The 121,896-nt window shown below is 42.4% G+C and overlaps 3 protein-coding genes across 6 annotated transcripts; 2 read left to right on the top strand and 1 right to left on the bottom strand.

Annotated features, from left to right (window-relative positions):
• The first annotated feature begins 10,824 nt into the window (after nucleotides 1–10,824).
• Nucleotides 10,825–17,759, top strand: PSMD6 (proteasome 26S subunit, non-ATPase 6). The gene is made up of 8 exons (XM_040568307.1): nucleotides 10,825–11,131; nucleotides 12,168–12,373; nucleotides 12,919–13,064; nucleotides 14,128–14,347; nucleotides 14,442–14,550; nucleotides 15,688–15,856; nucleotides 17,234–17,311; nucleotides 17,457–17,759. Exons 1-8 carry the CDS (start codon nucleotides 10,987–10,989, stop codon nucleotides 17,551–17,553), a joined length of 1,170 nt encoding a protein of 389 aa, XP_040424241.1. The 5' UTR covers nucleotides 10,825–10,986; the 3' UTR covers nucleotides 17,554–17,759.
• Nucleotides 17,760–21,470: 3,711 nt separating this feature from the next.
• On the bottom strand, nucleotides 21,471–104,633 carry ATXN7 (ataxin 7). Of its 4 annotated transcripts, XM_040568304.1 has the most exons (15): nucleotides 104,570–104,633; nucleotides 96,346–96,432; nucleotides 87,472–87,564; nucleotides 81,676–81,842; nucleotides 81,191–81,472; nucleotides 80,748–80,816; nucleotides 58,770–58,874; nucleotides 33,508–33,763; nucleotides 32,701–32,963; nucleotides 32,238–32,320; nucleotides 30,184–30,449; nucleotides 29,563–29,761; nucleotides 28,297–28,418; nucleotides 27,023–27,980; nucleotides 21,471–25,716 (listed from the first exon to the last, which is right to left on the bottom strand). In XM_040568304.1, exons 5-15 carry the CDS (start codon nucleotides 81,462–81,464, stop codon nucleotides 25,699–25,701), a joined length of 2,613 nt encoding a protein of 870 aa, XP_040424238.1. In that variant the 5' UTR covers nucleotides 81,465–81,472; nucleotides 81,676–81,842; nucleotides 87,472–87,564; nucleotides 96,346–96,432; nucleotides 104,570–104,633; the 3' UTR covers nucleotides 21,471–25,698. The 4 variants fall into 4 exon arrangements, with proteins under 4 accessions (XP_040424238.1, XP_040424239.1, XP_040424237.1 ...); XM_040568305.1 differs by lacking the exon at nucleotides 58,770–58,874; XM_040568303.1 differs by lacking the exon at nucleotides 96,346–96,432 and having other exon boundaries at nucleotides 81,191–81,475; nucleotides 104,570–104,632.
• Nucleotides 104,614–113,337, top strand: THOC7 (THO complex 7). The gene is made up of 8 exons (XM_040568308.1): nucleotides 104,614–104,796; nucleotides 105,027–105,144; nucleotides 105,966–106,093; nucleotides 106,435–106,521; nucleotides 107,937–107,994; nucleotides 111,539–111,605; nucleotides 111,729–111,798; nucleotides 112,950–113,337. Exons 1-8 carry the CDS (start codon nucleotides 104,778–104,780, stop codon nucleotides 113,015–113,017), a joined length of 615 nt encoding a protein of 204 aa, XP_040424242.1. The 5' UTR covers nucleotides 104,614–104,777; the 3' UTR covers nucleotides 113,018–113,337.
• Nucleotides 113,338–121,896: the final 8,559 nt, after the last annotated feature.

Here is a 121,896-nt window from a genome sequence, read left to right as displayed (position 1 = left end):
TGCCTGCAAGCAGGGGCAGTCGGCATGCCTGTGGGGAGAGGATTGAGCATTTTGGGTGTGTAAAATGTATGGATATATGTCATCCCTGCCTGGCTGGCTTCAGCCTTCTCATCACTGCCACCACTCCAAGAGCAGCCTCCGCAGCCCTCTGTATTAAACTCAGCTGTTATTAATGCAGGGCGTTCTGCTGATGGCCAGATATCAATCAATATTATTGACTTCAGTAAATTTTGTGCCGAGCTTATAAAAATAATTTAATTTTGCCCAGACCAAAGGAAAAAACAACAGACACACACTGCATGAAAGCAATATTCCTAAGAATTCATTTTGGACAGACACCCGGATCTCAGAAATAGGACTTGAAGTGTTTGTGGGGAGGAATATGCTTAATTAGATTCATGTCTGAGAAGTCCCCAGCTGTTCTGCAGACAAACAGAAATATCTGAGATTTCTTCCAGCTCTGTGGAGACGCAGAGATTGGCTTCTCTCCCTGTTGCCCCAGCCTGAGAGATGTGCACGTATGATTATTACCCGGTGCTCTGGTTCAGACAATGCAAGATGCCACACAATCTCCGAGCACAGAGCAAATACTCCAGCATTTTGTTTCATGATTACTTCCACCCCGTTCGCTTCGGCTTCTAAAAAAGCCTTTTATTTTTTTTTTTCATGTGAAAGGCTTTCTGGAAGTTGGACATAACACGCGTTCATTGTGGAATGAAAATACCTCGTGTTCAGGATGGAAAAAAAAAAAAAGCCCTGGCTTTAAAGAGAGCTTTGTAAGCTTATTAAAAACAAGAGCGCTCACCATGCCTATCGCTCTGCCAAATGAAAAATTCCCTCTTCTCTTCTCAGGCTTGTGAGTGGCTCTGTGTACCCAAGACATCTCTTTGCAGCACATTCCCATCGTTAGCCTAGCCTGGAACAAAATGCCAGCTACCTTGCGATGCCAGGAGGGGACCGCAGAGCAGCCACACCTCGACCCCACCACCTGGGGGTAAGCCTGCCGCTGGCGAAGCCCTCTCAGCTCCCGGACCTTCGGACAAAGCCCCGTGCTGCAGGGAATCGTCATCCCCAAACCTCACGTCTGGGGCGAAGCCAAGACAAGCCCCGTGTGCCAAAGCCACGGCCAGCCGTAAACACCGCAGCTCGGCAGGAGAAGCGAGCCGTGACCACGCCGCCTGGATCCGTGTCCCTGGGGCACGGGGGCAGAGCCCAAACACAGAGGAAAGCCGCAGGTTGGGAGCTCCGGCCACGATTCCCAGGCTCATCCCATGCCTTGCTCCCTGCTGCTCTGTTTTTTTGGGGATCCAGCCCCAGGCAGCAAGAGCACGAGGGCAGGGGGCATGCAGCAAGCAGCAGCTCTCCGGGAAAACGCACCGCACGTCCCTGAACGCAGGGTGCATCCAGCCGTGAGCTCGGGGGCAGAAAGGGCATTCTGTCTACTAGAAATGAATACAAAAATGAGCCCCAAGGGGGCCATGAGGGACACAAGGGACACGGCTCAGTCTGGGCAGCTTCCCCTGAGCCCACTGCTGCTTCTGCCCAGCGCCGGCAGAGGTCACCTGCTGGGGATGGAGGAGCAAGCCAAGGCCCCAATCAACCCAGTATTGAAAACTAATTTCCCAAAAAGAAGCTGGAGGAGGACATGGCTTTGCAGGAGGAGGCGTGGACTTCTCTAACTAGCTGGGGACATGTGCCCAGGGTGGCTCACCCATCTATTGCTGAGACCTCCCTTTCCTCCTGCTTCGTCGTAGCCACATGGATTATCTAACTGCTCTCCCCTTCCCCCAGCACGTCATTTCCATTTATCTTACAGGCAATTACGACTGTTTAAAAAATGATCGTTTTGGCTTTTAAAACATTTTTTTTTTCTGAAGTGGTGTGTTTGTGCCTTAAAACACTGCTTCAAATATTGTGGCAGTCTGGGTGTTTTCTGTTTCAGTAATGAGCTGGTAATTGTAATTAGTTTGATCGTGGTGCAAACTCCAAATCTGCGCTGAATGCATTCCTTTGAATCCAGTTAAAAGGTGCTGTTTGAGCTGACAATCATTTTGACTGCAGTGTGCGCGAAAGACTCGAGTTTTCAACTTACGGGAAAGGCTCGGTTTACTGCCAGGCTGCGAACCCGTTTCCGAGCTCGCTGGCATCACCGAGAGCCAGAGCAAATATTTCTCTGGGCTCCCACTTCCACGTGGTGTGTTTTAGGTTACGCTGAAGTGGAGTCACGGGAAGAAGCTGGGGGCCAGAGGAGGTAAGCACGAAGGGAGGCAGTGCAGAGAAAAATGGAAGGAAACGGTCAGCTGAAGAAAAAACAACCTCAAGAGCAGAAATGGCCAGGGGGGTTCGCATATGGGCAAGCTGAGTAGGCCGTGCAGAAAGGCAGGAGGTGTTTGTACCAGGCTGAGCACACCTGCAATGTTGTGCTGCTGGGAATTCGAGTAGGGGCAGCGGGTTTCCTTCCGCCAGGAGAAGAGAATCCGTCCTAACAGCCCTTCCTCAGGTCAAGTGTCCTTCTCCAACCGGCAGAACACGCTGATTCCTTCAAGCAAGAGATGACTCTGCCTTCCAAATCACTTCCAAGGCAATGTGCTGAATGCAATATATATTATATCAGCCTGCTGCACCCATACAGCGCTGCTGGGACACACAGGAGATGTGAAAGTAAGGAACTCGGCTGGGCAGGCACCTCTGCAGACAGGTCTCTAGATGGGCACGAGCAAGGGCTGCTTTGCAAAACAGCAACCAAGGACAAGGCTGCCTCCAACTCCAAGGAGAATTGTCATGGAAACCACAAGTAAAGTGGCACAAAACACCGGAGAAGGTAGGTGGGAAAAAGATAGGTGAAAATAGCTGGAAAAAAAAAAATAAAAAAGACAGGAAAGTCTCCTTGCAAAGGTTCTAGACATTAAAAGTCTATTGAATAAATAGTAATTTTAGATGTTCTCAAAAATAGAGTCTAGAGGGAAAAAGGGAAGCAAAACAGAAAATTATGGGTCAGCCGTAAAGAAAATTCCAGGAGGGAAATGCTCTGAAAGGGAAAAGAAAAATGCGAGTAAGACTCCTGCAATGCTTATTACATACGCAGATATGTATATATATATACATACACACAGATAGATATATTCATACGTGTGTGTTTACATATATACAGCACAGTGTATATAGTTGTAGGTATAGTTATTTATGGTGTGTGTGGCTGTGTATATAAGTGCTACTGCACAAGTGGTTAGAAGGACGCCAGCAGAGAGCAACCGCTCGGTGCCCCAGGCTGAGGCAGGCAGGGTTTCTCGGAGCGCAGCCTGACTGCAGCCCAAGCCCAGGACAAGTGGACAGGCTGTTTGACAGTCAGGCCCCTGGCTAAATGGCATCTGACCAGGGATGGCCGTCACCAGAAGCACGACGGCCGTCACCAGAAGGACGCACAGATCGCATCCAAGCCACCAAATTCAGAGCGGCTTGGTGCCAGAGCTCTGAAATAAGCAGGGGAAGGCGTGAATCGGGGAGCTCGGCGTGTCCCCGGTGTGCTGTAAGCGGGGCTAGGACCTCCAGCTGATGAGGAGGTATTTTGCAATTAGCAGCAAGCGCTTGATGGCCACAAATTGGGACACCTTCGTCTCTGCTCGAGCGAACAGCAAGCTGCGTTTCCCCACGTGCCTTGCCTTTTGCTGGCAGGAACACCTCCCGGTGCCAGACGGACTCCGGGGCAGAAGCCCTCCTGCCGCAGCGTCCAAGCTTGCTCTTCGTGCCCTGATTGCCGCAGCTGCCAGCAGGCATGGGAACGTAATAAGGGGGCAGCTCTGGGTGCCAGCCCCAAAAGCAGAGCAGCAGGTACAGCCCCGGAGGGAGCCCCAGCGTGACGGGGACGGCACCGGAACCGGTGGCAGTGCAGGGTTCGGCGTGAATACGGAGGAAAACGGGCAAGATGGGGAGGTGCTGTCGTGCAGGTCACGCTAGGAAAACACTAAAGGCGATTTATGCTTTTAGAGAGGAAGGGATTAAATTATACCAGGGAAAAACGTTAACCTGGAAAATGTTAGAAGCAGCAGGCTGTGCTGCGCCACCCCTCGGCGCACGCTGCTGGCTGCGGGCCAGGACTATCCCGTTCCATTTTTTGTGCCGAATCGCAATAAACAGCGAATAAAGGGGGATAATGCTGAGGCAGAGATGGGTGTCCGTGCACTGGTAGCTGCCACACCGCACGTCTCAGAGGGTAAGGCGAAAAGAGGCTGATTCAGAGGGTGAGTATCTGGGAAGGGCTTGGGCATCGCGCCCTGCTCGTGTGAGTTACCGGGAGGATTTAGAAGTTGTAAATCACACCGTGTAAAATATAGCATCTGATACGCTAGGTGATAAACCCGAACCGCACGCTGAAAGGAGGCGACAGCAGGAGAGCCATCTCCTTTACCAGGCGAGGTGAATTGCCACCCCCAAGCGCAAAAAGCACGTGGGAAAAGGAAAGGTACAGAGAGCAAGAGATGGGGAGGGGGAAGTCGGGGATGAAAGGAAAATGGCAACGGAGAGAAAAATAACACCACCTAGCAGGCAGTGCCGTAGTTCAGCTGCAAAGCGTGAGTTAAGCAGGGGGACGGGCTGAACCCAGCCAGCCAGGGGCTTGCAGGGCACTTAGAGCTTGTTCCTGACGTACCACCACGGCAGAGGTTTCCTCACTTTGGGGTGGTTACAATACAGAGAGATGGCAAAAGGGACTAAAATGTCAACTTGCTGCTGAAGAAGATTAAACCCGAAACCAAAAGGTACCTACGTCGCTGCAGCACCGCAGCAATAATCCATCTATTTTTCACTAAACCCGACTTTTCTCTCGCAGCACTGCTGTGCGGGTGTAGCTCACTCCCAATCCCACCCTGGCACTCAGAGCACTCGGGGCAGGGAGCGAGAGCGGCTTCCTCGGCTAATCTGACATTCACAGCAGCGGGCATCCGGCAGGCGCCGCCAGGTACAGCAGCAGTCCTCAGCGATGGTCAGCGCCCAATTCCCACGCGGTTCAGAGAGGTATCTCGCCCTGTGAATCCAGCAGGATGCTCAGGCTGCATCCACTCCACCGCGGTGTTTATTTTAAAAGACAGCACTATGATACAACGCTGCAGTCGTGTTCGCATCAAAGGCTGCTTCCCTTGATTAATGGGCGTTTGACTGACTTGCTACGAGATCTAAATAGAAGTTACATGACACTCCTCAGCCGAGCGCTTTTCTTTGCGTGACGTGAAAATGACCTGTCATTATCAAGAGTGAAAAAGAAAACGAGGCTGCCCGCTTGAAAAGAAGCTGTGCAAAAGACCTGGCAAAGCACGTCAATATTTGTAATTACGGTGTCAGCTGCCGCTCTGTGCGCACTCACCAATGAAGGCTGGTTTCTCGCAGGCCGGACACCCCTCTGCCCAGTTTGTCCCCATCCCCACCACTGCAACGCTCCCAGCTCTCCTTTCTACGTGCCTCATGGCTGCCCACATTTCCCTTCCCTGCCACGGCTGCACAAAATTAGCCTGGGCTGCACAGAAGGCATTGGCGCTGGGGCGGAGATGCAGGCGTTGCAGGGCAGGGCAGCACGGGTTAACCCGAACCCCTGTGCCTTTCCTGGCCTGGGTCAGTCCTACCTGGCCTGCACCTAAATCCGAGCAATCGTGCATCGCTGAGGTCTCCTGGCAGCTGACAAACCTGGTTCAAGTTGACCCAGGTTTAAAATCCATTAGAGAGCAGAAGCGCAGGCTGACGGGCAGACAGTATGATTGCACGCGACCATTACCTTGAGAAAAAGGAGCTTAAAAAATCTACGGAGGACAAAAGTCACTAATGCACCACACACAAAAAAAGGCTCACAAGACTGAGCTAAGGAAGAAAACAGAGTAACTCCCAAGAGAGCAGAAAGACTGAAAGATTTTTAAATTCTTGCTCTCCATTTCAAATTTCCCCAGGTCTACCTACAACGCCAACCATTCAACAACCTGAGGACTTGAATGAGCTTTTTGCTACCAGCACATGCAAACCCCAATGAACTCCAGACAGATGGTTTATTTAAAGATCGTGTACGTACCGTAATCAATATCCAGATTACAGCAGGGCTGCTGCAAGGAAAAAGATGTAATTGTAGACGTGAAAACCCTGCAGTTTGGACAGAGACCGGGCAAGAGTAATCACAGCACTTCGTAAAGTTGTAGAAATGCAGTGAAAGAGCTGAAGTGTGTGTAATTACCAGGGAGAGGCATTGTAGCAAAGCAGATAAAGTTAATTATACAGTAAAGGAGCATTTACAGTTGACGTGGCAGTAATCATAGTCAACAGAGAAGTGCCCAGCAGAAGGAACCGCATACAATAAAAGCAATCATTTGGTGAAAGTGTACAGCACAAATTACCTAAAAAACAAAGGCAGACACAGGCACACAGCTGGAGACCACAGACCTTAATGAAGATTTGTGGATTTCTGCAAACAGTAGGATATCTTAAAAAGCAGCAGACCTTATCCCACACCCCACAAAACTCTGACATCAGTCTGTGGGAGGTATCGATCTCGGTGCTTCACGTGGGCAGGCGAGGGCCAGAGCCATCACCCGGCTGTGAAAATATTCCCATCATTTCTCAATAGCAGCGCTGGTTATACCCCAGGTGCTGCTGCTGTATATGAAACAAGTGCACCAGTAGGTTGCTCCAAAACACCAATTTTCTGAAAGTAAATCTGCATTTAGGAGAAAAGATGCAGTCAGTGGACCTCATTTTGAAATTCAGGCTCACGGTCTGCCGTTTCGGACAGTTAGCAAGCAGCCACACAACACCAACATCCACCTGACTGCATGAAAAGCCACAATATCTGAAATACAAGGCAGCCTTCAAGGTTCAAGTGTAAACCATTTGCACGTGCATTTGTTATGTGCCTGTGCAGATGTCAGTTCAGTGGTGCTGTGCTTGATGGTGGGATAAATGCAGGGCAGGAGCCTGGATCATGACAAGAGTCCAAAAATCTGCACGGCAAATCGGGACCATGCTCTGGGCAGGAGGACGCCCTGCCTCCCGTCACCCTTTTCACCCAGGAACTTTCTCCTCCTGTCTGCTTTCCCGGCAACAAATAAAAGTGTTTTCTCACCTATTAAATAGGAGTTCCCCAGCAGATTTCTGGAGCAGCCGCATCCAACAGCTTCAGCGCCCTGCCAGCCCCTGCGCCCAGGGCTGCTGCAGGTGATGGAGCGAAGGAAGAGCCCCCCAGCCACCCACCTGCCCTGCGATGTCTCACGGCCATTAGATGCCAACAGCTTCCCACATCTCTGACTAATGATGCGGGTTGGTTTTGTCCTCCCGGGGTACTAACTTCCCCCTAAACCGGCTGTTTGCTGGAACCCCCCGATTTAATTCTGCAAAAGGCTTCGTGTGTGGATTAAGGGAAATATTGCCCTTCAAAGCACCCCTGGTGCGCTAACAGGGAAGGATCTCCTGATTTGAAAATATCCAGATAAATAAATAAAGGGCACCAATTAAAGTGAAACGGGTACCCAGCTGACGAGATGAAAAAGCCTGAGGATCACAGCGTGGCTTCAAGCAAGGTAAGAAGGTGTAATTGGCACTACGGAGGTGAGCCTGCAGCTTACGGTGGGATGGTGTGCGCACAGAGCTCCTCGCTGCAGCACGAAACACTGCAGCCCGCTCACGGGACCCTTCACTCCTTTTGCACGTGGAAAGCAAAGACATTTGGTGACATTTGGGCTCAGCCATGGCTGGTGAAAGAGGAGAGTGGCAGGGGAGCTGACTAGGGGGCAAGTGAGCTGGGGTGGGCAGCTTGGTGTCTGTGGGGGTGCTCGCTGCTCCCAGCGCTCCCTTGATATGCAAAACCCCTGGGAGGACTGCGCCCACGTTTTGGATACCACAGAGAGATCCCTCGTGCATCCCGCCAGTGGGGCTGAGTATCCAAAAAGCAGTTTTATGCACAGTACGGTGGGATTTGCACTGCTCCTGGGAGCTCGGGGCCGTGGTCCTGACCTGCGGACAGTGGTGGCTGACCTGACAGCACAGAAGCGCTGCCTGATGCTCAGACGAGACCTCTTGTGTCCCAGGTTGTGCCCGATGCATGGCACAGATGTGGAAATACATGCACTTCCCAGACTTCAGCCAAGCCCTGCTGTCTCTGTTGGCCATCACCGGGCTGCCCTCAGCACCACCGCACCTTGCTGGGAGGGAAGCAGTCAGCTGAGGTCCATTTGGTAAAGAAAACACCTCCCGTATTTATTTATTTGGATCCTTTTAAATGCTGTAAGGCCACATGAGAATTACAGTCACCACGGGGCCTTATTTCCTCATAGAGGTATTTGAGACCCAAATATCCTCTCTCAATTTCCTTCCATGTTTAGCAGTGAATGTCACATGCGTGCAGCCGGCTCCCTTACTCCCAGTTATTGCTTAAATATACATAAATATGCAAAGTGTAGGCAAATATTTACAGATGAGAAGTGTCGGCTTTTTTAATTAACTAGTGTTTCATACAGTTACAAAACAAAACATGACATTTCAGCAGTAACTAAGCCCAAGAAAATTAAAAATCGACTCCCTTACTTTCATCTTGCTCCTAACAACTGACACTGGGGCCAAGTAAAAGGTGGCAAATCCAGAAATGGGAGAATGAAAAGCTTCTTCATGCGGCACAATAACGAAACCTTGGCTCTCCCCTCCACAATGCATCACGGATGCCAAAATGCAGCAGGATTAGAAGGATGAGGGGATTTGGGCAGACAGTATGAGTGACCAGAGCTACAGTAGTTATGCACAGTCTTTAAAAAAAGACTGATCTTTATTAGGAACTAAATTTTTGTGACCAAACCCCAGCTTGATGTCTCTCATGAGCAACACCCACTGGGTGAGCAGAGTGCCTGGGTGCTCAGGACTCGTCAGAGAGAACCAGCCGGCCTTTTCTTCCTAACCACGGCACACTAGCAATATGTGGCAGGCCACAGCTCCAGAGCACGTCATCCTGAGACATATCTGGGGACAAGATTCCAACAGGAAAATATGCAGGAGGCCTAAAAGTGTCTGTCCTAAACAAACAAACAAAAAAGCAATCAACTAATTAATAGGTTTCTGAGCAAAGGCAAAGGCCACCAGGCAAATATCATCAGCATTACTGCAATGTACAGCTCTTTGTAAAGCATCAAAGCAATTCCTGATGGCACAATCAATACAAAAGAGATTGCAAGTCAAAAAAGAAACAGGAAAAAAAGAAAGGGCTGCTCCTCAAGAACAAAGGAACTGCCCAACTCCAAACACTTGTTCTTTTTTTTTTCATTGTAAAACGCTGTAAAAGTGCAAGCCAGCAATTTAAATGAAAAACAAACAAACAAACAAAAAGATCAGAGTCAACATAACAAATATTAGCACGTATCAAAAATGCAGGAGACAACAGTGTCTGCTGGCAAACTTCTAAATAATTCACGACCGACGTAAAGAAACCAATCTTGGGAATAAGCTGTGCTAAAACAGTGGAGGAAACAATTTCTCCCATGACCTAGAAGAGAAACCCAACTCCAAAATATGAAAGGCACTGTGTTTAAAGCTCAACTCCAGCCACGTCGTTGTCCTGTTAGGGATGACAGAGACAAAAAGGCAAGGGAAAATGAGGGCTGATGCTCTCCTTGCTTTAAAGGATGAGAAAGGGCCTTGATTTAGGGCAGCAAGCGGAGCTGAACCGTACCATCTCCACAAAGAGGAACTGATGGGGACGTGCGGTGCTGCCGCCGCACGCCTCATCTATGAAATCCAGCGGGAATGGTTTGCAGCAGCCCTGCAGGACCGTGGTGTGGGGAAAGAGCACGAGGCTGGGAAAGATAAAAACCAAAATGTTTAACACAGAGATGGAGAAATGCTAAAAACGCTAAATGAGAAGTACATGGGAGTGTGGTGAAGAAGCCAGGAGTCACAGTCCCGCACAGCATGTGATGGCATCAAAACACGGGTTTTTAATAGCCCTTTTTGTCTGCCTTCTGGCTTTTTGAGCCACAAGTATGCTCTTGGGAAACATAGTCAAGTTTGTTTCCGCCACAATGAAGGCTACAAGCTGATTTATTTATCTATTTATTTTTCCCACCGCAGAAGCTGAGATCCCCTGGAAGCACTTTTCCCCTGCGTTGTTCTTGAAGCACCAAATATCTGAGAACTGAGGTATTCTGGAGCGGACCACTGAATCACGGAATCATTAGGGTTGGAAAAGACCTCCCAGATCACCTGGTCCAACCCTAACCAGTGTCACCACTAACCCACGTCCCCAGGCACCACGTCCAACCTTCCCTTGAGGCCCCCAGGGACCCCCCAGGAACCCCACCACCTCCCTGCACAACCCGTCCCAACGCCCGACCACTCTTTCTGACATGAAACGCCTCCGAATTTCCAACCCTGGCCCAACGTGAGGCATGAGGGCACACTTTGGGGGATCAGAGGGGACCGAACCCCACTGCGCGCGGCTCGGCTCCCCTCACAGCGCAGCGCGAGCGCACCACCTCGCAACCACGGGCAGTTTTTTTCGATTTATTTTTATTTATTTTTATTTATTTTTATTATTTTTATTTATTTTTATTATTTCCCCATTCCACGTGCCAGGAGCTGAGGGGATGGGGTGCAGGAGGCCGGCTGAGGCGGCTGCAGGGGCTCCGGGCCCTGTCCCAAGGCCACCCCCCCCCCCCTCTCCCCGCGCAGCCCCCTCAGGCCGCGTGCCCGCGCGCCCCCTGCAGCCCGCGCCGTGCCCGCGCACCGCTCCCCCCTCCCCTCTCTCCCCCCTCCCCTCCCCTCCCCACACCGCGCACGCGCGCTGCGCACCCCTCCCCTCCCTGCCCTCCCGCAGCCCTCCGCGCGGGCAGGGGGCGCTGCGGGCCGGGGCGGAGGGGCCGGAAGCGGAAGCGGGGCGCCGCTTCCGGCCGTCGCGGCTGAGTCACTGAGGCCGCGCCGCCGCCGCCGCCGCCGTCGCAGCCTCAGCAAGGCCCCGCCGCCGCCGCCGCCGCCGCCATGCCGCTGGAGAACCTGGAGGAGGAGGGGCTGCCCAAGAACCCCGACCTGCGCATCGCCCAGCTCCGCTTCCTGCTCAGCCTCCGGCCCCGGGCGCCGGACCCCGCCGCGCGGGACGAGCTGATGGCGGCCGTGCGGCTGCACGGTGCGTGAGGGCCTGGGCCGGCGGGGAGCGGCCGGAGGGGCGGTGTGACGGCCTGCGGGCGGGCTGAGGGCCTGTGGGTCGGTCTGGCGGGCTGTCGGCTGGTCTGTCGGCCTGACGGACGGTCTGGCGGTCTGTCTGACGGTCTGTCCGACAGCCTCCCGGTCTGCCTGACGGCCTCCCCGTCTGTCTGGCAGCCCGTCGGTCTTTCTGACGGCCTCCCGGTCTGTCTGCTGGTCTGTGGGTCGGTCTGCTGGTCTGTCTGACGGCCTCCCGGTCTGTTTGATGGCCTGAGGGTCGGTCTGACGGCCTGCCCGTCTGTCTGATGGTCTATCTGACGGTCTGTGGGTCTGTCCGACGGCCTGCTGGTCTATGTGACAGCCTCCCGGTCTGTCCGACGGCCTGTTGGTCTGTCTGACAAACTACCTGACAGCCTGCCCCTCTGTCTGACAGTCTCTGGGTCTGTCGGTCTGTCTGCCGGTCGGTGAGCCAGCCATGGGGTGGATGTGTCTATCTGGTAGCAAGAGGTGACCGGGGAGATCCCCGGGGCAGCCCTGGGGCTCTGTCTGTCTATCTGTGTGCCCACAGCCCGCCTGGAGACCACCACCAGCAGCCCCTCGACACGGGCAGCCTGACAGCAGCAGGGAGGATTGGGGTGCTGGCAAGATAAGGGTCCAGGGGGGTTGGAGGCATCAGTGCGGCGCCCGTCCCTGGCTATCGGCGCTCTCAGCGGGGTGCTGGTGGTATAAGAGGCAGGAGCTGTGCCTGGGGTGTGCTGGGGGTCGAATAAATGGTAAGGGAAGTGCCGAGTGGGAGAGGTGTAAAAAGAGCCGTGCTAGGAGGGATTGGGAAATCAAGCAGGAGAGGCAAGGCCCGCTGAAGCATCTCAGTAGCGTGCAGCTGGCTGTGTGGACTTGCCAGGTACCTGGCCGCAGAAAGAGCCTAGCTGGCATTGGTGAGCCCTTGGGGTGTCCGTCAGTGCCCTGCTCTACGAACGCGCCCCTGTTGGCGGTAACAAACCTTCTGGCTTTTCTTTCAGACATGGCTCCGTACTACGAAGCGCTCTGCAAGTCTCTTGAGTGGCAGGTAGACACGGAGCTGCTGAACAAAATGAAGAAGGCTAACGAGGAAGAGTTGAAACGTCTCGATAACGAATTAGAGGATGCTGAAAAGATCCTGGGGGAGAGCGAAATCCGAGATGCCATGATGGCCAAAGCTGAGTACCTGTGCAGGATCGGGGACAAGGTTGGTTCCTGGCGTAGGCTTTTGGGCTTCACGTCTAAAATGCTGCACTGCAATCCCCTTCACTGCGCGGGTTCTGGTGAGGGCTCTTCACAGAGGGGAAGCTGGCTGACCAGCAGCGTGGTTGCTCCGTGGGTGGGAGATGGAGGGGGGGGCGTTATTGAAACGTAAATTATCTAGTAACAAACAAGCAGGCTATTAAAACATTTTCTCTTGAAAAGAGAGAAATTTATTTTGCGTTTGTAGATTTTATTTTTCATCTACCTTGTGTCTTTAGGCTTTCCTAAGGTAGTTACACAGTGCAACGTAGTTTCAAATTACAGTCTTGATCGCCCTAGTCCTTAGAGTTAAAAAAAGCCATTCCTCGTACATTTTTTAACTTCCGGTTTAAACTTTGATTCTTTAAGATTATTCAGAATATGCAGCGTTAGAATTCTGTGTGAAGCTGACAGGACTGTCCATGGAAGACAGTGCGTGTGCATTTGACAGATGTTCTGCAAATATTCTAGCTGCCTTTAAAGCTCTTGTAACGGAAAATGCTTTGCTAGGAGGGAGCTCTGACTGCGTTCCGCAAGACTTACGACAAAACGGTGGCGCTGGGACATCGCCTGGATATCGTGTTCTATCTCCTAAGGATTGGCTTGTTTTACATGGACAACGACCTCATCACGCGGAACATTGAAAAGGCAAAAAGGTGTGGTTTGGGCTGGGGGACTGTTCAGAGAAACTGTAGCGATAGAAATGGAAGGTAAACACCTTGCTGTCACGGAATGACAACGGCTGGTTGTCGGACAGATTCGCAGAATAATGGCTGGTGTTGCCTTGTACTACGGAGCTTCCTAGTCCACGGGCTTTTATGAAGGGGAAGAGGAAAAAAAAAAGGGTTGATGTTTTTGTTTCAGTTATTTTCTAGCAGCGGACTTGGTTTGAAGCTGTGCCCCCCCCCCCCCCCCCCCCGCTGCCCCGTTCTGTAGCTGTTAGCAAAGAACTTTGGGTGCGATTGCCCCGCACAACAAAGCGCGGTGCAGGAATGCCAGCTGAGCTCAGCCAGCGTCTCCTCTGGGAGCGAGAGCCCAGTGTCAGCACGGCGTGCCTTGGCGCAGCTCTCCTTCCCCCCTTTCCGCTGCTAGCTTGTCCCTCTGCGCTCTCAGCATTTCATGTTTCACTGGTTCCTGTAGCAAGCCGCAGCTTCCAGTCTGTGCTGGTGCCTTGGGAGGTGATGTCCGAGGTTCTTACCCGTTGCAGTGCTCCTTGGGCGTTGATTTTTCTCGTGCGCTGCCTTCTGAGCGGCTTTTGTCTTGGCCTGTGCTCTTGCTTCTGGCCACATCGATTTTATGTTAATGAGATTCCTGAAAGGTTGGCCGTTTCGGTGGTCTGGCTGTTCGACTTTTTTCTGTGCTGCTAGTGGGACGGCTTTGATTTTAGCAGCAAAAGCAGCGGAAGCATGGTGCCGTGCTTGAGGTTGACAGTAATATTTATGTGTGCACCTCAACAGGCTGTTGTCGGAAGTTTAGCAGCTATAAACTTTTTAAAGTCGAGACGTGCATTGCGCAAAAGCGGCTGGCTTCTCCTGCCCCAGGGAAGTGTCGTTGCTGCCCCCGGCAGATGTATGAAGTATAGACTCTTTCAGCAAGTTGTGACATGAAATAAATTATTCTTGCTCAAATCGCACAGTCAGCTGACTCACCGTACTTGTTTCATATCACTTATTCCATAATACGTTTGCATAAGTAATTTTTTTCTTTTTCTCTTTTAAGTCTAATAGAAGAAGGCGGAGACTGGGATAGGAGAAATCGTCTAAAAGTGTACCAGGGTCTGTACTGTGTAGCTATTCGAGATTTCAAACAGGCAGCGGAGCTCTTCCTCGACACAGTTTCAACGTTTACGTCCTATGAACTTATGGATTACAAAACGTTTGTAACATACACTGTCTACGTCAGCATGATTGCATTAGACAGGCCTGACCTTAGGGAAAAGGTAAGCGTGGGTTCAAACAAACCCAGCCTTTCTTTCTATCTCCATGCTGAAAGTAATAATATTTAAACGTGGGGTTTTTTTGGTTTGCTTTCAGGTTATTAAAGGAGCAGAGATTCTGGAAGTGTTACATAGTTTGCCTGCTGTACGACAGTATCTCTTTTCCCTTTACGAATGCAGTTATGCAGCCTTTTTCCAGTCACTAGGTGAGTTGTTTCTTACAACAGTATTTCGGGTGCTACAGTTGCTTGTTTCAGATCATTCACAACTTTTGTGGAGTAGCTACAGTCTAGAACTAGAGCTTCTTTACGCAGAAAACAAAAGGTCTTTCTTTTAAGCAGTGACCTGAAATTTGTTGCTCTCTGATTTAAAAAAAAAAATAAATCTTCACATACAGTGAGCCTTACGAAAGGTCACCTCTGATTATTTTCAAATTGTTTTCCACCCAGCTGTGGAGCACCATCTTACATGAAGAACCAGGCCAAATGGGAAAGTTTTGAAAGTTTTATCTTTGAACTAAATTACAGGCCTTATGAAGATGCTGAAATCTCAGACTGTAAAAGAAATTACACGGGAAGTTTTCATTGGTGCTGTTACCACTGCTGCTACCAGGCTTTCTGGTCCGGTTTGTGTGTAAAAGGGTGACGCTTAAGAAAACCTTTTCAGAAAACTTTCTCCGTTCTTGGCAGTTCTTTTATTTAGAATAGAAGAAAATCAGACATTTAGAAAGAGCAAAAAAGAACCCTTCCTTTTGTGGAAGACGAGGCCTGATGAGATTAAAATGAAGGCCAGTGTTTTTCTATTGCTGGTCTTGCCACAAGCTGAGAACTAAGTGTCAGCAGGAGAAAAAGTCGTAGTTCCTGGAAATCCGTGTGAGTAACTTACTTGTTGTAACCAGACGGTTAATTTTATTTCATTACCTGGCCTTGGGTAAGAACGTTTCTTCAGGTAGATACACACCAACACCTGCTTGCATCTCAGCACCACGTTACGCCAACGTGGCTGCAGGTTTCAGCCCTCACTTTGAGCGAGGTGATTCCCCCTGCAGTACACGGGAGAGAGTTGCTGACATCCTAGAAGTATTCTGTGCTGACAAATTAGCTTTGCCACAATATAGTTTGCATCTTACTACTGCTTCTGGTTGTAGAACTAATACAGTTTTACAAATCTATTTATGCATAGCGTAGAATACTTTTCATACCCAGGAATATGCAAGAATGCAGTGTTGTTTTGATCACACAGATTATTTATTAACCAGTGTTGTATATATTGAATTTGCCTAAGTGATATTTTACGTTTCTTACAGATTAGAAATTCATTTTTTTTCTTTTTCCTCCTTTCAGCTATTGTAGAGCAAGAGATGAAGAAAGATTGGCTGTTTGCACCTCACTATCGATACTACGTACGGGAAATGAGAATCCATGCATACAGCCAGCTCCTCGAGTCTTACCGGTCATTGACATTAGGATACATGGCGGAAGCATTTGGAGTCAGCGTAGAATTCATAGATCAGTAAGTTGTTTAGCTTTTTAAGTTTATAAAGATCTCACTTTACACATTTTAATTATTTATAATGATCTCATGAATAAAAATCTTTGTTTTACTTTGTAAACCTGCCAAGTTAAATTTAGCCAAGCTCTTCCTTCCATAGAAACATAAGTGAATCTTGTTTCAGTAAAGAAAATAGTTTGAGAGCAGTCTCTCGTGACAACTGTTCCAGTACTTCTTTCATTCTGAGGGCCATCTGAGAAACTAGTCTCTTACTAGTAACTTTGTTCTTTATACTGGTATTTCTGTGGACCTTCATAAGCCATGAAACTTAGTATTTTAGAAGACGACTTAGTTCACAGATACGCCAAAGTAAATATTTCAGCTTTAAGGATCGACGCATTTTATCTGCCCTACACGTCTCCTCCATTTAGTTTTGCTTGCTTTCTGGTACATGAACAGGATGTGATGTTTTTCACTTAAATCAGATATACGTTGCAGTCTCGGTTTCCAATTCCTTTTCTAGTATAAAAAAAGGAAAGTCAGATTTAGATCAGATGAGAACTAATGTGAAGTGCGTTAGTTTATATGAGAACTATTGTGAGGTGAGAAATTGACTTTTACCTTGATTATGTATGTGAAATGCTTTGTTTCAAATGCTTTCACAGGAATCATTCTTCTTTCATAAAGAAATTTCAGATTTTCTAACATAGAAAAGTGTTACAGAAATATGAGTACTGCTTGAAATACTCAGAAATGAATTAATAGGTGTTTCAAGAGAAACCAAATACCATTCAATTCAGAGGTAAATGTTTAAGTCATACTAGCTCTTCTGCTTCTCGTTAATTTAGTATTAGTTGTAACTTGTCTTACTGTATATCCCAGAAATTTTGTTTGTTTGTTGACATCAGCAATGTCCTGTGAGCCACCAGTTCATTAAGAAAAAAAAAAAAGAGACAGCATATTTAGAACTACCAGAAAATAAGAAACCTTTATTAAGGGACTTTTAAAATGAATTGACTGGCACGACGATACTTACAGGATAAATTCTGAATGTGTGTATTATGTGACTGCTGCCTTTGAATTTGAGCAGTAATTAAAGCTAAGCTAAACAACAAGTCTCACTTTAACTCAAGAGTGAGAGTTTGGCCTGAGAAGAAAATATTAAGACGTTTTGCATTCAGCTTGCTGTAGTGATTGTTCTTGTTTCATGTCCAAGCACTAATAAGATCAGGGTGTGTAAGATACCTTATGAAAATACATAGAGGTTGCTGCTTCAGAAATATTGTGGTGACGGTGTTGTTTTGTCCGCAGGCTATCAATGTGAGCAGGTTCTGTGCTGCTAGGCCTGCAGGTCCTTGGTGAAGTATCATTTAACCAACTTTTTTTCTCTTTTCTTAGGGAGCTTTCAAGATTTATTGCAGCTGGGCGATTACACTGCAAAATAGACAAAGTAAATGAGATTGTAGAAACTAACAGGTACGTTATCAATTCCTAGAAATCGTATTTCACACCCCAGCTGAATTCTGTAAATTTCGATCACACTTACTACGTAAATGTAAGTTTCTTGGTGTAAAACATGGTCTCAATTCTAAGCACCTTTTTATTCTCAATTTTTTTTTAGGCCTGATAGCAAGAATTGGCAGTACCAAGAAACCATCAAGAAAGGAGATTTGCTGCTAAACAGAGTTCAGAAACTTTCCAGAGTAATTAATATGTAATTTTTGTAATGCAAGGGAATGCAAAATGTAGATGTTTAAAACATTTTGGAAGTATCCTATAAATATATTGTATAACTTGGTATACTGTAGGTTAAAAAAATACTAGCAGGAGAGGTAGTGTTTTTACTTTCCACTTCATTATGTAAGCCATGTTCTGTTTTGGTGTATGGATCCCAGTTCATTTATTAAATGTATGATACAATTGATCTCTTGGAATATATTTTGTTCCTTTACTTGCCTGCCTATGCAGTGTTCAATATTTAACAGCAAAGCAAGGTCAAGATCCGAACAGAAAGAACTAATGGTTCTAAAACGGTGGTGTTTTTAAGACTTCTGTATTTGAATCAAAAATGAAAAGAAACAGGTGCATAATATTATATAGCCAAAATGTTAGTTGAGTTTGTATGTTATCCAGATAGTGTGAATTCTTGTTATAAGATTACAGTGTAAGGAAAAGGAATAAGGATGCAAATGACCCGTAGAGCACTAATACAACCATGAAAACCCTAAAGACTATAATTTTGGGAACACCTAGAACTATAACAGCCTCTCCCTTACTGTGGCATTTTAGCTGTTGAAAAGAAAGCCAGCCCATTAGCAAAGCATTACCTTTGAAATCACTTCCTCTTAGATTTGCAGCTGTCACAAGATACTACTGCAGGTTAAGGCAATTGATCAAATACTGTGGAGGGTTATGGTTTCATTCTTGACAGGTGCTAAGGAATAAATATCGTTTTGCCTTTTTTGTCTGCCTCCAATAAATTCTAGCAAGGCTCTTAGTGTTATCTAGAAAAATGCTAATAGCATTAGAGAATTTTTAAAGACCCCCCCCCCCCCCCCCTTTGGAAAGATTTTGACTTCGCTCAGTCATTTTATGAGCTGAGCCTAGTCCTGTGAAGGAGGATCTGGGAGGAACCCGCAGGGCTTCTTAACAAAACGTTTTAGGCAAGAGCTGGCAGGAAATAGTCACAGCAATTTTACCTGAAGAATTTTAAGGCTCTTGGCAGCAGTTTGGCCTCTCAGCCACACCAAATAATGGACGGTCATGGAGAAAGGCAACACCTCCTGGAGTCCACAGCTGGATACACAGCAAGAACAGCTACTTACATTGCTCTCCTGAAAGAAGGAAAGAGTGATCATCTGCTACATAGTCTTTTTTTTTCAAAAAGAGTAGGACTGCTGAGGGGTCCAGGGTGGTCAGGTCCTGAGATGATCAAGTGAGAGCCATGATCAAGAGCATAACATTCTCTATCCTAACATTTTTAACTGCCTACTTCAATTTCCGTGTCACTCAGAAGTGACAGGATTTCTGCTTCCTTTAAAACCTGAAGTAACTTTTCTTTCCTTGTCCAATGATCTTGTCACTTTTTCCTTTATTCCTATATCAATTTCAATTTATTTAATTCTGATCGTATCTCTCTGACACACCCATTCATGCCTCAGCCCTGACGCTTTACTGGGGATTTATAGGCCACGTGCAAAAGTTGTACATTCTGTCTTGTAATTTCATCCCGTGCAGCTCCCTGAACTAACGCCATTCTCCAATTTCCCTCGGGAAGGCTGACTTAACGCTAGCACTGCAGCAGCCAGACCCAGAGATTGATTCCAAGCTGCAGCCCCCCCCCCGATGCTTTCTGCCTTGCTCTGCAATACACGCACTGTTGTTAAGCCGCAGGAACACAGGTAGAGGGGGAAGGAGGTGGGGGTATTACAGATTGCGTGGGTAAAGCTCTTCTACAGAACAGGTGAAATCTATTTTGCGTGCAAACATCCTTCGGCTCACCTGTCTCTGCTGGCCTATCAAAGACTCCACTTGTCTTCTCACTGGAGACTGGGCTCCAGAGTTTGAGCTGTGGGTCTTGCAGCCGACAGACAAATCACTCGCTTTTGAAAAAAATAAGTAAATTACCTGTTGTGGCCGGGAAGGGCTGCGGATGGATGGACGCTTCCAGCACTGTTGGAGAGCTGCTAAACCAAAGCAACAGCGTGCTGGCCTTGCTCATGCTCAGGAAAGACTTTACATGGATTTGGCGACAGATGTCAACTACAGCCATTTCTCGCTGGCTCGGACACAGCCTGTTGACTGCGTGTCTCAGGCCAGTTTTCATCCTTCGCAATAAAGTTTGACTCCAGGTTAAACAACTTCAGAAAAGGTTTTTGAGAGTCCCCTGAAGTTCGGTGGGCCAGAAAAAAAAGAAACAAACAAACAAAACAAGCACACGCTGCTTCTCTGCGACAAAGATCCCATGCTGCTTGTTAGGAACGAATCCAATCGCTAATGCAGCACTCAGCCAAAGCACTGAGAAAAGCATTCAGTCAAATTAAGAGTCCCATGGTGGATCACACAAGCCACGTGTGTTTGATTATTTGTTGCAGCAGAACATGATAATAATGACCCAACAGAAATTTGCATTTAAATAAAGCCAATTGCAGGCTCTTGTATCGGTTGGCTCAGTAGCTGGCAGACGTGGCAGGAGCGTACGGAGGCAGCGGGGGCCGGTGTGGTCGCTGCTGGCCTCGCCGTGCCTAGCAGAGGCTGCAGCCAGCTCCGTGCTCCTGCAGAGCTACCTAAACTACGTACGTGCACTCAAAAGCATGCACAGAGACCCTCTGACATCTGGATTTGCATAACACGCATGGACTGTTGGGCTCCAACTTCCACACCACCAAAAAACTCTTCGTGAATATAAGCTGCGATTTTCCTCATGCAGTCAGTGCACCCTGGAACTCGGTTATACGGGATAAACGCAAACGTTTTCCTCTTAGAACAGCTTGGGTTGGAAGGGCCCTTAAAGATACCTAATTCCAACCCCCCTGCCGTGGGCAGGGACACCTCCCACACACAATCAGACCTCACCTTTCCTCCCTCTTCACCTTGCAGTACCAGGGGATACAGAATCCTATTTCAAACGCAGTTAAATGCAGAGTTAATCCTGCAATTCTGAACCAGATGCAGATGGCTCAGTTAGGGACTTGCCTGAATTTGATGACAACCAAGGAGCACGAGCTCCGCTGCATGAACTCACGTCTCCTGCATGCTTCACGCTGTAGTCACTTGGTGAGCCCAGCACGACAACTTCAGCGCCAATAGTTTATAGGACGGAGCAGAAGTTAGGAATTACTACTAGGAAAAAAAATATATATATATTTGCAGGAGGGTGAAAAAAAAAAATAAAATCAACCAACACAAAAGGTAATGTAAATAGAGAAATATTAAAAGTACTCATAATAAAAGGACAAAGCTGAACCTGCTTGCTGCCTGACCCCCATTTATAGCTTGCAGCATTTATCCCAAATACTAAAGAAAACATTTAGCATTAAAAAAGAAAAGAAGAAAAAGGCAAAACCCCACAAACAAAAACCCCATTGCCTTGGCTGCACGTCCTACCCCCCCTAACAGGCGTTTTACCGGTTTTGCAGACTGTTCTCTGAAGTCATCCACCGCATGCAATCGTCCTGAGTCACATGCAGAGAAAAGCCTGCAAGAGCATTTAACCTGCTGAATTCACACACTGGACGTCTGAACTGTGAAAGAATGGAAGATGCTTTTTCTGAAAACAAAACAATAACAAAAACCCACAACCCTCCAACGTACTGCATTTGGCGTTGTAAAAGCTGTTTCTCGTTATTCTGTTTAGCAAACCAAAAAGCAGGAGCCTTCAGCGACAACTTGCAGAGGAAAATACCGCGGCGTTACTCCCGGCACCTCTCAAAACCCAGATGCCACAAAACCTTGCAGGACGTCAGGCTCAGATTCCAGCAGGCTGACTCCTGGGGCAGCTCATGCAGCGCTGAGGCAAAAGGACAGAATTTGACCAGTTCCAATTCTCCGAAATTAGTTCACATAGGCACCGACACAGATAATGTTTTCCTTTAATGGTGAATGATTTCATAACGAAGCAGAAACATATAATGTATTCCATGCAACCAACCTCATTTATTGAAAAGTCCTAATTTTATTGCCTTGTTTAGTAACATGTTTGTTCAACAAACTAATCTTTTTCATGAAGCAAAGCACAACTTTTTTCTTATAAATAGTATAAATTATTTTATTTACAGAAACTTGTTACAAAACAAATAGACTATATATTTTTCTTTTAAATATCCAAAGTAATTTTTTCTATCCCATGACATTTGTTCATGTACTATACAGCAGCCAACACAGAGTTCAGCTGATCAGATGCTCTTGATTATGTATACAAATTATCAAACTATTCACACATTTTACACAGGAGATTGCTTTTAGAACCAGGCTCAACACAGAGCAAGATGCTTTCAAGGCCTACATTCACATTGACATTATGTAGTGCTCATTTCAAAATTATCTTTAAAACGTAAAATATCTTGCACAAAATGTAAAAATGATTATTTTCTGCTGAACAGTGAAACATTAAGAATCTTTCCAAGCCCAATTCCCTCCTCCAGGACAGAATGAGTGAAAGATGAGAGATTCCTTGGCAAGAGAACTCTTACAGGAAGACAACTGCCTTAGAAATGTCATTAGGAAATCACATATTTTATTTTTAAAAGGTTTTCCGAGGTACTTACTTCGTTTTTGTATTGTTGTCCTGGAATATGAAGTATTCTGAACATTTTCTAACTTATTTCGTTTACATTTCTCTCTCCCCTCCCTGCCCAGAACGGGACATTTTAATAAACTGCTGGTTAAAACCACGTTTCAAACCCTTGGCATTATTTCAAACACGCGTTATCAATGGGATTGTTCCGACACAAGGTATTCTAATTAAAACATTGTACAAAAGTTACCAGCATCGTCTGCTTCCTTTTGTCAACCCATCTTATTTGTTTTAGAAAATATATTTATAAACGTGGATGCGTATATATATGCACGCACATATACATACACACGCACATATATAATATATAGGTGGAAAAAGCAAGCTCCAAAATTTCAACTGAACATTCAAGTCTTTGAAGGAGAAGCTGTCTAAACAGTCCAAGCTTAAAACTAGTTAGATCAGGCACTTTCAGTTTTTCCGTTAGTTTTAAACCACGTGAGACCCACACGAACGCGCACGCACGCACACGAGCACTACAAAAAGAGAAGCAGTGTGTCACTTAGCTAAACGGAGTCTTCTGGGAATCAGGCAACCTCTAAGCAACGCCGCAGCCACCCTGCGGCCGCAGGCCCTGCAGGCAGGCTCCGCGGGCTGCTGCCGCCGCCTGGATCCGGCTGCAGGACCTGGGCGAGAGCTCCCGAGACGCGAGAAGGGACACAGCTTTCACAAAACAGAGGCACCCCTCCCCGTTGCGAAAGTAGGCATGGTATACTATTGGCTTGGCAGTGAACCACTTCAAATTATAAAAAGGTATTTGCTTTTTTTTTTTTTTCCTCCTTTTTTTTTTTAATTAATTAATAAATAAATACTAGATGATCTCAATTGTACCAAAACTGGATATAAGAAAAAAAGACCTGTGCAAAAATACATATTTAAATATGTACAATCAATTAACAAAATATGTCTTCTGAAATAGGGATACTTCAATATTTATAATAGAACAAGAAATTCCAAAATAAAGATACAAAAGTATGTCTTTTTTTTCTTGTATAATTCTTTGTTCATCATTGCAGCAATTTTTTAGGTTAAGAAAACTGCAGGAGTCATAACGAGAAGTTGGAAAGACTATAAAAACTGTATCTCTTAAATTAATACCAAAATCTGTCTAGAAACAACCCAGCCACTGCGAATTCAATTTTGCAAGGAAAATTAATTTCAGCTTCCTTAGTTATTTACAGTAAGAACTACGTGACAATAAAAGCTTCAGGAACAACGTTCTGCTTGTAACCAAGATCTAAAACATAATATTTGAGCAGGTCTGTGCTCAAGGGCAGGCAGAATTTACGATGTTCTAATTCTCAACTCCCAATGGCTTCGAACTACACAATGCAGGTGTCTGTGGAGGCTGGCTCCACATGAGCACAGCGCTCAGGAATTAGCTCTTTAAAAGGTCTGCGTGCTATTGAACGGGCACGAATTTGCCATTATGCTTTCAGATCAACAGAACCTTCAAAAAGAGGAGAGTTTGGTCACCAACTCCCCGGCGCTCCTTCTCGCCAAGTTGTCGTTTCCTCTACATTTACATCGATCGAGTCCAATTGCACTTGTGACTGAGACTGTCCTGAAGTGAAATTTTTGCCCCAGTGACTTCATCAGAACACGGATTTCACTCCAAACGGGCAGGATTTAATAAATATCCATTTCTTTTTGTGGCATGTTACTTTGGCTCCTTTTCTGTTAAACCAATCACAGCTCCAACAATCCTTTCAACAGGGCATCTTACTAATTATGAGTCTTTTTGTTCCTGAAAATATCTTTGTTGGTTTTTTGATTAAAGTTTGCATAATAAGAGTCTATACACATTGCTTTCTAAATGTCATCTTTCCTATCAATTCAAAAGCTAAAGTGTCTGCATAGAGGCTTCTTGTTTTGCTGTATAGCAAGGATTTTGTAGCAAGTTCAGGTGAAACTGAAAGCATCGGTAGGTAAACAGCTAAGCAACTGCTACTCTTAGTGGCTTTGGATTCCCTGATGTACTATTTGCCACCAGAAACGGGGGAAGGCTGGGCTACGGGAACTTTTGGACAGGCTCAGATTGTCTGTTCTCAGCGACAGCTGGTGCCCCTTTAAGGCAGAAAAATATCTTCTTGGTCAGTAATTTGTTTTCCTTTGCTTTGCCCCTTAATAAAAGTTTAGTCAGTTTCGAGACTTTACCTGATGTTTAAAAACTTAACAAAAACATCCAGACGAACCAAATCCTATTACAATAAGCCCTTTAGCGGAATTCACTTCGGAGGTGTTTTGAAGCAAGACAAAATACTTCGTAAAAATTGACTGGACTATATAAAACTGTGTAAAGCCCCCTTTATTCGTAAAACCTCGGGAGGTGTGAGATGACTGGGATGCATACAGCTGCACTTTACGTGGAACTCGGCTGTCAGATTGGCAAATACTCCAGAATTTTGAGAAACCCTCATTGAGTGGTTGAAAGCACAACACGTTAATGATTTAGTTATACAAACAAGGCATAAAATATCTGACTTTTATTTTACTTTTTTTTTAAAAATATTTAAATACTTTAAATACTTAGTTTTAAAAGGGCTTTTTAATTTTTTTTGATTTTTTTATTTTATTTTTTATACAGGCTGGAAGGCAAATCCAGCCTAATTTAACCAATACAGTTGTTATTTTTTAAAATAACAAAGGCTTATGGTATACAGTATAGGTCAGGAAATATGTTCTTTGGGCATATAGTTTTAGAGGTTATTTGCCTTTGTTTGATATTTTTGGATTTTTTTTTTAAAAACAATTAACTTTAATTTTCTTCTGCAATCAAATTTTACTCAAAAGAATAGAAAATAATATTTGTATCACACAAGTACAACTTTTTATACTTGTTTTATGAGCAACGGCCTCAAACAAGTTTTTTGATTTTTTTTGTTGTTGTTGTTTTAAAAGTTTTTTTTTTTTTTTAATATATTTTTTATTTTTAACTCCTGATAGCTTCTTATCCCAAATTACTTGCAAAAGGCTGGGCAAAACACAGACTATTTTTTGAATTGTGCTATTTTTATATTCCATTAAAGGAACATTGCTATAAAAACACTAAAGCCATATTCCCTTCTTGAGGGCTTCTTTCCATTGTGCCTCAGACGTTTTTTTTTTTCCCCCTTGTTGCGGGGTCCTCTCTGTTGACAGTGTCTGTCTGGTAGCTATCACCTATAAAAGACACCATCAGTATAAAAATAAGTCCACAGTAATGTTTATTTGCCCCCCAGAAAACATTCTTTTGCCCAGCCAATCTATGTCAAATAGTGGCAAGATGATGTACTCCTGTAAGGAAAATCTCACAGATTTGTAGCAAACTAGTCCAGACCACCGTTAACACTGATAAGAGCAATTGTGTGGCTGAACTTCATCCAGTGTCCATTTCTAGTATATTCACTGCTACAGACATGGCTTCAGGGAAATTCCTTGTTTGAGTGACAGTCCAGTAGATTTCCACACCTGAGGACCATGGGAAGCTGGGAAAACTCAAGGCATCTTGGAGTCCAGAATTCCAGATGGAGGTTTTGCTTGTAGTGAAAAGTGTCCAGTTCTTTTCTCACCATGGTGTGATCAGCTGTCAGGGACGCGCCTTTGGCTTTTAAGCAAATAAATGGAAGAGAAGGATGAGTGAGCCAAGCTGTTACAGCAGATGCCCTTCAAAGACATTTTCTGGACAATGAGAGCATATTTTGGGGAGGATCAGCAGGCATAATCTGACACACCACTCACATGAGGTTAGCTTGTCTGAAACTTCACAATTCTCAAGCTGGGGTTTTTCAAGTTATAATAGCTTTAGAAATTATTTCCTTCCTTCATTCAAATTATATTTTTCCTTTATTTCTATTGCACAGTTGAAGCAGTGACTATCAGGTAAGCCCAAAACCAAGGTTTGTTTAGTCACATGAATGCTTTTTTTTTTTTTTTTTGGTTTGTTTTAGAAAACACAAGTGGTGAAAATCTTCCTTTATGGCTGAAACTGAAAATTCAGAAACTATTCTGAAAAAGTTCTCACTGACCTCCTAACCTCTCCAGGTACACAGAGATTTTTAGGGTTTCAGGGTTTTAGTCCCAGAGGAAACAAAAAGTGTCTCAAGTTTACAGTCTGTAAAATTCTAGTTCCATACCTGCTCTCTAAAATTCCATCTTCGGTATTCTTTTAAAGCTATATCAAATTATTTTACCCCTCCAAATGTCCCTTCAAGTTGTGTCTAAATTCATTCTAGCTTATCAAGAACTTTCTCTCCCAGTGCAATCAGTTTAAAAGAACAAACCCTCAAACTAACTTAAAAAAAGTTACGTATTCATGAGATCTGCTACCTTTATAGTAAATCTGTTTGTTTTACAGACTAAAAAGGTTTCTATCTTTTATATCTTATTTATAACATTTAATCTCGTTAATACTAAGATGTTAGTCAATGACACCTTGGGATAATAGGCTTATTTTATCACAGTATCGCAGTTCTGTTATCAGCATTGTTGTTCCACTTTGTAGAATGTTTATTACTGACACAGAAACAAGTCGTTCAGCTGAGACATTCAGCTCTCTTCCACAGCTGGCTGCAAGATTTTATTGTTATTATTATTTATTTTTAAATGCGAGAACTGAATTTCATCTGAGAGTGATTCAGAGGCAGCATCTATGGGAACTTGGGATGTCATATTTAAGGTTACTTTAAAATAAGTAAATAAACATAACCATACTCTACTAGAATCAAGTGTTTATACAAATCATGCGCAAAAGTACTATAAAAACACTCAAAAGCGGTATTGAACAAATAAGAGAACTGTCTTTCACCTGAATAGCATCTGGAATTGTCTATTACTTATTAAGAGAACACATCGAATCTAAGCATGTGAAGAGACACACTCGTACTGGCTTACTTCCAGACAAGAGCTCCTACCTGATGAAGAAGAGAATTGTTCATCAGTCCTTGTGTCCCTGGGATTGCACCAGCGTGTTTTGCGTGAACATTATTCACCGATGACAATTTGGCAACTTTGTTTGACTTGCTGCTGCTGCTGCTGCTGTTTATGCTGCTTGAACCAGGTGAGCACTTTCTTTTCTTTCCTATTAGTTTGTCTAGGGAAGTATGCGAATGTGAAAAACTGCTGTGTGAGTTTACAGTCAGCTCACTGGACTGATGAACAAACGGCCCTAAGGAAAGAGTGGAATCGCTGCTGTTCATCATCACACTCATTCTTTTTATCGATTCTGCAGGGCTCCCGGTAGGAGGACCCCTCCCTGATTGGTCATGTTTGAGGCTAACAGAGTTAGCTTTGCTAGTCATACAATTGAGGCCAACACTGTGGGACGAAGACGTCACCGATGGATGATAGGAGGTCCCAGAGTTTCCAGAGTTAACCACACAGTTTTTTCTAAAGGACTCTGTGGAATGAGAAGGTGCTAGCAGTGCGGAACTGTTTTTACGCTTCTTTCCTGAGCCGCCGCTGCTACTGACGCTGCCGGTACTGTTACAGGTGCCACTGCCAGCAGAAGATTCCTTAGGTTTAAAAGATTTGCTGGATTTCAACTTCTGAGGTTTGCTGGGCATAGCTGAAGGTACAGAGGAAAGCACTGTAGGTGTTGAAGGGGATGAAGACACTTGTCTTGATTGCATACTGCAGACAGGATCCACTGCACCCAGAGTAGCAGGATTTGCATTTAGTGTAGTTCCGTGTGATGGTACCGATTTGCTGTTCAGGGACATACAGGAAGGAGACACCAGCGCTGGCGATGACATAACCGTGGTGGGTAAGAGGAAACCTGCTGCGCTGACACCGTACTGTGAAGCAGGCATCGAGTTTGTCCGATGTGGTGCACGAACTGACGTTGTGTTACTAGATGCTGGAGGAATTTTCCTGCGGGTAAAAAGAAAAACAAAAACCCAGGTAGCAACCATTCTCTGGAATAATACCCAGTCCAGTAAATACTGTTTTAGAGCAACTGTATCTTGAGATCGATAAACGACACCAAAATATTTTACCAATAGTTAATTATTGCCAAAAAAGTAAAGCCAAGAAAAGTAAAAAAGTATTGCCAAGAAAAGTAAAGCATACGCTCTCAATCTCTGACCTCATTAATCTGAACACCGACTTGCTTTGCTGTAACTAGAATCACAGGCTATACACATTTCTACAACAATCAGGAATAATCAGAACTTCAATTTTTACTCACTTCCACATCTGAGAATTAAGATGCTTCTCCACCATGAAGTTAAGTGCACATCGAATATGGTTCCACCGCTTGTCAAACACGTAATAACCTCTTCCAATTTGCCGACTACCAAATGTGCAAAACTGAAAAGACAGGTTTTTATTGGCATTTTCTACTTTCAGTGACAACTCTCTGAACAACAACACACTTGCCTATAAAAAATATATGTTAAACGAATATAATTTTTTTTGTTTAAACCCAGGATAAAAAAATTTACATTTGATTTCTAATTTCTACATTATAACCACTGTTTTAAATTTTTGGCCATAGTATATTGGGATCATTTCTTTCCCCATCTGAAATTCCCATGTTTATGATGAATGCAGCAATTAGATTTGAATCCCCCTGATTAAACAGAGAAGGACAATAGTGTATTTCACATTTCTATATATATGTGTGTAAGTACACACTCAGCTATATACACACACACGTAACGTTCCCTTCTGAGGAGCTGTCAGCTATTTGCTCATAGCCTGTTTAACAACAAAAAAAAAGGAAGGCTAGGCCTTTAGATAACGTAAATGGTTTAAGAAGACAGAAATTAGAGGGAAGGTTCATCTACTGCACCTTATGGTTCATTTCTTCAAGTAGCCTGTTAACATTTTGTTGAAGGCAAAGATAATAGATCAGCCTCACGTGAAAGATGTCTGTTAGCATACTGCAAGAAACAACTTGCAATAATAAAAAAAAGGTATTTGATGGTTCAAAAAATGAATCTATGAGTTTTGCCAAATGCAGAAATATTTCAGTATTTTGTGTCTGAAAAAAGATAAGCACACCATATATGCCAGCTTTTGTCAAGATTTAAATATTTAAAAAACCACATTATTGCTACCTTCACTGTGACAACTGGCACCTTGAGTAAAAATGTCACGGGAAAAAAAATTCTAGTAACAAAATCTCACTAAAAAGGCATTATTTGCATGTCCTTATTCCACAGCTATTATTTCCTGGAAATGTCACATGCCTTCCTACCCCAAACCTACAGCCCTATAGAGCAGTTACCAATTTCTTCAGTACTTTGGCAATTTGATTTCTTTTGTATGGCAGCAGGGAGGCCCAAACATATTTCTTTGGCATGTTTACTTTGCAAATACACTGATATCATCACTATTGCTGAGACAACAAAACAAACACAATAGAAAGCCACCCTTAAGCCCCCCAAGTTATTTGTTTACAAATTCAGAGCCAGTGAGAGACCAAGGTTAACTTTTACTTAACACATACAGCGGCTGGTTGAGGATGATGACCTGAATAGTGACAATCCAGTTTTTCAACAGGCTCTTCTTTTTCATCACATTCTCCCTCATCACTGGATAACCGAGATGCTGGCTCAGCTGCAGGCAAGGGAGGGTGAGGGGATTCGTGGACAGAAGGAGAATCGCTAGGGGCATTTCCACTGTGCTGGGCTGGACAGCCTGGAGGCCTGGGAAAGGTAAGCAGTAAAGGTGTTATTGAGGCGAGGCTCGTCAACAAGCACTTCTTTGTGGATGTTTCAACACTGACACAAGGAAATTTACATTAACTGATGCCCAATATTTTCAAGAGTCTCGTAACACAACTACCGAGAGAAAGGCGAGGAGTTATTGTACCCCTGGAAAAGCAGCATTGCCCAATTGTTGCAGAACTGCTTTAATTGATGCAAGTCAGCCTCTGCTATTTCAAACTCCAAACCCTCCTTGCTGTGAGTTACAGCCCAGCATGTAATTGCTAATTGCAGACAGACAGTCACCAGGCCTAGAGCAAAAATGCTACCCCATCCAACAGATCCCTATCTCTCTTTCAAAATCCACGTAACGAAGCTACCAGCATTAATTTTGTACTATTGGATATGCAGATTTTTCTTACCTTGGAAGACTGGGGGGGTGAGGTTTGGGTTTATTAGGTAATAAAGGCTTTGATTCTGTAAGAGTAACTCCATGAGAATTTTGGTGCAGCTCCTGGGAAGTTTTAGTAGGTGAGGGATGTGGTTCCCTGAGAGGGGGCATCTGCTGATGATGATCCGAATGTCGAAGAAGTTCCTTTTCCCTGGTTTTGCTTTTGTGCTCGGCTAACAACACATCGAATCGCTTTCTTCGACCCTGTACAGCCCTCCGCTGGGTTAAGGAATGTGTCTGCAAATCCATGAATAAATCATTAATCCCAGGCTATTAGATCTGTGGAAATTAAACACTCAAAACACATGTCTAGAGCTCTAGAATACAGACAATAATCACATTTGTGGTTTAGTAAATAAGTGGAAGAATGACTTATAAAACAAACTTGGAATTTTTTTTTGTGGATGATTACATGTCTTCCTGATACAAAATAATGAAAAACAGCACTTGAGTTCAAAACTTCTTCCTTTTTTTTTTTTTTTTTTTTTAAAGAAGGAACTACCAAAGAAACTGCTCTTATTATGCTCAGACTGGAATTACAAATCTTTTTAACATTGTTTTTGATATTTTAACTGCCAATATGGTATCTCTTCTTCTCACCCTAGTGCACAACCAAAAAATACCAAATATTTACTTTCACTTAAAATATTTAACACAATAAAACTTAAAATCAGACTTGTAATGGGAGACACTAAAAATATTTATAAAAATCATTTACTTCCTTCTGTTTACTAATATATTCCTTGAAAACAAATATTTTCCGATGTCATAGAGTAGGTATTACAGAATGAAAAAAAAAATACAGCAGAATCCACAGTCAGACAGAACTCAAAGTCCTTTGAGCATCCTGAACTCTACACAGAGTAAGACACACATGGTACAAATTCTAGGTAAAGTGAAATGGGTGTAAGCTATTTTTTTTTTTTTTTTTGAATTGTTGAAGTCACATACTATAACTTATTTTCATATGGCATAAAAGGTTTGATTGGCTAATTTTCATAGGTAAAAATATTATCATGTAGATTAGATACAAATAGCAACTCAGAAAAATATTTTGAGTAGGTGCAATATTAGCAATTGCTGGGAAACATTTTTACTTTCTTTCTCTTTTAAAATTTTGGTTTCTCTAATTCTCCTGTAAAATCTTGAAACTTTTTCCCTTCTCTATTAGCAAAAGGATTGCCTCCCCACTGTAATTCCAAAAGGGCAATGTGTTCAAGTTCAGTTCCTGCGGGTCATTAGTGCCAGCTTCATGTACCTTTGTTCTGGAGGTGGTTTATTTACCAGATGCTTCCTCTACTGACAGTTTAGCTGCTTTGCATAAAAAAGGCTAAATATTATACAATTGCATAGGATCTGGATTTTCGGTTCTTTGGGACTTATACACCCTACCCTCCAAGACTTTCGAGCAAAAGAACACATTTAAGCTGATCGAAAGTTTTTTAAAGATAGTTTAATTTAGAGTTTGACCTCTAGGCATACTCCATAGCTTTCTCAGAAGACTCATTTCTGAGTAAGCTGTGTAGGTAAATCCAGCAGCACTGGCATTTGCGCAAATACCTGCTAAGTATCTGCTGCAGGCTCTGGTGGGAAAAAGGAAAGGAGTGAGAGTGGGGGGAGCTTGATTTATCAGAATCACACATAAACAAGTAATACTTCTAATGCTTACGATGGACTTTTAAAAATCCATGGTCTGTAACCCAAAGATTATCCCCCAAAAGAACATGCTGGCCCCTCTAGTACATACATGTGGAGTAACATAATTGTTTCCATGTCAGCATCCATGTAAAAGGTTTATACAAATATAAAGATCTCTGGGTTACTGTGGGAACTAAGTTTTTGGATAAACAATTGGCTTAACTTTGAAAACAATTCCTTCATGTTCGTAGATAATATGCTTTGAGAGGGACCATTTACAGTGGCAATTACTGACAGGAGAAATTTGTAGTTTTCTGTTTTCTGTCACATTCCCTAGGAAATTAAATGTGAACTTTACAAAATCTTATTCTGATTAAGACATCCTACCTTGCATGTCAAAGACCTAGTACAGGGTTTCTTGGTTTCCACATCAATGACACCACAGTATATATCAGGATCAAATTCTCTCTCTGTCAAAGGTGCACAAATATGCCGATTATTGAAAACAGCTTTCATAAAGACATCTTGAAATACTGACATTTATTTGCTTTAGAAAATTTAACCATAGTGGAAATTGTTTTCAAATATAACACATCTTAAAACTAAGAACTGATATGCCTGTAACACCTGGATGGTTTCTGAAAGCAACAGACACATTTCATGTTGTTTGCATCCTTTATGAACACATCAAGCTAAATTTAAATTCTAGTACGTAAATGTACCTAATTACAACTTAATGCTATAAAAGTAAATATTTACCTCTGAAGCTTATTTTTACGTATCTTATATATGTATTTTTATGTATACACTAATAAGAACAATATAGCAAAAAATATTTAAAAGCAATTACCTGACAATCTTTTATGTAAAAATTTCCTATTATTTGTATTTTCTTCAGGTTTCTTTTCCAAAAATGGAGGCACAGAGAGAAGACCTTTACCATTCAGTATCTGTCCAGGGGAAGGCAAGGGTGGCTTTGGTATTGAGGGACAATTAAGGCCAGTCTTTATTGAGGAACTCACAGTAGTAGAACAAGTTGGACCAACAGCAGTTTTCAGTTGGGCACCATCTATCTTTGGATGAATCTTTTCCACTTTGACAGATGGAGTCATACTATTATTTATGAAAAAGAAGGGCGGAAAAATTGTAAATGATAGTATCATGAGTCATAAATTACAAGAAGTACTTAAAATATGTTACTCAATACTCCGATCTATTCACAGTTCAATTTTAGACCTAAATTGTTTATTCCCAGTTTTCTTATTTTTAGTCTTTTTCTTATTTATTTTCACATTTGTGGTGATGTTCACTATCTCTTCTGTTCTCTTGTCCCCATTTCCTTGGAAGTATTTCAGCGACAACAGAAACTTCAGAAACTCACTTACAACGAAAGTATGCAGATTGGATCAAAGAATAAAGACCCCCTAGTAGAATGGCCTTTATTTATAATGATTCAAGCTGCATCTTTGCAAGTGTCTCGTTCGACAGTTTCAACAGTATACCTATAATCTTAGACCATGCTGCTGGAAAAGATCTGGAGGAGTTTAAAGTGGTCTCTCTCAAAGCAAAAATCCTCTGAAACAAGAGGAAGTTCTACTGATACAGCAGTTTCTACACACATAATAATATTTAATTCTTTGTCAAAATGCATACTCACATTTTATCATGGGGAACTTTGCTATGCTGTACCGGATGCATTAACCTGTTGTTTCCGCTGATCTGCAGCTTGTCTTTGGGTAATTTCAACAACTTGGAATTTGATGATGACGATGCACTAGTACCTCCACTGGATGAACGATTGCTACCACTTCCAGTGCTACCTTTGTTTTTTGAAGGGAAAGATGAAATGATGGAAAATACTGAAGAGGAGGGAGGAGTCAAAGGCGGCTTGCTGGAGGAGCTGTGTCTTCTTTCTGAAAAGGAGAAAAAAAAAAAAGGGGATTTTAAACTCCCACAGCCCATGCAGAAACAATTCTTTAATACTTCATGTTGTCGTTTACTCCATTAACATTTTTCCTTTATTGGCTTGGGAGGTCCTCTGCCACACACGGAGCAGAGAGGATTCAAGCCTCACTATAAACCATGAGGCTCCATTCATTGTTGGTCCCCAGTCAGTTACAGGAGTCTCTTTTAACTTTGTGAGCTACATTCCTCAGCCACTAAAGCTTAACGTTTAGTATACGCTCCCCACTCTCTCTCTCCCTCTCTCTCTCTCTCTGTCCATCTTACAGAACAAGAAAGTGAGAATCAAACCCAGACCTCCAACACACAAAGCAAAGAGACCCCTATCCTCAGGCCAAGCAAGCCTGAATATCACATCTCCTAAAGGAGTAACAACTACCTGTTAGTGTGTCACCCAGGGGTCAAAATGATATTGGAGCAAAAATTTTAAATTTTACTTCATCACAGTTTTTTGGTATGGTCTATTAGACCTTCCATGTGGAATGCTTCCGAGAACAAAGGCTGAAGTACTGACTTACACTGCTTTTTGCTTTTCTCTTATTAACTCTATTAATCCTTTCATAATATGACCAATGTAGGGAAGAATTCTATTTAGGAACAACAGAAAAAGGAGTAATGGATGTGCTTCTATGGAAAAGTCTATCTGAACATTTGAATGGTCAGGTTCCATCAACGAACACGTTGGAGAAGAAATGATTTAATTAACATTATACCGTTGGCATTAACCATTAGCCATTAACAGAAATATCTTCCTAGCACCATTTCAGTTAAAACAGCACGTATTTTAAAGACGTTTCTTTGGAACAGTGAACTCTCAGTCACAGTACACTTGACAGCTTCCCGGAGTACCCAGCTCTGCCTACAAACGGACATGGTAATTGACCATTTGCTCAACTGGTATTTGGACACCTGTGATTCCTAGATGACCTGTGCATGTAATCAACTCCTGCTTAGAGACCTCTCTCTGGCTATCAAGTACACGCAAACCACGGATCCAAGAGAGAACCAAGAATTAACAGGTCCCTCTGTGAAGATGAAAGGCACCTTCTCCTTGCTAGTGATAACACCTCTTTCCCAGCTGGTATCATTAATGGTGCCCAAACCCACCACCGGTCCCAGACACAGCTTACAGATTTTGACTTGAATTTACTTATACTGTCGAGGAAGCAGCCTACTCATCAAGTTACAACAAAGGGAAAGTCATGTTCAGCACAACCTGTACAGGAGTCTGTGACACTCTGGAAAATGTAAAGTAATACATCCACATTCTGCTTATATGACCTGTTTTTTCCCTCCAGTCCTAACTACAGCTATCACAGGGCACTGAGATGGTGGCTGAGCAGGGCTCCACTTGTAACTGGCAGCTGTTGAACAAGACTTCACCAGCCCCGTACCAGTCTAGTCCATTCAAAAAGCCACGCTGCTCAAGCAGTGCAAGAGGTAGGCACAGGAATCGAAGTCCTGGCAAGCTAATTTCATACAGAGGTGGGAAAAAGCACTTTAAATATGTTCATTAGCTCAGGAAAAAAAAAAAAAAAAAGATAAAGATGAAAAACATACAGTTTAGACTGGAAGCCAAGAACTCCAGTCAAGAAACGATCTCCGAGACTGAGCCATGCGACGCACATTTCTATTTGTCTATCTGAGAAACGGGCATAAAGTACCTAACAAGCCTTCAGCTAAAGAATCATCTCTTCTTAATTAGTATTTACGAAAAGCTAAGAGAGGTCAGGCGAAATGCCCAACATAAACACATAACAAATGCAGCAATTTAACTTTTATCTCAAGAAATAACTGCTTTAAAGTGGTGAGGTTTCGAATGACTTGTCACCCGTGATGTTCAGTATCATCTCCTTGGCTTTTTAGAACCCTACGCCATTGAAGAGTTCTCTAGTACGTTAGCATATTTATATTCTAGTAAATGACCACGCTTCTAATATGACATACTGCTTACTGCCAAATGTCTTTTTATAGCAACGGCAAGAATCCCTGAGCGGCTTTGATAAGTTACTATTTGGGGGCCATTAGTTCAGCGATGCTACACCCCGGGAGATTACCCTGCGAGATAATGAGAAAACTTGCTCAATACTCTGTCACCTTCTGTGTATTTATAAAATTTGAAGTCTGAGTACTTAGTAGAGTTACAAATAATCTCTAACAATCCAGTGGATCACTACCGTTATCTTTGGGAGTTTGATTTTTTCCCCTCTGGTAAGAAGAGAAGGGTGTTACTTCCTTGGAGAAAACTTGGCAGACGAGAGAAGAGCTAGAATAAGACTGAGTGCAGTGCCTCTCTGCCTCCCTCCGTTAGGAATAAACTGGGCAAAATACGAATCTGTGTTATTGATCCAAACGATGATTTATCAACAAAGCGAGGCGGCATTTCAACAGATTGTGAGCAGTCTTCTTTCGCTGCTGGTGACCTGCCTGGGCCTGTTTGGCATTGACTGACCGACCGGCAGGGCTGCTGCAGTGACTGCCTGCCTGGGAGAAGACCATGGGAAAGAACATCGGTCCCGTTCACAGCTGAACCCTGCCAAACGCTTGCTCAACACGTTTAGTGCTTCAGTCTTTCTATAAAATTCATGTTTTTAAGTGAGATCTGTTCAATCTCTTTCGTAAAATACCTGAAGAATACCGATGTTCTTCCTTATGTAGTTCCCATTTGCCATTAACTCTGACTCAGCCTGAAAATATTTAAAAATAATTACCTCCAGGTGTTCAGTTTTCAGATTTTTAAAGTTAACATCCGTGTCCCTTCCCTTCATATAACTCTTGAAAGAAAAAAACTTTTTTTTTTTTTTTTTTTTTAACTCCATGATTGCTTTTTGCAACACACGGCAGTGATCCCTCAAATACTACACCTGTCTGACATGGTTCTAAGCTCTAAAATCTCAGAGGGTTGGTTTTGTTTGTTTGTTTGCCTTTGCTTTGTTGTTGTTTGTCTTTAAAGAAAGAAGTAGTTTCGGCTTTGGACAAAGAATTGGAAAGTTTCCCTTGAGCTCTTTCAGACTTGCAGGAGATGTGCAATACATTCACAAATACACTACAGTTTCTAAACTTTAGGAAGAGTCCCGTGGTGTTCGTTCTGTGTGCATCAATTAATAGCTTCGGGCAGCAAACATAAGATGTACAGATCAAGTTTCATAAACCCATTTTTTTTTTATACAGACTTCTTGCGTAAGTACTGGGCAAAAAGTCAAACTGACCTGTGCCAGTGCTAGCAAAACCATCCTCAAAAATAAAGCACGCCCATTCAAACCCACAAGCAAGTTTAGTTCAATGAAATATGTCGTAACTTCAGTCAACATCCAGAAAAACAGTTTTAACATAGGTTAGTTTAGGGGTAAGAGTATTATTCAGTATAGAATTAAGCGTGTGCATTGAAACAAAGCATAAGTTCATGATTATGTAATTATTATTTAATTTATGTCTTGACCAAAGTAAAAGCATGACAAAAGTGCTACTTAAGCTTTTTTCCATCATACTGATCTATTATTTGACTTTTCATTTTAGAAATGAATTAGTGCAGTCCTACTAAAACAAACATCATTTACCTGGGGATAAAATTTACTTTGTGTCAGTATGAATATTACATTTCTATGGAAATTGTGGAGAACTAATTTACATGATCTTCTAATTGCTCCAGAAGGATCGGATCCATGACTTGACACGAGAACGCAAGAAGGGGTGACTTACACAAGTCCAGCAGCAGCCTGACAAGGCACCTGAGGTCTGTAGCTGCTGAAGTTTTAAACATTCAAAGCTGCAAGATGCCGACAATTCTGCTTTTGTGCATGTGCAGAATCGCTGTCATTCCAACATGGCTGGCAGCTAGATGAATCTTTTACCTGCAGGTATTTCTAAAATCCTCACATCAGGACATTTTATCACGAGGCACAGACACCATGCCTCCATAGCACAGACTAAAACTGGCAGATGAAAGGCAGGGGCTCGGAGGACAGGGACCTCCCCACACTGTTGGGCTGCACTCTTCTTAACACTGAAGAATTTAATACAAGTGGACACAACCACGAGTAACATAGAGGCAGGCAGAAGAGCCACTCCTACACCACTTCTTCAGCAAATGAATGAAGTCCACAGATCCAGAAGAAAATTTTGAGCAGTAAATTTTGATTTGACCAGGGATACCAAAAGTCCTGCGCTCTGAAAGGGGTTTTTAAGACACAACCCTCTTCTGCAATTTTTTTGGTTGTTTGCTAGCCCAGGTCCTCAGCCACCGCACCGTGAATTGCTCTGAAAGATCTCACCACAGCTACAGCTTTTAGTGCAGCAGCCAGCTAAGATCCTTTTGCAGCTCTAACCTGAATGCCTGTGCTGTGCAATGACCTCACGATGACAAAATAATAAAATAATTGAAGAAAAAAAGAAAAAAAACAGGCCTATGAAGATCTTGCAGAGGAAACCCAGGAGCTAAAACAATCACCAACCCAGCAGACAAATTACTCGTCCTTTGATGCCACCCTGGCAGCGTGCAGCTGGTTGGGAGCAATCGCCTGTGCAGGATCTTGATCTGCTGCTCACTCACTCACTGCTGCTTCATTATCCTGCTCTAATCGTGGGGCCCAGATACCAAGGATTCCGCCCTAATCTTCCAGTGATGTCCCTTTAATCATCTGATCAGTTGTGTTTGCACTGCAAGTCAGGATGAGGTCACTGCACGCCCAATTGCGTTGTGTTTAAACTTACACTCCTAGCTGACTAGACAGCATCTAAACAAAGTTAGATTCTTCTCTCCAGCAAGAAAGTTGCAGAAGAGAACATTTAAAGAGCGCACGCTATCAGCATGACAGACTGTCACAGTGTGATTGGCACCAGTACAATCTGTCATGTCTCTAGAGAGAGTTCTTGTTTCAAAAAAAAAAAAAAAAAAGTGCTTGCAACCAGCTGATATCATTGTCTAATGCTCAGCGTTAGTAAAACCACGAAGACAGGCTGACTGATAGTCATGCGTGCTTCTGTCACTCCATTCACAGAAACACAACACTTTAGCGGGAGAGAAAAAATATTAATGGAGGTGGTATATAAATATATTGCAGCATGCCAAATGCAAGTCAGGTGGCACATCCGAACGCGGCACGTCACTTTATGCATCTCCATCACTTACCACAATGGTCTTCCTTATCTCCACCAGAGTTCTTGGATATTGTAAATAAGTAGTAATAGGCATAAAGTGCTTATCTAAGAAATAGGTTTATATAATATCTTTTATATAGATTACGGTCACGGTAGCCACACTGCTGCAACCTTATGTCTCGCACTTCCTTGCTTTAAAACTATTCAGCGCACTTGCAATATCGAGTACGTTTTACTGCCCGTGAGTCACGCCATCCCATGATGAGGCAATTAAGCCACAACGATAAAACTTAAAGTACGTCTCTTCTTGATGTTTTCAAAAATCCACCAAAACGCAATACCTAACCAGTTTTGAAGAGGCCATTTTAAAACCCAGGTTCACCTCTGCAACTTGACGCGTTAAAAGGTTTGCTGTGCCTAGCAGGGGTTTAAAAGGTGCTGGTTCGCGTGTGTTTACACACACCTGCACCACATACGTGCTACAGCATTGTTCTCACCAAGACACTCTTACATTTACATTGAGATGGCAGTACCTAAGAAGATAAAACCATCTTCTTAAGGCAAAAATAGGATTTAAGGTCAAACCATACATTATAGAGCAAAATATAACTGCAGAAATGAACAATTTTTAAAATTCCCTTTAAAACGTTCTTTCACATTGATGCGCTTTTTGGAGGCTTCAACTCGGATGTTGCATGAAACATTTATACTCCCCCACAAAGAGAGCTCAGAAAATAATTTTCCTCTCGGAAAATCCTTTGCTGAAGCCAAAGACAAATAAAGCACACACATCAGACCTGACTGGGTATGCTCCAAAATTACTTGTCAGTTCTGAGGATGTTTTTACTTCTCATATGAGTACTTTATCACCACGAAGCTTTACATGTCATCTGTTTTCTGCATCTTTGTTTGAAAGAAGCATTGGTGTGTTTATTTCCTGCTCTGCTGTCCAGCACTCCTAAGCAGGGGTAAGGTCTCATTGTTCCAGACGTGAATTCCTGAAACATTCCCTTGTCTATCATCTCGAAAACACACACTGCGAGTCTCCCTAAAGAGCATATAAAATCTGCCTCTGCTTTAATTGGAGTACACTGATTTATTATGCAAATTCATAATTACAGGGAACAAAGTTGGTTTTTTACTATTATTATTTTCATTTATTTAAGAAGTGCTTTGGTTACAAATGCACAATTCAGAATCCAAAGCTCTCACATACCCTGAAAATCAATTATTTGTGTATCATTCCAGTTCTGAAATCCCTCCATATTAACTTGCACTGCTTTAAGACAATGAAATAAAACACATCTGCATGTTTATGATGGTCCAGCACACTCAACTACGGCTCCTCATGAAATCCAAACTTGCATTCAGCAAAAGCCACTGACCGTTTGAATGATATATTTAAGGTTTTTGCTCCGCTTTCACTTTGGGTTGTTTTTAAAAACAAGTTTACCAGAGCACTTAACATCGGAAATGAGAGCAAAGTCGGGAAGCAGCAAACTTCATTCCTTGAGAAGGATGCTGCCTTTCGTCTTCCCTGGCCTCGCTGCACCACATCAGGTGTGCTATTTCAGCCCTTTGAAGTTTCCCAACGTTTAAATTTGAATATTTGGAAATTATTTACTCAAGTCCCAAGAGGTGTTTTGATGGGTAGTTAGTTAACCACATCCCTTTGAGCAGAATCAGAATACAAGTGTTAGCTATTATTACTCTGCTTGTTTCGTTACTGTAGTTACTGAGCAGCACTGTCTGCTTTCAAAACTGCAAAAGCAATTGCTCTCTGATTTCTAAATGCATACGTTTAAAGATTTCCTCGAGATTTACTTACTAGAAGTGAAAGCCACTCACAAGTGATCGCTGTGCTAATGTTTTAGATAAGGGAGTATGAAATGATGTGTAAGCAGGATTACGTTGTTATTGCTGCTGTTGAAGAAAACAGAGGGAGTAGGAGAAAGTTCATTTTCCCTAGTAAGAATCCAAACGCCAATTTTAATGCTTTAAAATCGTAGGACAAAAAGGAGACAATTCTGTAACCATAATTTAGGCTATTTAAATAATGCATTTTAAATGCTATGAACATAACTACAGCACAGCCAGGATAATGTAATTCTCTGATCGCAGAATACTAACTCAGCAGAAATGGCTTTCTCCACTACAAAAACTGCAGCAAACTGCCCCAAAGCAAACACGCCCTCCCTCCCCCCCGAGACTGCCACCACAGAAAGGAGAGCTGGGAGCAGATTGCAAGTAGCAGTATTAAGAACGTAGCAAAAATAGCAATGCTAAAATGTATTTAAATAAACAGCTTTCAATTGCATCCCTTCTTCCACCGCTTCCTTCCCACAACACACTGTACACCACTAATGCTAGTTTTTCAATTTTTCCATATTCGTTACTAATCCTTTCCAAAGCCTTGCATTCAGAGCACACGAGTGGTTCTGCCGTCAATTTCAACAAGATTTAAGATTACTCTTTACCATACATGGGTTTTGCTCGAGAGATGGGGAATAACCTCTGAAGCACCCACCAGCGCAGTGCTGTTAGCCCAAGCCAGCAAAAAGACTCCAGGGTTTTGCTTTGCACCCTTCTGTCTTTCTGCTCTTGCCTGCAGTGGCAAACTGAAATTAGTGATGCTCCCGTCAGGTTCATTTCAGCTCTTCAGAACCTCCTGGAGAGGAGTAAAACTCTCAAGAGCAACGTGGGAAAGCTGATGGAGGCAGGACATTACATTACTGATGGAGCAGAACCGCAAGCAAAATGGGGCCAAGGGCAAAAGGCTGCTAGGAGGTGCCAGAGGACGGTGGTTTCTCCGGACATATCAGACTTTACTCCACCTTTCTCCATCCACTTTGTCCAGGCATACCCAAATGCAAGGGCCCTAACATTTCAAAGAGACTCCAGCATAACATGCAAGAGCAAACTCCTGGAACACTTTCCTGAGCCACTTGACAAGGGGCTGACAAGAGAATGGGTTTCTCACCAGGGAACTGGCCCTAGAGCTCCAGGTAGGTAGCTGGCTTCTAAATCTGTCAAGCACGGGAATATAAATATCACAGAGTTATTATGGAAAGACAGCAGAGTGTCTTAGATGGTAATCGGGCCATGCAGAGATTATAATGTCCACGCTCTGAGCACTAATCTCTGCGTAGCCCGTTGACGACATGACAATACCTGCGCTGTCTGATTAAAAAACAGGCGCTGAATAAACCATATTTTTGCTATTAAAAATTGTTCTTTGGAATAAATTTAGGAGAAGCTAGAATTATAATAAACAAAAGCATCAACTAACAGAGGTAGGCTGTACAGCCCAGCACTGTACCAAGATGCAGGATGGGTCAGCTTCCTCCAAAATACAGCTGGAAAACTCATGGGAAGAGTCTCGTATATGTTTAACCCAAATGACATTAAAGAAATGCTTCAATTTTTCAAAACAGGCATAAAGCAAGTTAAAAATAAGAGACATTATTCCAGAGTTTCATAAAAAGGTGAATAACATAAGAATAAACAGAAGTTCAATAAAAAACTATGTTGAGAGCATGGGAATAAGAAATTAAGGTAAGAAGACCCACATAATTTCTGATTTTCCCTTTCTGCCCATTTGTACCCAGCAGTCAGGATACACCTTTGCCATCATGTTTTCTCCATTCAGCATCAACACAGCTTCTTACAAGACCTTATTGCATAGTGTTATGGTTCTGGTGTAATGTATTCGTCTGACTTCACGTGTTCAAATGTCTGCCTAGCTTTCATCTTTCTGATGCTCCTTTTCACATCACACTACAGAATTTTAATGTTTTGCCTGCAGCTATTCCTTTACATGTAGCCAACTTTAATCCTCGCAAGTTGGCTGTCAAACTTGGCTCTGCTGCAAAATAAGACGCTGAGGTTGAAAACTTCTTAAAAGCTGTTAGACAACCCAAATACGAAGGGGCTTATGGCCTAACTGACAAAGTCCTGGGTATAAGAAAGTGGACTTGGAATGGAAAGCTCTCCATAAGGAAAAGAAGAAAAAGAATTTACTTAGCTAAGAACAGAGGAGTAAGAGGAAATTTTGAAGGAAATACAAAAATAGTAGTGTCAGATCAGTAGATGTGATTCCTTGGTTTTGTCATTAAGAAGCTGCAGGACAGAAGAGACACTGAATGCATATTTTTCTTATGCACTACGTGAATAACCAGTGAAATCCACTGCCACCTGACATGAAAGCTTTGTAAGATAAAAAAACAAGCGTATTGATGCGTTGAACTAGCCACAACGCTGACTCTAAAGGCCACTCCGCCCCAGGGTTGAAGATTTCAAGAAACACCAACTGAGATTCCTCACACCTGCCTCCGTGTGCTTGGCACCGACTGTGTGCTGCGTGGCTGTGACAAGCCCAGAGCTCCCGTAGGGCTATGGGGACAGGAGTGTCACTGAACCCCGGCACTGCTGCGACGGCCGTGGGCCCAAACTCCACGGCGGGAAGCCAGAGGGGTGCAGGGGATCAGGCCTGGGGCTCTGCCCGCTTGGCGAATGCTGAGTTTTCTTTTTGGGTCTTGAAATGCAGGATTTTAACTTAAAACTCTGACTTTTCAAGATGGAGAAGGAAGAAAGGAAGCGAACCTAAGGTTAGGTAAATTGCGATAGTTTTCCAAAAGATGCTTCAAAAGTCAGACGCCTTTGCAAAATTTGAAATCTCTTGGAACTTAAATGCCCATGCTGCAACATCAGTGAAAAGAGAATAAACACGGTGGTTTGGGGTTTTGTTTAAGTCAGACCCTTATGTTATTTTACCCTGATATAATGACTGTAGGCACTAGTCAGTTTTCAGTCATAAAAAAAGGCTCGTTGCAGCTTATCTCATTAACACCGCTCAACCGTAATCGGTGTGAAACAACCACTCCGTGCTTCAAGCCACCGAAACACACTAACTGCGCCCATTAAAGCTTTACGGCAGCGGTAGCGTGGCGAGGCCTCCGGAAACCACGAAGGCAGCGAGCCCAGGGCAGCACCCCAGGGTGCTGGCACAGGGCGGCCTTCGGGCTGCGGCCGGGCCCTCCCCAAAGGGCTCGGCTCGACCCCAACGGCTCCTGAACTTTGGCCAAGCGGCTCCGGTGACGTTACCTCCGGCGGCGCCCGAAGATGGCCGTGGCGGCGGGGCCGGCCCTCAGGCCGCTCTCCCCTCTCCACAGCGAGCTGCCAGGCCGGGCCCGGCAGCCATGTGAGGCCTCGGCCCCCTGCGTGCCGCCCCGCGGGGCCGCGGCCCTACGGAGCAGGATTTGGGGTTTTGAAGCCCTGCTGTGGGTGGGTGCCGGGTTCCTTCCCAGGTCAGCGCTCGGCCAAAGACAAAACAAAACAAAACGCGGAGCTGCTGAGGGGGGGAAAAAAAAAAAAAGGAAGAGGAAGAAACAACTCGCGGCTTTCGCTCTTGTTTTAAATTACCATAATCCGAGCTGAAATTTCTGGCCCTTCCTCACTCACCGAACTCACGTTTAGAGCCAAGCAACCCTTTCTCCACTGAAACAAAAAGGCTGCTGAGAGGAAAGGCCTTCGGCTATCGGTATCAGTGCATTGCTTGTCTGTAAAGAACAGTTGAGCAGAAGCAGGGAGCACGACTTGAGGAGGGGTGGTTAGTTTGTATTTATTTTTGCTCTTTATTTTTTTAAAGGAACACACAGAAGCCCGGAGACTGCACCTCCGATTAACAAGCTTAGAAACACATACTACATCCTCAAACACTTTTATCAAATAGCAGCTTTCCCATGCCTCTGCAGGGAGGCTCTGAGATAGCGATCAGTTCCTCTTTCGCTCTGAATTTCTAGAGAAGCTGACAGCTCGCATCACCTATCCATTAATAAAGGGCAGCTCAGGGATACAAACACAACTCCTTGGACTGCATTGTTTTAAAAACATCTCCTTCCATTGTCAAAATTAGCACCAGTCACGCGTGCTTTTGGAGGATTTGTTTTTATTGTACGCTATTCTAAGTGATGCCTATAATTAAAGCTGGGTAAGTCCCTAACAGATTTTAGTGGTTCACAAAATTCTTGACTTGAAACTACCATGTGGGAAACCAGCACTGATGTATTTGTTTTCTTACCAACTAGAATTTATCCTTCCTTAGCCTTTGATTTGGTCTATTCTCATTCTGGGACCAAGAGGGTAACTTTTACTTGGTTGCTTGTTCCACAAATAAACTGACCAGGACCAGGCAATTTAATTCCAGTACTGCACAGCGTAGTAAGTTGTCTTCCTTCTGAGTAGGAGCGAGGACAAAGAGTCCGATCGCTAAGAAACCCCAGCAGCTGGGTGTCACAGCAGGGCTGGGATGGAAGCGAGAGGCACGGCAGTACATTCACGTGGACAGAAAACTGCAACAGCCCATCGAACGGTGCACCATTGCTGAGAGAATGCACCGGGGTTTTAGGCTTTGCTATGTCACGGCGTATATGCTGACTGTCTCCATCTTTGCATGTGTTTTTATTTACTATTTTCCAAGGACCAAAGGTTTCTGAGCGACTTTATACAGTAAACACTCATAGGATTTCACCCTGAAGCAGACTGATGCGTGTGGCACAGCGAAACGACAAGTCGGAATGTGCATTCTGACAAACGCAGCAGTAATTTTACTTCATGAAGTAAAAGCAGCCTCTTATATAAGGCAATGGAACGCTGAAATTATTTTCCTGGTGCTAAATATTACAAAGGTTTTAAGTTCTGTTTTCTAGCAACTCCACTTAAAGTCATTAAAAAAAAAAAAAAACAGAAAGCAACATCATTTGATTCAATATAAACACTGAAATCATCAGTGAATGTCCAGGTTCAGAGGCCTAGAATTATCCATGAAAGCTGCGAGAATGCTTCGTGCACATCCAGTCACCTGCCTGAACACACGGATGGCCGTGGAGCGGCACACTCTGCTGCCTGCTGGCTCGCAGTGCCAGACTCCTGCAGGAAGGGCAGCCAGCTCAGGGCGGCAGGGAGAGGGGCGGCTTGCTGCGCATCAGGAACCGAATTTCCAGGTCTTTGCTGCTGCAAAATCACCCAGGAGAAGGACAACTGGAAATGTGTCAACCCCGCCTTTCCACGTTTGCTCACTGAACACAAACGTGAAGTATTTGTATCACGTGTGATGCTATCACTAAGCACACGCATCCAGTATGGAGTACTGCAGAACCTTAAGTAGCAGCCCCCTCCCAATCATTCTGCAGCCTAAAGTATTCTGCATATTTTGCATTTTCATGAAAATACTTTTTCAGCTTGGCTAAAGGATTTTAAGTCTTTTATTTACATTATATTTTCTCATCTGGTCTTGTGAAGTGAGACGAATGCCACTCTGCCATCTCTCCTTCACTTGTCCACATTCTAGCATTCTGTTCTGTATTTTGAAATAAATGCATTTTAAGAAGAACCAAGAGCTGGATTAGACGTGACCCCCAGCACCTCCACTACCGACACAGGTCCCACAGATACTGGCATGCAAATGTCTTATTAAGCTGGCAGGCAAAAAAAAAATAAACAAATGCAAAACATGACGTGCAACCTGAAGCTGTGTGCACGCACTGGGCCGGAGGTGTTGCAACGGGAGGGCAAGTGATGGCAAAATGCACACAGGACAAAGGCAGCGACAACTAGGCTTCATTATCTGCACTGCACACGAAATAACTCATTTATCCTTTCTAAAAATTCAGCAATCTCAGGCACCAATTTCACAATCACTTTAAGCTGGCTGGCGCAAGCTCGTCCTGCCACAGCAAAAAGTGTGCCTGCCCTCTCCCCCAATCCCGACCGCACGGTTCGAGCCTCCGTACCATCTGCTCTCCTCCTAACAAAGAGCAAAACGATCGGTTCAGAGACCTGACAGCCCCACAAACCGCACGCCTCATTGTGCCAAAGCTAGCAATTAACAGAGCGAGGACTAGCACGTATTAAAAAGCGACTTGATCACAGGGAAAGGGCTACAGGCCAGAGCAACTTTTAAACAGCCGGCAGCGACAAAGAACCGGGTCAGGAGCTGCGGTAACGATTATTTTGACTAGATCCTAAAAGTTTTGAGGGGGATGTAAAAATTTGGACTTCCAAGGAATTTCATCTGATTGATATCAAGACAGCACAAACTGGGCTTGCTTACACTGCAGCCTGCTTAGATTTACATTTAGGACATTCTAAAATGACTTTGTTGTAAATATTTTGTTTCACAGAGATTGTTTGGTTACTGGTTACTATTATTATTCTTCCTGGAAGGAAGAGAATGACAGGCCTTGAGCCAACACCAAACTTCTTGAAGTTGGTCAATTGAGAACTCCTGTGTGGCTACTTGGAAAACCCACTGTGCTGCTCTGGGAGAGGCACCGAATGAACCCTGCCATACGCTGTGACACCCTGAAACCAACCTCAGCGTACAGAGCAGCAGGATTACATACAATGTACTGCTACTGACTTGTCTCTGAAGTCTTGCGTGTCTTTTTTTCACCTGAAGCTGGAAAGTAGCACTTTGAAGTAGCATCATGAATGAAATTCCAGCCCTCCAGAACCGTGGGGCAAGGGGTTTGGAAATCAGCGTGTTTTTATCTGGCACAGTGGCTGCTTTGGAGCTTGTCTTATGTGCTGCAGAAAACACACGTACATCTGGCAAGATTTCTAGTTCTGGTGTTTTCTTTTCCAAACCGGAGTGCTTAGAGGTTTCTTGGGTTTTAGAAAAGCAGAACGAGTCCAAAACAAAATGGATTACGTCTTATGTAATGAGCACAAATTGAGTACAGAGAACAATTTGACAGGCTTCTTGGTACACAATCAAGTGACAGCATTTTATGCCTTAGTATCAACTCCACTTACACAGGGTGCTTGCTTCTATCAGAAATACAAAATATAAATGCTACCCATCTAGTATGCGCGTACACAGAGCAAAGACTGAAAATACCTTCTATATAGACTTAAGCCTTTTTCACAGATTAGAAACAGAGAAAGACATTTGGTACATCAGATTTCAAGCGTGCGACCACAGCTATTGTTCAGTGCTGCCACTTGGACAACTGGGACGGGGCAGAGGAAATATCAAGCAGCCCAGGAGTTGGTCAGGGCTTTCAGTTCATCCTAAGTAGCTGCCAAGCATCCAGCTGCCCCAGGTACCTTCTCCTGCTGACAAAAAAAGTGATGGGTACGGTCCTAAAGGTCAGCACCCATCTTCGTTCTGAATATTGATCAATCCCATGGAAAGCAGGCTGGACAGAGAAAGGAACCGGTCCCTACCAAAATTAAGTGACACCATCTGTCATTACCATTCTGTGACAACTGAGATGTGACCATCACACCTTGCAATACTACTTACATGTACAGGTTTATAACATTTCTATGGCTATCAAAGCAAGCGTAAGTATTTCCAGAAGCTGGCTGGTGGATAGCTTTGTGACCGACGTGACTCCTTTGGTCAAGAAATACATGGCACTATGGCAGGGAGGGGACTGAACAGCGCTGGTTTAAAACCTTTCCTTTGACCTTACGGACCAGGAGAGGGCCAACACGGCACGCTTCCAGGCATATATATGGTTATGAGTGGCTTGTCACAGACTGTAAATCAAAGGGAAACTGAAGAAAACAAGTGCCAGCCAGTCCCATGCCAATAACAAGAAGGGCCAGAGCAGTACTGTAAGGTTTCTCATTATGATCTAGAAATACAGAAGAAATGAAAACAATTACTTCACTAAGCTCATCCTAATACAGCTGACAGTTATAAGAACACCAAAATGCTTAGCCTACTAACTCAAACAAAGACATAGCCATGTGGTAACAAAGGAGATACAGCCAGCTTTCCTCTTAGCGAGGGGACAAGTCATGAACTCCATGTGAGTATTTATGGACGCTAACAAATAGCTTTTAAAACCATCCAAATATACCGTACAAAACTTCTGATCAGCCCAAATGCAGCTCTACAAATAAAACCGCAAACACTGGACAGCTTCAGACTCCAAGGTGCAGAGGCTTAAGGAAAGGGGTACACGATCTACCTAACCTGCAGGATTAGCTGCAATAGAGCACAGAAGCGAGGGCTTCTGCTGGCTGCTAGATATGACAAACAGGTTCTTTGGAACCTGCAGGGTCACACGCAGAGGAGACAGCACAATGCAACTTCTGCCTGGAGGAGGAAGAAAATCCTACAGGGTAAAAACATTAGAGGATGATCTGGCTAAAAGGGAAGACTTCCTTGGGAAAGCTACTATACATAGAATCTTGAGTTAAAGATTTTCTGACAATCTTGCCAAACAGGGAAGAAAAACCCAGTTACGCGGAAACTGCTTTAACTCTCCTGGAGCTTTGTCTAATTGCATCTTTTAGAAACCAGCAGGAAGAGCGAGAGTTTCATACCAACAGTGACAACTCATTACTGGTGGAACAGAGAACAGGAAAGAGGACTAGAGGCTCTTGACGATGCTGCTTCTTTCTCTAGTACAACCTGGGGAAACTAGTTAGAATGTAATTGTAACCTCTGTGGCCAGCAGCTCTCTCAGACATCGCAGAATGTTTACGTGGGAGCAGAACAGGCGAGTTTATTAGGAGTTTATGTATTAGACACTGATGGCTTCTGCATCATTTGGCTGTCGTTCAAAGGATTAACCTGTTGCTCTGCTGCGCAACCAAAGGAACATGTATGTAAGTTATAGGGTAAACATCTTGATTTTCTACATAAGCAGTACCTCAGGATCTTGTTCCATGAACAGCAGATAACAGGGTTTGCTGTAGGTATTTCGGCTGTTATTGCTTGAAACAGGTAACGCTATCCAGTCAACAATAGTATCACACGCTTATGTACAATTTCATGGCATATTTATCTTACTCATACACATTTTACTCATCAATACACTTACAGGTTTTACTCATCAATACTCCTAAAGGTTGCACCGTATAGGAAGTGATGCACACTCCCTCTTCTGGTAACATCTTAAGAAATCTAGTTTCTAGACTTTGTGTATCAAATGTTAGATTTTAAGTGTATCCACTTGGAGAACTCGTGGGCATTCCTCCTCCTGCTCTACCGCAAAAGCAGCCTGAAAGCTACACACACACATGCTATCCACCTCTAACTCTAAAAATTATTATTTAGACTACAGAAAATAAGATTTTTTAGATACACTTAAGAAATCCAGGAAAAAAAAAAAGGAGGGTGTGAGAAGAAAACAAACATAAGACGACGTGCACATGCATGCATTTATTCATTTCCCTCCTTGATGGTCAGCACCTCATAGAGCTGGGAGAGGTGTCCCAAGTAAAAACTGTTGTTTTTTTCCACCAAACCACACCAAACCTGAGAATGCTATGTCATTACGCAAATCACACTAATACACATCGCTGCCAAAACACTAAGAGAAAAAATACTGAAAAAGCTTCTGTTTCCTCTTGCTAAACCTCTCCTCCTTTTTTCTCCCTTCTTCCACTTTTCCCCCTCAATACAGAGTAACGAACTCAGCAATCTACCTACTTCATCCTCCCTTCTATGAGGTCATTTTCTCCTACTTTCCTTACTTAGCTTCCCCTTTATTGTCTCCATCTATTTCTTTTTAACTATGTTTTACTTCGGCTCTTTGTTTTACATTTCCCTTTTTAGCAATTCCCTTGTGTCCTCTCCTTCCCCCCCTCGGACACACACCCCCAGACTGCACACCACTTCACTGTAGCTGCAGGGAGAGCTCTGCCAAGCCGCAGTCCTCCTGCCCATGCTGGCTGGCTACTGCCACCACGGCCTCTTCACGCCCTCAGGCAGGTGCTGCACAGCTCCCAGCCCTCCTCCAGCATCGCGGCGGGACGCTGGGAGCAGTGGTGGCTTGGCAAAAAATTAACCTGACCGATGGGTACTGCTGAGATTACCTATCTGCCATCCGTAGCTGTGCTCACGGAGAAAAAGAGGCTAAGTGCAAATCCTCTCTCTTCCGAACGTGGCAGTTGTTTGAGAGATGGCTGGTGGGATGAGAGGGTACAGTCTGTGCAACTTGAAACTAGGTACTGTCATGAAAAAAACAAGAAAAACTATATTCTTTATGACAGTTCAATATTCCACACTGTTTTACGAGCTTCCCAGGATACTCCTCCCTGGAATTACGAAGAGCTGCGGTGTTCATCTGAGGTTTGCAATTCTTGGAATAATCTACTCACTGCATGAGAACACAAACTTCTCCCTCAAAATAAACGGGGAAGTCCTTATAAATACTTAAGTGCTTTGCATGCAGTTGGCTTTTGAAATTAAACTACTACTAGCCCCACTCCACCCCCAGCACCCAGTTCGCATCTCGATGGCTATGACACATTCCCAGCTCTCCTCCATGACAGCAGAAATCTTGCTTCTTTTAAAAACCGATCCAGTCTCCCTTCAGCTCCCTAGCTCCTAAACAGGTTGCAGCTTCATTCTTCTGCGCTCAGCTCAGGGCTCCGTGCCAAGCCCTGCGTGCCCATGGCCTGCCCTCGCAATGCATGCCACCTCCTCTGGCTGAGCTCCAGCTTGAAGGAGTGGCTTAGGCGCTAGAAAGAGCCCTTTTAGCTGGGAAGGAAACCTTCCAAGGACGTGGAGCATGTAAACCGGTGCAGAATTGCCTTCTCTGCATCTGCAGAAAGTCTGAAATAGTTCTGAGAGCTGTGTTCGGCTCCACAGGCCGAATTAATTTTGAACGATGCAACTTAGCATTGAATTTTAGGTGAGTTACCTCTCTCATTTTGGATCACTTTTAACCGTAAGCCTGACGCGACTATTCCAGCTGGCTTCTTCCAAGGTGAAGCTGAAGTCAAATACACTCAACAGCTACTTTATGAGAACTACTTGTTTTCTTCAGATCTTACTAAATCTGTCAATCAATACACAAACTTTGTCCCTCTCGCTGAGCAAGTACTTTTGTAAAGCAACAGCGAACATGGCAGCGCTTCCTCTTTTCCCACAAAGATAACTATCTTTATTCTTTCTTTCCGCTTGTTCTCCCCGTGCTGATGTCTACCTTGAAAAGGGAGCAGTCTGCCTCAGTCTCTGCGTACTTAGCAAGGTAATTGTTACGAAGGAGCAGGGTTTCCATGTGACACCTGTATAATTATCTATGTTAGCCTTGTTTTTAACATACTTCAACCTTTTAGTGAGAACAGAATAGCAAAGATATTCTCTGTCCAGCCAGTTGTAAAACACAAGGATTTCTGCACGTAGGCCTTCTGCTATGGCAGAACAGCACGAAATTTGGTTCATGCTAACCGAAGGTAAGAAAAGCCAAAAGCGCACCAGAACATTTTTAAGTTTACAATATTTTAGCACGTGGTGCTGTAGACAGAATAACGTGAGTTACATCGTAAGCAGTAAGCTGAGCAAATTTCTTCTTTAAATCTGAAGCTGAACACCATAATTTTCATGTTCGTTGACACTTAATATTGCTTTACATCTTCAACTTTACAAATCCAGGTGCCCACAAAAAAGGCAAGTTTTAAGAGAAAACTGCCATCAACTTCGTAAACAGACTCCCTCCATTTTCACGTAATAAACAAAGACCACAGCCGTTATGCTTACACAAATAGCTTTCTGCACAAGAACTGCCTGCAATGGTACAATGAACCACAGTATATAACTTCACTACTCCTGAAAACCTGCGTGGCACAACTGCTAGTGACTTGAAATCCCACCTCACCCACTCCGTATTCAGCTAAAGGTTTTGGGGTACACATTGCAAACCCCAAACATATTTACAATTTCTTTCCAGGTGGTAACACTTCCTTATTTAATGATGCATTATTTTTAAATAAGTAAATAACCAATTGAAACAGTTTTCCGGGATGAATCCTGTACTGACCTCTGAGCCCATTCCCTTCTGGGAATACGCCAAGACAACTCTTGCAAAAGTTACAGAATTTCACCCATCTCTGCCAAGAAATTAAACTAGTTGTTGCTGGACCCAGAGACTAAGATTCTACTGCTGGAATTTTGACTGTGTGAACTACTGCAAGAGGGCTCCATGTTTGAACAGAAGCTGGTGAAGCTGCCAATGATAATTTGTTAAATCGTATACATTTTCTCAGGCTATAAAATGACAAATACCACCTGTGCGTATTTGGCAATATGCTTGGCAGATTACTCCAGCACATCTGTCACACACCAGATAATATCAAAGTTTTATTTTGGTTACTAGACTACTGTAGAAGATTACCAATACCCAAGAATATTCCTATAATTTATATCAAGCATTTTCACACCGCTTTAAAAAGTCATTAGTGAACACTGGACACTTATTTACTCAAACAAATTACTTGCTGCCAAAAGCATGCAAGCCATAATGAAGGCTTATCCTTCCAAAACACAGACGAGCTCCTGCAATCTCCTACAATAAAAAAGAAAAAAAACAATACAAAACCCACCGAACAACAACCCCCCACCCTGATCCTCAGGTCCAACGGCTTTGGAACAGGATTCAGTACATTCTTTTCTTTTCATATCTACATCAAACGCTGCCTTGTACAGACACTATCTTTGATTGTAATACTTGCTAGATAGTCTCTCTCTACTTTTCTAAACATGCAGCATCTGCAGAACTTCAAAAAAAATTAGAATTATTAAATACTGATGTCAGATTTCCAGAACAATTAGCTGCTGCCAAATTTGAGATAACAAAAAATGGGTAGGACAAATTTATATTCAATTCACACTATGTCAAAAGAAATCAAGTACATTATGCTGCAGGGCCTGTAATACTTAAATTACTTGTGATATAACATCTGAAATACAACAGACTATTATCAGGGATAGTTAAGGGATCACTTACCCCAATTAATATCACAACAACTATCACCCTCTGAATGCAAGCACTTAACACTCCCCTCACCACCATCCCCAAAACCAAACCAAAACAAAAAAATTCCACCACTTATGACAAGCCAAATCAGTAAACCTGCTAACTAAAGGTGGGTGTGAGAACTGGTCGAGGGAGGAAGGAGTACGGTTATACAGTCAGAGGTACACATAGATGAAAGATTCACGTGAGACTTTACAGTGACTTGCTGGATCCAAGTATGTGAACGTCTGTCCCCGCTGCCAGGATGTGCCCTGTTGGTCTCTCCAGGCTGAGAACAAGACTGGGTGCTGATCTTCTCTATTCCAGTCCCACCTCCTCCTAGACAGCTCAGGTGTGCGAATCTGTGTTGTTATTCCTCCAGGTTTAAATGTGCCCCGAGCAGAAACTCCGATGCTTAGGAGCTTCCCCTTGGCTCACAGAGCAGCAGAAAGCAATGCTCAGAGCGGGTGCTCACCTTTGTTACTGCATGCCAAACCTATGGAAGTTAATCAAAACATTGGACATAGCTCTTTAATGACTCAACAACCTGACACACTGTAATGGTCTCTTTCCAGTGCTCGCTGAATTAATGGTTTCCACAATCACTGCATGACTCACAAACACTATCAGCTTATGTTTCACAGGTAGCCTTCCTTATGTTTTCGTACAGATTGCTGGGAAGTTATAACCCCACTTCATGTTTACAGAAGCCAAGGCACAAGTGAACCAAGAAACTCTGCAGAAGAAGGAAGAACATAAAGGAAAAATTAGAGGGAAGAAAACCCGTATCTCTAAACTGATGCTCCATCCACACTAGCGAGCTATCTCCTCTCTCCTCTGAGCCACAAACCAGCGCGGATGGTGAAGAGAAGCAGCTTTTTCCAGACAAGAAGCTGATAACCACAGGGAGACAAGATAAACCCGTGGAACGGCTGAAATACCAGCGAAAGGTCATATGGACCCAAAAACATGTCGCTTCAGGGTTTCCATGAAGTACCTGAAATAACCATAGCAATGGCTTCCACAGAGAGCAACGTTTTGCTGTAATACAGCAACCTTCTACATAGGGAGAATGGTTTTAAGGGGAAAAAGGGAATAAAAGGAACACATTTGATCCTAACACAGACACGTCCTGCTAGCTGCCAAGGAGGTCTTCCTGACAAGTACGAGGGTTAGCAATTTGACAGACAGCAAAGTCATTTTTACTGTAAGAATTAACATAGTACGAGAGGAAACTGTGCAGGCACTCCAGAAACACACCCAATTTAAATACGGAAGGAGAGAATATGCTGCATGGAAGCTGGAGAGGCTGGCACACGATCACCCAGCCTGACGAGTGGAACTGGAGAAAAATACTGTGCTTTTTCAGAGGAGGTCAGCACGATAAAGAGATCTCAGGTGCTTCGCCCACAGGACGGAAAGCCTGCACGTTACAGCTTTGTCAGTCCTTCACCTTTGATTGATCTTGACTCATTCAAGGAAGATGCTGATACCACAAAAATGCAACCATTCAAAAAGACGCTGCAAGAATACTGGCAATAAAGTCCTGAGATCATCTGTTCAGTCCCGTGGATGAAGCAGCTGAGGTCTGACAGAGCGATGATTTGTTCTGAAAAGCTGGCCAGCCCCTCCTCGGCTGGCTCCCCTGCCCTGCTACCGCCCTACGGCAAGCGGGGAAAGCAATTTGAGCACGCTGGCAGGCAGCTGTTGTACAGAGACCAGGAGAAATCTAGCTCTATGCACTTAAAAACAGACTGTACAGGGTTTACCGTGTAGACAATTAAATTTACTTATGGCCCATAGAAAAGGAATATCGAAAGTGGACTTCAGATAATTCTTTGTATCAGATTGCTTTTAAAAACTGCTGACAGATTTTGACCACTACACATGGTGCCATGCATACCAAACACCACAGAATTTTACAAATCAATGGTAGTACAAATCAATAGTACAGAATAAGTTGTTAAAATGGCAATTCATACTCCAAACATATACTTAGATTGCCTCAAGCAAAAGTTAATTTTGAATTAGTAACTCGTCTAGTCACATTAAAAAAACATGAAATATAAAAGCGTGTTTTATACAAATATATGTGACTTGTATCAGTAAAGTATTTCACTGAAAAGGTAAAATATTCTGATAAATAAATTTATGTTTAAATTATTTCTGACTACATGTGGTTCAGAAAAAAAGCAAACTATCAAATGTCCTGCAATGCACTTTCAGCCTACCTAAGCAGTTTATCACCAATATGCTTTGGAAGAAATTAATTAGCTCATTAGGCTTAGTTAATAGTTTGTTTACCATTCCTTTGACATAAGTGACGTTTTAACAGAGAATATTCTACTTCAGAAAACCCCACGTGACAGATTTTAAAGAACACCAAGTACAAGCAACACATACCACTGCAAATTGCAGAATATTTTAAGAGATTACCATTTCTCTGGTAACAATTTAAAATAACCTCTGAAGACTGAGAACCTTACAAAAAGGTACAGCTTCATTGACGCACTGTAATTTTTAAGAACATGTTAAAAGGAATCGCTCCTTTTTAAATCTCCAAAACAAAGCCACAGATGAAGACCTCATTCAGGGAAAATGGACTGCGGTGAATCCATTTTTTTTTTCCGTTGGTATCACTAAATTGTATTTTTGTTTTAGGAGAACTGTTACGTTTTGAGGACTTCAGTTATTTCCTTCTCTAAGTACACTGAGCAAAAGAATCCACTGCTGAGGTAATCAATCACCCCTCCTATTACCAGCTTTCACATTCGGTTTGGTAAAACGAGGGCCAACCGTGTTTCGAGAATGTGAAGACTGATAAAAAAGGAGACAAGATTGATAGCTCTATACAAAATCAAAGTCAGCCCTCTTACCTTTCTGAGACTATTAGTTTGGCAAACTAAGGTCTTTTAATAATTTACACCCCACCCAAGCCTGTTTTTCTCATCAGATTGGCTCCTCCCATTTCCTCTGCAAGCTGCAGCACTTGTTTAGCGTCTTCATTGTTCAGAATGGGCTTAAGAAATACTAAGAATAACCTTGTCATTTCCATGCCTTCCTTCTACACTTCTCCCAAAGTATCAATCTGCCATTGACAGGTTTACATCAGAGAAACATTACTACTTAGAGATCGTGCTCCTACAACGTGATACAGAATAGGAACACCACATTAGTATTTCTTCTTTAATCTTTTATAAATATTTTCTACACCTTCACTTTGTGATTTCCTCTTCACTCTGTTCCTTTCAAATTGCAAGTAATGGTTACGGAAGGGCTTGAATTAGAATAAAGTAAACCTCTGGTAACGTGTTTAACACTGATACAAGCAGCATTACAACACCCAGCCTGTCCATGGCCATGGCCAAGGAGCGATGCTGTGCCTGTTCAGTTCTTGACCTGTTTCTTCAATCTGCCCACAATGCTGTCATGCCTGCAGCTACAACGCTGGCTCCTAGAGTATGGATACCCGTTTACAAAGATGGGTAGTTGGAGATCACCAATTCATTTCAGAAAGTCAGCCCAAAGAGTTTGCAGATGCCAGCAGCTCTCCATCAGCACCAACGTGAGCCAGCCCTGTATTCCTGACCTTGAGACGGAAGACTCAACATGCCAACACTCAGAACTGGGTACCGTCCAGTCCTCCCCCATACATTTATTTTTAACTGTCAGAATCAATTTAATATGATATTTTAGAAGGACTTATTGGACACCCCAAACTGATACTCAGTGACAGGTGAGGAATCACACTGGCAAGGAGCGGACTTACTCTCAGCTGATACAAAGGCTTAGAGCACCCAGAGTTAGAAAAACATATTGCCTTCTGTTCTCCTGGCTCCCTGCAGCCCTGGAAACATAAGTTGTTTTTGGTTTTTTATTTTATTACTACTGCCATCCACAGATGAACAAGCAAACCAGTAAGAATTATGTCACAACTCCTATCAGATTCTTCTCTGAGTCACTCTGTGCAACACGACTGCAGAAATCCAGCAGCAAGGTTTGGGACATAACCTACACGACATCATAACACAAAAACCAAGCGAGAGGTGGAAAGGGATAAGCAGCACACCCTCTGCACAGCACAGGAAGACCCTTTCCCAGTCTCTAGGAAGCAGCAGGAGCAAGTAGCAACTCCTCTTGCCAAAGGGCTGGAGTATTTAAGATGCAAGAAAAGCTATGCCTTGCTCTGAGCTCTGGGAGAGGCTCCCCACCCATATCCAGCATCTTCTATCCTTTTTAAGCAGCAAGGCAAGCAGTGGTGTACTGGGCTAGAAAAAAGGGAACACGCACAAACAGACACACACACAGAGGGAGGAAGGAGTAGTTCAGAAGATGCTTTGTCTATCTTTTGTTTCCTAACCAAGTGCCAATACACCTCCTCGATTTCTCAAGAAACGAAAAGCTGAATACTGAAAACCTCCTATTCAAATATTGACATCAAAATGTGTGATGTTAATTTCTAGTCTTGAGAGGTGTATGGAAAAGAAGAACTGCCTACCTCCCCCCGTTACGTTCTGTAGGAAGTGAGAGAACACTTGAACTTGCATAGCACTTCACGTTTTGTCAGTCCTCTATAAACATTGGCTAGCACCAACAAAATTGAGAGCTTCCTAGCACAGTTTATACACAAAACCATCTGACCATTAAAACAAATACAGATTGATACTTCTGAAAATAAATAAGCAAGCTTACTGCTCCTTTGGAAAGGTATTATGTTATAGGGCAGAATTTGTAAGCTTAGCTTTTAGCTAAGTTCACACTGCAACAGGACTTCGTGTAGAAAAATAATCGGTGTAGACATGGAGAAATGACACACACAGACACAAACACGCTACACAAACCGTCTGTGAAATACACTATATATGCCATTTCAAAACTGAACTGCATGCTTGCAGTGTTTCAAGACATTAAAAAATTAAAAAGGAACAAGATCTTCACGTAACTGCATTACAACGCATATAAAATGATTAAACACAGGTTATGTTCTTTGACATTATTTATAACGTAATGATCCATGTACCATCAATTTAAAAAAAATTGCCAGGCTTAATCCTGATTTAACCTCACCCTTAATTATTAAAAATAGTTAAGCACTTACCATAATGTGATTGAAATGCCTGTGGTTTTACGACCTGATTACAGTGGTTACACATCACCAAATAGAAATCATCATGAGCCGGGCAAAGACCAAATATTGGCATATCTAAAAACAAAAAGACAAAATGGCATATCTCTCAGCTGCTTACAATTATTGAAGAACAGTTTAATTACACAGCCATGACACTAGTGTTGAATCATAATTTTAATACATTTGTTTAAAATTTGAAAATGAGAAAAAAAGCATATAATGCAATGGATAATTTTGTGCTGGAGTGTTACAAAAGCAAAAATCTTCCTACAAAGATAAATGTAAAATAAGCGATTATTTGTAGAAAACATTTATTAGAAATCTGATTTAGGACTTATTATTTTATACCAGATGTAAGAACAGAATAAAAGACTGACTTCAAATGACAGACACAACATAAGAGGGGATGTTTTATGTATGCTGAAACGGGTTTGGATTTTATTCCAATTTCATTAAATGAGCTCTAAAATGAAGTTTATTTTCTATTTAATTTTTTTTTAACCATTTTAGATGAACAGTCATTTACCAGGCAGTATTACATGCCTAATGGTTTCATTTGTTTAACAGTGCATTATAGTCCAGCCATCTGCTGCCAGAGATCTGTGTAACAGCTATATGAGAGAGAAATAGAGAGATAACAGTATGTCAGAGCATGTGTGGATTTTGGAGATAACACACATACTTGCAGACTTTTACTAATAAAAAAAAGTTTCTGCAATGTTGCTTTTAAGAATACAGCTTGTTAAGAGTACAGTTTAACATTTAAAACTGCATTCATAGACTACTGAGGCATTATATACAACATTTACTATAAAACTTAAAGGTCTATTGCATTAATACAACTAAATATTATTCACTAGAAGACAAAAAAAAGGAAACTGCACACATAATAGTGTATAAATTCATTATTGCCAAAGAGCATGGCTAAGGGATCTACAGCACCATTTAATTGATTAAGACCAATATAAGAAAACTTATTTTCTTCTAAGAATACTCAGTAATCAGTTCATAAGTTAACAGTAAGTTAGAAATTAAGAAAGTTAAATTTATGTACCTCTGTGCTAGAAGTGACCCCAGAGTTTTGTTTTAAAGTTATTACTTTGCCTATGTGCATTTTTAGCAACATGCTACATATGATTAGAAAAATATGTTTGTTCACGAATGGAAGAGCAATTGTTCAATAACTGGAGTAGGCTGTGTTTTAAGAACGAATGTGACATAACCCAAGGTAAACAACGGCAGCGCAATGCTGTCATCCCTGCAGAGCCCCCCGGACTCCACTTTGTTTCTCGCAGACAAAAGAATGCATCCACACCGAACAGCTTCCAGAACTAAGGGCTCCCTTTGTGATAAGCGTTTTCCTCCATAAAAAAAAAAAAAGGAATTACTTTTCTTTAAAAAAATAAAGAGGTCTCCCAGGTTTTCCAAAAACCTTATTAGCGCTATATTAAAATTAAATACCATACCTGTAATAACAGCTGCAACCAGATTTCGCATTTGGGCCCAAATACAATGACCGTGGACATCTTAAGTGGCTGTGACAGATCACAGCTATGCTTATCTAAATCACAGGCACTTCTTAAGCAATTGTGGTTACATTAAAAAAAAATATGAACCGATTTGCACTTCACTGAGTACCGAGACTTTCATTGTTTTTTCATTTGTATGATAGTTTTGCAGAGAAATGGTTCAAGACCTCAGGCACACCTATCTTACTGCTAACTAGGCAAAACCCTGTGAACAGACCCCAGGAGAAAATGAGATAGGAACAGTAAACTTCTGTTTTTCAATCTCTACTTCCTGTGATTTAACATTAAGCTGGTTAAGGAAAATATATATGTAAAAATGTAACTGTCCTTGGTTAATACTCCATTCAGGAGTTCTTTGGGCACGCCTGCCTGAAAGTTTCCACAAATACTCCACAGTCACTTCCATTTGACTCCTAATACACCGTGATGAATGGGACAATAACAGTGTACACTGCCTGCTATTTACATTGGTAATAGCACACAGACAGGCTACTACTGTATAATATCTAACGAACTGTAAATGCACGCCCTGTAACCTGTTCCCCTAACCAAGCCTTTTCAGACAACACCGAACTCACGGCCTCTACACCAGCTCGTACAGAACGCAAGGTGGGGGGAATAAAACCTCTAACCCAAGACAAGGATTTCCTACTTCTGTGCATCTTGCAAGACAAAGCCCTCCTTGGCATTAGTCACGCTCTCTCTATTCAAGCACCCTCTTATGAATATTTGCTGGAAATACAGAGCTGTAATTTTACACTACAAGTGAAGCAAACTAGCAGACATTGGTGTAAACAAAAGTGTTTTCCCGTTTCAGTTTCAGGATCCCAAGAAATCTGAATCATTTAGAAGCGCTCCCCTACACCGAGAAGCACTTCTTTAGAATTTTAAAATCAAAGCTCCAAGCGCTAGAAACCAATGCCAGAACACTTAAATACACAAACTCATGAGAAGTAAGATCAAATTCTAAGAGTAAAACCAGTTGACACAGAAAAAAGGATTTGCTGCACACACAAAATCACAACTGTGATTCCAAAGGAAGTCAGGCACAAGGCTGCAGCCAGACCACGCGAGCCAGTTTCGAAGACCTTCCTCCCCCTAGTGCGCCACGACCACCCATAACTGAGCATCATTTAATGCAGCCAGCGAGGGAGTACTGAAAGGCAACGCAAATCCCTTCCATTCTCCTACCTGGTAAAATAAACTATAGCTTTTTATTATCAAAGCATTTATTTAAGATAGACGCCAGAAAATCCCTTTGTTACAGTAACCCGTAGGGCTCCCAGTAAGGGTGGCACCTGCCGATGCTGAGCACTGCACGGATGCGCACGGACAGTCCGAAGGGCAAGTGGGCAACAAGGAGCACAAACACCTCCCGGAGATCCGAAGATTAGTTTAACAATTGGTTTGACACTCTAAAGATTGCCATCCAGTCAAGACCAGCTAAGATGACTGGAAAAGAGCTGCGACCCAAATCCACATTGCCCAACCGAGCCTGTCTTAGGCACGTACGCTCCCACGCTTTTAATGTGCCTCACTTCACTCTAGTCCAGCAGAGCAAGAGCGGGGTTCAGGGAAGTCTTATTTCTGTTTCTGCGCTCCAGTGCGGCAAACGCCGACGTGGAGATGCTAGGAGAATGACAAAAGATATTCCGTGCAAATATTAGAGATATACAGCAGAGTTTAACAAAACTTGGAGACGGATGCTCAGTGTTTCTGCTCCCCCCACAACCCACCCCTCGTACAAGTTTGAAGTCTTGCAGCTGATATTCTCCTAATACTTTATACCTATTTCACTTAATGACATGCAAATTCGCTATTTTAAAAGTCTAATGAAGTTTATAGTATTTCACCAGTATCATTTCAGTTGAAAGATTCGAGTTGAAAGATTACTTTTTGAAATACTTGGCTGTAAATGTAAAGCCCGTGCCTCTGATGGAAGAGCCTAGCAACCATGATTCATATGTTCCTCTTTCAGAGCTGGCCTCATTTAACTCTCTCCATCTGGGAATGTTTTTCAAGGTCAAACGAGAAACTTAAAGCAAGACCTCAGCCTTTCAATTTATTTTTCATAAACATGGTATTTATATGGTGTCAACACACAAACAGTGTTATAGGAGCTGCTGCTTGCATTAATTCTATTAGCACCGTAAAGAAAAATGGCTTATTTATTTCAGAGGTATTAGACCTCTGAACACTGCGACCTCCAGAATTCATTTAAATGTAACTCAACTACAGTGTTTTGAAAAGAGATATATTTAAATGATATATTCCTGTACTCTTCCCCAAGAATAGTACAAGCACGTGCCATAGATACATCCGAGGTATCTTAACTGCGTTATTTGCTGACTACGTAATAAGGGAAATGCTTTTTATACAGAAAAGGCCAAGTCAGCATGTTTTCTGATAAAAATGGAAAAACAATAATAACAGACAACCTGACGTACCCTACGACAAGTAACAAGGAGCTCAGCATATCTACTCTGAAAGACTTTCATAAACTGAGCTGTCATCTCCTCCTCCACCACGGCACGTGGAAGCAACACAAGGCAGCGAGTAATTTCACCGGGTTTTCAGCATTCCCCTTCAGGATCGTAACACTACCGATGCTCGTCGTCACTAAAAGTACCTGTGTGTGTACTCTCAGTTCTACTACTTAACGTCACAGACAACAGAACAAATAAAACAGACTGAAAACACGCAGTTCGATAACAGGGCGACAGTTTGCATTTATTGAGTCACTAGAATCAGGGAATTCAGTGACTAACACAGCTCCATTGCGTAATTTTTTTATTTTTATTTTTTAACCCCCCAAATCTACCCCATTTCCTACAAATCTTGTCCCTTTTTCGATTGGGACCATTGTGCAATGCACCTATCCTAGCAAATAGTAAGACAACATCTGTTCTAGGATTACCATGGACAAAACATCACAAAAAAGTGAGGTTGAAATCTTCTCCAAACCAGCAACCTCTACAGAAAGACAACCAAAGGAGCCCAAATCCTGGCTGTTTTCAGGGACCAGAAGGCAGGTTTCCTATTTTGCAGAAGTCTGCTCACCACAATTGAGAAAACAAGGAGAGTGAAAAGTGAAACACAGGAAGAGAAAGCAAAAGCTGCTGAGGAGAGAAACGAAAGGGCAAAGATAAACTCTCGGAGTTATGGTAAAAGAACAGAAAGCTTGATGGAAAAAAAAAAAAAGTGGCAAGAATACATAAAAGTACTGCATAAATGTTTTCCAGACAGACCGCTGCTAATGCTCAGTTCTTCCCTATCCATTTTCAGCACAAACATCTGCTTAGGAGAACTGTTTTTTTCAAAGTCTGTGTCTGATTTATCACCAACACACATGTACTGCTCCCAGTGCAGTAATGCTTGACAAGGAACATTTCACATGCCGATGCCCAACGTGGACAGTAACATGTTTTGACTACGGAGACCTCCACAGCACAGCGTAACGTGCCTTAAGCACAGCCCCAACCCGATTATACTTCCCGAGTGTTTTCATCAACTCGGGTTACTATCAGATGTAACCCCATTAAAATGCAATGTGCTAGATTACTAACTTCACACTCAAACCAGCTTTAACTCCCCATTATCTTTACAATTCCCCAGCCACAGAATTTATTTTTCTTTTTACTGGGGCCTGATCCAAATCCACTTCGAGTAAACGTCCCAACTTTCACCAATCCACTAGGCTTTCCAATAAGATATCGGGGAATAGTTTTGGAGCTATAATATCCAGAAATTGCAAATATATCCCATTATTCTGAAACGTTGCCAAATCTGAATTGTTTGAATTACTTACTTCACGGACCAAAACTTTTAAGTTCAAATAATGTACACAAAAGCTATCTTGAATACATTTACTCCACACTCGTGTTTTCTGCTCTTGTTAGAACAGAATTAGTCTTGAACAAGCTAAGGTAAAACAATGTGTACGAACATAATTTTTAACTGGACTTTAAATGGTAGATCTCTTTCTCTAAAGGCATGCTTTTATTAGAACTTAAGATAACACAATCTATCACTTATGTCTGAAAGAATGTCAAAAAGGGGAGGAAAAAATAATACTAAAATAACTTTTGGCAGGGCAATTCAGACACAGGTGCAGTACCTTAAAACTAGCTGACAACTTGAAGGAAAAAAGTTGTGGTGTCACCTCCCATAATTTGCTTAGGACACTTGCCCCAGCTACAGTCTCATCCTGTTAAAGCAATAAAATATTTCTGTTGTGTTACCCTTTCCAGTTGTGGAGAACACGCATATCAGTTTCATATCTGAAAGCAAACAAAAACTCCCAAGCGACAATTTTTAAAGCTTGTGATTTGGGGAAGGAGGCATGAGGAGGGAGAAGGAAGGCGACTAACGCGGCATTCAGGATCACGTGAAACGGACTGCGCCGCACAAGGGCAGATTTCAAACAAGGCTGAGCTTGGTTAAAAATCAGACTAACGGCTTACACTAAGTCCAAAAAGCCACATTTCTGCCAAGAGATCTGCACAGCAGGAGTCAGCGCGATCTGTTGCTGACGTCAGTTGTCAATAACAGGCAATTTTCAGGTGCGAGTTGGATCTCAGATGTAAACTTGGGGCACTGAGCTTTCTGCTCCAACAGCGCTACAGCAGATCTGTCCCCAAGCTATGCCTCGTCCACACAAAAACTGCAACTGCACGGTAAGTTGTCTTAACTAAAGCTCCATCACTTCACATAGCCCCCTGAATTTATTTCATATGAACATTAAAAAAGAATGTTAAAAAAAAAACCACCAACAACAAAAAAACCCAACCACATATTATCTAAGTTAGCATCTCAAAATGTACCTTTCGTGGACACATTTAACTTTCTGCAACCACAATATTATTTTCTAACCAATATTTTTCCAAACCGTTTTCCAGAAACAGACCCAACTACTTATCATTCACGAACACACATCTGTTTTTGTATACTTATCAATGTTAAAATGAAATTAAACTACTGGCAAAGTAGTTTTAACTGGGTACTACGCTAGATGATGATAATAATAAGAAGAAAGAGTATTCCTAAGGAGATATCATAATCAAAATAAATAAAATTGCATAATATTCAGAGTGCTTGGTGACCAATTATGCAAGGTTTAAATCAAAATAAGAGATACTAGTAAAATATGCATATTTGAGGGTGTGCGTGCAGAACTCCAAGTAACGTACACATACATATTAACAGAGAACATTTTATGAAGCATACGTGCAGGCACAACAAATTTGTGCTTGCAAAGAATAAATGCATAATCAAACAAGCTAAACGTAAAACTATCCCATTTACATATAGAAGCAGTTCAAAACAAAATCAAAAACCCTAGCCTGCACAACTTACCCTCATGTGGCCTCTGATAAAAAAAAAAAGAACCTTTTAATACAAAATACAGCAAAACAAATGGACGTTCCCAGCCTCCACACTGCCAAAGTGAAAAGCCAGAAGAAACCTAAGCTGTTTCATTTAGGCTCAAAGGGAAGTGGTGCTACCAAAGTATTTTCTGCAAGGTTACCGACTTTGAAATTCATTGCCAACTCCGCTCTGTACATCCTTAAGTAGCTTACATTTTTTTGCACACACAGCTTTCAAAGCGCAGCTATTTGAGGAGGCATTTGAAAGGCACAGCTCTTCCTGGGCTCTGAGCACAAGTGTGTGAACTTTGTTTCACCATGCAGTTGCTGACTGATAGGCTGAAGGAGGGAACAGCTGAAGTCTTGATTCAATGTTTTCATTGCATTTTCCACTTTGGCAAACGTAGCAATTGCATATGCTTTTATTAAAGTCCTAAGAATACCCAAACCTCAAAGTTTTGGCTCAGAGAAGTGACTTTCACTTCGAGAGGAAAAAAAACAGAACCTAGTTTAACCATGCGCAGTAGCTGCATTACGAGATTTGATCAGTCGTAGATCTTTACTAGTATTGCAGTCCTTTATTTCTAAAAGCACAGCCCTTTCTCTCCAGCCTCCTTTTTGAGCACAAGACAGCCTAGTTTTCCAAAGGAATACAAGCTACAATTCTGCAAGGATCAATTAGTGTATGATTTTTTTATTTTGCTTCCCCAGATTTAAGGCAGAATTTTGCACCACGAGACTTGAAAGGGTAAAGGATGACCTACCTTCGACCGCTCGCGTTTTCCACGTACTCAGCCATAGTGCATCCCCTGGACCACCCCCTCCACCTTCCCCTCCAGCATCCTGCGGGCAGCAAAACTCCTCCTCGCATAACCGAGCAGCAAATCCAAGCAGCAGCCCTTCTGCGAGGTTACGAACACATGACCGCTGCAACTCTTCCCATAGTCTTTTCTCCCTTGCAGAACGCAACACTGACAATTGTTACCTTCTCCAAGATTTAACAGTCTTGGGATATTCCTACAGCAAGCCCACTGGTAAAAACCAGAGCAGCAATCACCAGCGAGAAGTGTGTCATGCACGCAGGCACCTGCAGCCTAGTGTGCAGCTGGGGGTTCTAATTTTAGGCTGCCAAGATTTGAATGTTCCTGTAATTATATATAAAACACACTAAAGCAGACATCCAAGTATTGAGTTAAATTCTTTGTATGTGAGTTCAGCTACGTGCAATTAATCTTTTAAAAATCTAACACAAAACGTATTTTTAAATTGTTCATTCAAAACTTCAGAACTATTAAACCGTTTTTCAAAGCTGATCCTACAGAATAATAAAAAATTTCAGTGAGCACGTTTCCAGCAGATTGTCTTTAGAAAGACCGATTTATAAATTTCACGGTGAAATACAAGTACCATATTTAAAGCTTTTCAGCAGATAAAAAAGTCTCTCTGTACATATTGTATCGTTAAATTAGGTTTTCATCAGCAATTTGAATGAAGTCAGTCATCTGCAAAAACTATTCCATTTACTCATTAATTAGTTTTCAGAGTGGAGGATATTTTAAACTTCTCCAGCCAATTTGTATAATATTACATAAATGCTGAACATATAATTTGTCATCACTCTCCATATAACAAATCTTCATTTAAAGTCATACATTATTTTTAGGTGACATGATCTCATCGTGCAATTTCAGGGAAGCCAAAAAATTATTATTTGTGTTTCCGTGGCAAAAATAAATAAATAGTTACGTATCTAATCCTTAAATAACTTAAGGAACTCTCAACATTGAGTTTAATTTAGTATTTGTGATATAAAAATTGGAATTAAGGGAGAAAAAAAAAAAGAGGTTTACCCAGTAATACTAATATCGGGGGTCACACTTCACTTACTATGCAGAAGAACAGGATCTTTTACATGGGGAAAAAAAAATTTCTGGCCAAGTAATTAGTCACAACCCTAGCCTCAGTTAAAATTAACTATATCATCCAGTGAATATTCTAAATTATTTCTTTTCATATACCTCAAAGAATGCTACTGTTTTAACTGTTTAAACATCAACAGTTTTTTTAATCCTCTTTTATATACAGCCCTCTGTGAACTTTGCAGCAGCTGTACTTTTGTAGAAGGAAAAAGGAAGTTTGTTTTATTTAAATCTAAACTTACGGTGTACATAAAACTGCTCATTGCAGCAGCAGTATTTTGATGCATTATGACTGCAAATCGTGAGTGCGTTCCAAGTTCCTCACCCTCTCCCAGCTCTTATCTAGACATGCTTTTGAAGAAAAAAAAAAATTGGCATGTGTGGCTCAACAGAAGTTCTTGCAATCTTTCCCTGTGTAACTAACTGCCCACATCACACCACAGCAATGCCATTAGGTGCTGGCCAGATCCTGGCACTCAGCAACTGAGGAAGTAGAGAAGTAACAACCATTCCCTTACAAATTTATACATTTTCTTACTAACTGAGACCTGGACAAATACAATGTAAAGACAACTACATCATTTCTGTTAAGAAAATAACAATGAAACATACCATAAGATTTAAAAAGAATGTAAACACGAGAAGCGGCATCAGAAACACCAAAGTCAACATAACCTTTAAAAATATGAAGTCTTTCAAACCAATAAAAATAAGAACTAGAGACAGTTATGCATCCTGTGCACGATGGCATCACTGCAGTCTCCATATTATAAACAAAACAATCAGGTAAGACATTGCTTTCCCTCCCACACAGTGCATGCACCGTGCTCGCCTATGAACCTGTTCTGCTCTCTTCCCTGCTGACCGCAGCCCAGCTCCTCTGTGACAGCAGCAGGGCATCGCTCCCCAGCTCTGCAGAGACACGGCGCCTTTCTGCAGGGAATGCTGCGCATGCATTTTTGCATCATGCACTTGATACCTGAGGCAGCACATCAGCATATACCAAAAAAAAAAAAAAAAAAAGGAAATACAAATGACCTGTCAACTGAATTCTGTTTCAGTATTTTCTTTTATTAGGCAATCTATAGGCAATCTAGTTACCTAAACCTACCCCACCCCTGCCACTCCCATTCTCCATACACTTGAACATCCACTTCAAAAATGAACGTGTTTCAATCTTGTTTCATACAGCTATATGGAAGCTGATGCCTGTCGTTTTTGGAATACCACCTTACATTTCTGCATCCCCCTCAACTTGGCAAGCCCTTTTAGTTCTTCCATTAAAATTTACTTCCTTTGCTTTACACATTTCCTAACAGTTAATTTGATACGATGTAAAAAATAATTATGCAAGTTGCACAGCAACAGGCATATAAATGTCCTGCAGCCAAAAAAACCCACAACAGTACTGTGGTACTTAATAGGATTAAAAGATAAAGTGGAAAATAAAATAATGTTTTTGTTGTTACAACAAAGTAAGAGCTAACCCACTTCTAATAGGTTTGAGCACACAGGTAGTGACACTTACTTTAAAACTTAGACATTGCATGACTAGAGAAATAAAGATGACTGAACATTTCAACAGTCTAGCTGAGGAACTGGTAAACCCTAAGACTTCACGCAGTTGATATATTGGAAAAGGAAAGAAGAATTTACTCGGACTATATAACACACTGATTTGGTTGGGCTGGTTTAACTCACACTTTTGACAGACACTTCTAAGGCTACTTCTCTCCTCCGGCCCCACTGCAGCTAGAGGTCCTCTCGGTGCACTTGGGAGGAAGGTATATGGACACGCACCAACGCACCCAAGCGCACAGGGGGATGAAGGAAAAAACTCTTCTCCCTTCTGTAGGCCAGCTAAGAAGCAGAACATCCTACTTTTGTGCGGAAAACACCTCCCGAACTGGTCAAGAAGGCTGTAAGAAGAACAAACCTGCTTATACAAGCAGCACGCCAGAGAAATCATCCTTGTGCAGACGGAGGCAGAGGAGACACATCCAGGGCAGGGGCGGTGGGCAGCGGTGTCACAGAGCCGGGCCTGGCCGCAAGCCCGCGGGGAGGTGGCACGGAGGACGTGCAGGGTCAGAATGAAGAGGCACGGCAAAGAGCACACGGAGCCGGCATTAAAAACACCCAGAGTACAACAGCTCAGAGCTCCGACGACTGCCCCGAGATGACACAGGATGACAACGGTGAACGAGATTAAAAAGATAACAGCAAACTGAAAGGTAAACAGGCTCCTTTGACACCCTCGCAAACGGGTAGAGTTTACCAGCCTCCGGCTTTTGAAAACAAACACAGCCACCTTCCTAAAGCAGACAACTGCTGCAAACGGCTCTGGGAGAGCACCAGCTCGGTTTACGACAGAAGTGGATCCCCTTTGGCAGGAGGGCGGCTGCAGCCCGCGAGCTCCGGGACCGAGGCCTGGAGGAGGCCTGGAGGATCCCGGAGGCCCGGCGCGCCGCGAGCCTCCGGCGGGCTGGCGGTGCTGAGCGGGGCCGAGCGGGGCAGGCAGGAAGCCAGGGCCACCGCTGCCGAACCCGTCCGGCCTGTCTGCCCCGCGCCAGCCCACAATGCACCGCTCGGGGAGCTGCTCTCAGCTCCTGCTTCCAGCCACCACGCCGAGCGGCCCGGGAAGGATGCCGCAAGGAGCCCAGCGAGGGCGTCACGGGGGCACGGACACCCCCGGGGGTTCCTCCCCGGCTGGCGCTGCCTCGCAGTGCAAAATTCTCCACAACGGGGAGCCTCTGAGGGTGTTACAGACCGTCACGCCTTCATGCTGAGGAGCCTGGCCGCGGTGCCGGCACACGGTCACAGCTGTGCCCTGTGAGGATCCCTGTGTGGTGGCAGAGAACGACAGCTCTGCACCCCAAATCCTTTTTCATCCCCAGCAGTCGCGCACAAGGCTCAGAGGAGCACAGCGACAGCCCGCTCTCAACATTTCGCTCTCTTCTCCCGTGCTCTACCTACTCGGCGGATAAAAATAGCGTTCTTATCTCCAAGGCTATCAAGCCAGCGCTTCAGATCATTACGTTCAGGCCGCAGGAACGACTGAAGGGACTCGCCGGTTTGATCCCAGCAAACAACACAGTGGTCCGGGCCTCTGCATTTCGGGACACGAGCTGATAGCCTGGGGAACCAGAGGGATACTTCCCAGACAGGGGCCTTCACGTTTCGGGCTCCTTGTCCCCGCTCCACACTGCACAGCAGCCCTAAAACGGCCGGACCCCACAAACCACGGCAGCTGGCTATCGGGGCAGCTCCTGCAGGAGCCCCAGCACAGGAGAGGGCTCCAGCCAGCCCACCGACCTGACACAAACTGCGTCAGGTGCACTTCAGACAACAAATTTCCCCAAGTCCTGGATCACACTCAGTAACGAAAAGTCCCCCTTCAATCATTTAGCCAAGAAAAAGAGTATTTAGGCCAAAAATTTACAATCTGTTACATAAGCATGTATTACACTAACTTGGGTAAGCGATACAGATATATTCACTTTGGCTCAAAACTTCTTTGTAAATTATGAACTGCAATATGGAACAGAAGCTTCTTAACAAGCACGATTTCTAGACAGTTGCTTTGGATAAGCACAACTTACACAGACATGAAAATGAACTTCCCCACTGAAATTCACCTTTAAAGTATTTTTATGAAGTAAATGCTGCCTATCAGGAGGTTTGTTTTAGCTTTTCCTCTCAAATATTTCCACTTAGTACCAGGGAGAACTGGATGACTACAATCTCTCACAGCAGAGCAGAACATAGACACTCAAACAGAGATACTATATTTAAAAAAAACAAACAACAAATTAGCTAGAAGAGCATCCTGAAAACCAGAATTATATTCTTTACAGACCAAAGGCCAACAAAGCCTTCCAGCTGTACGAAGCAAGTTAAACTGCTTTAATACATTTCAAGAGTAACCTTAATTGAAGAGGAACGAAACAGACAATTTTAACATTTCCTGGGAAAATGCCTTATTTTGAAAGCTGCCTTCCAAATGATTTTACATGGCTGACTTAATTATTTGACACACAGTGTTCAACTATTGGGAACGATTTTCACTCCTCTGACATATCCACCAAAAAATAAAGCCAGTTAACCCAAGTTTTCGCAGAGCTTGAGGCCTCTGGATATCCCACACCAGTACAGATTCGCTTAGAAGCGTAACTGGTACAGTTCGCATTGACCTATACCATATAGATGATGTCTCTTTCTCCTTTTGGCATCATTTGCAACGTCCATCTGATAAGAGACAAACATAGGTGACACTAAGCCCTCCTCAGCAGAGTAACCTAGATTCAAATGCTGTCCCTCCAGTTCACAAAGTTACTGGGAACTACCTCGGGAATTTCAGTCAGAGAAAAAATTCATTTCTAATGCCTAGTTTTCTGACATAATAACTTATGTTCAGTAATTAGCTAAAAAAATAGATAATATTAACCATTAAACAATACAAACTAATTCTTACTTGCTGTTTACTTTTGACAACAGACTTCTGTATTATAACTAATCTTGATTTATACTTTAGTTATTCGCTGATATAACATCTCTAACACTCTGACAGATAACCAAGATACAAGATCTACTATATGATAAAACCACGTAGGCAGTCAAGGGAAAACTTAGATCAGATTCACTCTGAAAAGACACACAGCTAAGCATAGCCCAATGGATTTTAGGATTACCAGACAAAATACATGCTGGAAAAGTTGTTTTTTTTTTTTTTTTTTGTTAAGCAACCATCATCTTGTTTTGGAAAACAACTTCAAAGTTGGAATGCGACCATTATTTCACAAATGGTTCATTCAGCAGAGACCAGGGGCTGCTTAATGCAGCACTGCAGGGAGAAAGCAGATCACAGAACCACACCTTAGGTGTAAACTGGTACAGATTTAGTGCTGTATTTTAGCCTGAGCCCAAGGCCAGAGGGTGTCATTCAGGCTATAGGCACCTTGACAAAGCGATGGCTACAATGTCTAGGGGGTAACAATTAAAATGTTTGCATAGCAAAGTATTTCTCTACTGGTTGTTTGATCACAAAGTTCTAGTGAGTGTGGCTATCTTAAAATCGCAAACTGTCTTGCCTGCAGAGCCCAATAACCTGATCCCGCGTCCTCGCTCCAGTCACAAGCAAAACCTTTGTTGACTTCAGTGGCTCATGACAAGAACTCACATCCCCAGATACCACTTTATAAGCTGGCAGCACTCCAGTTTTCCCACTGACAACAAATACTATGTAGTTTATGCAGCCAGTGAAAAAAAACAAAACCCGGCACACATAAAACTGCATTTATGAAGGCCAAAACATAATGGAATTTGAGTGTAAAGGAAAACAAACATCCCATTTACTGTGTATTCAGTCTACTATTTACTTTTCAAATTTAACTCATTAGAGCTTCTGAACTTCATTTTAATGAACGCTGCTGTAGGACATTCAGGCAACCATACCAACGTCAAATAGTCCAACAAACCGTTTTGCAAATAAAACCGTATGAGCTCTAGATTTAAGAAAAAATGCACATCACAGATTTACGACCTCACAGCTGCTCTCTATGGGATTTGAGCACTTCAATCATTTTGTACACATTTTTTTTAGAGTGCCATTTGAGAACGCTGCTTTCTCTATTACACTACAAATGTAGCTGATGAAAGGTACAAGTAAAGTCCTGCTTATCCAGAGAAAAGCAGATCAAGAATACTGCGTAAGTTTTCTGACTGCTATAATCCCAGCAGAAGAGAAGGGAGGCATAACGAATTATCTCTTTCGCCTCTTATTACCAGTGAAGTTTATCTATTAGCTAGGCTGAAGCTATCAACAGTAGAAATCAGGACAGGAATGAGCTTGTAAATAAACAATCTTTCTCATGGGAAAACAGGCTACCACTGAACAGCTTATTCCACAAAGGCTGACAGCAGCGTTTACACACAAACAACTGAGTATTTGAGTACTTACTTCTCATCTACTTGAGCCAAATAACTTAGTACATTTACCAGGAAAGTGACTGTTTGCAAAGCTAGTGATCCAAGTGACGTGGGAAAGCTGTGCATGCAAGCTACTTTGATGAAGCCATACCTCGTAGTATCTGGGGTTACCCAACTTACAACACGAGACAGTTTGAGAGCCAGTGTGCCACCCGTCCTCGCTCACAACACCACACAGCCTGCACAAGCAGGGGTAACTTTTGATTGCAGAAGGCTTTCTAGCAACAGGAACACTGATTGCAACAAATCTTTGCCTTTCATGACAACCGCTTTTACATTCATGCTACTCTTCTCCTTTATACTTGGAATTCCCCTTAGCAGATTTTAAATGCTGCTTACAAACAAAGTATACATGCAAAGCAGTATTCATCCCTGTGATGCACCCCAAGAATATTTAGGAAATAATGATGAGTATCATATATATATGGGCAACTTACGCTGCAGTGCTGATTTCCTTCATTAAAAGAGGAGAAAATAGTTTTTAAGCATCTTAAATACTATTTAGAATACTTGATTACAAATCAAATATTATCATGATCTGTGAAAGCTGAAATCTTTCCTGTCTAAGTACTGATGAGATCACACGTAACCCCAGCTGGCACTTGGCCGTTATAGCCATAGGCTATGCATAGTGAGAAGAGGTGTAAGAACTGCGTGCGTTTCCTTTTCTAGCTCCCCTGGAATGGAAGAAATAGCTTTTAAAATAGTTACCTTAGAGAGAGCAATCTGCATCCTCTTAACCCAGTTTAGTTAGAAGTACCCTTCACCAAGCCTTTTTGTCTTTCCTGCTCTACTTAGAAGAGCGCTGTGTTACCAGCTCACATGGAAATCATAGTTCTGTATAATACTTCTTGCACTGTTCTTCTCTTACTGAGCGTTCGTCATTAAATACTGAACAGATACTATGGAAAAAGCAATACTTAATCAATTATTATCAAGACATCAACTCTTCTGCATAGGAATAACCTAGCTAATCATACATACCACTTAACAAGTGTTAGATAAGAGTGAACTCCTGACCGTACATGCATAGACAGCTATTTCAAAGGTTCTTTAAAAAAAAAAAAAGTGAGGAAGCAGGAATTTAACAGATGGATTGAGGCAGTTTTGGAGCTGCATTTCCAGTGAAAGTCTCCAAGGCCTTTCAATAACAGTCTAATACTCTGGTAATATCTAAAACCTGCAAAGTTTCTTTACAGCATAAAAGATGACACAGTTCTAACTTGCAGTCTAACATCACAATATTCTATTTATAACATGTGACTCATCTCACCAGAAATAATTAAATATTGTAAACAGAACTTGGTTTTAAGTGAAAAAAAATAACAAGGAGGAAGAAAACCAGGGCCTGACACTGCAGATATTCTCACAATTAGCAACCTTTCAAATTCCATGTTTTTCAAGCTCTCTCATAAAGTCTACAATTTTCTTAAACAGCTCATGCACTTTTAAAGTCTCCTTGTAATTGTTTTACAATAATCAGTTCACAAATGCTTAAAATTCTTCATGTAAATAGTCATTTAAGATGTAATGAAATGAAGAAGAGATTTATCTGATTACACCCTGAGCATAGCTACGCAGAATGCCAAAAAAGAAGCATCGCACGTTGTGCTGCTACCTTGAAATATTTATTTCAGTCTATTAAAAATTCTCACAGTGTATTTGCAGGCAGTCAAGGACTATAGAGCCCTCTAAGCATCTTTGACATGATTTAACACAACAAAAATCAACTCAGCAGAGCACCTCCCAAGGCTGAATAAAAACAAATTTAAATTTGAAATAAGATGCTGTCTCTCACTTGTATTTACAATTTAATATTGGAATAAAAGTTTCACCGATGCTTTAATTATTTATTAAACCTGCTGCTGGGAAAATTCTAGACCTTGGGTCTATGTGCTAAAGATGCTTCTAGTGAGCCCTCCTGGCCCAGCCCTGGATCTCACCGCTCAGCCTTTCTGAGCACAGGCTCCAGGAGAACAAGAGTTCATCGCACCCCTCTCAGTACTCTCACAGCTCTGGTAACTTCCATTAATAACAATTAATATAATCGAATCCCAAAGCTTCTGTTGTCTGATGAACGCCCTAGAGGTTCACAGAGTCTTCTTTTTTTTTTTTTTTTGCCCTCCTCCTTACCCCCCCCCCTTCTGCCTCCCCAGGACATATTAACTGTTCATGACCAGAAGTTCAACTGCTATCAGGTGACACGATGCTGAGCAGAATCTGTTCCCACCTGCTCTCCTGATAGATCCCTATGGTAACAAAGTCTTCTGCAGCCACCTACCAAAAACTGACAGCCTGTGCTCTCACAGAAAATTCAGAACGTGCGTTACTAAGACGAGTACAGTCTAAAAACTGTACGAGTGGTACCATGCTACCCGGCCACACAGACAGCATGAATTCTGCCCTGTGAACACTCTGAGCTTATCTAACGCATCAGGGATCATCGCTGAACCAACCTCAGCCTACGCTACCGCAGTTGTCTCCTCGGCATCTCCCTCCACAGCCCCTTCACCTGAAACAGCTGCCGTGCACACAGAGCAACCAAACCTCCTTGGGAATCTCAGAGCCTCGAGTACAAACCGTTACATCACTGGCAGACTTTAAGGATGCTGTAAGGGTGACAAAGAGTTCTTTTTAGCCATCATGCAACAGCCTTTCAATGATAATCGATCAAATCCAGCTCATGACCTAAGTTACAAATGCTCTGCCACCTTCCTCCTCTTCCCGTACTTTCTTGACAGTTATCCGTAAACTGTGCTGACCGTACCAGTGAAGCACTCGATATAGGTGGGACCAAGGGGTTCACAATTAAAAATAAATAAATTAAGAAATAGGTCTGTACATGTAACAGAAAGAAAAAGATGCTTAAGCTCTAGTAAAGACATCCCAAAACTTCAGCATGCACTGGATACGTTATCAAAAACGCATGCACTCACAGAACTTTAAATTTTCTAACCCAATCTCTCTTCCCCACTATTTTATTTTCCATTCTGAGATGCTATAGTTTCCTTAGCACTTTTCTTATTACACCTATGTTTCTAAGTTACTTCATAAGTCGTTGTACCAATCTGACAGACTTTCACCCCAGCCACTCCAAAGGGGTTGCGCACATGTATAAGTATTACTGCAAACGTAATGATTACATCTTTGCTAAGAGCACACATGTTCTTTCTTTCTTAGCCTTGCTAATACAGCCTTGTGGGTTTTGGTTTATTTTTTGAAGGGTGGGGTTTTAAAATAACATATGAGACCGTTGGTAGCAACTGAAAGTTTGCTGGGAGGGGTGGAGGGTTGCTGGTTGGAGAGCCTCGGGGGCCATGCAAGGGTTAAGCCCCAGTCCAAGGACCAGGTTTAGGCCACATAATTTCTACTCAAAGCTCTCCTGATCCACAGATTGAAACGAATCAACCTGTTGTCAAATTTTGCAAGAAGCAAAAGGTCATTCTGTTGGAGCCTGACAAAGTTACGGTGAAGGAACTCTATGCCTGCAACCACAGTTCCATTTAAAGATCATCTTTGCAACAATAATGGGTTAGAAAATGTTTATAAAAGCAAACCAAATCCAACGATGGCCAGCAAGACTCTCCTGAAAAATGATTATGTTTGCTGTTATCAGAGTATGAAGGTTTAACACTAAGAATTTAACACAAAAAAGGAAGTGGCATATGGTACAAATGCATCAACCTCCTTTTACCATCTACTGCATCTCTAAGATGAAGCACGTATGTATAACACAAGTTGTATTTTAAGATGTAAGACAAATGAATGAAAATTACTAGATTTTCTGCCTCGTTTTAGAACGCATTTACAGACTATAACCCAACATGCTACTGTTTCTTCATCGCAGCAAACCATGTGGCAGAGAAGTCACACCTTTAGCTGGTTCACAAATAGCAAGCAATTAAGCGATGGGATGAGCTAAGTTCTGTTGTACGAACTACGTGTGAAAATAACTGCAGTACGATTGCTTCTAACGTGGCCGTGCATTGATAGCACAGTTTGTCATGAGAAGATTTCAGCGTACGCAGACAAAGTAAGACCTAGAGGGTACCTTAAAGTAAGATTTTCCCATGCTGAAGGATGCCCGTTTCTCGTTTCCATCTGTTGGGGATTTTCCACACCAAAAGCGAGCCAAGTGCTTTGGGCCTGTACCATATTACCGTGGTTCTGATTTCTACATCAAAGCTCAGCATGGACTCTTACTGCCTCAGAAAGCGACATGTGGGAAAGCATCCAGTGAATTTCTCACTTTCGTGAAGGTCTTGGAGGATCCCAGCAGGAAAGATTGTACATTATGGATTAGCAGAAGAGAAAGCACATAAGAACAGTGGGTCGGGGAAGTACGAGATGAACACTCGGAGTCTGGGAAGACAACCCAATTTCTACTTGTTACTTCAATGTAAGCTTCGGTATGTCAAGAAGGGTTCGACATAGTAAACACATTTGAGACTTTGAACTAATTTTGGTTTTCTGATCCCTCCATGGAACTGGCATTCCTGACAGGTATTAAGGACTCATCAGGCTTCGCAACAACCAGCACGCTGAGAGAGGAGCTGCCTGAATAGCAAGTAGGAAATTCCAGTGACAAGCGCCTGAAACCCTGCCTCTCTTCAAAGCTTACAGATGATTCTTGGAATTACGTATTTACATCCTTTATTCCTGTGAAAGAATAACAGGCATCCTTCTTTTCCTTTAAAGCATAAGCTGGTAACGTTAACCCTCTTTTTAATACAGCGTTACGGCAACAAGAACACTCACTCTTCGTTCACGAGATCCACACTCTGCTGCCTGAAAGCTTGAAACATGTCTCTCACCATCAGGCAGACTGATGCTGAAGCTAATTCCCACCAGAAGACTGAAATTAGAGAAAGAGCATGTGGGAAAGGAAACAGCTATAACCCAGTGGGTACAGGCCAGTGGGAGCCTGATCTGGAAGTTGACAATTGTTAAATAAAGAAAACAGCTCTTGGTTTTGAACCCAGTTCAAATAAGTGGACTGTAAATTCATGTTCCCTTCTCTCCCTCTCCAGGCCATGAATATTTAATTCTTTCATGCAAACTGGTAGAGTTGCAATGCAAGGTTAAATTAGCCTAAATAACCTTGAAATCCTTTTGTCGAGTTGGGCCTCAGACGCGACGCCCAATCTGAAGAGAAGGAACTTTCTCTATACAACAAGCTGTGTATTTAACCTTACATAAATACCGTGTGGTAAGACAAAAATCTTGAAGTTTGAATTGATTTGGTAAAATTTATAATTTGATTCACATTTTCCATGTTAAGATCCATTGTTTAGACAGCCCAATTACTTAATAAATGTCAGTTCCTCAATTTTGAATGCAAAATTCTTCCTGGGAAAAGGAACCAGTTACAGTGTTCTCAAAACCTTATTTGATAACACAATGCATACACATGCCAGCACGTTTTGCCACTCCCCTAGTTCTTTAAGTGCACACTTAATTAGCACAACTTTATCTTTTGCTCTAATTTGTAGGCTGAGCTCCCTGCAGACCAACTATAGGTGTATGCCAAGTCAGTGTCTCATTCACATGTCATATAGCAGTCAAAAAGACTGTTGGATGTCTGACAGGGCTACTAAGTTCCACCTCTAGATCTTCAAGTTTCTTTTTTTTTTTCATTTTTATGAACTTCCTTCAAGCCATAATCCTACAAGTCATTCACATGGTTGGAGGCAGTGGAGAGAAGCTGTGTCTCTGTGGTCAGCCTATGCAAAAAAAACAGTTTTGTGATCTCTCTCCGGGGGAAAAAAAAAGAAAAAAGATTATTCATCGCCCTGCCAGCTAATCTTTAAAAACTGGAAACCTTAGATGCTTGTATATTATGAGGTAGAAATAAGAAAGAATGTTTGAAAATCCTTATTAGCAAAATCTTTCCTAGGATAATGTGTGCTTATTGTTACGAGCGTTGTTTTAGCATGAGTGATTTGCCTATTCAGAAAAATAAATGAAATATCCAAGAGAAATACTAGATAAAAACTCGTCAATGAAATAATAAAGTGCTTTTCAAATACCCAAGAACTTATACGCACACAAAAGTGATGGCAAAATGGCACAAGCATCTATGAACACCGCAGCGTAGCTTTCTATTGCATCTCTCTTATAGCCCAGTGCCCGTTGAATCTGGTCCTATAAATCAGTTTTTTTTTTTTCTAAGTTTTAGCAACGCTAGAAATTCTACAATAAGTAGACATTTTGATGCAGCTTCAGCACAGATCACTGTCTCCCCATCTTATGAGGGCTGTGCCAGTGTGCTTCAATTTTCACTTGCTGCTTGTAGCTCACAAGCAGAGAAGTGCTGAATCAGATCGTCCCCTAAGGTCCCTGGCAAGTCCCGTCTTCTATGATTGTAAACAAAGTTTACAAACTCACTCTTCCATTTCGAACACTGTCAAATAAGTGACCCGAGTGTAACTGAGCTAGTATTTAAAGCAGCGAGGCCTATTTCACCGCGCACTTCTCAGTAACAAAGTCTGCTGAAGTGAACTTGCACTAACAAGAACACGAAAGTTTTAGGAAGTTGGAAAGAAAAAAAAAAAAAAAAGGAAAGAAAATTGTACATCAAAAGTCAGGCTGTTGCTGCTTTTTCCACTCCCTGCCACACAGTTACCATAACCTACCCGTGTCATTCATCATTTGGTTACAAGCTCGAGCAGCAGTGCTACTTTTGAAGCGAACCCGGCCCTTCGTGTGCTTTTGCTAATCACAGGTGAAAGGTCACTCTCGCTTCGCAGTAACAAATAAACACAGCGCACTGACATGACAGGGAGGGAGACCTGCGTCCAGCAACCGGCACGGATTATATTCCGAGTGAAAACAGGCCGGCTCAAGAGAAGATATTAGCAGCGCTGGTCACGCAACTTCCTTAGGACTGCTTAGGGCCAAAGAAAATCCCACTGAAAACACGGTAAACGCAATGCAGTAAGCGACCTACGTTCAACCTCGGAGTTTTGGTTAGGCGTTAATTTAATAACAACGCCAATCACGTCCCTGGTTGCCAGGCCGCAGGTCCCCGAACTGAAACGCCAGCAGCGACGAGAAGCCTCCTTTCTCCCCCACGCGTGTCCTCTGCTCAGGAGTTGCGAGCAGGAAAACTTCTCTGGGCACTTTCGGTCAGGAACACCCCGCACTCACCTTCTCGGCAGAGTCGCATCGCTTCTCGATTTTTCCCGTATTCCTTGAAACTTTCTTCTAACGCCGCCCCTGCAAGCAGAAAACCCCCAGAGCTCAGCGCCCGCGGTGACACCGCACGGTGGGACCCCCGCAGCCCCCCGGGACGGGGATGAAGGCAGGCGGGGTGCCGCGACGGGGTCCTGGAGCGCAGGACCCGGTGACAAGTGGTGTCCCCGGGGCTAGACGAGGGGAAGGGGACGGCACTGGGGGAACGTTGCTGGGGGACCCGATGCCGTTGGGGGGCCCCGGTGGTGTGGGGGACCCCGCTCTGCGGTGCTGGGGCTGCCCGCAGCCCCGGTGGGAGGGGAGGGGAGAGGGGAAGGGAAGAGAGGGCGGGTTCGGGGGACACGGGGGTGGGCTGGGGGCACGGGGCCGGGCAGGGGCAGCCCCCGCGGGGCTCTCACCGTCGTTCCCGTGCAGTTTAGCAGCGTCGACCCAGTGGCTCCAGGGCTGCCCCAGCATCGCCTCGGGGCTGGGCAGGGACCTGCGCTCCCCGACGGCCGCCATTGCCGCTGCGGTGGCGGCGGGGCCGGCTCCGCTCCCGCCTCCTCCGCCCGCGCCTCCCTCGCCGGGCCGGGGCCGGGGCCGGGCCCGGGGCTGCCGCTGCCGCTGCCTGGCCGCCGCCGCCGCCGCTGTGCGCTGCTCCCTTCTGACGTCACCCGCGGCCCGCGCCGACATTCTTTCCGCTGCTACAATGCACCGAGACAAGGCGGCGGGCGCTTAAGGTGGCGCCGCGCTTAAGGTGGCGCCGCGGGGTTCGTGTGTCCCCTCCAACCCCCCCCCTCCCCCAAGTCCCGAATCCCGCGGTTCCGCCCCAAAACCCGCTGCTCCCCCTCACCACCACCCCACACACACACACACACCCCCCCCCCGCGGGGCTCGGACTCACCTGTGCGGCGGCCCGGGGGCCCGGAGCCGGGTGCCCATGCTGCGCGGGGCGCTGCCTCCTCTCCGCCGCCCAGGTGAGGCGCCTGCGGGCCGGCGGCGCTGCCTCAAGAGCGGCGGGGGGCCGGGCTACGCCGCCCGCCGGGCGCCCCCCGGCTCCATGGGGCGACCCTACAGAAAACAACGGCCGCGTCACGAGCCCGCCCGCCCCCCCCCCCCGCTGCACGGGGCCGGCTTGGGCTGGGCTGTGCCGGGATCGCCCGCCCCGCCCCGCCCCGCCGGGGCCTCCTTAAAACGCGGAGCCTCCTTAAGGGCCCGGCCACCGGGGCGGCGGCACCGGCACGGCTCGGGGCGGCCGCCGGCCTCCAGCCGCCGTTAGGGCAGGGGCTGGGGGCCGCGGGTCCCGGGGCCGCGGGTCCCGCCCGCAGCCTTGCTGACCCACCCGCCTTTCTTCTTAACTGCCCCCCTGGCCGGGCACTAAAACCGACCAGGATTTGGGGAAAACGCTCTCCCGGCCAGTAAACCGTCGCTAACGAAGTTGTGAGGTTTTGCAAAGATCAAGTTATTTAATAAATGGGTTCTTTAGATTTTTGTTAATTGGTACAAGCGACTCTCTCCCGGCCCCCTTTCTGGTGCTCGGCCGCCACCCACCTGCTCGCCGCGGCCCAAACCTGCGGCACCCCCAGAAAATAAATCTCGACGGCGTGGGACCAAAGCCGGCAGCGCCGGGGGTCGCCCGTCAGTCACCTACGTGGTATTCGCAAAACCAAGCAGCCGAAATGCGAACGGCAAACAAAATGGTCTGCGCGGCCCCGCCGCAGCCCTGCGGAGGTGTGCGTGCACGCTCAGCCCAGGCTTCGCTATTCTCGGTGAAACGCAACCCTGGGAGCGCGGCACTACGACCCGCTGGAGATGTGCCTTCCCTCGTTTGTGCGTATAAAGGATCTGTCCACGCACAAGCACGTCGGGCAGTCAGCGCAGGGGGTGGGATAGGCTGTAATTATAGGGACAGTTTCAGTGGTCCGCCCAAGCGATAATTTCTGTCGCACGCGGAACGTATCTTGTAAAACTGCACATCTGCTCCAGAACAGCGAGGGAGACTCTTCTCCCCTGCCGCTCGCTCCAAACCTACCTCCTTAAAAAATTCAAGCTCTATAAGATTTAGATAAAGACGACAACTTCTGTTGCAGGCAGTTGTAGCAGGACTAACAAAGGCTATCGATCTCTTGAGCTGGGTCCTGATCTGTCGGTTACACCTGTTCCTAACTGAAGTTTCCCAAAAGAGTGGAATCTTTCCTCATCTTAGGTCTGCGCATGAGCAGGAGGTGCTTATGGGGCCAGAGTTGAGAGGTAAATGATGAATGAAGGACACTATTCCTTTATTAATTACCAAAGAATATACTTAAAAATATAAATAGGTACTTATAATGAAAGATAAAAACATCAGTGGGAAATGTCAGTCAGGTGCTAAGCAACCTTGAATTTCTGAGCAGAACCTAAACTAATTTTATGGTGTAGAAACCAGACAGGAAAACAAAAATTTATTACCGATTTCTTTCAAACTTAGTTCCTCAAATTTACAAAAAAAATCCTCCATTATTATGAATTTTACATTGATCCTAAAGCGAATAGTGATGGGTGTCCATACAGAGCCATAGAACACCAACACCTGCCTTTTAATAGCAACAAATTTTACCGTGATATATCTAATTAATGCTCTACATCATGATACTTTTCTTTAATCATTACTGACGTATGTATGTCAAAATACACAAAAAATAAAATGGCTTGATTTGGCAAAATTACTTTTGATTAGCTAAGTGCTTTAACAAGCTAATAGATTATCAACTTTTCAGTTTCTAACGTTGATACTCATCAAGTTACTCAGAAGTGCCTCTTGCTTTAAAAGTGCCAGCCAAAGAGGTAAAGCATACGCTACCTTTATTTCAAAGATTTTTTTTTCCTCTTTCAAACCTGTTGCTGTGTTTTATTCCCCTCCTTCTTTCACAACTTATTTTTCCTACACATACCCACTCAAGATCTAATTCTGCAGCCTGGGCCTCTGGCTGTCCTTTAGTAAACTTTCTTCCTGTAGTGATTTTTTTTTGCACTGTGTCGTGAATGCATCAGTATTCCAGCAGAGGGAGGAAAGTGGCAGCAGAAAGATCGGTTCATCAGTTCAGTGCACAAGACCGATTAGTCAGAGAGCAAGAATAGGGACAGATGAAAAACTCATTTTAAAAGGACTGGAGGTGGAGAGAATATTCTTTTCCACAAGCCCACTATGCTGAATATGCCTTTTTTTTAGGCACACAAGTTCAATTATATTGTTTCCGTAGTGCTATACATGGATGCATTGACGATTTTAGGGGTAAACCCCTGAAAATCCATCATGTTAGAAGGAGGACAGAATTCAAAACACACGTACAAGTTGTAAACTGTAAAGAGGTGACTGTTATGAATCTGAGATACCCAGGTAAGGAATGCGGTCATTCAAAATTCCCTTGGCAATCACTGGAGAGCCAGGGATGCTTTTGAGATCAGCTTGGTCCCTCCTGGTCCCAAACAGTTTTTGAAGAAGCCCTTCTCTTCCCATAGACCATGCAAGACAAGGATGACCCTGCACCTGAATTAGGGTCCTGTATTAGGCACCCAGAGTCAAGAGGGATGAATCTGGTCAAGAATAGCTCCTTTAATCACGCTCCTTTAACAGGACAACGTTTTCCAGAAACGCTACAATTTAAGGGGTTTAACTAAGAAAGCAAAACGGCACAAGGAGCAGCACTGGGACTGAGATTGTGGTCAAACAACCACACACTGCTTGTGTGTGTGAGTGAGAACATACATCCAACTCTCATTCATCAAAGAGCTGAGAGGGAAAAAAAAAAAAAAACACAAAACAAACATGGAGGAGTAAGTTAAGCTCAGGGACAGAGGAAGTGGAGAAGGAAATGTGAGGCAGGAAAACAGAAAGCAGCAGATAATGTAGAGAAGAGAGCCAAATAATGGGGGTGAAGAAAGCATAAACAAACAAACAAAGAAATACATCACAGCCTGTGAAAGGACAGAAAGAATGAAGTCAGGAAGAGGAAAGGAAACACACAAGAAAGGAAAACCACAGTTTCAAAGCTCTCTAAACAGATTTAACGACATATTAAACACGGTCGGTAATGTTCTGCTGACATGCATGCCTACAAACAGCATGCAACTGCTTAAAACTCCAGAGGACGGTTATTTTGTGTCATGACACTGCAGGCATTTTTTCACCTGTACTGGCAGGTTTCATTCTTTTGCCAGGTGGTCCTGGGAAGCTGTTCAAACAGGGAACACCTTAGTCAGGTGTGTCGTTAGAATCTATGAGACAACCACCATAAAAGACCTGAGATACGATAATTCTTATCTGGAATGAAAAAGCAAGGATGAGTCTGCAGCTGAACTCTTTTACGAACAGAAGAATAATGATACGATTGATTTGCTGGTGATTTTCCACAATGACTGCAAAGGATGCATGAATTAGAAGTGTGAAGGGGGAGACAGGGAGAGCCTGCAAGGGTGTCATTTTATCAGTACTGAGAAGAAAAAAAAATAGTGGATTCATAAAAAGAAGTCTACTGAGGAAAAGATCTGAGGGGCATTACAGCACTAAAGGAAATCAAGTAACTTAATTATAGCCAAAAAGTCTAAAGTGAACAAGAGGGACTTAAAAACTAAGAACAAATACTATTAGCGAAGACTTGTTGGTAAATGGGATTCAGGCTGAAATGACAACTCGAGCAGCTGATACACTGAAGCAATATCCTGACCCTGGTGTCAGCTCCTGTTGACAGCAGTGGAACTGGGAACACATCTCGTGCATTTTAAAATGTCTCCAGTATGAGATGTATAGGAATATAATTGGGCAAGCAGGGAGGCAAGAGATAAAAAGTTCATATAAATCAGCATGTCCAGGTGATGAGAGAACTACCCAGACAGAACAAAACAGACCATTTCATTTAAGCCACGCCACAGAAAAATATTAATAGATTACTAACATGCATTATGGTAATCTGTAGTTCACTCTCACCTCCAGTGAAATCAACCAACTTGTCCCTTTATACACAGGACTGTGATCCCTCAGGATAATAATCATGAGCAGCATGTGATAAAAACTCAATCACCAAACCATAACAGTCTATAATCCTTTTCCCACAGATCCTGGAAACAGGTTGATGTGTTTAATTTTATTTATGACTAACACTTCAAAGGGAGATGAAGGTGCTCAGAAGTGTTGGAATACATCTGCCTTAAATACTAGAAAGTGAAATTATTGTGGATACTTACTATAACCCATGTGTACCAGGGAGAAGAATAATACTGTTAGGATTAGAAAATTAACTTGAAGTATCTGTTTCTGAAGAGAAGTGGAAGCAAATCAATGTAAGTAAATCTGAGAAGAATTGTGCATTGGGATGTGAATGCAATGGACAACCCCACAAGTTTAACTAAACTTCACGATGACTACATTGTGATATTAAAATAACATAACATTTTAGGACCCAAATGATAAATGTATGCCATGGCCACTCCCTATAAAATTTATAGCATCTGTCTTATAAAATATATTGTATCTAACGAAACATTGCAAACACTTCCTTCTTTACTTATCAAATGTGACTTAAATGCCCCTTCAATTCCATGTGCCAGAAATTGCACAACCTTGCAAACAGTACCCACAGGTAACAGTTTTATAATATTTCTCCTTCTGAAGTAGCACCTGTCTTCACATAAACTTTCCAAAAAGAATTTTCAAATGCAATATGGAAGGTTAAAAAAGGAGTTTTGGCTGAGCTGTTCAAGAGAACAGGGCAGTTTAAGAGCCACACCATGACAAACATTCCTCACTCTTCTTGAGCTCAGACTAACTCTGCCACTTAAATAAATTCTGCAGACCAGCTCCATGCTAACTGTAATGGCCCTTTCTGCTACAATCTATTTTAAAATATATTAAAAGATGATTTGCACAGCAAATATCAGTCAGACTGTAACAGACTAGATTCTCCAAGTCTATGCATAAGAAAAATGAAGACTCTGAATGAAATCTTTTCTTTCACTCTAATAAGTACACAAAATGGTGAAATGCATATGATGATATAGAGTAGAAATAAAGGCTGGGGAAACAGAGAAAGAAACAGATACTGTGTCAGTGAATTTGCAGTACCTGATCATCTGCAATACCAGCTTTTTAGCCAAAATTTCACTTTATTATCATCATTCTCTCTTTGTCAGGTATCTGTACAGTTCTTGCCTTAGTATAAAACTCTACTTTCTGAACATGTCAGACAACGGCACTGACGAAGCTGGTAGGCTGTGACTTATACCAGAGTATAACAGCCTTCAAATACCTTAAAGTACCACAGAAATGTTGAAGTAGACAAAACTAATTATTTAGAAAAAGTTTATGCCTTCTAAAATATAATTAACAAATCTAAAATGTTAAATTGCCTGTATGCCAAACCTTCCTTGACCAGCTCATTTCATCTAAGCGACTGAAATGTGTCATACAACTTGATTTTATCTTAAGGTTTGACTGCTCCATGCTTGAACTCCCTTTAGATTGATTGTAAGGTCGCTTTATTTCCCACTGAAACATATATTAAACACCTGCATTTTTTTTTTTGGTTAAAAAGTCTCCCCACTGCATCTGGTAACACTTCAGACTTGCTTTGCAGCCCTGTTAATATCCTGTTCTCCACGCTTCTCACTTCTAAAGTGTGTGAATATTATGCTTAAGGAAAATATGTGGGTAAGCATGTCACAGTACCTTGAAATTACGGTGAATCGCTGGGTTGATTTATCAATTGATCTTCATCTGTTCAGATTTTGGAAGCTTTCTCTAACTTGTAGCTGATTAATTCTGAAACAAAACAAAAGGAGCACAGCAGTGAGGCATTTGAAACCTTATCTCAGTTTCATAACTCTGATTATATCTATTTAAAAGCTAATATGAAGCATTTTATCAACTCTTACAAATACAGTTCCTGCAATGGAGTTAAAACTGAAAGGTAAGCAGGGAACCGTTACACACTCTTATGTACAGAGCAGCTCTTTAAATGGCAGCCTGACATTACCAGAAAGGTATGCATTGGTTCAAATCTCAATCTTCAGCCCAGTTACTGCACTCACATCGCCGATTACTGACCAGATTTCCAAGCAGAAGGTTGTGTCTGTATCACAAGCCGGTAACACGACTGCACTGGGTTTTCTGCTCAGGATTTTTCTAGAATACAGCGTGACTCCAACAACACGAGCTCTTGGTACGCAGTCATTGACATTTTTACCCCCATGTCATAGAACGTAGATAGCTGAAAATGATCCCTCATGTAAAAGTCATTGGTGACTATTACTCTATAACTGATGCAGAGTTTAATAAAAATTAGGAAGATAAATGAACTGAGGCCCTTCCTACAAGAGGAACTTCCATCATCGCAAGCTCAGGGTTTTTAAATCCTTTCATTTAATGCTTGTAAACTTACCATTTACATAAATTTAAGCATGGTTTGCTTTGGTTTACATAAATCAATGTCCAATTGGTTAAAGCTAAACCAAAGCCCAGTTAAAACTTAAAAATTATTTTCATCCATCCTCGTGCATGGGTTATATTGAAGATCAAATAATTGATTTTTGTAAGTGTTTTGAAATTAAACTAGCAACTTTTTTTCATCTTCTGAGAAGTCATGAAGTTAGCTATAAATAAGCCAATCTAGTGCTGGGGACGCACGACACTTCAGAGAGAACTATTTTTTTCCCCTCCAAGGATTAAAGTCCAGACAAGAGGAATGCAGTCCAAGAGGGCATCCAAGCCACCCCACAGGCTGGAGGGCTCTGCCCCAACGGAAGGTGCAGAAGGGAGCTTTCCTTGGCTTCTGCTGCTTCTCTGGAAAGCCGTCTGCAAACCGAGTGCATGCTTTTAAATTCTTTTTATGCAGCGAGGATAAAACCCTCTTTTCCTTTCAAACTGCAATTTACCAGCTGACGCTGCTTTGACTGAGATCACCTACAGATATATTTGCTATTTCTAACCTTTACTAAGGTTTACCCTGCTCAGTGAGGCACTTGATCCTAGGAAGCACATCAGAGCTTAATGATATTTTAGTTATTCAATGAAATAAAATAAAAATCTTGTCTTCAGTGGACAACACTTGACAGCAACTACAGCATTATTTCTCCCTCTCCTCTGCATAGTTCTGCTTTACGGTTAATAGGACTCGAGGTAACTGATCATTAACAAATTTCTACACCAGTAGATCTCTCAGAAATTTTATTTCCTTTTTAGGCATACAACTCTCATTGAATAATACAATATTAAAAGTTTCTCTTCAACTCTTGCTGCTGCTCATTGGGAAAGGAAATGTAGTGTTTGGCAAAAGTCTTTTTTTCCTCTTTGTCTGTTTAGGACATGAAGACTGAATTCATACAGACCATCCTCCTTACAGATCATTCAGTGCTTAGCCTCAGAGCCTCAATCCCTTCAAGCATATCATCTCCCTGCTGTGAAGGTAACTCACTCCTTCATCTCTACCCTAATTTCTTCAGGGGATACAGGAGCTCTGCATGCAAAATGCCTTTTCTTTTATCCTGATTTAAATGATACTAGTTGGATAAAAGGCAAATTCCATTGCTTCACACAAAAATGAAAACAAAAAACTACCTATAAAACAAAACGCTTTCCAAAGACTTAAATATCTAGGAATTGGGCAATAAGTAAGTGGTAAGTACAAACAATGAATCAGATGAGGGTGAAGGAAGGAACAGTAAAATTTTTATTCCTATATACAAGGGAACAGAGCATACTATGTCACCACCTGTGAATTTTGCTGTAGGGATTACATCTGGAGTCGAGTTTGAAGGAAGTTAACAGAGTAAATTTCAAAAGAATAAAGTGACAGCTTAACGACTCTTTAAAGAGAGCTCTTTCTCTGGATGATAGGTGGCAAAGACCAGGAACGATTCTTACTGAGGATTTACAGCAGGTCAATTACAACCACAACTGTCAGCAAAGAGTATTGTAAGGAAGAGATCAGATGATTGAGAATAAGGCACGAGGAGCTCACTCTCCAGAAGGCAGGCACTTCGGTGCACTGGGAAAGGGAGAGCTGGCTGAAGGATGAAAAGATGACAAAAACAGTCAAAGTGGCAATCCAAGAAAATGAAAAAAAAAAAAGAAAAAAAGGCATTTTCAAACCAATGAAGCAGACTTAGTGTATATGACTAAATATCAAAGAAATCTGGTTGCGATTGCTACTTACTACTATGCGATATAGGAAACCACAATCAAGCAGAGCAAAAGCTATGTCCCAGCCAAAACTGTATCTACATAGGCATACATAAGTAGTCATGATGACTAATGAATATTATCCATTTAAGGGGAAATACATTTACATGAAAATTGCAATTGCAAAATAAATACAGGAAATGTAAATGTGATAAAGCATCCCTGACTATTGAAAGTATCAAAACAAATGCCTCAATTATCCAAACTCCATTAACTCCTTTTCAGATGGCATGTCAGAAATATGTAACAGAGCACATACGTGAGTTTTGGAGCACTCTTTCTCCTTTGTTAGGTACAAAATATATAAACATTTGAGAAAAAATACAATATCTACATTTATGTAAACAAGGATTTAGATATGTTAAGTATAATCATTGCAAAATTGGGCTTTATTTTGACATATTATGATTATGGGCATAACCTAATGAGGTCTTATTCTGCCCCTTAGAAAAATGGGCTGGGGAGGTCTGTATTGAAAGAACACGAGATGGCCAGGACGAGGCTATGGGCTGCCATTATGGCTAGCGAGTAGCTCAAGACTAAAACTGAGCAATTCTGAGGTTGATCTCATTTGTGCTGGAGATTGGCTCCTGACCTGCCCATTACAGAGTATCAGTGGGTCAAAGATGATAAAAGAACTATAAACACTACCAATTACATAACTGGTCCTCCTACATCCCTTAGGAGATGCAATTCTTTACATCTTTACAGATCCAAAAAAAAGTACCAGTTACATCTTTTAAATAGAGACTAGGTACCAAACTTCTGTAAATACCAATTAGAAAGTTGCAGCCTCTCAAGACTTCATAATTAGTATGTATGCAAATATTAAATATTTCGCACAAGTACTTAAATATTTCCTCTGTATTTATAAAAACACAAATGTAACAGAATATCCAGCGCAAAAACACAGTAATAATGCACGGTTATTCTAAAACTGTGTCAAACGTGTATAGGTATCTTCGTAGATAATGAGAAGGGTCAATTAAGATACTAGTTACTTAAGTTTATTTAATAACTAATACCTTAGTCAAAGGAGAAGTAACAATGCCCTTGGAACAACTTACACTAAACTGATAAAAACTGCAAAATAATTGCGCACAGCAAAGTGTACTTGAGCTATCTTAAATTTGACTAGTGTCATTTTCCTTTGCCTAATTACAACAGAAAAAAGATTAGCATTCATTATTTCCCTTGGCAACTCATCACTTATTTTAGTTTTATCTTGCAACAATTTTTCTTTTAACTTAGAAGTTTTCTTCAGTGGTACGATTAACAAAGTCATAAGAAGCCTTTGCATACTGCACTTCAACTGTGGAAATGCAACCACACAAAGCATAGAACAGAGAGGCTAAAAAATATTTGGTTTCAGAAATAAAAATATTCTATAAGCAGGTATCTTGTCTTCCATTTCAAAGTACCTACTTCCTCCACTGTGATTTATGTCACCATTCGAAAGCTCAATCTATAAAACACATTAGCTTACTGCAGCAAACTAAGGTAAATAATGACAGTTGAAATTGTATTTATATGTTTCTTTAAAAAGTGTATTTGTATACACCTGTAGAGAAGAAAAAGGTATGTTCTATGTTTTGTATTTTCTGGAATAGGAACATTTCATACCAATTACAACTTGTACTACATCAGAAACACAAGCAACAAAAGACTGGTAGCAAGCAAAAAAGATACCGGACATCAGAATTTTCCATTTTTCTAAAAATAAATGAAACCTTGATTAGCTCATTTAAAAGCATTCACAGAGTAAGACAACAGTGTTAAAAAGGATGCACAAACATATAATATAAACAGATATTATTCAAGACAGAAAGGCACAGCTAATCAAGACAATGCAGAGTACACGATTAACATGATTTGCAGAATTTATTACTGAGCTCCCCTGTTAAATGTGATATTATTCAAACTACACAGTCATGGTTATTGCAGATTAAAGATTACAAATTAGCTCCTCATGTATATCATTATTGTGAGTGGTTGCATTTTATCTGTCTAATTTTATATTACTGCAGGCAGATGAAAGTCATCTTAAAATCTGACTCATAATTTAGGTGCCATACCACTAACCTGGGCAGAGACGTTGGTTCCTACTCGGGCACAACACCATTCTCAATGTAAACAAAGGATACCGGCATGCACCCGGGGCTAAGGATGTCAGCATTTTTCAAACACCTTTCTGACTGTTCCATTTTATGGTGATGCAATATGACCTACATTTTCAATGGCCAAAGAGAGACAGAGAGATAGAAAGGGAGGAGATAGAGAAAAGAAAGACAGAGAGACCTTTTCTGTCCTTATCCTCCATTAACTAAAGCTTTAGCTGTCCCTCATGAGGACGGTAACGGACAAGAATAAAAGCAGAATAGCATCACAGTAGATTCTGAGTGAGAAGCTGAAGGATACAGTAGCATAAGAAACAGCAAGATTTTTTTCTTCCACATTCCTGTGAACAAGTAAATAGCAACACCCTCAATAGGAAAGAACAGCAGGATCAGTAATTTTATTACAGATTGCCAGTATAAAGCTGTCTGTAATGCAGATGCTTATTTTGCCACCTTATATTTCCCATCATGTTCATAACACTTCATTTTTATGTATTCATTTTAGATATCAAAATGAAAGACAAAATAATACGCATCGTTATCATAATTTTTACAGAGAAATCGAGGAAGAGAGAATGATTTGCCACAGTTACCAGGCCCAGCGCAGGGTTGGGAACAGAAAGCATCACTCTTCATTATCTCTGTACCGTGCAATCTATTAGGAACTGTGATACCTGTCATACTAACATATAATCTTGACATAATTCCAAAATTATCTCTATCATGTCTCTCCTGCATATGATCCTCACACAAAAAAACGTACTGGATTACTGCTAACTCTCAGAAAGCTTTCTTTTACAAATGATAAACCACATTTGTCAAGCTGTCTCTGGAAATGCACTTGACTGTGAACTGCAAAGCCTGACATAGAGTTCCAATGGTATTTTTCAATATAAGAATGTAAAAGTAAAGACCTAATTGCAGCTTTAGTTGCTTTTTCATTTTTCTGCAACTAAATCACCTTTCCTTTCAAAAACTGGTATTTTTCCAGGGTTAAACTAGTATGTTAAAAAATTAAGGCTTGTTGATAGGACTATAGTAAGCAAAAATCAAGATATTTTGTTTTTCAGCTACTGTTTTTAATGCAAGTACTGTCTTGCAGAACATTTGCCAAGTGCTTACAGCATCACAGCCCCTTTACTAATGCTGGTATACATACATATACACAATATAGCAGTAAATCATTTTCTTATTATCGAGACTGAAGGCCAAAATTTGATCTTAAGTATACCTCTGTAAATCCAGAATGACTCCAGTGCGTTCCAAAGAGTTTCTTGGGATTTGCACATACGTAAAGAAGCCTGTAATTTGGCACTGAGTTTGAAACCAGACATCAATAAAATTTATAGATTAATTCCTGCTTTTGACCTGTATTTATTATAACAATAGCTTCCTTATCAAACAGTATTCATCTCCTGAAATGCAATCATCCCTACACAGTGAGTACTGACAAATCGCTGTTCCTTTGCTTGAGTGCTGCTGCCTTTTATAACTGCAGTGTTACATCCAACTGGTTAGGCAGGCAAACAGCACCCAGATAAAGAAAAGGAAAGAAAAAAATTGAAGCCTATCCTAATACAAAAGGAAGAAAGAGTCAAGAGACAGAGTGCTAACAGGAATGAAAGAAATGGATTACCTGTAAAAGAATGGGAGGGAGATTAGACATTAAAAGGAGAGGCTGGACATTGCAAAAGGAGGATGGGGGACAGGGTTGAGGTGGAAAACGATGTCTGAATCAAGAAGAGAACTACTTCTTAAATGACACGTGCCCATAAGACTGTGAGGAAATCCTCGATGATTAAAATCAGATTACAATCACACATTCCTCCATTCCTGTTATCCCTGGTTGCAGCTTGTTCAACCTATCTCACGCTCTGAAATGGAATTTAGCGGGAGACAAGTATTCCTCCCATTACAAACACAAATCTGCTCCTGTTAATGTAGAACAAGAGTCTTGCGGATCTAAAAACAAAGTCACTTCACTATTTTCAGTGTTACTAAAGCTCTCTTTTGTGAATGTTTCACTGCACCGCTTTCTCAGTTACTCTTATTCAATGCTGCCTTTTTTTTTTTTTTCTTTCTTCATAGCATCTCTGTTTCAGTCCAGAAGGGAGAAAAGCTGAGGTGACACTTTTATTGCTGCCCAACACCATAAAAATTCCAAGTAGAGAAGCCAGCCAGTGCGGAGATTAGCAGGGTTCAAGCCAAACCACCCAAAGTGATCCTTCCCTTCTGCCTACCAGTGACTGCCATCTAGAGTCAGAGACACCAGCTCACAAGAAAGGAAAAAAATGTTACAGCAATGAGAGAAATGTTAATCCCAACCGCTCAAAAAAGCAGTAATTCATAATTTAGAAATTTACATCTACCTTAAAAAATTACTTGAGGTTCTCTTCTTAATGGCTAATTTGAATCTGGCTGATTCATTCTGGCTAATGAGCATTTGGTCCATGTCTCCCAGCTTTTCTTTTTAAACATGAAATGGCAATTTCCTTTTGTTATAAACACTGAAGTTGTGTATGTGGAGAAAATATATATGAAATAGCACGAGAAAATATATATGAAATAGCACTACACCGCTTTTCAAGTAAATCCTGTGTTTCGGACTGTTCGCTCATACTAAGAATCTGAATATGAAATTTCATCCTCAGGCGAAGATGCAAGTCGATACATACCTTTATAAGACTACCTGTGTAAAAACACTGACAAAAACTTTAACATTGATTCCATTACAGATACTAATGACATTAAAATGTCTTCCTAGTACATTAAGCTTAATTTTAAAACCTTGTTTCATTTTTAAGAAATATATTCATATTGACCCCAACATACTAATGGCTTAAATGCCTACAAAAGCCCACTTAAGCCGATAGGATTTCTTACATAGTGTACAGACTTTTTATTATACGGTATAAAAAATAAAGCCCCCACTTTGCAATGCTCTGCAATAAATTTGTCTTCTCACTCTCTCAGTCCCTAAGTCTCCTTTAAACTAAGGAATTACATTCTTTTGGCACTTCTTTACATGCCACATTTTTCAACTCTTTAAGCAATTTCACTGGCATCTCCACACTTCCTCTTTCCTAATTTCATTCAACACAGACCCTGGTCTCCCGCAAGTGTGTAGTTAATTAATACTTAATTTCAAAACTGAAGGAGATTGACCGGCCTGATTTTCATAAACTCAGGATCCTTAATAATTTTTTTGTTGTTTGTTTTTTTGTTTTTGTCTACCAAAGTTTAGGAAACTCAGCTGGAACACAATAGGCACTCCTTCCATATGTGGTGTCCATACTTATAAATAAACCTAGCAGAAGTATATGTGATATTCCTATCACTTAAAAACTCAAGTCATGTTCCCAAGATAATAAAATGTCATTATTATGGTGTGAGCTCAAATAGAAAAAGGAGGTTGGCCCCACTGCCCAGCAGCAGAACTATGCACATTCCTGTTGACATCACAGATGGTGCACAAAGAGCTGGTGAAGCACTAGAAACCTAGAAAGCTGCTTGCCAAATGGGAAGAAAAATAAAAAGCCAAAAATTAAACTGAAAGCTTCAAAGTAGATCTTTGAAAAATGTAACCACATTGTATTTTTGTACACAAACTCCCAATAGTTACAGTTTCTAGCTTTTGAAGCATTTGTAGTCCTAAAGCATATTCTACTCTTTAAGCTTTCAGTTCTCCAATAACACCAGACAACTGTATCAAAGTGTTAACGCTCCTGGTAATACAGACACTTGTCTGGGAAGACCTTTGACTGGACATCAGATGATTTCGGGCAAAAGAAATAATGGAATTTCAAATGACACTTTCCTTCTTTCTCAACTACAAGGACAATGGAGCCTAGCAAGGTTTGGGCCCCGCCAACAACTGGATTAGCAGAAATCATTCCTCTTTAACTACAGTGACACGTAGTTAATATTTTTTTTTCCTATTTCTGTAGCTTTGTCAAAGAAAAAAATCACATTTTGATATGAATTACTGTAATGTTGTCTGCAACCACAAGAAACAGTCCTTACCCATACCTACTAGAAGCTGTCCTGTGCTAGGGCTGGTCATTATTTATCTTTCCCCAAGCAATGACAGCTGCTTAAAAGGTAGGACCTGCACAGAAGCCAAGGAGAACAACTGCTTAGTGAGGGAAGCCTCTCTGAAGGAGTAACACCTCTCGCAGCACCCATCTCCACGGAAAAGCAGCAAGCACCAGCAGCAAGAGAGATCCAGAACAGCGGTCGTACTCACTGATGCAAGCAGAAAGAGAAGAAAACGTAGGCTGCAAAATGGCTGTCTTAGAGTTGCAATCTCTGTGCCAAATTTAGGAGGCCAGTCCTAGAAAGACATGATGGGGAACAGACTCTATAAAGAGGCAATTACAAACACAAAGATTCAGCATGAATAATCCAGTCATTAGGAAACTCAATACCGGTATTGCTACCGTACTACAAGTCTATGCCAACGCTTGAGATCACTGGTGGCATACGCCTGCTCCTCCAAAATAAGTAACCATCATGCTTTACTGTACCAGTTTAAAGGGAAAAATCAATCAAGAGTCTTACACACTTGGGGCCAAAAATATTACATACAGTGAAAACATTTTATTGTCGACGTTTTCAAAGATAAAGCCTATCTTGAAACGTAAACACCACGCAGCCCTGTACTATTATTATCATGGCACACAGGATGCAGCTCATGGTGTTAATAATTCATCCAAAAGAAAAGTACAACCTCAGCAGTTTAAGTTATGTGCAATTAAAAAAAAAAAAGGAGCTAATTTCAGAATTAGGGCTTAATGTTTGTTTGTTTTAAAAAAAGCTAGTCATTTACCTTAGTACTGTGCAAAAATCCCACCGAAATCACTTCGATGCCTCTCACTAGTACAGTTCAAAATAAGTTCAAGAGCTTGCAAGACCAGGACAGATTTCTTTAACATAAACATTTGAAAATAGCAGCTCTTGAGCTACTTCCTTCCATGTGTTTGATGACATTTTATCTACAGTTACAGCTAGTTGCTCCTGTTTGTACAAGTCTTTCACGTAACAGCAGGAAAGAAAAGCTTTTCTAGAAACTGGACTGTAAATACCCTCCTATTCCAATCCTGGCAAAGCAGCTGCAGCTCAAGTACAATTTAGTTTTTTCTTTCTTTTTTTTTATTTTATTTAAATTAAATTTCAAACTCCTTACATCATGCAAAAAAAAAATCCCATATGTTTTATTTTAATATGCATATGCACAAGTTTATTTTAGAATATTATATTGTTCAAAACTGTTCTAACTTTACATAAACACACACACCAAAAACCACAAGCAGATCTCAAAAACGAAAAAAAAAAAACAACAAGCGATAAATAAACCTAACTGCCAAAGCAATATTGGAATGAAACTGAAGTGAAAATATTTACAATGAACCACAAAAATCACAGGTGCGTACTTGTAGTTATTAGTAGCATGGCTTTGTTCTACCTTCAACTCTTAGAAGCCAATCTTCATTCATTTAAGTAGCAAAATCCAATTTATCTGCCACTTTTCTTTTATTAGATCATTTCTATCCACATATAATCAACATGTACATTTTTATCTTAATAAATGCAAAAGGCAGAGGACCAGAAAGAATCCCTCATGGGTTTCACACATTCTACATTGATGTTTTGCAAAACAAAACCAAAACATAATGCTTGTTTACACCAAGTCTCTACTAAAACATTATTACAACACAAGTTGGACTGGGTGTTTTGTAAATCCTAAAGAGAAATAACATTTGGGGCTGAACGTATTGAATTTCATATGAATTTGTTTGCATACACGGTTACTTTCATAGCCACACGTATAACCACTTCGTATCTCAACTGCAAATTTGCAATATATCAAAATATGTACATACGTATACATACACCATCTATATAATGTATGTTATGTCCAATGCCTCCTTTGTCAATAAGTTTGAAACTAATTTTTCTGTTTACCTTTTGCAACTCCCTGAAATAGTTTTTGAAGCAGATTTTTCCCCACACGGTGTTTTTTTCAGTTTGCCTGTACTTTTCAAGTCCAAATTCTATTCCTGCTTGCACATAAAATTTGGAAGTTGCCACAAAGGCGCTCGTACACCTTTGAACAGAATCTGATCTTCAGTCTGAAAGTGATCTTTCATGCCATGCCATGCTTGCATGTTTTGCTCTTGCACTTCTGAAACCACTGGTTTGCTTTTATGGATTATTTCCTTAAAAGCTTCGGTCCTGAGTCGTCTCATAACTATGTGCTGGGCTACAGAGCCGTGTTCACTCCGACTTTCCAACAGCAACACCACCTTATACTAGTCAACAGCCCGGTGATTACAAAATTCACTCTGATGGAAAGAATTAGGGGCATTAATCCCCTCTGGATGGAGGATGGCCGGGTTGAAGTCTCCCACGCATGTGGCGAGCGTTGTAGCGGATAACAGCCCCGCTAATGACAAAAAGGGAACCAGAACCATTACCACCTCCTGGGTTTTGAAAGCAAAGATTGACCTTTACTCCTTGTTTGAAAGGAAGAGCTTATGATCCTAATTTCAAGAGAGCGTGAATCCAAAACGCTCCCTGGAGGAAGGTGCTTAGCTCTGGATATAGGCAGGATTTAAGCACATTCCTACTTCAGCTACTGTGCAGAAAATGTGCAGATTCATCAGCTCCTTCAAGCTGCTTCAGCTGGTATAATTCTAATGAAATACCAGAAAATCCTAAGGCATTCGTCTCTCCCCGTTCTCGTGGTAACACCACCCGTCTGGCCCCAGCTAGACCGAGTCTTGCCTTTGGTACACCCAGCTGGAGCAGAGCGAGGAGCTGCCCTCACCGCATCTCCCCATCTGGGGCGCGGAGTCTCTGCTGGAGAAGACCACTCATCTTCTCCACGTACATCTCCTGAAATACTGGTGTAAACCATTTGTCTTCACGGCAACTGAAGCAGTATTTTAGAAGCAACACTTGGCCCACTCACAAAAGAAAACTAGACAGAGGAGAGCACGCCTTCTCCCTAAGAAGGCCTCAACCTCTCTTTGCAGTTTTACCCTGCTCCCAGTCACTCTTGGTAGGGTAAAAATGCTCAGGAACAAAGCACGGTGTTATCACTCGACGTGTGACGTATGAAAAGCATAAAGATGAGCAGGCATCACCAAAGCGTGTGACCGTGCCTCTGTTTCACTGCTCAGAGCCAGAAATCAGGGTATGAGCACATGTTCCGGTGTATCATGTTTTACGGGAACCGTAAATTGTAGCTGCTCTCAAACTGACAGAGTTACTCTATTAAAAGAAAATACACTTTAAACAATAAAACGATCCAAAGCAAAATAGAAAGCCATTTTAAAACCAGAACCATACTTTACCAATATAGACCTGATACTCTCTTTCTCCATGTTCTGAGACAAAAATGCTTCTTCCAACACCTTTCCACAGCACAGGGTCTTACTTTGCCAAGCTCAAAGCCTTCTAAAAACGTCTAGGTGTTCTCTCACAGATCTGCCTGCTTCTAAAAAGAAAAGAAAAATGGAACAAGCAAGAAAACCAAACCGAGCACCTTCTAGAAACTTGAGGGGCTGACTCAGAAGCTGCGCAATAGCTCTGATTCAGCTCTCCTGGCGAGTCTGGGCACCGCGATGCTCATGACGCCACCGCTCGCAGGTCGGGCACGAGCTGCCTGCCACAGGAGGAAACTTTCCGAGGCTTTTCCTCGGAAGCTTTTTGCAAAATTTCCTCAGGAGCACTAACAGTTATTTATTTAGATGTCACAGGAGTAAATATGGCATTCGCAACCCGCTGGTTGTTCATCCCGTGTTTAAAGGCGCAGTTAAATACAAACGTTTACCATCTGGGCCAGTGCCAACAAGGACAATTCTGCTTCTTAGGCAGCGGTAAAACCTCTTTCAACGCCCACCTCCTCCTCTGAAAACTCTGCAATGCCACCAAATATTTCAGGGCACAACGTGAATGCCACCAAGTCCGTCAGTTGATGGATTGGGGAAGGGAAAAATGATGATGTGCTCTTTTTTTATATAAATAAATAAATAAATAAAATAAAGGCCAGACTAAAACATCCTGTCAACAAAGAGGCTACTAGATAAGTGACTAAACCTGTCAAAACAGCTCCAAAAGCATAAATAGCTGCTTCCTTACAAAATACATGAAACACAAAGTGCCACCCTAAAATCCCCCCGAGTCATTTTAAACCAGGCACAGCGCAGAACCTCCTCTGCATCGCACAGGCAGCCGAAAGCTCTCCTGTTAATCATTTTCAGGTTAAAAGCAAAACCTAACCATCCAATACAACTTGTTGCAGTTTCACAATACTTCGACATCCACGAGCCACCTGTTACAAACGCCCTGACGTCCTTGCCAGGTAGGAGCCTATCGAGTTCCCAGTAGCAGCATCGCGACCCAGTGTGCCACCCCTGAGCTTTGACAATTCCACTGCCACAACTAAAGCACCTTTTGATACGCGTGCGAGGAATGCTTTCATCTGCCGGCAGCATCCCCGCACCTGCAAGCTCTGCTTTCCACACTGAATACCTAAACTTCCAGTATCGCGTAGTTTTGAGTTTGACGAGTTTTACTAAATTAGTGACAGATCACCTTAAAACGTACAATAATTGATCTTCAAGCTTCATAAATGTTCAGTAGGATCCAGATACGAAGTGCTGGAAGTGGTTAGATAATTCCTGCTAAGACCTCTGACAAAGGGCAGTACCAGAATGCCACCTGCGGAAGCCACGTTCCCCAAGACACGGGGCCCTTCCTCAGGAAAAAGTTACTGTAAAGGACCATGCAGCACACCGGTTTTTCACAAAATGACTAAGAGAAATTTTGTTCCCCCCAATAAGCCTTCATGAGAAAAGCAGCAGTAGTAATGAAATGTTTCTAACGCACAATATATTTTCAGGACTTGTGTTTTGCAAAGTGCTTCTGTCAAAAATTCGGGGATTTTACGTGTTTCTTTCAGTAACAAAGTGAAAAATAAGAAATAAAATAAGAAAGCAAAACAAGGGCAAAACACCATAGCCACAACTTGTGCTTACATTATTATCCGATAGAAGGCTGGTTTTTAAAGGAAAGTGTTAACAATACATTTAATCAATCTTGGTAACACAGGCAGTAGACAGCACAATTGATTTCTGTTCAGACAACAAAATGTAGCATTTTTTAATTATTGCTATTGTCGCTACAATTGCAATAAGCATTTTTACTCTCCCTTCTCTTGTTATGTTGTAATTCTCTGAAAATGTGCTAGCTCTGCAGAAACACAAGGGTCCATGTTAGGAAAGCTTTTCACAAGGCTAAGAGCCACACTGTTTAGTGTCTAAAAAAAATATAAAAAAAAAACCTACTACTTTTTTTCCTCCAATCGCTGGATTGAAAAAATTCAGCTCTATCTGCCAAAAGTGAATATTTTAATATCTGCAGAACTAGGCAGCAAGCGTCTAAGAATTTTTACGGACCGGGATGACAAGCACTGAAAACACTGCTGCTGATTTTCAGTAAGTACTGAGGCTAAAGAAGCCAAAGACGATAGCAAAGAAAACACAGCACTAATTTAAGACAAGAAAAGAGGGTGACACCAGGAGGTTAGCTTGACAGCTGTCTTGCACAAAATCATGGAACACAATCAACAAAGAAATAAAGGACGGTGGTAAAAAGTAACGCTAAACATAGGCCTACAGAAAATAGGTCTCACTAAATAAAGTCGGTGTGGCATTCTGACAAGAATATAGGTTGGACTGGATAAAAATACCTCGTAGTTTCTGACCTACTATACTTAGATCTCTGTAAGATTTAGTGCCACACAAGTCTGATTTAGAAGTTATTCAACACGAAGAAAACCTGGAACCTAAAACCACCTCATAAATTATTAGGGTGGCTTAGGAAAAATATTTTAAATCCACCTCATCAATAGTTAAAGCTGTTTTCTTAGCTCTAAAAATCATAGCTCATTATACCCTTGAATATTATGAAAAGCTTCTTCCCCTTTAACTTTTTCTGCAGTTGGAAAATACGTATATACACGTAGTATATATAAAGGGGGAGAAGTTATATAGGTAATTTAAACTTTATGAAATAAGTTCAGAGATTTTTTTCAAGAAAGAAAACTCAACATTAACAGATTTCCTCAATTAAAACAGAATAAATCAGGTGTACTTAAAAGCCATTTTTCAAGGAAAAAAAAAAAGGGTAATGATGAAAAATCTGAGCTGGTTCCACACACGTGTAACATCTTGCAGTGCTAAACTTACCTAGCTTATACTTCTTGTATCCAGAGTCACCTGGAAACGTTACAGAGGATCAATTCACACTTTTGACAAGGACAGGTGCGTAACAAATTATTATTTATAAGCTGCTTCAAGGTCTTACCATATGGCACACGTAAAGGAATTCAAGGAAAGAGGAAAAACTACTTCACATTTAGCTTGGCTGAAAGCTTGCACACACAGGTACTTATTCCAAATGACCTGGCATGGAGGAAGGTGCTATATACCCTGCACAAGACATTTTTTCCTACTGCATCAGTCTGCAATACTGATTCCTTAAGACCCAGAACAGAGAATTTCCAAGAATTTTGTAATCAGTGATATGAATGATGACAAGAATGGCACAAAAGTAATTCAGTGTTATTAACTAATTATACGGACTGCTATGTTCTAAATTAGTTACTCAAGGAATTTGTCATTGTGTAGGGTTTGATAAGACTACCTGACCAACACTGGAATGACAGACAAAAAGCGAGAAAAGATTATATTGGATTAAATGACAGAAAATAACACAAAAGTATTCTAACTTTACTAAAGAAATAATTGTGGATTCTCCCCTACAATACTCTCCAGTTCTGATCAACTTCTTGTGCCAGTAGAAATAGAAAGAGCACAGAGAAGGGCAAGAAGAATATTAAGTCTTCATAAGACTGGGATGCTTCAAGATGTTGAAGATCCTAGTTCCAAGAGGCAATCAATGGGTAAAGAGGGAAAGGCAGCAACAAACCGCACTGTATAAATCCTGTGTACAGGAGTTCACCTAGGCCTTCTTTTCACCCTGTGCCAGAATATGAGGGCTGTACCAGAGGGACCAATGTCTTAGGAAAAACAAAGGGTTTTGTCAAATCAGGTATATTAAATTGCAACAAACAAAGAAAAGAACTTCTTTTTAACAGTACATAAAAAGCTCACGTATGCATGGTCCATTCTTTGGCCCAAACTTTGTATAACTGAATAGAGAGCCAGATTTTCACATAAAATTGTATCACTCACAAATCATATATTGAGTAATACATGTAGATGTCAAGAACAGAAATTACTTATCTAGATTTTCTACGTTGGAATTGTTTATTCTCAAAAGTTCAGATGGTGTTTCAATGACCCCTCACTGTAGCACATTCCCGATAGCACCTTCCAAAGAACCTGACCAGTTGCCACCGTTGAAGGCAAAGTACTGGCTCGAAACCACCTGGCAATATGTAAATTCCTGTTAAATGCCTCTATCCAGAACGAAAAAAAAGAACCTGTAATCACTCACAGCTCTGAAAGCGGTAAAACAGATTACGCTGCACGCTGACTTTGTTCTTTTCTTACCTCCATTTTCTGCCCGACCCTGGAGCTGTCAGTGCAAGGCCCTGCGCAGAACAAGCCCTCAAACCTGCAGTGTCCAAGCTAAAACCATGAGGGAGTACCAGGGTGGCAGGCCTCACATATCATTACTATAGTAGGACACATATTACGGTAACGTTGCCAACTTTAGCATGGCATAAGCGTCAAAGTCTGTGGTCCAAAAAGCTAAAACTCAACGCTTGATACCGGTAACACCATAATATCTCCAGACACCCAAGCGCGGTGCCAGCTTTGGTTAGCTTTTCAGGGCAGGAAGAAGCATCTTTTGTTACTACCCAGTGCTGACAGCCAAACTACCCAGGAAATGTACCAGAAAAAAAAAAAAAAAAAAGATTTTTGCATCCCTAGAACTAGACGGGCTTTGAAGTCCCTTCCAACCCAAGCCATCCTGTGATTCCACGCCACCCTGATTCAAGCCCTGCTGCTTTGACCTCTTGGCGTCGTGCTCCAGAGGGACGACCCCGAGTACAGCCCAAGGGTCCAGCAGGCCCCCACACGCCCCCAACGGCACGTCCATGCCCACCCCACGCTGCAGCCACCCCGCCGCCACCCAGCCTGCCACCCGCCGCCTCCACGGTGCCAGCCACCCTCGAGGAACCCCGACCCCCCAGGACCCCGCAGCGGGGTCCGCGGGACCAGGACGACGAGGCCACCGAGGCGGCGGTGGCAGCGGCCTCGGGACGAGGTCTCGGGGGGCTCGGCGAGGCGTGCGGGCGGCGCGTCGAGGCCAGGGCGCCATGTGCCGGGGGCATGGCGGGGGCGGCCGGCCGGGGGGCGGCGGGGGGCTCGGGGCCGGGGAGGTGGAGCCTGGCTCGCGGGGGGGAGCTCGGGGCCCTCCGCTTCCCTCACCTGGCGGGGCCGCCCCTCGCCAGGGGGCCGCTTCGTCGCCTGCCGGCCCTCCCCAGCCGCCGCCGCCGCCGCCCGTCCTCTGTCACCGCCGCCGCTCAGGCCCCGGCCGCCGCCGCCTCCCCCTCCATGGCGGCCGCTCCCGCCGGCTGCATTGTGGGAGCTGACCTCACTCCCTGCCGCCGCCCCGCCGCCTCCGCCGCTCGCCGCCATGGGGGCCGTGACCGACGGTGAGACCTCCCTCCTTCCTCCCCTTCTTCCCTTCCTCATCCCCCCCCGGCCCCCAGCCGACCCCACAAACCCCCGGCCCCCTTTCCCCAGCCTCTCCCCCCTCCACCCGCCGGCCTCCATCGCGGGCCCCGGCCTCCTCCCGCTGCCTCCTGCTTCCCCGCAGGTCCTCCCGGGTTAACCTGGCCCGGGACAGGCATTAAAAACGCCTTTTAATTTTTCTTTTCCTCAGATGAAGTTATCCGCAAACGGCTTTTAATCGATGGCGACGGGGCTGGTGACGACAGGCGGATCAATTTGTTGGTGAAGAGTTTCATTAAGTGGTGCAACTCCGGATCTCAGGAGGAAGGGTATTTGTTTTCTCGTTTGGGTTTTGGACTAATTGGTCTGCGTTTCGGTGGGAAATTGGGCTTGATCTGTTCTGAAAAAGCAAGTCTGCTGTGTTAAAATGCACACATCTGCTTCTCTGCTTTGGCTCTGTGGTGTTTCCAGAACAAAGACGGGGTGTTACGGTAGGAGATGAGGACTAGAGATGGCTCAAAAATTACTTAGCAAACCCTCATGAAATCTCACAGTGCTCTGAATGTCCTCAAGATTGCCTTGTTGCTTCATGATCCAGCAGTCGCGTTATTATAGCAGGATCGTGACTTGAATATTTTAGGTGATGGTTGTGCATTTGTTCCCCTAGGTAAGGGCAGCGCTGTTTTTGTGTCTGCTTCTGCAGGTCTTTATTTTTTAAAAACAGATCAAAGCAGGGAGGGAAATAATGCAGTGTTCTGCTGTGGGGGCTGTTTTAAGAACAGATGTAAATTCCAGGAGGACACCAAGTAATAACGATGGCATGTACAGCGAAGCACTGGAGTATTAAAATGCTAATCTTGGTGGTCACAGAGCCAGGTATAGTTGGAAAGTGTACAATGCCTGGATCAACCTGCCCATTGCTTTAATACCAGCTTTGCACCTTATAAGACATCATGATAGAATTACTTGATACAGTGTTTCTGACTGCACTTCCACAAATTATACATTGAATCTTTGAAATATTTTGTTTGTTTAGTAATTACTGTTGTTTAACTGTTTCTTACATTACCTGAGGCTTTGTTTTCTTGTTATATAAAAGTAGGCAGGTATTTTCATGCTGCTTAGGAATGAATATTTTGTCTGCTTTCAGTTACAGTCAATACCAACGAATGCTGAGTACTTTATCACAGTGTGAATTTTCGATGGGAAAAACTCTTCTGGTATATGATATGAACCTGAGAGAAATGGAAAATTATGAAAAAATCTATAAGGATATAGGTAAAGATGAGAAAATACTACTTTTTTTTTTTTTTTCTTGTTGACTATTTCTCTTTCATGAAGAAACTAGCGCCAGTTCTGGTGAATATAATATATACATATGATGAGTGATTTCTTTTTAAATAGTACTCATGCTTACCTTGTAAGCCTCTCATCCACATGTAAAATACATATAAATAAAAGCTTTTTAAATCTATCGAAGAGTATGTAGTTTTGAAGCTCAAGGAACTAGCAGACCACCATATCAAAAACAGCTCTTTATATTTTTATAGTTTAGTAGAATGGCTCGTAGACATGCATTGTTTGACTTCAATATAACTCTGTATATCTTTTTGTTAAAGAAAATAGTATAGCTGCAGCACATGAGAAGATTTCTGAATGCAAGAAACAAATCCTGCAAGCAAAAAGAATTCGAAAAAATCGCCAGGGTAAGAAGCAACACCTGTATTTACACTGGGTGGTTTCATACATTGTACCAGAAAATTTTTGAAAATGCAGGGGAAAATACTAGCATCATCAATATTATATACAGTCTGGTGGATTTCATACCCACTACTATAGGTTGAGCCAGCAGATCTCAGTGACATACAACATCAGGAAAACCTAAAGAATAGTTCAGAAAGTTGTTTTCAGGCCAAAGGAAAAAAAAGAACAAAAGGATCCAGTGGCAATTCAAGTGACGTAAGTACTAAAGCACATTATTAAAAGCAAGACAAAAAAAATAAATAGGCTTATATCCAGCACTGAATATCATAGAAGTATATGGAAGGTCATGTCTTAGCTTACACAAGAACAATTGTGCCAGTTGCACACCCACCAACTCCATGTGTAGCCTTACAAAATACCTCTAAACCAGGTACAAGAGGCATATTTGTTCCTAACTCTTAAAAGTACGTGCTGGTAATTTCAGTTGAAACTTAAAGCATTTCCCTGTAATACTGTCTAAGCAAAAAATTACCAATTGAGGAGAAGCAAAAATTTGTTTTTCCCTAAAAAGTATGATGTGGAAATAGTTCTTAAAAAGAAAGAGCAAAACAGATAAAAGGTTTTAAATACTAATATTTCATCAGTATATGTTTTGTGGATAATTTGGGGCTCAACTACAGGTTGAAAGAACCTTAACCAGTAGGAATATAGAGTACTTGTATCTTCACAAACCTAGGTCTGAAGCATTTGCTTTTTGATACCTTCTGTCTAGTCTACTGCACAAGTTTTCCTATCTGAATGACGTGTTTAGCATATGTACAATATTACCGTTAGGAAATGTCTATGTTAGTTACCTATATGACCATAATGTTGTTCTTAACATGCAAAATATTAAATAAATAAATACATCGTTGTTTCTCTTGTAGTATTCTATATTTTTCTCTAAAAAACTTAAATATTTGTGTAGTATCTCATCAACACAGTTATATATTTATAAAAAAAATATGGTATCTAAAAACAGTATTTATGAATCATACGCAAAAGACCAAGTGTGCAACAACGCAGTTATCTAAAGGTCATGTTTTCTGGCCTCATCTTTTACAAATGACTAGTACTAAGTAAGTTTGAGTGAGTAAATAATAGCTTACAATCATATCTGAAGTTTATTTAAAACAGCTTTTGATGTGATCATCTACTTTTAAATGTTATGGTACGATATAAATTATATACATTTTAATATGTATTTTTGCATGAACGCTTATTTTTGTGTATCAGCTATTATGTACAAATTCGAAAATATTAAAACAATTTTTCAGGAAGTAGAAAGAATTGGTACTGTGCTATGGTGTGAAAGTTTTAATTCTTGAACCTGCATTTTCAGAATTGCTTAGACTAATAACATTTAAATTTCTTTCAGAATACGATGCATTGGCCAAAGTAATACAGCACCATCCAGACAGACATGAAACACTGAAGTAAGTATGAGACTGCATTAAAGTATAATAACCCAGAAAGTTAGAAATCATGAGACTTGACATTTCCTTGGTTTCACAGTTTGACCTTTCCTTGCTGTTGTATAATTTCTTTTGACACAAGAAAAACTTAGGTTTCATTTTAAAATTGTGCCCATATGAGCTTTCTTTAATTAGTCTCCATCTGTATGGATTCAGAAGCATTGCTAATAATTTTGTATTTGAAATTTTTCCATTGTTAAGGTGAATGAGTGAACTCAGATGTAAATGCACGACAGTTTATCAGTGACAAGTTGATCAGGAAAGAGAGATAGCGCGGCAGTACTGTAAAGTGCACCAGCAAGTAATTATGCAGAATATGTATCACACAGGCAAGTAAGATAGAATTAGAGAAAGCAGGAGAAAGCTTTTAGGCTTGTTCTGTGTTTTCCTTGTAGTAGTTGTTCCTGCATGCCCGGTTATAAATCACCACCTTATATACCACAATATAACCTGCCCTAGCACGTAGATTAGACCTACCTGCTGTCCAACGTGTCCTGATTATAACTTACAGTATTACTTGTGTCATAGTTGGATTTGAATTACTGTTTGTGCTTTTGGGTTATTTTAAACAATCATGGGGAGATCATCTTTTGAACTTTATCAGGCCACAAAAACATTCCATCTATGAGTTTGTTCTTTACATGATTGAAGGTGTAGCATTGGATTGCTTTCTCATTTAAATGCAACTTGTGCCTATCCTGATGTCTTCTTACAATTAAATTATTTCACATTCCATGGTGTTTTAGAGCAAAAGAAAGATTTTTGCTCATATTATTACCCTAATAAAAACGTTTTTATAGCTATAAACTTCTGGGACTATTTCACACGCTCCTTTTTTCTAATGTTATTTTTTCCTGCCTTTGAATTTGCTACCACAATTTGGATTATTTCAGTCCATTCTCATGTGGCTGAGCTACTTCGCACTTCATTAGTCAGCATATGCCATTTATCAAGTGAGACTTCATAATAAAGAATTATTACAAGTGATTTTTTTCCAGATAAGTCAACTGATTAAGAATGGAAACAACTAAACAACACTTTTTTTTAAAAAAAAGAAGATTCTGGGTTGTTTAGATTTTTGGGGGGTAGTTTTAATTTTGTGCAACACATCCAGGTGTGAATTTCTTGAGCAAAGCTAGGAATGGCAGTAAATTACAACTAGTAAATTTAGCATTTTGTCTTTTTTGTAAATTCATTTTCTCTTTAAGGGTATATTGTTAGAAATACCAGTGTGCTTGTGCACTGTAAGAGTGTCTATAATATATGCCCTTTTGTCCTTAGTCCTTTGTATTTGTAGTCAAAGATACTGACTTGAACTATAACAGATTGAGTCTCCATTTTACAGATTTTATAAATGGAACATAGTAATGGAAAAAAAAGTTTGAAGGGAACTTGGTAGGTATTGAAGGTATTTCAGCTTTAACTAACCTCTCCAAGTGAACACTAGGTACAGAAGCTAGATTAAGTTTTTCTCTAGTGTTTTGATTGCAAGGCTTCCTTTCTTTCCAGTTTGAGGGAAGTATACAGAAAAATCAGGTACTGTGAATCAAGAAAGACCACCCTTAAATCAGAGTGGAGGAAACCTTGCTAACAATGTCATGAACTCAATCACTGAAAACACTGGAGAAAACGTCTTGTGAGGAAAAGTGTCAGTTTATCGCAAGAGTTACATTTATAGCTTTTGCAGGTCATGACACAATGGGACGAAGTTCAGAGAAATAATTTTTTTATGCTTTTAAGGGACTATTTCTTGGAACAACTAGTCCTGCAGCACAAAAGAAGAGAAGCAGTTATTGACTTAGTCCAGAGTAATGCACAGTAGCCAATTCAGGAAGTGACAGGAGCTGAACCACTAAATGACAGTGCCCACGGTGTAATTAGCTGCAGTATCAGAAGAGCTGTTACAGCACCGAGAAATTACACTGTCTTAGAAAAGGAGATATAAAAATGAGAAGATTAGGCAAAGAGTTTCTGGAGCTGAAAGTGAAAGAAGTAAAACACCAGGTGTAGCTTGGATCTAGGTAGAAAATTGCATGTCTTCTCAGTCTTACAGCTGACAGCAAGGCGTAAACAGCAACGTTTGGCAAAATAGAAGCCTTTCAGAAACTAGAAGCCAAATACTAGTGAAATAATTGAATAAGCCCATAATCTGTTAGCCTCTTTCCAGTATAGGAAGGTTTAAATGTGACATCCAACCCTCTTTCAAGCATTCCCCTCAAGATACCAGTACACAGCTTCAAAAAAAAAAAAAAAAAAAAAAGAAGAGAAAGAAAGAAAGACAACACCCTAAGGTAGCACTAAACCAGAACTTTTCCCCAACCATCTAGAGTTACTCAGGACTGGAATGTCTTTTGTGATTCCCTGCCCAGACCGGTTGCAATAGCTGTCACTGCTTCAGAAAAAAAAAAATCTTTATTCCCTTGCTGACCTCTATATGTCTCTGCCTGCTAATTAATCAGGGATGGTCAGCCTTAATCCACCTGACCTGTAAAGAAACATTGTTCTCATCTTATGGAGCATAAATTATAGTAGACATTACAGGAAATCTAGAAGGGCCAAACTGGAGGTTTGAGTGTAGGAGTTATCCTTCATCCTCATTTGAAAGCTAGTCAGCATTATAGTACCTGCTATTTACCCTATCAGAAACGGATTTTGGTGTACCACAGTGGGTCCAAATAAGAATCAAAACCAATCATGCTTGCAGAAAGATCCTCAAGAGGGCTTGACAGATTACATATGTCAAAAGGATAAGAGTAATAACAAAGAATATAGACGTTGCATGCTTCCTTTATCTCTTAATTCCATTATCTCTTAATTTTCCATTAAGATAAAAACTAGGATTGGAAAAGGAAGTATTTATATAGATCACAGTAATAAAAGTATTAAATTTTGTTTGCTGAGACATAAGCTAAATCATGCAGTATCATCCAAAATATGGATTATTTTACACATTCTACTGTGAATTTTGTGTGTTATCCGCTGCTATGTCTGGTCAGGCCATTGTCAGAGATAAGGTACTTGGCTATGTGTTCGAGTCAAGTCTGGCAATTGTGTGTGTTTGCCGGCTATATCACTTTATCAGTTATGTTCTCCACACTGGTGCTATGTTTTTATTAATCTACTCCTGTCAACATAAAAAAACTGAACTAGCGAGGCCTAGGAAAATACCCCAGGTGTTTAGTGTAACCTGCTTCTTTAAATTTTATTTTATGGTCAAGAAATAATATGTATACAGGCTGAATGCCCAATGTACAGTTGTATTCCAGCTTGGTAGCCCTGTTTTCTATAAAAGTCACGAAATTTTAAGTTCATGACATTATAGCTTTACCACTTACGTGAAGTAGCCTTGCTTATATGTCATTTAATTTATTATACTTTGTTTACCTTTGCATTGCTATTACCTATACTATTTATTTAATGGTTCTTTTTCCTCTACTTAGTTCAAATTTATTTTTCAAGACATTCACAGAACTTCTTTGAAAATACTGTCACAATTTCTTTCCAGGCAGCTAGAAGCTTTGGGGAAAGAACTTCAACATCTTTCTCACATTAAAGAAAATGTTGAGGATAAGGTAGGTTTTTCATAGAGATTGTTATATAATTATTTAATAGGAACATAATTAATTGATAATCTGCTATGAGTTGGTTGGTTGTACGTGCTCTCAGGTTTCTAAATATATACTTTATCATTCCAGTTGGAGCTGAGAAGAAAGCAGTTTCATGTTCTCCTGAGCACCATCCATGAGCTTCAGCAAACATTGGAAAGTAAGTGGTGTCCTTAGGTGATATATATAGGGGTTGGATGTCAGCAGATCACAAGTAATGACAGCTTCTAGCCGTGGACTAGCTATGTGCAATTGAAGATGGTGGCCTCTTGCATCGGCAACATCTATTTCCAGTCTGAGTCTGTTCAGACTTTTTTTTTTTTTTTAATTCTACAAGCTAGCCACTATGTCATCTCCTGACTAGCCTTAGATTGTAGGCAACAGACTTCTTAAAACTTTAAAATGTGGTGACTGAGAATAGCTATTTCAAGTGTGATGGGTTTGTTTTTTGTTTGTTTGTTTTTACAAAAAAAATAATCCTGTGCATAGTTTCCAAACTCTCTTGTATAATTCAGGTTTCAGTAATATTGAACATGTCACTGTCCTCATGGTATCATTGGAGGTATTACTAAAAATAAATCGAAATATAGAAAAGCCAAATGACTTACCTACTCAGGCAGGAAGCCTGTAATCGAGCAGAAACTAAAACCGTCAAACACGAGCTAAATTCAGGAATGCAGTCATTAATCTTTTATCATACAAAGAATATTTTTAAATCGGTGTTTACGGTTCATGCTCTAAGATAGGCAATATTGTTTTAAATGTTATTTGCTAGATATTTCCTATGTCTTTTAAAGACACAATAGTTAGTATAGTCTGTGGAATGTGACCTGATTAACATAGATAGGTGGCTATAAGAGCAGACTTTCATTCTCTAAGGCCCTTTAGATCTTCTTAAGCAGAATGAACAGTTAATCCTAGGTGCACTTTAGCAGAAGGTTACTGTTATTAAAGTGTTACTAACACTTGCTTAAGTATTAGTCTCTAAAATACATTTTCGTGTGGATGTATGGTTTACCTGTCAGTGTCTAGAATTTTGTTAAAAAAATAACAGCTTAGCAGAAGGCACAACTTTATATGGAATAAATAAACCATCAATAAACAGATAAGGCATGTAATTTGAGCAGTCTGGCACTATATGCTTGAATTGATCCTATAGGATTTAACCCATGTTTCCTCTAATAGCTGTAGCATATATCAGCCTTAAACTTCAGGAGGATTTTTTTTTTAATTTGACCATAGCATTTTTTTTCAATATAGTCCATAAATATAATTTAAGCATATTTCACTAACGATAATATATTATTTTAGATGATGAAAAACTTTCAGAAGCTGAAGAATCTCAAGAAACCCAGATGGAAACAGAGACCAAACAGTAGATATATTGTGAAAACTATTGATCATACCACTGAAGAAAGTCCAAATATCTTTGTTTTGTGTTCAAGCCAGTAGTAAAAGAGCAGGAGCTAAAAACTTTTTCTACTGCTCCTGTGAATTTTTATACAAAAATATTTTGCTTATGTTTTGTTTTGCTTATGCTTCAGGTAAAAACAGTTCCAGGTCTGTACAGGCAGACACTTTGTGTTAGTCCACAAGCTTTGCAAACCAAAACACATTTCATGTCAAAGGGTGAATCTTCTGTACAGTATTTGTGAACTAAGGTGTTTGCAAAACAGTGTCAATAAAAGGTGTTTACAAACACTCTTCTATTATTTAGTAGGCTATGAGTCTAATAGCAAAGGCTTTTTTTGTTACTTGATATTGCACTGGTGTCAGTGCACATTTGCACGAGTCCCAGTTTCCGTACCGTAGTGCAGATGGGATCTAAAACAGAACCAAGGTCTTAATTTTTCAAAGTAGTTGCCCTTTTAGAACTTGTGTGTGACTAGACTAGAATTTGCTGATCTAATTCTGTAGAAATTATTTGGTTTATATGAATATTTGTCAAGGGGTGTAAAACAGCAAAAATCATACTGTACTGTTTTTTTCTTTAAGCCGATGCAAAGAACTGCAGTGTTCTGTGCAACCACGTCAAAAGTCACATTTGAAACTGACACACTTAAAACTGCTACGTAAGTGCTTTGTTCTTGTAGAACCAGGAGTCTAATCCTGATAACACTTGTTATCTGCTTCTGGATTTTCTCTGTTAAAACATATTATGAAATGAATCATAGTTCCTGAAACAGACAGTGGAACCCTTCCTTCCTCATGATGGCAAAAGTAAGCTGTAGAGCTACAATTGTAATGTTAAAGAATATCAGATACTTTTGTTGTTAATAGGTGGAATGTATCCACCTGGACTGTCCTGTAGCTTGCAGCTGAGCTGGGAGGTAAGAAATACAGGTTACTATCTTCCCAACAGGAGAAGAGAATTGAGTGTGCTTTATAAGATTTTGTAAGACAGGGGGAAGGAACAAGGGGCAGTAGTGGGTCATGTCAGTACCTGTTAGCTGTGTTCTAAAATCACCTGTTAAATCAACCCTTCCAGTGGTTTGGGTAAAGGAACACATTTTGGATCTTGCTCAGACTGTGATGTAAGTGTATGTGGTTAAAGTAAAACAACATTACACAGAATGGAGCCTCCTCCTCAAGCTAGGTGGCAGGTGAGAGGGATTTCTGGGGCTGGAGCTTTGGACTTCTGTAGTCTGAATGCCATATAATTCCCACTCTCAAAGGCTGTGGATCTGCGTGCATTGGGCTGCACAGACATATCTGAGCTTGTTTTGCTTGCATTCCAAGTTTGCTAAAGGTAAGCCAGCTGAACAAGAAGTCATACAACTTTAGTAGCACAGTGCAGCCCTGGACTTAGAAGCTGTCAGAAGTCTTCTGCTTCACAGCTGGTCAACTCAGAACACAGGGGAAGCTCAGGTTTGCCTGATAGAGCCTGTGTAGACATGCACTGCTTCTTGTGCTCTTAAGGTTTTGCAGACTGGGGCGGGGGTGGTGGTAAGCAAACAAAAAGGATTTCATATGAAAAATACACTGTCAAAGTATTTACTGTTCTGTGGTTTTTTCCCCACTCCTAACAACAGTGAACAGTAAAATAGTTTGTAAAGCAGCAATACTAAATTATTGCTAAATCAGGGAGGAGTCACCTTCATGAATTATGAGGATCATAAATGACAAAGTCTGAAGACACTTTTAAAGTGTATTAAATTTTTTGTGGTTGAAAGAAAGGCCTTCTGTCAGCCACAGGAGTGGGTGACATTTAACAACTAAAACTGGTTTCCATAACAGCAGCAGCATGGAAAAAAAAAATATCACATTTTCCTATTCATTATTTTACAGTGTTCTTTGGAAATTATTTGGATCACTCAAGTATCTTCTCCAGGAACTTGGACTGATCTCACTAATCTCAGGTTGTTGCACTGAACCTGACCAGAAACATGCCAGTGTGTTAGTCTGCCCACCTAGTAATACATACACAGAATTGAAACTTGCGCTCAAGAGAAGTGATAGAAATGTATGGCAAAGGAAGGAATACATTCTAGTTTCAATTACAGTGATGCAATCTTGAAAAGAAATTACTGCCCTAGAAAATCAACTCGCCCTAGTGCAGCGTGACAGCAAGAGGTTGGTGTCACCATACTGCCTTGGAGAGTAACCAGAAAAAGTATGACATCAGTTCATTGCAAATGCAGCCTCAGTGGGACATCCACAATCTTTGCTTCTATTTTTTTCAGTATTTATACCTCTAACATTTTGAGCACTGGATTTGTACCCAAAGAGAAACAAAACCAAATGAGGCTCTAATGCCAGGCAGTGTTTAAAACCACACATTAAGCAACAAGTTCCAGCTTCTAATCTGCTCTGCGTAAGTTGAAAAATACATACCTGCCTCCCCCTTTATTCTTCTGATGAATTTTGTCATATTTCCAAGGCACAGTTGATTTTCACTGTTTCATCCCTGCCTGGAAGGCTGTCCTGCTACGATGGTTCTTACCTTCATTGACTCTCCATGTACACATATAAAGATCTGTACACATACGAACTCCAGATCTCAATAGCCAAGCTATTTAAATAAGAAATCTTTCCTGTTTTTATGATCTACCTCATCCCTATCTGAGCCGAAAGTTTACTACTTGTCTAAATGCTACATCATAATTTCATTGCCATACAGATGCAAAAATACAGTCAGAAAGCGAGATGCTGAAGTGACAAGCTGACGTTCTCTATGCTGGGACTTGTTTTTCTGTCCTCTCCAAACAAAGGAGCGGTAGAGGGAGAGTGGAACACTGGACAGAATTGGTAACTTGAGTAGAATTTTTTAGACAAAGATTTAGCAAGAAGGGAGAGAAAGAAGATCACAGTGACAAACTGCCAATTGATGGGATCTCTCTGAAACCATGGTAGTTTGAAGACAGCTGCTGACAGTAAAGAAAATTGCAAAACTATAGCCCAAAATTTTGTGATAGAAATTAATTATACTAGATATTTGTCGTGCAAGCTTTCTAGCTGTCACAACTGACTTGTACCATCCTTTCCACCACTCCTTTATTTCAAGTCTCAGAAGGTTTTTTTGGGAGAAAGGAAAAGTGAAAGAAATACAGGTAGTATTAATTTTGCTCTGGGAACCTGAGTGCTTTTTATTTTACAGAATACGTACATCAGGGAAATCCTGTACTAGTATATGAGCCACTGAAAACATATATACAACAGACACCAGGGAAAACAAGTCAGAAATAGGGAAGTTCTCTATCTTTCATGCTTCATCCCAATTGCCAGACATGTTCTAGGGTTACCTCAACCTTAATTTCCCAGGTCTATTTTAATAAACTTTATTATCCATATCTAGATGTCCCTAGAAGTGCCACTCACAGCCCAGGCCCGTGTGTTGCCAGGCGCTGTGCAAGGGCAGAACAGAACAGCCACTCCCGCCCCAAAGCACTGGGCAGCACCGCAAGAGCCAGGGCTTAAAACCATTTTGGAGCCTGAGCAGAGCACACACCTGCAAATACCCTGCTGTTTGCCCTGACCTGGCATCCTTCAGCTGCCTGCTACCAGCCCCCCATTGCTGAATTTGGCTGCTCGGTTACGTGCTGACAGCACTTGGGGATGCGCTTGGGGGCACCAGGGCCAGCACCTGCTCACCGAGGGGGCTCAGCATCCTGGCCATGAGTTAAAAAGGAGATTCTCCACCCGTTCAAGAGTAACCCTGAAGGAAAGGCCACAGTGTGCTGTGGTCTTTGTCCACATTAGAAGTATCTGGAAGAGTATGAGTAGCCTCACACCCCTGTGCAGTACGAAACGAGGGCGTGCTTGTTTTTCAGGAGCTCTGGCTCTGTCCTCACATGAAGCAGCACTGCTAGTGTTGCAGCCTGCATGGCAGGAGCCGGTGTAAACTGAGGAACGCATTATGAAGGATCTCTGAAATGAATTTAAGTTTGTATTTCAGTTAGCTTTCGCAGGGGGCCACACAAAAAGAGGGGGATTTACAAAAAGTTTCGCAGCTGCCGGGAGCCAGGCAAGCTGGGGCCGCCAGCGCAGCCGCAGGGATGGGCCCTGTGCTTATGGCCGGGCCCAAAACCTGCACCTGAAATGATTCATCGCCGCACAGGCGAGCATTTACTGAAGTACAGGAGAGGAAGGATGATTTAGGGAGTGCTCGGTTTCCACCCAAATGGCATAAAACCAACCGCTGAGCCCCCGCAAGCCGGCCTGTTATCTGGCACACCTTCCCCTGGTCTCCATGCGGAGACGCGGCCCTCTTTGGGCAGGCCCAAACCACAGCGGGAGGCCAGCAGGCGGGGGAGGCCTGTGCCCGGCGGGGAGGCTGCTCGGGGATCCCCAAGGTCTTCGGGGGGCCCTGGGGTTTCGGGGGGCTCCGGCACGGCCCCTCGGCAGCGGCAGGGGGCAGCAGACGCCAGCCTTGCCCGACTGGCGAACGGCTCTGGGCTCCCCACAGCCACGCCGCTGTGCTCATGCAATGCTCCCGGCCTCTCGTTGGGAACAGGCCGAACAAGTGGTTTTATCGGCGTTGCTTCACAACCTTGCGAGTCCTAGCTGAGCTCCAGTCCTGCCTTTAGCCTGCAGCGTGCCATCAGTCCCACACCGCTGCCTGGAGTCGTAAAAACCACGCTGGGTTTTCTGTGCTTACCCGGCGAGGTTGGTTTGCAGTGTCTCACCTAAACGACCCTAGTTTTCAAAGCCTCACCTAAAGCACCCTAAAACCTCTCCTAAAACACCCAAATATATAAAACACTGTGAAGGCGTGAAGAGTGCCATGCTAAAACCATTGCTGTTTGTAACACCCTTGGACACGACATAAGCAGACTGTAACCAATAGTTCATTTTCCCACTGAAGTTAAAGAGCAGAGAGCAAATCCTCCAGCTGTCTCTCCCACGTAGGGCAAGAAGAGCAGAGCATGGCAGCGGGGCCAAGCCCGGTCCCACAGACGTGTTGGTGTGCGAGGCTTTCCTGCCTCGAGCACACCCAGCCCTGGCAGCCTGAGGCCAAGGCAAGAGCCATTTGGGGATCATTTATTACTGGGATGCTCAGAATTTGCAGCATCGCGATGAGAAACCTGGCAAAAGTTGCCGAAAGTGTTATACTGTGTGAGAACTCCTAAAATAGACAACAGCCGAGACATAAGCTTTTAAAATTGTTCTCACATTAAAGAGAAACAAAACAAAACCAACTAAACGACCTTTTTTATGTTTTTGCCAATTTGCTTTGTAATGAAAAAGTCACCACCGAGAGATTTTAAAATGATGCTTTTTTCTCTGAGGAGAAAAGGATCGTGCTCTTCTCAACAAAACACAGTTTCACTATAAGTACATGCTGGAAGTAACGGAGTGTACTTCATGTTACAAATAGGCCCCGTTAGTAGCCCTTTTGGAACAAAAACCAACATATAATTTATGAGATGGCAGGGCAAGTTGTCTGCAGCCACCATTCCACTGCCTCAGATGAAGTATCATTTCACTTAAATCTCCTCACATGAGCCTCTGTGAAATTCATCTTTACACTGAACTTGCTGCACCAAATTCCATGTACATTAGCTCCCGTTCCAAATAAAATATTTTCCCTAAAGCATTGTGTTGTTGCTGACAAAACTGCCTACACCACGAAGCTCTAAAGCTGGAAACAAAAGCCTCTGTTTACCAAGCACAAGGGATGAGTTTAGACACAACACATGGAAACAAACACTGCCCAGAGCAGCTTCTCCCAGTAACAGTCGGGAAATTTCCACAACTTGGTGGAAATTCAGAGGTGGAGGCTAAGTTTATTTGATATGAAGCCTGGAAAAAAAAAAAAAAAAAAAAAAAAGTCTCGATATCTTTGTTAGAATTCCCTGTTAACACTGGTATCTTTTGACTTCATTGTGCATGAACTTGCAAAAAGCCTTTGAATCAATTCTGCTTTGCTCTGCTATTGTGACTGATGGAGATGGAGGCTGGGGAGCATCGGGGCCACCACTCCTGCTATGTGTGTCATTACTGTCCCCAGTACCTAAAAGTATTTACCAGTGTGTGACAACAGCGCGATTTACTGGAAGAATGAAGCAACTTCTATATTTCAGGACTCATCCTAACAGGGGCACATTTTCACTCACTTACTCATACATAAAAGCAAGTTCTTCCTTCCCAGCACTCCCTGGCACACATTGATGGAGAGAAAAAAAAGCCCCAGGACCAACCTTTCCAGGCCCTGTAAAATCCACTGAGAGGGCTTCAGCAACATCTGTGGGTCCCTTTGCTTATATCCCCCCCCAAACTGCCTGCTGGATACGTGCATCTTCCATACCTTTGGCCAGCATCTGCGGTCACCCAAGTTGCTGAGCAGCAACAAGCAGGTCTGACACAGAGGCAGCTTCAGCTGGCCCCTGTGTGAGCAGAGGGTGTTTTGGCCAAAATATCACCTGTGCTCATGCACATAGGGCAGGGGGTGACAGCAAGGGGGGCAGGGAGATGGGCTATACAGGACACCTGCCTTGGCATCAGCACAGCGCAGAGGAGCCAGGGGAATAGAGCGGTGTTTTGGGGTGTGTTTGGGGTTTGGCTTTTCAGTAATACCCATTCAGGAGGATTCTGTAAGAGACAGCAAATCCCTCTTTGAATGGGTAGATTATATGATTATATTTGTATTTACATTGTGCTCAATTTCTCTGCCTTTCTCCTCCTTGCTGCCTTACTCATCAAGCCTGCCAGCTGCTTGACTAAGTACACCAAACAATGACAAAGGATCTCAAGGCACAAGAGAACCCCCCCCCCCAATAATCTCCTTGCTCCAATACAGTAAATAACCAGCATATTTACTGAACTTAAATAGATGTTGAAAGGGGATTTGTGTTCCAGTGCACTCTCTCTCAGTGCCAAGATGCAGAGACATTCCCTAAAGCTTTGCAGGACTAAATTGAAACCCCAAATCTACAACTACATGAGTTAACCCTGACATGCCTATGCTGTCCTACACCAAATAATGTAATATGTAATGAAACAAAGCAGTTCACATATATTTCAGGCTTGTCATATGATGCTGATCTGCTAGACATTGTTAACAGCTGCAGTTAGCACCCAACAAGCACTTCTCCTTAGGGACAAGTCTTAAGAAAGAAACAACACTAACCCCGTGTTCTGGGTGCTGAAAACCATGCAAGGAGGTTGCAAAACCACTCAGCAAAAGAAGAAAACAAGGTGAGAAAGAATGAATACACCACAGATCATAGCATGGCTTGAGGGCAAGATCCCAAGGAAAGGAAAAAGGCCATTTTGGCAGCACAGCTGTCCTGCACAGCTCAGACCGCAGGACGGGCAGAAGGCTGAGCTGTGTGAGGCCAGCCCTGGTGCTGCAGCGAGGGATTGCAGGGATGCTGCTGGCATGGAGCTGCCTGCTCCCCGTTCCCACAGGCCAGGGCTTTGCTTGGCCCATGGATGCTTTTTAATCCAATGTTACGGTGTTTTCAAGTGTGCCAATTCCCCCTGTTGCCTGCTGCCAGCTGATTGATGGTTTATGCCATTAACAGTGCCTGAGGATGAGAATTGCTAAAGAGCAGTGGGAATATTTACTTTCTCCTGCTAATGCAAGTAGCAAGCAGACAACTTTGAAAACCTTATAACCTATGTGCAGCGAGCTGCAAACCAAGCCTGGCTGAGTGCAAAAAGGAGTTGTGGGACACTGCTCCATAGGGAGAGACAGCTAAAACCTAACAGATCCTCAGAGCAGAGTGCTCAAAGACAGGCTGTAGCACTCCACTGCTGCATTGCCTGCAGGGAGTGACAGAGTAAGAGAGGCGAGCCAGTGGGCTTATTTTCTTGGAAGAGCTGAAAGAAGAAAAAGAAGAAGAAAAAAAAAAAAAAGCAGCAGCAGCAGCAAGGAAAAGCCAAGAAAATTAACTGCGAGCTGATTGTCCCTGCCTTATTCCCATTCCCCAGGACTAGACCTTTAGCCTCTGTTTGTGCATCTGTAGGCACAGGTGCACGTGCACACATCCCTCGAACTGCATAACCTGCAGATGCTTGGGCACACTGTACAAAAGCACCTCTGGAAACTCAAACTGAGGGAATGAACACACATCTCGGTGGCTCCTATTTTTTTCCACCCACAGCTCAAAGCTTCACGCACGTTGTTATTGCAGCTTCTCGACTGAGCCAGCCCAGGCACCACAACCCTGCAGCCCCCCTGCTTCTGCGCTTCCATGCTGCTGCCAGCAATACAGAAACAGAGCCCCAGTGGAGGAGTAAATACTTGTTATTATTTGTCTTGACACTTGAGGAAGCATTGGAAAGTTAGGCTACCTTGCTATTTCGCATTGTCCTGTTATTACCCATTGTCAAACTTCCTCTGCTTGTTTGCTGCGCAATTACTCATCTCTTGGGGAGCAGCGGGGGAAGAGACTGGGTATGGGGAGCAGAGAGTAGCAATTTCACCAAGAAATAATAGTAACAGACCAAAATTAACTGATTACATGGATACATCAGTGCAAATGAGACAAGAAAGATTCCTGGTTGTGTTATCTTCAAATAGCTACCTGTCGGTTGCTGTGCCCCTGATTACCCATGTCAGCTGCAGCGGGGCAGTGAGCGATGGGCCAGCTCCAGCCCCCAGCCCTCCTTCTGCTCATTAATTTCAATAACAATTCCCTGCGAGTGCACCAGGAGCAGGTTGTGTGTTCACTGTAATGCTGTAAATCTCCTTGGTTGGTGTGCTTGAGCCAGAAAGACACATTGCTCTGAGGTCTCTGTCTCTGCCTGAGCAGAGCAGCTCCTGGTGTGCACCCAAGGGACCCAGGCACACAGCGTGGGTGCTGCACATCCC

Source organism: Cygnus olor, chromosome 10, assembly GCF_009769625.2.
Source record: "Cygnus olor isolate bCygOlo1 chromosome 10, bCygOlo1.pri.v2, whole genome shotgun sequence".
NCBI classification, from domain to species: domain Eukaryota; kingdom Metazoa; phylum Chordata; class Aves; order Anseriformes; family Anatidae; genus Cygnus; species Cygnus olor.
Note: the sequence above shows the minus strand (reverse complement) of the source record. Positions and strands in the feature narration are given on the sequence as shown.

What these genes read in the sequence shown, in the direction of transcription:
- ATXN7 (XM_040568304.1), bottom strand. Translation starts at nt 81,464, where the DNA reads ATGTCGGCGCGGGCCGCGGGTGACGTCAGAAGGGAGCAGCGCACAGCG. An exon ending in GGCATTTCAATCACATTATG is followed by an intron (nt 33,764 to 58,769) that starts GTAAGTGCTTAA and finishes TCTCCTTTTCAG; the next exon opens with AAAGAAGACACAGCTCCTCC. An exon ending in CTAGGTCTTTGACATGCAAG is followed by an intron (nt 30,450 to 32,237) that starts GTAGGATGTCTT and finishes ATGGATTTGCAG; the next exon opens with ACACATTCCTTAACCCAGCG.
- PSMD6 (XM_040568307.1), top strand. Translation starts at nt 10,987, where the DNA reads ATGCCGCTGGAGAACCTGGAGGAGGAGGGGCTGCCCAAGAACCCCGAC. An exon ending in GGCGGCCGTGCGGCTGCACG is followed by an intron (nt 11,132 to 12,167) that starts GTGCGTGAGGGC and finishes CTTTTCTTTCAG; the next exon opens with ACATGGCTCCGTACTACGAA. An exon ending in AGCGTAGAATTCATAGATCA is followed by an intron (nt 15,857 to 17,233) that starts GTAAGTTGTTTA and finishes CTCTTTTCTTAG; the next exon opens with GGAGCTTTCAAGATTTATTG.
- THOC7 (XM_040568308.1), top strand. An exon ending in AAAAATCTATAAGGATATAG is followed by an intron (nt 106,094 to 106,434) that starts GTAAAGATGAGA and finishes TTTTTGTTAAAG; the next exon opens with AAAATAGTATAGCTGCAGCA. An exon ending in AAGAAAATGTTGAGGATAAG is followed by an intron (nt 111,606 to 111,728) that starts GTAGGTTTTTCA and finishes TTATCATTCCAG; the next exon opens with TTGGAGCTGAGAAGAAAGCA.